We start from the raw sequence: 115897 nt of genomic DNA, 5'->3' as shown, positions 1-115897 counted from the left end.
TTGCAGGAATGCCAAACGATGTGCAGGGCTGTCACCCACCCCTGCTGGCACTGAAGGTGAGAAACTGATTTATTTTCACAACCTGCAAAGCCCTGGGGAGCTGGACATGGCCAGGCTCAGTACCAGGGCTGGCTCTTTTCTGTCCCTGGCACTGTGACTTCAAAGTAAAGCGTTGGGACTCTCCAAAAGTTCACACAGGCCATGACACAGTCCCATCCCACCACCTCCACAAGGAAAAACACCTTTGCTGGTCCCTTTTTTAATGCTGCTTGTGACTGTGGTTAGCTCTTCTTGTGGGGTGCAGGAGAAGCTGTGCTGTCCTTTTGCACCCCAGCACGGCAACCAGGAGGGACAGGGGGGACAAGGAGGGAGCTGCCAGGACCAGTTATCTGATCCCAGCAGCTCCAGTGTAAACTTAGCATGGCCTTTTGGAAAATACTTGCCGTGGCAAAACACGCAGTAAATCACTGCTCTGAGTGCCAACAATATTTTCAGATTAACAAATCTTAAAGCTCACTTTAGGGTCGTGGGTTGGAGCCCTGCCAGTGTAACTGGGGGGAGGTCTTCCTCATCTCACACCCTCCAGCTCCCAGGGATGGCACCAAGCTGCAAATCCTTGCTTTTTGAAGAAGATGGGATAAAGTCCAGGGTCAGCAGTGGATGTGGGGTACTGCAACACACTCCTGTGGATTCTCACCCTTTGCTTCCAAGGAGCAGGACTGACCCTTTGATTTCTTTGCCTTTTCCTTTCCAGACTACCTTGGAAAATCCCCAATTTCCTCCCTTATTTTATCAATCAAACCCAGCTCCCACCAGTTGCCCCGACCCTTTCCAGCACCATCTTGTGTTCCCTGGGGCAAGTCACCATGACCTCCAGCACCATCACCCTCCTCCTTCCTCCCCAGTGTCCCCAGAGCCCCCAGCATCCCAGCGCTGGGCTTTCCACAGTGCTTCAGGGTAAGAATGCCCAGGATTTAAAAGCCACCCAGGAGGTGGGACCCTGGTGCTTCCAGACATGCCACAAATTGTCCAAGCTCAGCTGAGGTCTCATTCAGCCTGTAAGACAAAAAGAAGGGAAAAGCCCTTGGAACTGAGCAGGAAAAGGGGCATCAAGTACCTGGGAGCCCCAACCAGATACATTCCAATGGAAAATCACCACAGACTCTGCATCCTGCAGGAGATTGACCCCTGAAACACCTTCCTAAGGACAAAATATCCTGGAGATGGCATTTTAACCCATGATAAATCACTGGGTCATCACAGGAGATCCTAGGAGAGATCCCAGGTTACACCTGAGGGTTCTATGGCTCGACCCTTTCCAGGCCATTTTGTAGTTTGGATGCAGCTGTCTGTGTTGAGAATGCCACGGAGGAAACCACTTAAGTCCAGGGCAGTATTCCATCAAAGTTCTGGAGGAATGTGGGACTGAAACCTGGATTGCTGCTGTTCTTCCATCCGTGCTGTTTGAGTGAACACCCTGATTTATTTCAGGCTTAGAGCTCCTGTCACTGTCACTTTTTGAGTTCTCAAAAAGATTTGTGTTGACCACAGGTCATTCCTGTTTGTATCAAGAAGAGCAGAAAAAGTTGCTTGTCAGAAGGACATTGTCAGTGTAGCTGAGCTCCCGTTCCTTGTGGAAATATTACAGAATAAAAAGCTGCCAAGGTCAAGTGCAACAGGAGCACAGGCTGATATTAAAAATAACGTTCCTGCTTATTGGCATTGTGGGACAGTTCCCACCTGTGACGCTGTATGGAACTGTCCTCAGAGTGCAGGGAAAATAATTCAGCAAAAGCAGTACACAGTTGTATCAGGGAAGGGTCAGGCTGGAGATCAGGGAAAGGTTCTTCCCCCAGAGGGTGCTGGGCACTGCCCAGGCTCCCCAGGGAATGGGCACGGCCCTGAGACTGTTGGAGCTCCAGGAGTGTTTGGGCAGCGCTGCCAGGGATGCCCAGGGTGGGATTGTTGGGGTGTCTGTGCAGGGACAGGGGTTGGACTGGATGGTCCCTGAGAGTGCCTCCCAGCTCAGGGGTTCCTGTGATTCTGTGATCTGTGGTTGCCCATGTGCCAACAGCAATGCCAGCCCAGCTGGAAGCCTGTAAGCTGAGATGTCCCCTGGCCAGAAAACAGCCTTGGAGCACTTGCCCTGCACTGTATTTGCAGATGGGCTGCAGCCCAGCATGAACCTGCCCTGCCCACCCAGCACTGCGCAAGCCTGTCTGCCCATCACCACGTCCATGAAATCCCAAAGGTGGATTGAAATATTTGGGGTTAAAACCATGAGGTGCAAGGAAAAGTGGCCAGATTGTCTTTGTTTTCCAGTGCCTGAAAGCTTTGGAGCCTCCACTGCAACCACCATGGAAAAATTTGGCCCAAATCTTTTTCCATGCAAAAATGGGCCATTTTTGGGTGTGTGACTTTGACATGGGGGTCTCTGCACTCCAGCAATTGGAGCATGGAGGGCTTTGGGCAGTTAAGGGATGTGCCTTACTAAGAAATTACGATTTTGGTGTACCATGAGGGCTGACATCTCTTTTCCTTGCCCAGTCTGGGTCTGCTTTGCTCCTGGTGGTGGCTCAAGGTGTCCCAGCTGAGCCCCCAGCAGGTCCCTCTGCAGCCACAGAGAAGAGGAGCTGGCAGAGGATGTTCCATGGCTCCCCGTTTTGGGTTGCTGGAAGGGACCATAGAGCATGGAACAGGGCAGAGAGCTAAGCATTAGTGGCAGGAACAGTGCAAACAACAGTGTGCTGAACCCACACATCCTCAACCCGAGCACAAACGTCCCGGGAGCCAGAAAACCAGGGGGGAAGTCTCTCCAGTGAAGGTCCCCTCTCCGGGAGAGATTTCTTTGCTCTAATGCCGCCATCCAGTGGGAGAAACTCCCTAACATGGGAAAGGCTGGAAAAGAGGGCGTTGGGTTGCCCACCATCCTCGGGCTGCCCTCGGTGGCCTCCCTGCCAGGGATGCTGCGGCTGCACTCCACCCTCCGTTTCTAAGCCCCGATCCCAGCCTGGGCGCAAAGTGCAAACAGCTCAGGCGGCACCTGGGCTCCTCCGGCACCCAACGAGGGGATGGGGAAGGAGGAAAGATGCACCGGGGTCAGGCGAGGGCTGCAAGCCCAGAGAAGGAGGAGGAAGCTGAGGTGCAAGCAGGGCCCCAGCGAGGAGGCCACCCCGGTCCCAGGGCGATGCGGGGCACGCTCCCAGCGCTCCCCTCCCTCTCCCGCGGGATGTCTGCAGTCTGAGCGCACCGTGCCCGCAGAAAGCCGAATTCCACCGCGTATTCAGCAGCAGCGAGACTTCAAGGAGGGAAAAGCAGCCAAACACAAAACTCCCTGGAGCTGATCAGGGAAGCGAAATGACTTTGGCAGCGGCCACAGAGCAGCGCGACTGCGAGCGGGGGAAGCGCGGTGGCCAGCGGCCCCCAGGATCCCACAATGCGCCCGTTTGTTGTCCCCATGGGCGGCCGGATTCCCGCAGAAAGGAGCTTTCAGTGGGAATATTCAAAAGTTCAACCTCTCTCAGCAACGCAAGGTTTGCTGGATTGTGCAATGGCACAAAGGGACAGTGTTTCCTCAGGAGCGGGAGGTTCTGCGGCTGGAACACGGCGCTTTTACTCCCGCACAGAAGCCGCCGGAGAGGAATCGCGGCGTTATCGAGGCGGGATCGCAGTCAGAGACTTGCCTTAAAGGGAGAAAGCAGGGGCAAAAAAAAAAAAAATCTGTTTATGGGTATAAAATGACAGCATTTCGGGGGTTTTCCTCTGGCTGAAAGCAGCAGCTGTTTTCCTAAGGTGGCGCCAGTTTCCAGGAAGCAGGCGTATTCCTCCAAAATCGAGGGGAAAACCCCTAACTTTTTCTTTTCCCTTTGTGCCAAGAGGAAATTTGTCCTGGGAACAAGCCCTGTGTACAAACAAACACACTGCCCTCTCCTCCGAGAAGAACAAATGCTTTCCTACCCACTCAAAATTAGACAGAAAAATGACTCCTGGACCAGCAATTCCCTGATAAGCCCAGTGAGGAGGAAGCATCCTGGTTGAATCAGAGGCACGTGTCCCAGTGGGGATGAATTTTGGAAGCATCCACCACCTCTGCAAGCTGGCGAAGGCCATTCCTGGCAGCTGCAAACCCGTCCTCAAGCTCCAGCCCACACTCGGGAAAGGAAGAGGAATGGGAAGTGTTGCAAAATAAAAGAGATGAGGACATTTGGTGTAGGGAATCTGCTCTACAGCTGCAAACGGCCTCATGCTGGCACTGGCTGAGAACTGTGCACAGCTCATCACACCTGGAGTCTGATAACCCATAGCTGTGCCCAAGGTTCCTCCGTATATTTAATTAGGATCATAGAAGGTATTCATTACTTCAATTTTCAGATCAGAGAATTGTTTGGTTTGGAATGAATCTTAGTTACCGCATAAGCACTACCCAAAACCAGCAGAGGAAATACTGGACAGGCTGAGAATGGGAAAGGGGGATTTTTCTTTTAAAGATATCATTTGTTTTTAAGGGACTTTCCCTGTTGGTGTGTGCAGAGCAGTGAAACCACTCGGCAAAGCTGAGCAGCTCCACAGTATCTCGGCATGCCCAAGACAGGGAAACCCTCGGATCGCAGCACTGCTCTTCCTTCCTGCAACGAAGGCAGATGGCAACTGGCCTCCAGCCCCAGACTTGGACGAAGCACCTCTCAGTATCTCTGGGAGGGAGGATAAATCTCTGACCAGTGGAAACGCCAGCCCGAGGTAAAGCACACCCCAGCCGGGGTGCTTGAGTGGTCAGGACGAGCTCGCAGCCCACGGCAGGGGAATAAAGCACAGTGGAGTCACCGGAGCGGGTGATGGGCTTACTCCACACCACACTGCAGAGCGAGAGACACCAAAACATCTGCACCCTGGAGGGGACGGGCCAGTGCCATCTCCGGCCCCACAGAGGCTGCGCTGGGCACCAGTCCTGACACTGATGGGGTCCTGGGGAGAAAAGGGCTTGGAGGAGGCCAGGAGGCTGCAGCAGGGTTTGGGCAATGCTATATCACTAGGCAATGAGTGTTCTGTCCCCTGTGATGCAGGGCAAACCTTGTTCCAAGTGTCCATGCCCCGATTCCCACCCTATGCCTCAGCCTAGGCTGGCTCCCCACTAGGATGCCCAGCCCCGTTTGAGGGGATGCTCAGCTCTCTCTGTGTCCGGTGCTCTGGGTGTCCCCATGCCCGATTCTCCTGAATGTCCCATGTCTGGCTCCTCCTGGCATCCTTATAACTCGGGGTGTTCCCAGCTCCCCCATTCCCGCTGCCTCCACGATCATCGTTCCTGCTCAGACCCAGATCCCAGTGCTCCCTGTACCCCGGCGCCCGGTGCTCCTGCTCTTCTGCAACCAGGTCTTCCCGCCTCCCCCATCCCGAGGCTCCCAGGCCCCTCGAGTCCAGATTCCTCCCAGGACCTCCGTGCCAGGTGCTCCCGACTCCTCCTCCCCAGTGCTCCCAAGGACTCCCATTCCCACTTCTTCCCTTGACCCCATGTCCTGTACTCCCACATCCCCCATCCCCAGTTCTTCCTGGCATCCTCGGCTCTCTGGTCCCCTTACTCCCGATGCTCCCGGGCCCCCCATGCCCGTTTCTCCCGGTTTCCTGCGCTACCCCGTGCCCCAGTGCCCCCTCTCCCAGGACGAGTCCCCCGTGCCCAGCCGGTGCCAGGTGTTGCCCGGTTTCCCGCTCCTCCTCCTCTCCGCCCCGTGCCGTCCCTCCTCCCCCGGGAAAGCGAAAGCGCGGCGGGCGGAAGCCGAGCCCTCCCCGCCGGGCCGGGCCGGGCCGGGGCCGCACCGGGACCTGCGGAATCCATGGCTTCCATCGGCAACTTCTTGCGACGGAGCCTGCGGCGCGCCGGCCGCAGAGGTGAGGGGCGGGAGCGGCTCGGGCGGTGCCGGTGCCGGTGTCAGTTTCGGTGTTAGGACAGGTCCATCCCCGGTGCCGCGGCTGCGGGAGCCGACGGCTGCCGGCGGAGCGGGGACGTTCCCGGGCAGCGCGGCGCGACTGCGCCCGGTGAACCGGCGGTAGCGGCTCGGTCCCTCCAGCCCTGCCCGTTCGCACCCCGCCCCGCGGAGCCCAGCTCGGGCCGGCTGCCCCGGGACTCACCGCATCTCTTGCTCCGTTCTCGGGGGTTCAGCCCATCCCGAGAGCTGCACCCCATCTCCCGGGAACCCACCCCTTCCCAGCTGAGCCCACCCCAGCCGCAGGGGCGGCCCCACAGATCCCCTATCTCCCCACATCCCCGCTGAACAAGGCATCGCAGGGCATGCTGGTGCGTGGCATCTGGAACACCCGTGAAGGTATCCGTGGGGGGACCCACGAGGGAGACGGTGCCCCTCAGGACAGCTGGGTGTTGCAGAGCCTTCAGAAGGCGCTGCAGAAATTGGTCCTTTGGGATTTGTGATCTTTTCCGAGATACCGAAAGGATCATCAGAGTTTTCTGGCTGCTGTTTCTCAAGGCAGAACAAAGCAAGTTGTAGCAGTCTGTGGATTGGGGGGGCTTACTGCGCTCCCGTCCCCGTCTGTTTTGTGCTGGATCTGGCTCCGCATGAGCTCGATGTTGCCGAGGTTTGATGTAGCCAAAGCCATTTCCTCTCCGCTGGGGCAGGTGGGCAGGTGGGCGGCACGGGAAGCTGAGCTCCCCCGCAAACCAGGTCGGGAAACATTGGCACACCAGAGGTCGGGGGTTTTCCGGGAGGAAAGAAACCGGTTGTGCCACAGGCAGAGTGGGGCTGAGCACAGCTCCCGGCGATAAGAAGAGCCCGCGGCAGCCTTTGCCCTCTCCGTGCCCGGTGGATGGAAGGGTGAAGATCCACGTCACCGGTAGCCACTTTCCATCCGGGAGCTGCGAGAGCACCCCTGGCCGCCCGCCTCCTTCCCCTCCTCGCAAGGGATGCTCCCACCCACTGCTGGGGGGCTGGGGGTGCTCCCCGAATCTTCCTGACACGGGCTATGGGAGAGTCATTGACTCTTGTGACCCTGGCTTACGTTCCCGGGAGACGAGGCACTGTGAACCCTGCGGGTTTGGGGCAGCACTGGGATCTCTGACGCCACATTCAGCCTGCCTGACAGTTCACTGCATACCTCCCTGGAGCCCATCTTCCAGCAGAAGGATGGGAGTGGTGGTCGTGGGGGGATTTAGACTCTGCCAGTGAGGGCTTTTCAGCCAGACCTGGCACTGCCAGGGGATACTCACTTCCACATGTGAGAGGCAGAGCTGTAGCCTGGCAAGGCCAGGCTCTCCAGAGCAGCAGGTTTGGCTTGTTTGCTTGTAAACCCCATGGACAAAATGCAAATGCAGTCCTTGCTGAAGAGCACACCTGTTGTTCTCTGAAATACAGAATGGGACTGGATATGCAGGATTTAACTGCACTTTTTTCTTGCCCTGGTGCTGGGAAAACAGCCAATGCCAGTGTCCAGCATGGATGGGGGACACCAGCAGCCCTCCCATGACACAGCCTTCTTCCCTGGGGTTCCCCCTGCAACAACCTGGGTCAGAGGTGGGAGCAGACTAACGCCATTGCTGGAGCATCCCAAGGAAGAGCAGGAGAAGCAATGCACATCTTGTCAACCTTTTTCCTGGCCTGGAGCACCTCATTGGGCAGGTCCAGGATGATCCCCAATGAGGATAAACCAGAGATATCCTCAGCCAGGTCTCATCCTTCACCTGCCACAAAGGGTCCCCTTTGGGATGAATTTCACCTTGCCAAAGAGGAAGGACTTTGTATGTGGAGGTGAGGTAGCCCCAGGGTGCACAAAGGGGTGGCTTTGAGCATCATCCCACTCCAAGCTGGGAAAGGAATTTCTGGTCCCTGGGAAGGAACATGCTGTGATGAGACCATGAGTGTCACCTCCTCCTATGAGCATTCTGTTCCCATCAGCTTCCAGTGACCTGGAACAAAGGCTGCAGAGGTGTTTCCAGACTAAAGGAGGTAGCTCTAGAGCTGGAGGGACATGTGGGCAGGATGTCCACCAGCACTGCTTTTGGAGGAGGATGCCATACATGGAGAAGGAAAATGGGAATAGCTGATCACAGCCATGCCTTACCCTAACCAGCTGTGGCACAACTAGAAGAGCCCAGGGACAAACTCTGGGGTCTGGGGACAAACTGCAAGAGCCAGTAATCTCATCCAGCCACATATTTATTTTTCTTGCTGTTTCTAAAAGAGCAACTCAACTTTTCTGCTCCAGCTCCCCACGATAATCAGAGATGCGGCAGTTTCTGTATCAAGAACAAGGTATAAAGGGAGGCAGAAGTGGCCTCTGGGAGAGGGAAGAGCTGTGGCCTGGCCTGGCTGCAGTCTCTGCCCGGCATTTAACTCCTTTCCAGCCCTCGGGTCTCACTGTCCCACTGGGGTCACCCCAGGGCCCTTGGAGATGCTGGATAAGGCTCTTTTCCCTCCTATTCCTGGTTGTTCAGTGTGTGACTGCTGATGCTTCCCAGCTGCCCTCCCCAACCAGCCCAACAAGAACTGGGGTGTAATCTCCAGGAACTGCTTTGCTTTGATTTAGGGAAAACCCTTGAGTAGCTCATTTGCAATCAGCAGTTCCCAGGACACCTGGCAGGGAGAGGCTGGGATTCATCTGACTGTGGCTTTAGGAGGTGCTCAAACAAGATCCCGGCTGGTTTGTTGCTGTTTGCTTCTCCTAAGAGAATAAAATTAACTGCTATAAGCACATTCCCACACTTCCCTGCAGATGTTTAATGCAGAGCCCATCTGCTCTCCTCATTCCACGTGTCCGCTTTGCTCTGGGCATCCTTCTGCCCTCACTGGGCTGGGGCAGAGGAAGGCTGGGGATGTCAGGATTTTCCCTAAAAGACTCATAAAAGCCATTTCTCTTTCTTTTTTGTGTCCCCAGCTGTTCATTTTTGGGGGCCAAAAGTCCTGGGCACCAGGACCTGGTTCCCTTCAGCCAGTTCACATGTAACTCTGCAACTCCTCCCTTGCTCTCAGACCTTTCATTGCACTCTGATCAGATTTTTTTGGGATCTTTTTGGCTTCAGAAGGAAAAGATGGGGCCTCTGCTGCAGAAAACACCCCACCACAGGTACCACAGGGGGAGCGGAGCTCGGTCATCTACTCTGCTGGACAGTTCTTCTTTGAGTACCTGGTGGTGGTGTCGCTGAAGAAGATGCCAGATGGACGTTATGAACCCAAGATAACCTACCAATTCCCAAAGGTATTTAGTCCTGTGTTTCTGATAAGATTAGTTTTCCAAATTTAGAGGAGAAAGGGAAGTTGTTCCTTCCCCATCATTAAAGCTATGGAAGGAGAAAGGTGCCCCATGTTCTTGAGTCACAGTTCCAGACCCCAGGGCTTTGCCTGCCCTGGGCTGGGGTGGCTGGGACCATCTGTCCCTCCCCATCATCCCAGCCCAGGGCCACAAACCCCAGAAGGAAACTCCAAGGGCTCTCCCTGGCCTCCTCTCCCAAAAAGGGAGACCACAGTGGGGAAATAACATCTCAGGGAGGTGGCACAGGAAGAGATCACAGTTTGCAGAGTGTCCCTCTGCTTTGCCTCACTGTCTATGGGGTGAAAGTCAAAATTTGGATTTTTGGGAGGTGCTTGTCCAGACATGTGCAGGCCCCTTCTGCATCATTCAGAGCCGGGGGGTGCTTTGGGACAGACCTCATTCCACTGAATCCCACCCCATTCCTGGTGATGATGAGGACCCTCCATCCTCCCTGACTCTTGGCATCACTTCCATCCAGCGCGAGAACTTGCTGAGGGGCCAGAAGGAGGAGGAGGAACGTCTCCTTCAAGCCATCCCCCTCTTCTGCTTCCCTGACGGCAACAGCTGGGCACCTATCACTGAGTTCACCAGGTACCTGCCCCACTGCAGCAGCTGGGCTGGGGTCCCCACCCCTGTTGGACTCCTGAGGGCTGGAAGGACCAGCCCAGTCCATCCCAGCTCATCCCAGCCCCATGTATTCTCTCCTTGCAGCGAAACCTTTTCTTTTGTCCTGACAAATGTGGATGGCAGCAGGAAGATTGGCTACTGCAGGCGGCTGCTGGTGAGCCCTCCCCACCCCACACCCACTGGGGGTGTCACCCTCCCCACGGGGGGGACACGTCACCTCCTGCCAGGCCCAGAGTTCAGCTCTTGGGGCCGTGCCTCAGAAAGCCACCAGCCTTGACCACAGTGATGAGGAGCAGCAAGAGGGTACCCAAAGGGCGTTTTTAAAGCTCTCTGCTGAGGCATAACTCAGATGTTGGATGAAGGAAAAAATAAGTGTTCACAAAGCCTGTGGATGTGGCACTTGGGGATATGGTTTAGGGGTGAATATGGTGGTGCTGGGCTACTTTTGCACTTGGAGATCTTGGAGAATTTTCTAAACTTAACGGTTCAGTGATTCCCCACTGACTTCTGCAGCTTCCCTGGCTCCTTTCCTGTGTCTGCAGTGGTCAGGATGGCTGCAAATCCCACTTGGCATCAGGATGGGAATGTCAGTGCAGCCATCCAGGTACCAAGGAGCTAGGAGCCCTCAGCCCCATCCCCAAAAGCTGCACCTGAGCAGTGGCTGTTTCTCAACTCATGGGTTTGACCAGCTCAGGGGCTCTGAGATGCAATGGTCTTCCCTGGCTGCTGCTTTGAACAGGGACATAAATCCAGGAGGACATCCCTGTGCCACAGCCTGGGCAACAGCTGGATCCACCGCCCCTTCATCCTGGTGAACCTTCCCATTTTGGCATCCAGGGATGAGCTCAGGCTGTTGGAACTGGATGTCTGGAGGGTTGAAAAGGGCAAACAGACCCAGGATAGTCCAGTTGAAAAGGGAAAAAAAAAAGCCAAAGAACTCATCCCAATGACACCTGTTGTAGCAGGAGGCAGGATTAACCCCAAGGATGGTGGGGCAAGGTGTCTTGGAGAATGTGTGCCCGGGTGGGAGGAGAGTTTGCAAATATGCCAAAGGGCTTTGCAGCAAAATAATTAACAGCTTAGGCACCCAAATCACCTTCTCTGGGCACCCTTTGCTTTTCCAGCATCAGCTGCATCATTGGCCTTGGCCCTAGCTTTGAAAATCTCCCTGTGAGTGACTGGGAATTTGAGGGGAGCAAGTGAGGATCCCTTTGGAGAGTGTGGAGCTGGTGCAGGGGGCTGGGAGATGCTCAAATCCTTTTCCCACACTCTTCCAGCCATCCGGGCGTGGTGTCCGACTCCCTGAGGTTTTCTGTATCATCAGCTGCCTGGGCTGCTTTGGGCTCTTCTCCAAGGTAGGGACATGGTGGCTCTGGCCCAGTGGTGGCCCTCCAGCTGCTTTATCTGCTGGGGATTCCCAGCTCACATCTTTCTCACCCAGATCCTGGACGAGGTGGAGAAGAGGCGCCAGATCTCCATGGCTGTGATCTACCCCTTCATGCAGGGCCTTCGGGAATCGCCCTTCCCAGCTCCAGGGAAAACTGTCACCATCAAAAGCTTCATCCCTGAGTCGGGCACAGAGGTTTGTGGGGGACCCGGGGACACCTCCTGGTCTACATCTGGGAGCATCCTCCCACCCACCCCTGCAGCACCCAGGGATGCTGACCATAGCAGGGCAGGGTGGGTCAGGCTGCCAGGGGCCTCATCGCTTGGGAATACGGGTGTTATCTCTCTCCTGATCCAGGAGGAGAGCAGTGAGGATGAGGATGGAGCCCATCCCCAGGGGATGCTGCTCCATCTCAGCAACCTCTGCAGCTCCCCCAGCCTGAAGCTGGAACCGCTGCACAAAAACCTCTCCGTACACTGTGTTGGGACTTGCCTTGTCCTGATGCCAGAGCGGGATGTTGTGCCAGGGACTGGGAGCTGCTCCTGAGCCAGCGTCTGCTTCTCCAGCAGGTTGGGGAGCACAGTGGTGCAAGGGCTGTCGTGGGCTGCAAATTTCTTCCCAAAAGAGGTGGTCGGGCACTGGCACCGCCTGTCCAGCACAGTGGTGGAATCACCATCCCTAGAAGTGTTCAAAACACACGTGAATATGGCACTTGGGGATGGGGGTTAGTGGTGAACATGGAGTTCCTGATCTTAGGGGGCTTTTCCAACCCTGATGATTCCATGTTTGCATGATTATACTCTTCTCCATACCACTGTACTCAACTCCCAGTCTTGATTCCCGCCTAGTTTAGCCCCCCCAGGCAGGTGCAGGTGTGTGACAAGCCCAGTCTTTTCATGTAGAGAAAAGATCTGATTCAGGCATGGATGAGATGATCTCATTGCGCCCACACACAGCCCAGACTCGCACGGGCATAGCTTTTTAATTTGCTTTTTCTTTCTCTTGTGGCAAAGCCAAGCTGGAAAAATAGGTAAGATCCACTCTGGCACTGGGCAAAATATCCTCAATGCTGAGCATCCCATGGATGTTCCAGGGAGGGCCTGAAAGCAGGATCCCTGCTCTCTAGAGCAATTTAGCAGCTGGTGATCTAAGTGATTTCTTAATCCAGGGAGCTTGAGCAAGACTTTGCAGGTTGCTCAATGCTCTGTCCCAGGGCCATGGTTGGAAGCACAGCCTGGGCTGCCAGAGGGAGGAGGAATGAGGATGTTCTTCGAAAGAGCTGCACTCTCAGGCTCTGGGCAGGGTCTGGAGCAAGGAGATCACTGAGACCAGGAGGGGAAATAAACCCTTGGTACTGCATGGGCTGAGGTGGAGATGGGGCAGGATTTGTGCTGGAAAGGGGCTATGGAGCCCAGCCAAGCCTGATGCTGCTGTCTGGAAGATGCTGCTTTGGTGGAAAAGCATGTGGAGAAAGGGATTTTCTTCCTGAAGGATGGGGAGAAGGACCAGGACTGTGTCATGAGCTGCACAGTCCTGTTAACCCTTCAGTGCTCACCATGTCTGGCTGCCATGGGGATTGATGGAATTGGGAGACTTGTGGGCAAATGCAGCTTAGTAGCCAGCCCATCTGCAAATATCTATTAGATCCCTCACTTTTGGGGCATCTTAGCCAGGAATTGTCAGGCTGACCCTGCCAGAGAGACTTTCGAGGAAGGTTTTGTGGCATTTGTAGGAGTCATGCCCTCCCCACTCCTCCCTTTCCTGGCGGTTCACAGATGACCCCTCAGACACTGAGATGGGACATGTCCCTGCCACCTCCTGCCAGGGACTTGGGAGCAGTGGAGAAAAGAGGCATTTGGGCTAAAAATCCAGTGCCCAAATAAAGAGCCCCATAGTGCACATCACTGATGGCTTCCCTGTGCTCTCAGCGCTGCACAGGCTGAATCTCCTGGCAGGATGAAATGGAGTTTGTCCCTTGTACCTGGACACGGTGCAGATGCTGCAAACACTGCATCATTAATTGCTTCCAAATCACCTTCTCAGGGAGCCAGGGCAGGATGGGGGGAGTGTTGTCCCTCCTAAGCTGGGGTTCCATGGCTCTTCCTTGGCAGCTCATCGAGCTCACACGGCCTGTGGATGCCCACCTGGAGCACGTGGAGTTCCAGGCTCTGCTCCAGCGACTCAGCCCTCACCTCATCCTGCACATCTTCGCCTCTGCCGTGTTGGAGCGACGGCTCATTTTCCTGGCTGAGGAGCTGAGGTGAGTCCTGATCTCTTTATTATAAAAATGCCCATAAAAAATGCCCTTGAAGTGGCAGAGGACGCAGCAGAGCTCAAGGTGGGATGTTCCCTCCTGCCTGCCATGATATCCCTGCTGGCTGCCTGTCCCACAGTGTCCTGTCTCAGTGTATCCACGCCGTGGCTGCTCTCCTGTACCCCTTCACCTGGGCTCACACCTACATCCCCGTGGTCCCTGAGTGCCTGCTGGACACTGTGTGCTGCCCCACACCCTTCATGGTCGGCATCCAGATGCGGCACCTGGAGCGGGTCCTGGAGCAGCCAATGGAAGAGGTATTTCATCTGGAGGGGAGGGCAGCTGGGGAGAGCCATCAGTTAATCTGTGTCCCCAGGTTTGGCTTGGCCCTGCGGCCAGAGGCTCTGATTGTGCCCTTCTCCCATCCAGGGAGCCTGGAAATTAGGGTGTCCTCCATGTCCCCTCCTATTGGCACCTGGGGTGTTACCTCCGCATTCCCCTGGGAGCTGCCCTGCCTCTGTGCTCCAGAAGCTGCTGTTGGGGTCATCCCAGTCTTGAAGCATAGGAAAGCTGTGTGGGGACAAGCCGCCAAACCTGCAGCAAAAATTGTCCTTGTGGGAAAAGGCCTGGCTCCCCTGCCCAGGTCTCTCCAGCAGAGAGGGGCTGATCCCTCTTCTGCCACCCTCATGGGGTGGTGACACACCAATCCCAACCCAAAATGGGTGGGAGGAAGCCCAGGTGCCTTGGCAGGGCTAAACCTGCTCGCTCCCTTCTCTCTTTCAGGCTCTGATAGTTGATCTCTGTGAAGGGAAGATCATCCGGGCGGTAGGTCCTCCCTGTATGGGTGTGGGGCTGGGGGTGGCCTGGATAACCCCAGGAAGGGCTTTTTCTCCTTTGCTGTCACCTACCTGGCAGCTTCCACATTTTTAAATGGCTTCAAACTGCCAGAGGGCAGGGTCAGATGTGATTTTGGGAAGGAATTCTTACCTGTGAGGGTGGTGAAGCCCTGGCCCAGATTGCCCACAGAAGCTGTGGCTGCCCCTGGATCCCTGAAAGTGTCCAAGGCTAAGCTGAATAGAGCTTAGAGCAATGTAGTCTAGTGGAAAATGTCTCTGCCCATGGCAGAGGGTGGAATGGGATGAGCTTTATGGTTCCTTCTAACCCAAACCCACCAGGGATTTTGTGGTTCTATGATTCTGGGGGCAGAGCCATATTCAGTGGCACCCTCCCAGGGGGAACATCCCATGTGGAGATGTCTACAGCCACTGCTCCTGGCTTTTGAGCCAGAACAGCAGGGTCCATGCACTGGATATCCCACACTCACATTTCTGCAGGACATTGTGATGATGATTAATTAATGAGCTTTGAGAGCCCCACTGACAGGCTGCAGCAACCCATGGCCCCCTGAGCTGGATTCTCTCCAGTGCTTCACGGCCCCATTGCCTTCCAGGTGGGGGATGAGGAGGAGATTCTGCCTGGAAAGCTGCAGAACGAGATGCTGATATCTCTGAACAGGCACAACAACAACAACAACATGCACAGTAAGAATGTCTGTGATGGTAAAAGAGCCCTTATCTGCCCTCTCCATGGCTAGAGACTTCAGCCAAGGGATTTTCCTAAAGTCACCTGGTCTGGGATGTTTCTCCCCCTATTTGCAGGGGTAATCCCTTGGTTTTCCTCTGTCTTTTGAAACACGAGAGCAGGAACAGATATTTCTGCTGGAAAAATGGATTTTTGCTAATATTTAGAACATTAAGATGCTGCCACCCTGAAAAGCCAGGGTTCCCTCAGCAAAATTAGTCTGATCTTTGATTAGTGGCAGAGGAAGGCTCTAAGCAAGTAATTCCTTGGGATGCAAACACAGACCAGGTTAAAATAAGCCCATCCTGTCTGTGTTCAGAGGTCTCATCCCCACCTCTCATGTTCCCTTCTAGCCTCGGAGCAGGTGAACACCCTGGTGTCAGAAGCCTTTGTGCGCTTCTTTGTGCGGCTGGTGGGGCACTACAGCTCCCACATCAAGTGGGGCAGGAGCGGCTGCGGCAGCTTCCAGGAACGAGCCTTCTGCAAGGCCATCGCCTCCAAGAGCTGCCGCAGATTCGTGAAGAAGTTTGTGAAGACAAACATGTTTTCCCTATTTATTGAGGAAGCAGAGAAGAGCAGGATCCCCCAGGAAGGTAATGGTCCCATTTCTCGTCCCCTCCTGTGTCAGGTGGGCTCTGTGGAGCCCTGGGCTAGTTGGTTTAGGGGCAGAGATGCCTCGTGCCTGGTGAGGGATGGGATGCAGCCCGAGCTGAGGGTGCTCAGGGCACTGAGCAGATCCTGTTTGCTCTCAATGGCCTCATTTCTCCATACCTGTCAAGCAAAAAAAAAAAAAAAAAAAAAAAAAAATCCTCATTTGGGACTCCCCATCCCTGGAAGTGTCTAAGCCCACTTTGGATGGGGCTTGGAGCAAACTAGTCTAGTGGAAGGTGTCCCTGCCCAGGGCAGAGTTTGGAACTGGATTAGCTTTAAGGTGCCTTCCAACTCAAACCAGCATGGGATTCTGGACTCTATGATTCATTTTAGATCTTGTCACTCACCTGGAGCTGGGGCCGGCTCACTGGGAGCTCTGTGTTGAGGCAAACAAGCAGCAGCAGCACAAACATTTGGCTTGGGCACAGCAGCAACTGCCAGGAGCCTGACTCAGCTCAGCCCTTAACTCTGTGGCAGCAGGGCTGGTCCTTCCCCCTTCCCAGGGATTTACAGGGCACAGGGCAGAGCTGAGCCTCCTCCCAGCCTGGGACATGGACAAATGGGCAGTGGAGGTGGAGGAAACCACCCCAAAACTCTATTTCTGGATGGAGAGATCTATTTCTGGGCTGGGATCTGCCACCCCACCCGGGGGACTCCTGCTGGCACTGCCTCAGGTGCTGCTTCTCTGCCCTTTTATGTGAGACCTTAAAGGGCAAACCTGGGGAGAAAGAGAGGGATGGCACAATCCCTGTTTCTTATTGTATTCCCAGTCTACATCACCATTCTGGCATTTTGCTGGGTCTGCTGCTTTCTCCCTTCCTTGCTGGTGGGGAACACAAAATTGAGCAGGAGTGAACACATGGGTTAAAACCTCTGACTAACCCAGCACAATAAAGCCTATTTTGGGTGAGAGGCATGGGTGGCATTGCAACTACCCCCATTTCATAGACTTACAGAATCCCAAAATTCCAACAAATTGGGTTGGAGGGACCTTTAAAGGGCATCTCGTTGCACCCCCTGCCATGGGCAGGGACACCTTCCACAATCCTGGGTTGCTCCAAGCCCCATCCAACCTGCCTTGGAGACTTCATTTGCACATTTCCCCCAGCTCCTCTGTGGGTGCAGGTGTCCATAACCCAGGATGGTTTGGGACACAAACACTTCCCAGGATTCAGGCTGGGCAGTCCTGTATCCCCCATTCCAAACACCAGCACCTCACCCATGACCTTTTTTCCTCCACAGCATATTTCCAGCAGAAAATAATGGAGTACCATGAACAGAAGAAGCACAGAAGGGACTCCTGAAGTCCAGCCTGGGAGAAGGGGAGCAGGACTGGGATTGACACATCCCTGCCAGCAGCACCGTACTGGACTCTGTTTCTGCCCACCTGGGACTCCTGAGCTGCCTGGGCAGCACTGAGCACCCTTTCTTTCTCAGGGCATCATTGCACTGGAAAACTCTTTGCACAGAACCAGCGCCAGGCTGGGACTTCTTTCCCGATTGTGGTCGCTCCGAGGACAGACTGTGACTCCCAGTGCTTGCCCTGCGTGGTTCTTGTCCCCCCAACACCTCACACAGAGGGAGGGCAGCCAGGGCTGGCTGCAGGACAGCAGGGGTTTAGAGTAATTATTAGAAGGGAGAAAAAAAGGGATGAGTAGGAAATAGTGTTTTCATTAAAACAAACCAGGGGTTTGCAAATAAGGAACGTCCCATTGCACAGTTCCTGAGGTTTTGTTATTAATCACTGGTTTATATTGTTGTATTAAGCCATTGTTGAACACCAGCAGGAGCAGGTGGCGGGGGGGGGGTGGTGGTGTTAGTGGTTTCCTCTCTCACAGCTGCTGCATCACTGGTGCCACATAGAGCCAAGTTTGGCTTTCCAAGGAAACAAAAATACTCATTTCCAGCAGGTTATTTATTTGTGCTGGAGCAAACTGTGAATGCCACATGGCTGTGGGGTGTCAAGGGGAAACAGCTGATCAACAGCTTCAGGGAGGGAGGAAGGATTTGTTCCATCCCAGAGTAAAACGTGTCACTATCCTCCTTGGGTCTGATTTGGTGCCAACTTCTCTTAAAACCTTGCAATTCCTCTCTGAAATGTGAGGGCAGCAGCAGATTAAAGCTAAATGACAGTTCTCCTTTCTGAATACACTCACCCAGGAAATAAATATTGCAGCAGGGAGGCTGGGCTGGGGCTGCAGATCAGACTGGTCCCACCCACAGAAACTCAGCCTAGATTCTTATCCCAGCAAAGGCTGAGAATGAAGGCAGAGCTTCATTCTTCTACTCCCTGGGATGTTACAGCCAGGCTGTCACATCACTTGGTACCCACCAGACATCAAAATATCAAAAATATCCTGGAATCATGGAATCTTAGACTGTTTTGAGATGGATGTTCATGATCACCCAATTCCACCCCCTGCCATGAGCACACCTTCCACACTTTTCACTAGCCCAGGTTGCTCCAAGCTCCATTCAGCCTTGCCTTGGACACTTCCAAGGATCCAGGGGCAGCCACAGCTTCTCTGTTGTGCCAGGGCCTCCCCACCCTCATCTAATCCCATCCCCCTCCCATCTAATCCTGCCCTCTGCCAATGGGAATCCATTCCCCCTTGTCCTGTCACTCCAGGCCCTTGTCCACAGTCTCTCTCCATCTTTCTTGTGGTTCCTTCAGGTACTGAAAGCACACAATTAGGTCACCTCAAAGGTTCTCTCCATCAGACTGAACAACACCAATTCTCAGCCTCTCCTCACAGCAGAGCTGCTTCATCCCTCTGACCACCTTGATGCTTCCCCCCCTGGCTCCAAATCCAGTTTAACACAGCTTCTGCAGTGCTACTGGAAGCTCCAGCAGGGGATTTAGCACAAGAACTGAAATCCACCAGGCTGCCAGTTGGCTTTTACTCTCAGAGCTGGGCAACATCCACCCAAACAAGAGAGATAAAGGATATTTATTTTTGAACCCTTTGTCCAGTCAGTCACAAATATGACAGAAACATGGCTGGAAATAGGGCACAAATAGTAGTGAAAGTCTCCAGCCCTGCTGAAAGAAAATTTTCAATCTGTTCTCAGCCTTCACGTGTGTTTGGAGGGGGAACAGGAATTATTTGTTAGGAAAAAAGGGGATTTTTGGCACTGGGGGCATCTTCTCTGGCTTCACAAGTTCCCCCTCATGGGTAGAGAGAGTACAGGGTTAACTACAGGAAATTAAAGGTTAATGGTATTTTTCTGGGGGGTTTTTATCATACTTATTTTTCAAAGTTCAACTGACAGCGGAAAATGGTGTGGAAAATCAAGGGCACATATCACAAACAATCCCTTTGGAAATGGCCACTTGCCTCACTCTTCTCCTGCTGGTTCATTATGTTATGAGGAGATGCCAAACCTTTTGGTTGTGAAGTCAAACACTATCTCATTGAGAAATTGGGAAGTGGTCATCGTTTTGGGAGTAGTTCTTTTGGAAACAATTACAAATCACCCAAGGGACTGGACTGTGTGATTGCTTAATTCCTTCTGGAGAAAAAACTGACAAAGTTGTTTATTCCTCAACTGCTGAAAACCGATACACAATAATGCATCCTTAAATAAAATAAAAAAAAATTCAAATGCAGTCAGTGCTCCAGCTGCTAGGCTAGGGTGAACTTCAGCCTCAGAAGGGCAGGAGCTGCCTTAGAATGAAGTTCCAGAATGGTTTGAGTTGGACGGGATGTCAATGATCACCCAGTCCCACCCCTGCCATGGCAGGAACATCTTCTACCATCCCAGGTTGCTCCAAGCCCCATCCAGCCTGGCCTTGGACACTTCCAGGGATCCAGGGGCAGCCACATCTTCTCTGGGCAACCTGTGCTAGGGCCTCACCACCCTCACAGAGAGGAGTTTCTTCCTAACATGCCATCTAAAAATCTCCTATTTTAGTTTACATCTATTCCTCCTTGTTGTATCACTGTTTCCTTGTGTAAAAAGTCACTCTCCTTTTTTTATAGGTATTTGTGGAGTTCTGGCTTTAATATCCTCCCTTTCATGCCCAAAGGGTGGACAGACTGTTTGCTGGGGACACCCTGGGAAGGCTCAGCTAGGGCTGCTGGGAGCAGGGACACTGGGGCTGGGTCACATTGCAGCACATCAGCATAACCCACAGTGTATTTTTAAATCCTTCTTCCTGCTTGAGATTTGCCCAACGCTTGATCCAAGCCTACAACAGTAAATAAAACAGTGCCAAGAAATGTTTCCCTGAATTGGAAAGAGCTCATTTATTCTGCTAAATTGTTAACATAGTTCCCAGCAGAGCACTGGCCAACTCACACCATCCAAACAACTTGGGGCCCAGCCGGCAGGCAGCTCAGCCCCCGCTGCTGATTTGGGACTCAATCCCTGCTATGCAGCTGCTCTGGGGAAGATAATTTCATGCTCTGGCATGTGTCACCCTCTGCCAGTGGCCTCGGTGCCAGCAAACAGTCCTGGGAGGGTTCACCCTGCTGGAGCCAGCACAGGGGTGACAGCCCAATGCCTCCCTCTGCTCCAGGGCAGGAACAGCCCCTGCTCCCACCCTAATCCCAGCCCACCTGGCCATAACCTCTGAACTGCTGTAGTCCTCACCCTCTGGAAATTATTAAACTCCTCTGCAGCTCCATTCCACACTCAGAGCTAGGTCACAGCAGCACTGGAGGTACCTGGGGCAAGCTGGGTAGGATGGGAAGAGGAAAATAGTGCTTTGAAACAAAGCTGACACTTTGATGACACGGAAAGAGGCCCTGAGGTGTCGTGACCTGCCCCTTTCCTGCGTTAAACCCCTTATCAGAGCAAGGGAACTCCTTCAGCAGTTCTTAAAGAGCCAACACAACACCCAGTGGAAATTTCCAGCTTCTCTTTACAAACTGAGAGGAAAACCTGCAGAGCAGAATTGTATTGTTTTAGCAGGGCGTGTTCTCATTCCCAGGTGCTGCTGCTGCAGTTCTCCCTCCTGAGCGTCTTCTCGACACAACAGAAAGGGCCCCATCATGTGATCAGGCTGAGCCCACAAATTCTGTCCCCATTCTCAACCCCACAAGCACATCTGAGGTGACCCATGGCCACAAACAAGGCAGGTGGAAAGGTCATTTATTCCATTATCTGTCACTAAACCCAGAGCCGTAGCAGCACTTTAGAGGGCTTGGATTTGCTTGCAGTGACTGTTCCCTGATAACACTGAAACTACATCAGCAGAGAAATGGAATTGTTTCTTGGCTGGAGGCATCCAAACTTCCAGGGAGCGAAAAGCTGAGAAAAAGGTGTCCTGCTGCATTTCCTGAACAGCAACAGGGTATAGCTTTGCTCATGGAAGTCTGGTCCTGCACAGCCTTTTAAAGGCTTTGGTTCTTCTCCAGTCCCAAGTATTAGTAACAAATTATTTGGAGTGGCCTAATCTTAAACCCCTGAGGACTGAGAGCAGGAATCTCGTTGTTTACATGGGTAAGTGGGCACAGAGGTGTTTGGTCAAGGGTTGGACTTGATGAACCACCAGACTGATTCTGATTTGAGGAAACCACTCACACTTCAGGGAGGGACTTTCCAAGCAACAGTTCTGCAACCACTTTACACTGATGAAAGGAAACACGTGATTTGTAAAGGGCATGTTCAAACCTTTCCACTCTGTTCCCTTGCAGACTTACCTGCTGCTCTCGAAGGACAGTAGCAGAGGCTACATTGTCCAGATCAACCCTTTCCCCAGCTCATTGCTGTTAAAACTCACTGAGTTCCCTGAATTCCACTTACATCTAAAAATGTCATTCTGGAGCTGTCACCTCATGCATGGAGATGCTCCTGCACCAAGGTACTCAGAGCAGAGCTCCAGGACACTTGGGAGCTGCCCCAGGTGTATCAGGATGCAGGAATCAAACTCCCTCTTGGGCTCCAGCCTGGCAGGGACCCTGACAGGACCCCCAACACAGGGCCAGGTCCCCAAAGAACCCTCAGCTGCTCTTGCCATAAAACTGCTGCTCACAAGATTCAAAGTGAGAATGCAAGGGTGGGGAAGACTTACAGGAGTGTCCTCCTCATCCTGAGCATGTTCCTGATTCCCCCAGGGCTCCCAGGCTGACACATGACCTCCACCTCACACGGTGCCACCCCATGGGAAGGAACCAAGACTCTTCCAAGCACAGAAGCCACGAGACTGGGCACTTCCCTGTGCCAAGGCGGAGCCAAAGGACTTGGCACTTCTGCTCCACTTGCTAGCACAGCCCAGCAGGGCCAGCCTGGTCTCTCCCCACAAACACTGCAACCACTAAACCAGAGCCACCCTCCTCCATGCCCCCTCCAGTCCTGTCCCTGCCAGGACACAAGCAAGCTCAATCTCTCAGTCCACGGCAGCCAGACACTGAGCACTGCCCAGGGAGAGGGCACAAGGGTTTCAAACCTCTCCAAGGACTGCAGGAACTGCATTTTCTCTCCACTTCCTGAGCACATTTTCTAATAACTGGGGTATCACACAGGAAATCCACGTCAGCGCTTCCAGGAGCTGAGGAAGGTTTTGATTTATTCTTACTGAGGTGTGAGGTTTTTTGTTTTGTTTTTTTTTCTGACCATGAGCTGTGTTTAATTCCTTCAGAGCCATGTCATTGTCCATTGGCCTGGGCTCCCAGCGCAGAGGATTTCCCTCCCACCTTGACAGAGATGCTCCATAGTTAGAGGGCTGGGCTTTCAGACATGGGATCCCAGCATTCCAGCTGTCCCCAGCAGCTTCCCCACAGCCAAGACAGATCCTGCTCAGAGTCACTCCCTGCTCGGTACTTAAGTCCCTTTGCTCAGGGCTGAAGTTCCCCCAGTGCCAGGGCCTGCGGCACCACGTGAACTCCATTAACATGCAATTAAGCCCTCCATTAATCTTAGTGTCCCTCATGCAGTTCACAACAGTTAAAATTGTACAAAAACAATGAGAGAAAAAAGAAACCCAAACTTACTGCACTATATAGCAAGCAAAGTTGTCAGAGATCCTGGAATGACACGATCCACATAAAAGCACTGGAAAACTACTCTCTAAACCACAGGCAGGTTTGTCATTCACAAGTCTAAGCAAGACAGAGCAACACATACATCTCAAGACAACTGTTGCTCTCAGAATTCTTATTTATTAAGAGCAGAAAGGAAATTTTGCTTAAGTTTTATACATAAAAAAGTAAACAGTAAAATATTTTTTCTTATAGTCTTTTCCACTGAAGAAAATTGAGAAATAAGTTGTCTTTTTAGATAATGTTTATTTAAAAAAATAAAATTAATTGACAAAGATACCACACTATTTTGCATGCCGGGCACCCCTTGGCTCGCAGGACCCTGTTCAGCATGAAACCGCTTTGTCACCAATGCACGAGCAAAAACCACCCCAGCCTGGCTCCCACCTGGCAGCTGCTGCAGCCACACAACTTAGTGAGATATCTCTGGGTTTTTACCAGCTCAGGTCTTTAGTAAATAAATTCCAAGTGGGCACTAAACAAGTATTTCACTAAGAGATGATGAAATATTAAAATTAAAAGCAAGTCAGATTGCAGCTGTAATTATACTACAGTAGAAACTTCAGTTGGTGGGGATCCATTCACCATAGAGAGATTAATTTGTAATCAAGGTAATTACAAAGACAGAGCATTTTCTTCCTGCATGCTTTCCCGGGCTTGGAACCAACAGAGTTGACTACATGGAAAGTTGACTAGGGTGTACTTGGAATTCACTCTCTCAGGCAGGAGACTAGTTAAGGAGTGTTACTGATAACAAAGAAGAAAAGTTATACAACATTGATTATTATAAATTACTTTGTTCTGATCTGCTTTTAGCCTTAGTCTCCTACAAGTCTTCATCCATTCCTGTAGAAACCCAACTCCTTCTCCATTCCTCTGTGGCAGCTCCCCTCCCTAGTGGTGGTTCGAGTGCGTGGGGTAGCCCTTGATGCGGAACACGTGGATGTGCAGGTGGGCAGCGATCTGGTTGCACACACTCACACAGTATCGGAGCAGGTCAAACAGGGACAGGATCTGCACAGGAAAAAATCACCCACAGTTATACCCACATGTTCCTTATGTGCCACACAGGGTGTAACGGCCCACACTCCACAAGCACAGCACTGGGGTCCATTGAGCTGAATCTCCAACTCCAGGAATAACCACAGAATCCCAGACTGGCCTGGGATGGAAGAGACCTTAGAGTCCATCCAGCTCCACTCCTGCCATGGGCAGAGACACCTTCCACTACACCAGGTTGCTCCAAGTTCTGTCCAACCTGGCCTTGGACACTTCCAGGGATGGGGCATCACTACCTAGAGTTTCTTGGAATTGTGGGCTTTCTTACAGCCTAAGACAAGACAGACTCTTAATTCTACAATCAGAAAGTGGAAAAGAGTTACAGCAGCTACAAGAGATAGTGTGAAATGCTCCATTAATGGTGATAATCACACACATCATCTTTTCCCATCACATCAACACAATTTTACCAAAAGGTTAACACTGTTTTTGTACATTAAATTTGTGCATTTGATAAGCACAGATAGGTTGAATTTAGGATGTTTATCCCGATGGTTGCTGGAGTCACAACAGACATTCCAGAGCTTAACCTCACAGCCAGAGCACCCCAGCACTGCCCATCACAGAGACCCTGCTAACAAGGCAGCAACACTTATCTGCAAAATATTCTAATCTAAGCTTTGAATATTTGCTACAGTGCTTTGAAATGTTAAACTATCACAGTCATCAAGGCTGGAAGTGACCTTCAAGGTCATTGAGTCCTACCATCACCCCAGAGCCACTATAATCACCCTTAACCCATGTCACCAGGTGCCACATTCAGACACCTCTTGAACACTTCCAGGTATGGTCTCTCCATCACTGGCCTGGGCAATTTATTCCAATGCCTGATTAATTCTTTCAGCATTTTTTTTTCAAATAACCAACCCGAATTTCCGTGGCCCAGCTTGAAGCCATTCCTCTTGTCCTTGCCCTTGTTGCCTGGCAGTAGAGCCCGACCTCCCCTGGCTGCCCCCTCCTGTCAGGGAGTTGTGCAGAGCCAGAACTTTCCTCCAGGCTGAGCCCCTACAGCTCCCTCAGCTGCTCCTGGTGCTCCAGCCCCGCTCCCTTCCCTGGACACACCCCAGCCCCTCAGTGTCTCTCTTGTCAGGAGGGGCCCAGAGCTGTCCCCAGGACTGGAGCTGCCCCAGCAGTGCCAGCACAGGGAACCACGCTGGGCCTCCTGGACACACCACAGCTGTGACAGCCCAGGTGGTGTTGCCCACCTGGGTTCATGTCCAGCCACTGTCACCAGAAATACCAGATCCCTTCCCAGCTTTCCAGCCACTCTTCTCCCAGCCTGGAGTGTTTCATGGGGCTGTTGTGACCAATGGACAGGACCTGGCACTTGGCCTGGCTGATCCTCCCACCGCTGGCCTCAGCCATGGATCCAGCCTGTCCAGATTCCTCCAGAAGATCTACATCCCACCCAACCTGGTGTCCTCTGCAAACTGACTGGGAGTGCCTCGATCCCCTCACCCAGACCATCCCTAAAGACAGTACCCAGGGACACTGCGACCCCGTTCAGCTCTGCACCAGCTTCAAACCCACTCCCCCTCCAGGGGATTCAGCTGGGCACAGCCAACACAATAAATTAGTGGCAGAGCTAATTAATAAAATGAGCTTGGACTCACCAGGGCAATCCAGAGGACAATATACTCATCAATAAAGCTGTTAAAATACTGGTCAAGGAACAGCAATGCTGGGCCTATGAATGCTGTGTCATACAGATACATCTCACTCTTGGTCATGTGAGCAACCTGCAGTAAAAAAAAAAAGAGAAGTTTAAGAAATAAATATGCCAGCCAAGGCAGAGTAATTTCAGAACACACAAAGCCAAAACCATAGAGTTCAAGCCACATTTCTGCAAAATACCAAATACTCACGTGGCAGCAACAATATTGTTTGAACCATGGTGCTCCACAGCTACAGAGATGCAAGGTTTGCAGAGAGATGTCTTTTATTAGAGCAGACAATGTAGCACAGGAAAAAAAAACTAACAAGTTTTCCAGCTCAGCTCTTCCTCCTCCCAGAAACCCAAGAATGAAATGGAAGTAGACTGGTAACTTTTAAAGTTGAGCCTGGAAACAAAAAACTCACAGCTGCTGGAGCTCAAAAAGTCAAGGACACTTGGTGTTCCTCTCTCTCCATCTCTTTTTCTCCCATTCCATAAGGATCACCACCTCTCTCTGGTTACAATTTGATAAACATTTTTGGTGTTCTCACCTCCCTATGTGCACAGAACCCATCCCACACTCCATCCTCACTGCACAGCACAGCTGGGATGGGACAGAGCACTAAAGCGGGCCTGGTAAAAAAGAAACTCTTCTTCCACTGTGAGCTCAAACTCTTCCTCCACTATGAATTTAAACTCTTTCACTGCAAGTTAAGTCCAGCACTGACCCAGCTCACAACAGCCCAACAGAGGCCTGCAGAACTGGGATGGCCTTTGAGGCAGGAGCTGTTTAACCCTCATTCAATGACACCTCTGCCTTTGTATAAACCTGACAATTATTTTAACCCCTATTTTCTTCCAGTGCTTCAAGTTAAACCCTCAGGAAGTGTTCCAAACCTCAGCAGCTCCATCACCTCTTCTCCTGCCAAACCTTCCTCCCCTTTGCACCTGAAGGGGATTCCAGCCACCTCTGTTCCAGCCCAACTCTTCACACATGCACAAATACATTGCAAATGTGTGAATTAACAGCTGGGGAAGGGGGAGAAACAGCTCTGAGCTGTCTGGTGCTGCCTGTGCAACCACAGCATGAAATCCAGTTTCCACTGCTCTTTCAAACAGAAAAAGACTCTGCTGCACCTCCAGGCTACTTAAAGCAAAGCACAAATATCTCTCCAGAGCACAAACAAGTGCAAGCTACGCAGTGGAATACCCAGAGAGCTCCATAATCTACAAAAAGTTCTTCTGCAACAAGACTCGGGAAGATTCTGGCACACTTACCACCAGTTTATTTGTGATCTTGGCAGACACAAAGCCAAAAGTCAGGATGTAGAGGCAAGGGTGCCTCTCAAAGAGCTGCACAGCAGATTTCTTGTAGATCATTGCAGCCAAGGCGATCACTGAGCCAATATGGAGAAAAGGTGAGAGGACACTTGTTCCCTGTGGTGAGATTAAAGCATGAGGTTAATAAAATGTGCACATCGCAAAGAAACCTCAAAAAGCCCCTCATACGGTGTGCAATGAAGGGTTAAAAATAAAATCACATTAGAAACATCTTTCTGAATGCTGGTGGCAAAAGGAACAAAAAGTAGTGAAACTTGAGCATGCAGCAGCTGAGAATGTGATGGAAACCCTCTGGTTCTGGGGAAAAAAAGTCAGAGTTTAGGCAGCAAGAACACTGCAACAGAAGGTGCTTGTGCAGACACCTCCACTCATTCTTTTACATTGGTACTATAAATAATAGTATCTTTCAAAAGGATCAAACCCAGAATCTTCTTTAAAATTTTCTTTCTGAATGGGTTTTTGCACAGGATTTTTCTATGAACTCTTCAGTGAGGGGTGTGTTTGTATAACTTTGTTTATCTCATTAATTCAAAAACAAATATCAAAGTACAATGAGTACTTTTAATAAAATTTTTAGAACTTTGATTCCTAAATCTACTATTCTTACAGACACAATATTAACTTGTTTTTCCCAAGCCAGCAAGGAGCTGAAGGGTACATATTTTCCATAGAGGAGGGATTATGTTAAATTCAAACTGTGGCTGAAGAGCCTCTGTGCTGAGGAGGAACTGGTGGCCCAAGGTACTCACTGCTATAGTGGATCCATTTTTGCCAACTCCACCTGTGAAGATCACACCAAAGTAGTTTGTACAGGAGAATATGGTTCCTGCCACAGTACAAAGAGCTGGGAATATTTTCACCTGAATATTCAGTATTGGAATCTTAATGGAAGAGAGACAAGAAGTTATAACATGTACAAACTCAAATTTGGGTTAATATTTCAGGTGCACTCAAACACTCCACTTTTCAACACATTTGCTTTTCTCTCTCTGCTATACAGAGATTGACATTTCTACAGAGAAAAATTTATTCTCCAAAAGCTTCCATGAAGCTTCCCAGAAAGCCAGACTTATGTTCAGTTACCAGAAAAGAGACACCAAAACCAGAGAAATGGAGGAAACCAAGAACTTGCTCTAAATCATTCCAGGGGAGAGAATCATCACCTTTCCTGAAGCTGCAGTCAAGATCAGACTAGGGAGAAGAAGAGCCACTTGGGGACGGTCAGGTAAACCCTTTCAAGTACTGGATTTGATCTTTTGTGCAAGGCAAGGCTAGCAAAGAGATCAGACAAGTCAGATCAGAGTCAGTGACCCAGGAGAGGAAGGATGAGGTTGCTAAAGAAGGGGAGAACGAGCACAGGCAGTTTTGAAAGTTTCCTTCGTTTTTTAGCAGTCATGTTTCAAGCAGAACAGGAAAAACTAGAAATGAAGAATAGTCCAAAGTAAACCACAGGAAATACGTCATGGGAGCAAGTGTTTAGAGATAACTACCCAAAACTTCCCAACTGTATCTATTCAACTACTAAAAGCTCTTTATTCAGAAATTGAAGTCATGGCACTCAACTGAATAAATGCTTGGCTCCCCAGTGAGTCTGGCCAGGAACAGAAGACCAAAGGAGATCAAGTTGCTTCTATTTTTCTTTAATTACACTCTCAGAGTAGCCTTCAGCAGGTGAATCATGGAATATTATGAGTTGGAAGGGACCCATCAGGAGCATCCAGTCCAAGCCCTGCTCCTACACAGACAGCCCAACAATCCAGCCCTATTCCTAAGAGCATTGTCCAAACCCTACTAGAGCTTGAAGATCATTCTTGAAGATCCGAAGTTTTCTACTCCATTCAACAACTCAATCTCTACATCTTTCCACGGCATGATTAAGAGGCAGAGGAGCTAAATTTACGCCTGGTTCAGTCCACTCCCCAAACCTCACTCAGTTTCATGACACTCAAATATATCTCTCCCTTGCTAAGGCTACCCTCTTAAGGCAAAAAAAAAGGCATTTCCTACAAGATTGTAGAGAAAGAATAGAGACAAGTAAAGAGAAGGCTTGAATTGCCAGACTGGAGCACTATTTGCAATCATCCTTTAACGTCAGGAGGCTCAGGAGTCCTCAAGCTCTTCTAAAAGTACGTACCTGTGCTGGTCTCTGCCTCAGAACTTTGGTATTTAAAGAACGGGGTGGATTGACTTTTACAAGCAAAAGGAAACAGTAGTAAATGCCATTACAGGAGACAAAAGACATTAAGGTTGACATTTCCCCAAGACAAAGGGAATTGGTTGGGAAAAACACCCCGTGAACTCCCAGCTACCACTAGAACACTGGAGAAGGATGCTCAGGGAAGGAGAATATAAGGCCACACTTATATTTTAGATTCTTGACCAATTTTAGGTTCTTAACACCCTCCTTTTGGCTTCCACTGATGCACTTTTGCATCAGTGCAAAACATGTCTGAGAAAAAAATATTGAGGAACAGCCACATACAGAAATTTGGCAGAGGAAAGCCAGGAGTGGATTAAAAAGTCAGCACTTGCTGAATTTCTCTGTGTACAAAATGGGATTAACAAAGCCAAAAGTGGGAAGCAGCAAAATCATGCAAACATCAGATTACTTTTATTTTTTCTCTCTGACTGGAGGGAGAGAGGGAAATGTTCCTACAAAGTGGCACTGCAGCCCCTGAATTTTAACTCAGAGGACACTGGAAGACAGTTGCAGGGCTTCCCTGTCTGATATTCCATGTATCACTACAGTCCCTGCAATTATTCTGCCCTTCCTGGTGATTCCAGGGGCTTCATCCAAAGCCATATGCAGACAGAACTTCCCAAAACCATGTCAGCAATGCAGGGAAGCATCACCGGTCACATCTTTTACAGGCAAATGATGTTTTCTTTTAAACCCTCCGAGACCGATCACAGATGGAAGGCTGCATTGCCCACAGAGCTGCAGAATCCAGGTAAACCCTGGGAAAGAAGCATTCCAGGTTGGACAGGGCTTGGAGCAACCTGGTCTAGTGGAAGGTGTCTCTGCCCATGGCAGGGGGTGGGACTGAATGAGCTTTAAGGTCCATTCTAAACCACACCATTCCATGATTCCAGATTTCGTTTGAGAAGAGCCCAGGCATGGCAACAACCAAGTGGCAGCAGGCAACGGATGGAGTCGGGAGTGGTTGCCAGAGCCAGCAATAAAGCAAGTCTGGAATATTTTGCCACAAAATTACTCCCAGGATTCCAGAGTACATTTCATCAGTTTTGTGTAGAATGAATTGGGACTTACAAAATAAAATTGTGTGGAAATAGGCCAGAGCAGACCCCAGCTAAGGGCTCACGGAAGCAGCAGGGAGGGAGCATGTAAGAGTCCCGCTTCCTCCAGGAACTCCTCCTGTCACCAATCCCACAAATACCACAGCCAGCTGGGCAACTTGGACCCTGGAGTCCTCCTCACAGGGCTGGATCCCAGCTGGAGTCTGAAGCTGTCCCAATATACTGCAGTCACATCTGCCCAAGGAACAACTTCCAGAGGGCTGAATTCCAGCTTCATATTCCCAAAGTGTTTGTGCTTTTTCATATTCCAGAGACCGGGAGAAAATTCATATTCTCCCTATGGGAGAAAACTCCAGCAATTGCATCACTTTTCTTGCTTCAAGCAGGAAAATCAACCCCAAATATACAATCTATGAAACAAGTTACCTTAAGCTTCCTTGCTTTACTTGTATGTCCCAAATGATCGCAGCTGAGCCATACTGAGCATCCCACAGGAATTACCCAGCTCCAGGAGCATGGGGAGCAGCTTTTAACAGGCTTTTAAGAGAATTTATGCTACCAGAAAGGAAGGAGCCAGGACGGGCACACACAGTTTCATGGAATAAAAGAAAGGAAATGAAAGCAACAATTTCCAAAATTCACAACTCTGCATTTTGCCTGTTCAGTGTGTTTCGCTTTTCCCATGAAAAGTGGAATGTTTGAGTACACAACCAAATCTACTCCACATTTCCCCCAAACAGAAGCAAACAGAAAATACCAAACCACCAACTTTGAAGTCACATCAAGTATTAAAGGATTAGAGAGGGCTGGGACGGAGTTGTGTGATTTATTTTGCTCTGCAAGCAGTAAGTAACATTTATCTCTAAATGAACACAAAATCTCACTCAGTGAATTGAACAGGATTGTCATGGGAGACCTGATTAATGTTGTTCTCTGGAGAAATGCTCCATTAAACTAACCAAAATAGTTTAATATTTTTGGAAGCTGACTTAGGCAAATGCTGCTGCAACCCAGAACTTCTGATAGATTTCAAGATTTTGCTGAAAAGGGTTATTTAAAAGGCCATTTTGGAGTTATTTGAGCTATTTGATAACAAGAGATCTATTTCTAAGCTCACACAAACATTACTGAACTATGCCAGAGGTTGCTGTAGCAGCATCCCCTCCCTACCTTTTTTTTTAAAGGAAACTGAGAACAGGAATTGATAAATTCTCTTGATAACACAGAATATTAAATTATACCTACATGGGGATGTTGGCAACACTAATATTTCTGGAAAACTTGGCACCAATAAGGTGACATGTAGCCTAATTTTTGTTTTGTAATCAGTCCTACCCACCCTCATGCTGCATTGCCCATTCATGCTGTATATATGGTATTTACTTTGCAGTTTGTAGAATTAATTAAGGGCTTTAGGGTTTTAAGCCTGAAAGCATAAGCAGCAAAATCAGGATGGCCACAATTAGCTCATTTGGGATCCTCTGCACATACTGTGGGTTCATTCCATTACACAGAGCACATTAGAAATTCATCCATTTGGGGTGAAGCTGATTTTCAGGGACTTTAGGCCACCTCTTGGTGTTACTGAAATCAAGATTTCTTTCTTGTTAAGAACTGCATTTACCAAATACAGAGAGAAGATCAACAACCAGGAAGGAAAACCTTTCACGAAATCAATGCTTTGGATTTTATTTCCAGTAAACTTACATATTTTTAATTTATGCATGCACAAACATGCTCTTCTGTGGGCAATGCCATTTTGATAGCTCAATGGGGCTTCAGTAATACTTACTATTGTATTACTAGCATTTTAATTATCATTATTATTAAACTGTCAGCTGACATGGCCTGGCGAGCCTATATCAACATATTTATATTACATATAGATATATACATAGACATAAGTAAAAGATCTGCAGCCAGGCTGTGCCAGCAGCTCATTTAATCAGGATCATCTTAGTTTAAAAGGAAAAACCTGACAAGTGGGGGCTGTCCCCTTACACAAATCAAGAATCATCAGCCACATTCAGGCCAAATTATCTACTGATGGCTCCCAACTGCTCTCCAAGAGTTCCCCCAAATCCTCATCCCAGTTCAATATTCCTCCACTTTTGTTGCATGAAGTTCATTCAGGTTTTGTCCAGGATTTCACCAAAGGTTTAAGTTCATGCATTGTTCGATAGCTTTTTACCTACACGCACAGGGTATAAATAACCTTGTTTTAATGACTCTGGTACAGACAGAATCCACAGTTAATTCCATGGGATCTGAATTCAAAAATCTGTTTCCATTTATAAGGAAAAGTGAAACCTTCCTGCAGAAGTGAAACTGTCTCGAGATGTGCAGGAGTCCTTCAGTGATCACTGGATTATTACAAAGGATAAAATAAGAACACAAGCAAAATTACCAGAGATTGCCAAAAAGGTGGTCCTCCAATCACTGCCAGTAAATGCATGATTATTATGAAGATTTGTACTTCAGTCACATCAATTCTGATTAGGTATAAAAAGCCAAAAAAAAAAAGCAAAATTATTCAAAGCAATTTCAAGTCAGTTATTTGCAAGCTCAGTGGCACAGCTCTGTCATGCACAGTATAAAGGCTGAGAAAAAGAGGAAAAACAAATAATTTAGAAGGCAAAAATGTATTTCGTTTTATTGTTCAAATAATGAGCAATGTTGTACTATAATTTTGTTTTACTTCACAGTGCAATAACAGAAATCCATTTTATCAACCAGAAACATTGGAACTCATCACTGCCCAGTGGCAGCTGCAGAAATAAATATTCAGTTTTAACCTTGTCCACCAAAAAAAAAAAGAATTAAGTACAGATGATAAAATTCTAAAAATATATTTTTAACCCCTATTATATTCCCTATCCTATCTTAATATGAATATTCTCTGAACATCATCAAGATTTGAAAAGAAACACAAATCCCTAAAGAGTTGATGGAAATGGTGCAGTGGCAGCAAGAAGAGAAACCACTTCTGGTTCCAGCAGAGCCAGGATGTGCTGCAGGAAGAATGGGAGAAAACAGGGAATTTATGGCTTTGTTTTAGGGAGCATGTAAAAGCCTTGGAGGTAGAAAGAGAGGGAAACGGATGTACAAATGAATGCCAGAAATAGGAGCATATAAAAACAGTGAAATGAAGAGGATGGACTTGCTGGTGTGATATATATATATATATATATATATATATATATATATATATGGGGTGTATATACACTATATATCTTATAAATAGGCATACACATTCTACACATCTATATATATGCATATAGATGTATGTTATATGCAAAAAATATGTTATATATAACATATATATTATAGCCACATAACAGTATCTTGCCCTGAAGTGCTACATCAAAAACAGTCCTTCAGGTCAGTTTGAAACATTTCTGGCTTATCCATATTTCCAATTAGACAGTTCTACCTAAAAGACTCCAAATCCCTTCCTGCACACACAGGCTTTGCTGTGACAAAACCCTGCTGATATCACCTGCACAGGGAAGAAGCATTATGGGGTGGGCTTTCCTCTGTCTGCCTTAAACAAGCTACAAGACCGTGGAATTGATTTTAGTATCAGCTCAGTGGTTCTCCGTAGACTTTGTTTCAGTTTGGGAGTGGATCCTCTCATTTGAGGATTTCCAGTCTGGTCAGCAGCAGAGCCACATGCACAAGGGATCATTCCAAGGCTGCACCTAAATCCCACAGCAGCCATCCCCCACAACAGGGGTTGGAATGAGATGAGTTTTAAGGTCCTTCCCACCCCAACCCATTTCAAGATTGCTTTGCCAATTTGCTTTCTACTACACAAACCTGGAGATGGAACATCCAGGAAATAACCTTCAGAGCCCTCCTATATTCAATTTGCTCAATTACAATCCTGCAAGGCAATCACAAGTGGCTGGGGAAAAAAACTGACTTCCACTGAGGAAAGAATGTTCTAAAATATCTGTTTTCAGTCCTGATATAAACAAATGGAGCCATTGAGGTACCTTGCAAGAAAAAAATAAAAATGCTCAGCAGACATACACAAACCAACTGATTTAATGCAAATTGCTACCTCCCAGCCCTTGGAGTCAGCATGGAAATGTGTTCCCAGTGTGTCCAGCCAAGGCAGGACTGGAGCAGCTCCATTCCAGGAGCACAGGAATGTGTTTTAGCCCATTTCACTACTTCTGTCAATCTCCTAAAGAACAGAAAGAAACGGAGAAAGTTCACAGAAACAGTGACTAATAAGTCATGGAGGTAACTCCAATTTACAGCTTTCGTCCGATAGGAAACCAGGTTTCTTTTGGCAGCAAAAATCTTATGCACAATAAAGCAATGCCATGTATGGAAACTCAAGTTATTCTGCCAGACAAACCTTTGCACAAGACTCAGAGCCCAACAAATACATGGAGAGCAGTACCTGGATTGACGTTAGGGAAACAGTTTTATCTTTACACAGCCATGACACAAGCTTTACTCCCCTGCCCAGCGCTCAGCCCTTCCAACTCAAACAGAAACAGCATCAGGCAGCCAAGGATATTTGTTAAAAACTTGCCCCTGACTTACAATAAGAATCTCCTACAGTAGAACAAATACGAGTCTTATCTTCAGTTCCACCTTAATATTCTGTATTTTTAATACCAAATGGCTCCTTAAAACAGAAGACAAAAGCATTAACACCTACTGAAGAGAAACTAAACACCAAACTACCACCTAAAGAAAGCATAAATGCTTAATCCCAAGGAGGGAAAAGGCCTGGGAACATCCCATGCTCATTAAAACCATTGTCAGATAATTAAAATTATAGGCTTGACATCAGAAAGCACATGCCTGGTGTTGGAATTATTCAGGAATTTTTTTTTTGCAGGATGTCAAGTGGCCTCTGGACAGAAATCTAAGAATCCAGAAATCCACAGGCAGCTCCTCAAGGCTGGACAATGGAAGGGAACAACATCTGGAAGAACAAAGTGTGAAAGGGGCACACTGTTCCTCTCTGGATTTAACCTGAATTCAAAATAACTGCGCAACCACAGCATGAACCAGATACATCTATGATGCTGCTACATGGAGCAGTCATCCCAAGTTCCTTAAAATCTGACCACTTTCTTCCCCCAAAAACACCTGCTCAGCCCCGCTTTCTCTCCTGTGCCAGCACCATCTCCTGCCATCAGTAGGCTCAGGAGATTGGCTTGGCTAAAACAATCCAACCAAAAAAGAAGGAATTCCTGTCCCAATTCCCAGCCCATGAGCTTTCCTGGTGTTTTTTTCATGACCTCGGGAATGCTGGGAGCCCTGAGGAGAGGGCAGGGAAGGTCTGCTTAGCCCTTGGAAGCCACATAACACTGAGCCAGTGGGACTTGGCAGCTCCAGAGAGGGGAGGAATAAATGGGAATGACAGACAAGTGGATTACTATCAGCCTTCATAAAAGTCCTAAAGAGCCCCTAAAATGAAAAAGAAGTGAAAGAATGCTATTATAAACCAAAGCAACAATGGTTTTGTCAAGACAGACGTGAGCAAAGCAATATCCACACTGCCTGGAAAACATTAACACATCAGGTGATCCAGAGGACATTCTTACACCTAAATGATTAACTTCAATTTATGCACTGTATCCAGGTAAAATGAGCTAGCAATCAAAAAAATCCATAAATTGCCTAGGTCAGCACAGCGCTTTTAACTCTGGTAGAGCTGGGAAGTACCAAATAAATGGAAAGGCAAAAGCAGGGCTGCAGGAAAGCACTTGCTCCACTTGGAGGGATGTTGGAACCCAGGGCAGAGGGAATATTTCTCTGGCTGTCCTGAGACAGCCTGATCCTCAGGAGAACACTGCTTTTAACCTTCATCCATGGAGAAAGCTTCCAAGACTTTGGGATGAACTGGAATCTATGAGTGTGTGAAAGAGATATTAGTAGAGTTTATCACAGCGTGAAAAACTTAGAGTTTTAGGGTTTTAGTATGGAGGTAGATAGGAGACAAGATAGAAGATTTTGGGCATTGTCTGATCTCCTTCTTGTTCTTCATCTACTCCATCTTCTACAGGGTTGGGAGCACAGAGTGATTGGTTAAAAAGAACCACAATGCAGATACTGCATAGACAGAAAAATAATTAGTTATTGGTAGAAAGGTAGGAATAAAGTACATTCTAAGAGTTAATTGGACAAAACAGCTTTAAAAGACCTTGAATCTGTGTGTCTTGTGACTTTTGGCGCCTTCTCTTGGTACGCTAAGTCTGAGATGTGGATGGCGTGCAGAACTTCCGATAAGAGAAAAATAAACAACAACCTGAAGACTGAAAAACCAAGAGTCCTGTGCGTCCTTCATTCCTAGCACAGAACTTTTTAGGGGTCTCCCCATCAGGGGGCCCCACGAGGGAGGCTTCTACAGAGGGAGACTGACCAATACCTTTCTTTTTGAGGGAAAATACATCCAACCTGCTTTAGTGGATGGGGAATTCATTTGCAAAGCAGGGTGATAATGTTCCTGCTTAGTTATGACATCATTAGTAGTGTATTTTATTCTACATCAAGTTCCATTGTATATTCAAGTGACTCTCCCATGGTAAAAATTAGAGAAAACACAATTTTGGAGCAAAGGATCATGTATCAAATTATAGTAAAAAAAAAGGGAAAAAAAGCAGAAAATATGGAAAGGCCTTTGTTCCTCCAGACTGCCTCATTTAATAACTATAATCACATTTAATTACATATAAGCAGGTACCACACACAGAGCTGTAAGAAAGCAAAACCATTTCAAAGTAAGAAGGGAATCAGCTAGTTCAAAGATTCTATTTTCAACTTGTGTTTGTATTTATTTACTCATTTAAATACTACAATGGAAATCCTAAGAAAAAACAAATGGGAAGAGCAAGCAGCATGAATTCTGCAAGAAGTTCTAAAAGCCTCTGAACTGGGATATTTTTATTATGTGGGTTATTTTCAGGCATCACTGGAGCCACAACCTGACAGCTTTGCTGCCTGATGTTTCCTGACAACTGAGTCATGTCAGCACTGCCCAGACACTGACACTGTGCACATTGTGTGGAAGATCATTAAGCCCCACGAAATGAAGAAAATGAAACAAACCCTTTTCCCAAGACATTCCCACACTACAACAGATGGACGGAAAGTTATTGTGCCATTTCTGCGGACACAAGAATCAAGTTCTAAAAATCTCTTCTTCAAATAAACCAGGGGCTTTTTCATCTTCTATAAAATAAACAGAAGACCTGCATTGAGGTTTAAGATCAGCAGGAACATCCAGGCGAAGAACAAGAACAAAGAGCTGATGCTGACAACAGAGCAAAGAGCCCAGACTCAATATCTGACAAACTAAAATGCCCAGACAGAACATCCAGTAGCAAGGTTGGGGAGAACACTCACAATAATGCTGAGAAGTGCTGATTCTGCAGCAAAGTGATGTTAGGGAAGAATAATAACCAGCAGCACTGTAGAAGGCAGGGACAGGGTTAGGCAATGTCAGTACTGCATTGGGGTTGACCACAGCCTGAAAACCAGAACACCCAAGGATTTAATTCAAATGAAGTCAGAGAAGCACAAAAGTTGTGAGTTCTTAAATGCACATTTCAACCCCCACTCCCTATCTGCCTAAGCTCACAAGACAGGAGAATTCCTGCAGAGTTTCCAGGGGCAGCTACAATTCCTGTGGTAACACTGCCATCCACGGATACTCCTGCACACACCGCAGTGTTTTCCTCTCTTGATCCTTTCCCTGGTGTGACAAATTGAAATGCGGATTATTTGCCTGTCTTCAGACCTGTATATCTTCCCACATAAGAGAAGATCCAGAGAACCCCAGTATGGTTTGAGTTAGAAGGAACCTCAAAGCTCATCCCATTCTACCCCCTGCCATGGGGAGGGACACCTTCCACCATCCCAGGGTGCTCCAGAGCCCTGTCCAACCTGGCCTCAGACACTTTCAGGGATGGAGCAGCCACAACCTCTCTGGGCAACCTGGGCCAGGGCCTCACCACCCTACTATCCCATCTATCCTTACCCTCTGGCACTGGGAAGCCATTCTGCCTTGTCCTGGCACTCCATCCCTTGTCCAAAGTCCCCTTCCAGCTCTTCAGGCACGAGAAGAGGCTCCAAGGTCTCCCTGGATTCTTCCCTTTTACAGGTTGAACATCCCCAGCTCTCCCATCCTTTCCTCATAGGAGGTTTCCATCCCTCCCTCTAATCACTTCTGTGGCCAAATATTGTCAGGAACATTATCATTTTAACATTTTGTTTTCTATAAACTGCTGAGTGGTCTCCAGCTTGAATCATCCTCAAGACCTTTATTTGCAATTCCTCTGTATCGTTGTGCCTAACTGTATTAAAACAGCCCAATTCTGGTCTTCGAAAAATCACCAAGGCAAAATGTTCCAAACCAAAGTCACATTCCATCAGTACAAGAACTGCTGGGTGACACTGCAGAGCTGCAGGGAGAGGGAGGCAGGGCTGAAACTCTAGCACTTCAAGTGTGAATGTGAGGAATAATGGAGTAAACCTATTTTGATTCCACAAATATTTTTATTTTCCAGCTTTTTAAGCCTTCAGGTTCTTCTAAATAATTTCCCATTGGCTACAGGGATAAGTAAACTTCATTAACAATTTAAAGTATTTTCCCCTCCTTGGTGAACATAAAACTTTCCTGCCCAGCAAAGTACAAGGTTTAGCTGTGCTGCAAGAATTTGAAGCTACTCACTTCATACTGTCCCAGCTCCTATATAATTTTCAAGGCAAGGTTCTATTGTTATATTTTCTCAGTACAAATGTTTGTCACATGAAGAAGCCAGAGTATGAATGCACATTTTTCAGTAGCTTACCCATCTGAGATGTGCAACACTGACCTAAAAATCTGTTCTACCTGACATCTGAGTGTGTAAATAAGTCAGTGATGCTTGGTGTGTCTGAGTAAACCACTTGGAAGCAGCAGCATCTTTAGTTATGAGTTAAGACTAAAACTAAAGATGCCAGAAGGTGTGTGAAATTACTCATGCAAGAATTTAAATAGATTTAAAAGTCTAACCTGTAACTCAGTGCCTAAAACTGGGTTAAAATAAGTGTGTGAGGAGACCTGTCACAGGCAGCACCTGGGGTTCTGTCTCAGGAGCCAGTGACAACAGCCTGAGGGACAGGAAACAGGGGAAGTGCTTTCCCAGTTCCAGAGGGCAGGGACAGATGAGACATTGGGAAGAAGTTCCTCCTTGTGCAGGTGGTGAGGCTCTGGCCCAAGCTGCCCTACGAAGCTGTGGCTGCCCTTGGATCCCTGGCAGTGTCCAAGGCCAGGCTGGACATTGGGGCTGGAGCAGCCTGGGATAGTTGAAGGTGTCCCTGCCATGGCAGGGGGTGGGATGGGATGAGCTTTAAGGTCCCTCTAAACCAAACCATCATGGGATTCTGTGAAAATGCCCTGCCTGGCCCATCTCCTCCAGCCTACTCCGCAGCTGGCTGTAAAACCAGTATCACCAGTATCTCCTGGAATGGCAAAGGCCGCCTTTGCAGGGGGGCTGCAGATGGACCTCTTCAGCAGCCCCAGGTCCTCTGCACCTGCCCTTCCTCTCTCTTCTACCTCATGGTAAATTGTCCTACTCCAGTTCAAACAATTTCCTTTCATCACCCAATCTGAGTTATTTCCACCCCACAACCATCATACCAGGGAATGATTTCAGAACTCTGAGTGTTTCAGAACTATGTGATTTCATATTTTTTTCCGCCCTAAGTGACTCCTTGGTCAGTTGATATCACAGGCTAAAATCTTGATTTAAGCTCTTCCTTCCTTTGCATTACTGCTTGCTAAAATACCATTTCCTGACACTATTTCCAGCTTTTCATAGATTATGAGCAAATTATTTTAAAAATTAAGTCACTGATGTCACCTGACTCCCTTTAGAGCTACCCAGCTCCCAAGGTCAGCTGGAGACACATCAGGATTTACCAGATTGCTGATGGTGCTGCATCTAAAGTAGAGCCAGTAATTCATCTTCCTAAATAACCTCCTGAAACCAGAGATTTTGCTGAGCTACTACATGAAAAAACAAAAGAACTATTAGAAAATAATTAGTATCAACACAGGTTTAACAAAGGCTATGCAAACCAACCATAAAAAAATAACCTCATTTTTGTTTAAGATCTGATACAGTTCTAAGAAAGAGACCATAAAGCTATTCTTACATCCTCAAATATTTCAAGAAAAAGTCCAGGCTAAAAAATCATCAACAACAATCATAATCTATTATATATTTCAATGAATCCAATTCATTCACTTTTAATGATAACATTTTATTGGGAGGGGACCTCACCCACATACACTGTATTAGCAAAAAAAAAAAAAAAGAAAAAGGTGAAATAAGGAAGAGAAAGTCTTTTTTAAGGCTAGCAAACTAGAGGGGAGAAGGACTTATTTAGCACAGACATAAGGAAAAGCATTTTAAAAATAAAGACAAGCTGGAAAGGATGTTACTTTTTCATGAAGCTACAAGCACAGAGATCAAGCTGCACAGCTTAAACCAGACATTTTTAACAATACTTTTAAAGTTATTACACAAGACACAATTCCCTGAAAGAGCCAAGAAATTCTCCTTTTTTTTTTTTTGGTGGAAAGGTATTGAAATGGCAGCAACAAAAGAAGCTTTTTTAAAAAGTAGTTCCAACATTATTCTACACCCACACTTAGAGCTGCTTCCACAGCCCTGCTTGGCTTTTAGGTGAAGCCAAAACTGTGATAAAAAGAAAAGTTTAAATCAAACTTTTGTTGAACAGGCAGGTTTTGCTTTAGTTTCAAATAAAATAAGACGCTTTCAAAAAAATTTGTTTCCAGTTAAATCAAAATTTTCCTACTCATTCAAATATTTTTCCTCCTCGTGTGAAATATGAACACACTGTAGAAGCTGCTTTCCACAGAGCAGTGCATGACAGAGGTGCTGCCCTGCTCCATCCATGGCGCTGCCAAGCAAAGGCTTTACCGTGTAATTCCAGAAGGAGGGCCCCAGCACTCCCGTGAGGAGCTGGATGGCTACTGTGCAGAGCATGGACTCTGTCACATCAAATCTACATGTGAGGGAGAGAAACAGTTCAGACCACTGTCCTAAGCACCCCTCTGAAGGGGAACCATTAAACATCTTCAGTCAGGCTAAAGGACAAAATCCAGCGTCGGGATGATTCAAAGGGCAATTCAGGGTAGGGATTAACAAGCACAAAACCCAGGAGTATTAATGAATTAACAAAACCATTCTAACCCACAGAGTATTTTATACATTTAAATCTCATTCAGAACTTCTGCAATTTATAGTTTTACCGTGTCACTCCAACACATGAGAAAAAACAATTCTGTATGTGCATGAGGGAACAAATGAAATCCCTTGTTCTGAGTCATGGTGAATAAAACCCATAACCAAGCACAATCCAGGACTCTCATCTCCTGACCTCATGCTTGTGTCTGCAAACAACACTGAATATATGAATTCTTTAGCTAAAGATGCTCCTGCATGTTTCAGTGGAGCAGAAATGCAGATTGTGTTTCAGTTTGACACCTCTGGGGGAAAGGAAGAAGTTTCACCTCCCTCCTCATAAAGCTTCTTGGCAAATAAGGCTCCAAAAAGTGATCTCTGGACCTCTGCTCAGGGGTAATCACACTCCATTCTGCATCTATTTATTTCTCACTCCTGACAGAAAGGGATGAAAAAATAAGCTGGAGCCAACAGAGCCAAAGAAAGCACCCTTTCTCCTAATACAATGCCATAAATCTGCATTTTACCATAACAAAAAGATTTTTAAATGGGATCAAATTAAAAAAATCAAACCATCTAGTTTAAAAAGAAAATAACTCCGCAGCAGCAGGGTCAGCCAGAACACAGCTCCTGTTTATGGCTGTGCTTATCAGAGTGTGCTGGAACAGACACCCACCATGCCAAGGGATTTAAAATGGGCAGCACAGAAAGGTCATTGTGGCTCCACTGCAGGGCTCAGGTGCAGTGATGATATGCAGACACCAGGCCTGAGGAGAGGGGCCATTGAAGTTCAGCCTGATAAGCATTTTCAGCTTAATTATCACAGCACATAACATAGTAAATAGCTCGGAGAGGTAATAGTTGGTATTTTAGGGAATACAAGAAGAGAAAGCCCCATGTCCAAACCCCACAGCTACTTTGGTGCTTCACAGTAAACAGCTGCAGTTTCTGTTCCTTTCTTCCTATGTTATTTTAGGTGATATTTGTAATTCAGACATGGATCCGTTTTTTAAACATCATCTGGAAAGTTTAAGAAGGGCATTGACCTTGGCATGTGCTTCACTCTATGGAGATGCTGGCTGGCACTGACAATCCCAGTGCCTGCTCTGCAGGGAACCCTGTCAGGCTCCTGAGTCTGGAGCCAATTAACACACGGGGGATTAGTGCTGCATCCAGAATATTCCCTTGTCAGTGCTAATTTACTGAGTGTATTCCATGAGCAATTCTTAAAAGGCCCTGTTTGACTAAACAAATCATTAGACTATTCAAGAGCCACCACTGGCTCAGGGCTCAGAGACAGCTGCAGTCAGCCCCCTTCCTTGTGCTAACAGGGAACCCAAACTGAATTCAAATGGAGAGATGCCCTGAGAAAATGATCCAAGGACAACAGGAAACAGACACTTACACTGGAGATGGTCCTGAAATCAAGTCAATCACTAGCAACACAGCTGATCTAATACAGCCTCCTAAGGCTGTGTGAAACTACGGTGGAGTTTATGCACCATCCTCCTCTTCCTCTCCCAACACACAAAACTCCATGAAAAAGTCCCAAATCACAGCAGACAAGAAAAACACTCCTGCCTCAACAGAAAACAGAAGTTATGGGGCTGGAAAACTTACAGGGATCCATCTACCAGTTAATACTCTGGTCTGGAAAATGATTCTTCCATCTGTCTTGTCCATGTCTACTGAGCGTGCAAGTGGGATTATTAAGGCTGAGCAATGAACTGGGACTCTGAGCAGGAGACAAAGGACTGTTTTCTTAAGGGAACCACAGCAGCAAGAAAAGAATGTTCAACATCAGAATACAAGAGAAAGAAAGGCTAAGAGTCACATGCCAGAAGTGCAAACACTTCGTTATGTTAGAGTTTTATCCTAACTCATTCCAATCCAGCAGTTTCACTTGGATGCCATGAAATACAATAGTGTGAATAAAGCAAACCATACAGAAAAAATGAGGACATGAATTAGAATTATTTCCAGCACCAGGACATTCATGTTAAGGGAAAAATAATATTAAAACTTAAGGGAAAAATAATTAAAAATAAGCCCCCTTCCTTGTTATTACACACATCCAGTGTGTAAATTTTTCCTTCTGCTGCTCACAGAGGTACACAGAAGTTGCACAGGTCAGGCAATAGCCATGTGCTTGTTATGTTGCAGTTCATTATTTCACAGAGCAGTGAAAACTCCAAGGATTTATCAGAACAATCAGGAGCAGCATGTCCACACATGAACAATGGGATTGTGGCTGAAAATGCTGTTGAAGGACTTGTGGGAGGAAGAGGAGGAGGATGTGGAAATGTGGAAACCACCCCCCACCTTCTCCGTGAGCTCTCATCAGCTGCACAGGTTTCTGTGATGCTGCCAGTGTGACTGAGGGAGCAAGAGGTGCAGGCTACCAGCACCAAACTTCACACCCACCACAAAGACACCTCAACACATTCTGCTTGCAAGTACAGAGAACCCAACCCCTGACATCAACAGAGCCTCACACTCTCCTCTGTAAATAACCTGGGTGTAAAAGTTCTCAAAGAAGTGTTGGAAAGTTTTAAGCTCTACAATCATGGGAATGACTGCCTTATCTCAGAGTGGAAATCTGAGGCTGTTCCCAGGAGCAGAACTCAACGTGCTAAAGTCTGACTTGGAAGATTCCCATCGCTGTATTTCAGTATTTGGTGTGTGCTGTCCATGCAAGATAGAAGATCAACTCCTCCTCTGCTGAGGCTGTAGAGGAAGGTCAGCTTAGCTTTCCAAAATTCCCCATTTCCTCACCTCTGCTTTGGACCTTACTGGCAGCAGTGGTGACAGGGCTCAGGTGACCAACCCATTATCCCACAGGCTCTTGGGCCTGGACGGCTGATCCAGAGTCACTGAACAGGAATGTTTCCCCAAATTCTCCAACTCTCATCAAGAAAGGCTGTTTTGTTCAGCAGCCTGAATTTTGCTTTCTTTGGGAATTATTATTCAAACAGCAGTGTAACCATTTTTTAACTTTTCAGTTACATGAAAGGTGGTAAAAACTGTTTCTTCCTCTCATATTTATGGTATTTCTTTGTGAAGCCTCCTTGGAAACTAATTTCCATCTCACTGTGTCTATATTTACATGCATATATACACAGCTATAATTCCTATCATCACCAACTTACGGTATTTTCATTTAAAAAGGCTGTAATAAACCAGGTAATGCAGTAACTTGTAGGAGAAATGCTGGAGACCATGGTGCAACAGCCCCCTCATGTCTCTGGATGGACCCTTAAGTGTTTAGTGCCCACTGGGTTTTTTCAATGTGATTCAGCACCTCCAGCACTTCCATCATGAACAAATGCACCAGGACTTTACCTGAGCAGTTTGTGTCTCATGTCTCTCAAGAGAACATCCAGGTTGGACAAGGGAGAATGGCTTCCCCCTGCCAAAGAGCAGGGTTAGACGGGATATTGAGAAGAAATTCTCCCCTGTGAGTGTGGTGAGGCCCTGGCCCAGGTTGCCCAGAGAAGCTGTGGCTGCCCCATCTCTGGAAGTGTCCAAAGCCAGGCTGGACAGGGCTTAGGGCAACCTGGGATGGTGGAAGGTGTCTCTGCCATGGTAGGGCGTGGAACTGGATGAGTTTAATGTCCTTTCCCATTCAAACCAATTCCATGGTTCTGTGATTCTGAGCTGTGCTGCAGAATCCAGCTCTGACAGAGATAGATAGCTCCTGCATGTGGGACAGCCCCTGCAGTCAGGCTGTGCTCTGACCTTAAGCAGCTGGAACATCCTGAGCCTGCACACACTTGCTTCTCCTCCTGCACTTCCTGTAGGGACCAGGACCACTACTGAATCCAAATGGGATAACCCTGGATTGGGGAAGAACCAGGTGATCGCACCTGGGCTCCAGATAACATCAGGAAAATCCTTTCAGGATTTGTGCACCGTACTCCCTAATGATCTGTTTTCCACAGCGTATTCCTGAAGCACCTCACATCTCCTTCCACAAGGACACACGGAAGTCCATCGCAGCTTGCCAGTTTAATTTCTGGGATAGGCAGGAAAAAATTCTCTGTTTCCAAAGCAGAGGTGCCCCAGTGATGGCACAGCTGCCCCAATACATGACTCAGCTCATCCTGTGCTGCAGCACAGCAAATCCACAACCCAGACAAACCAGTTTCTGTGCTGGAAACCAGGTCAGGAGAACCAAGTCATTATTTGGGCTGCTTCAATACTAAGTGTCTCTCTGCCATTCAAAATCACCTTTCTCTTTTTCAAATGTGCTGAGTATTTCTGCTCTTCCGTGAGATCATTCCCAGATCAGGTGTTTTAAGTAAAACTTCTGCATTTAACTCTATCCCTGCTGTTCCCTGCTGCACTGATGATATTGTTACAGTGACATTCCTGGAGCCTGCCCCACTTGCCTTGAGACACTTCCTGCTTCCTCCTGGGGAATTTTTAAGCAATACTGACCTCTAGCTATTTGAGCTGTTTAATCAACACAAACTGCTTTTTGAAGAGTGCAGTGGTTGCTAGGATCTAATGGACTTATGTGATCATATGAAGATGGGGACAGATCACAGAACTTTATTGACTCCACTGATTATTCTAAATCCTAGAGTAGCACAGGGACACCCCCACAGCTGTCAGGCAGAAGACAAAGAACCTGCACAGCTAATGGATTCAGTAATTGGGCGCAACAGAACAAAGTTTTCCTCCTCCACCTGCTGAATCTGTAGGAATCTCGCAGAATGGATCCCATTTCCTTCTCCCTCAGGGGAACTGATCCTGCCCTGCAATCTGACATGCTCTGCGCAGCTTCAGGGACTTGCCAAGGTTAGTGCAGTGACACCAGAGAGAATCACAGAATTTTTAAGGTTGGAAAAGCCCTCCAGGATCAACAAGCCCAGCCTGACTGATCCCCACCTTGTCACCAGCCCTGAGCACCACATCCAGTTGTTCCTTGGGCAGGGATGGGGACTCCAGACCTCCCTGGGCAGCCCCTCCCAATGCCTGACCACCCTTTCCTAGGAAGAAATTCCTCCTGATGTCCAACCTGACCTTTCCCTGGTGCAGCTTGAGCTCGTCCTGTCCTTTGTTCCCCGGGAGCAGAGCCTGACTCTGTCCAGGCTGCCCCCTCCTGTCAGGGAGTTGTGCAGAGCCAGAAGGTTCCCCTGAGCCTCCTTTTCTCCAGGCTGAGCCCCTTTCCCAGCTCCCTCCGCTGCTCCTGGAGCTGCAGTCCCTTCCCCATACACAAACCACACACTGTTCCACAAGCACACACTTTGTTTGACACACTAATTTTCCCGTTTTTTTTAAGATGGACTTTTCCAGCAAGACAGGCTGATTCTATAACTCAACATTTTAGGCCTGTGTGGAAGGAGGGAAATACAGTCTCTCCCTTTAGCACCTCTGCTCTTCTTCAAGCCATTTCATTATCAAGTTCTCTCTGCACTGAAAAAATTTCTTGGACATACCACAAATACAGTAAGTGATAACAAGCTGTCTACTCTTTCCTGCTGCTTCAGAATTAAGGCAAGTCAAAAACACTGTCACATGCCCTAAAACATCACTACTACACCCTCTCTCTGAGAGTCAGAACATGGGATACAGACAGGAAAAAGCTCCTGTGCACAAGGATCTTTTTGGCTCCTTTCAACAGCTGTCTCTGATCCCACTTATCCAGGATTAAGGATACCTAAGTGTGTGCACTGCAGTGAATCTGAAAGGGTTGATAAAATACCTTTTTTTCAGTTTCAGATTAGTGAAATGAAAGCTTCATTAAAAAAGTGTCAAACAGTGAGAATCTGTTAACTGGATAAATAGTCTCAAGGTTTATGCATTAAAATGAACATTAGCTTATGACAGTCTATTAACCTTGTGACAGAGGGCAAAAGAAGGAACAAATATGTTTACTACACAGTGCTGCGTCTTCTAAATTAATGATACACACATTTAGGTGCTTATAGCCTTCTCTGAATTAGCTACATATTAATGGTCACCACATTCTTGTATTAGTATAAGGCCAGGCAGAAAAATCAAATTTGCTGAAAAATGCCTCCAAAATACAGACTCCTCACAAAGCAATGTCCCAGTCAACACCAGCACTGACCCAAACACTCCTCTGCAGCACAAGAGCAGTTTGGGGAGGTTGATACTTCCATCTGTAAAGTCAAGCACATGCCAAGGTCAGGCTTTTGTGTTCTTTGATCAATATCCAGAAATCTTTGATTATCAGGGCCCAGTAAAGTTCGAAGGGAGCTACAAGCATTCAGACTTCTAGTACAGCATGAGACTCCTAAAACAGGAAACTATTTGAGCCACATGTCTTATTTTAAAGATTTAAGTACCAGAATGGGATAGTTTCAGTCAATATGCTTTAGGGTAGTCAGAGTTGGAACAGAAGCCTAGATATTCTTTTCTTCCTCTAATAGACATTTAAAGCTGATTCAAATCTTAAAATTTTGAGCAGAAACACAGAAGTTTCTCAAGAGCATCTGCATTACTGAAACAAATAAAAGCTGTCATATACAAGAGACTCATAGTTGTACTGTTTTAGTAGTATCTGGGCACCCATAGACTAGCAATTATACACCATAAATAACATTCTATTAGACATCTGTATGTAGTTGTTCTAGAATTGTTTCAAAACCCCACAAATTGAGGGCAAATTTCAGTTTCCAGATTAAAAAAAAAAATTCTCCAGTGCATTTATTTGAAATGTTTGTTTACTCTGTGTATTTGAACACAGAATAAACTCTCAACATAGAATACATTTATTTCCTCATTAAGGTTAGAGAATCCCACAGCTCACCAAGCCCTTGTGTTGCACCTCCCACCCAGCCTCATCCAGCAGGAAACAGGATTTCTGCTCCTGATCTTCTTGGCATTGCAATTTTGGTTCCATTTATTGACAGAACCATGATCTGCACCAACCAAATTCCGAAATTTAAATTGGAGGCACAATGGTAATTAATTCAGCATATTTTAAGAGTTGTGGTTAATATTAACAAATAACTGCACATCACAATCAAGCAGTATCAAGAGAGAGTTTAATGAATGCTAAAGCCAGACTGCCACCATCTGACCAAAGCATTCCAGTCTTAGGATATAACAGCAGGTACTTTCCATTACTTATTTAGCTTTACATCACAACAAAAGCTCTAAATAACTAACAGGCCCAAATTATATTTTTACCACTCCTAACAGAGGCTAAGGGACATTCACTATTAATTACAGATCCAACACCTGCCAGAAGCTCTAAGTGTGTCACTAAGGCAACTTGCTACTGCTCTGAGGAGCTGCACTATGGCCACACAAGGTGCAATTCAGGAGTACAGGGTGCCTTTCCCTTTCTCTCAGCCAGGTACTTACATGCCAAAGCGCAGCGTCCCCGAGACGTACGTCTGCCAGTGCGCGCAGTAAAACATGAACGTCCCAGCAAAACAACAAAAGAACATCCAGTCAGGGTTGGTGCCCAGCTGCACAGCAATACAAGTTCCCAAAACCACAAAGACTGCAGGAGAAAATCAGTCACAGAGTGAAAAGGGTGGATGTGTGTAAGCATCCTCACCAGAAGCAAAGCTAACAACAGGGCCCAGAGGAGGGACAGTAGGAAGGTTATCCTGGCACGGTTATTTCACAGACATAAGAGATTAATGCTTCCACTTAAAAATATACAGGCTGCACAACACAGATTTCAATTCATATCAGTTATTAGAAGTCATCAATATTAAGGGTTTCTAAGTCTCCTACATTCTTGTTCCCTGTGATGCCTAATGTCATTAGGGGACTTGAGTAATCTCTGCAGCTGCAGCCTGAAGCAAATTTTGGGGTTTTCTCCTGCATTTGCCAGACATTTTTCCCTGTCTTCTGAATTTTTCTGATGGAATTAAGAAAATCAAAGGTCTGGATACATTCAGGATGAGTAACATATCTAAGCTTTCCCCTCCACCCTTTCCATATACAACTCTGATAAATTCATAAAATTTAAAGCCTAAGACCTTTAGAATTTGAGGAACCCAAAACACCTGATCAGGAGTTGGACTCAATCTTGTGGGACCCTTCCAACTCAAAATATTCTATGATTTTACAATTTTTTTGCAATGGGGTTAAACTTCAGGCTGCCTCAATGAACTCCAGGAAACGACCTAGACGATTCAAATCTTAAACTCCGACTTGTAGAGTGCCACTGCTTAGGCTTAGACCTGTCTTGGTATCACTCCATATCAAGTCAATATGAAATAATATAGCAGAGTATTATGACAATTTCTTACAGAAAATATTTTAGAACCAAGACTCTGCTAAAGCATCATATAGAAGTGCTGGCTCAGGTTGAATTAGTCACATGCTTAGTTTTGTTTTCAATGTAATACAAGAGAAGACATTCAGCTGATCCAGAGTACTGTTCTATGGAAAGAAAGGTGACTTTCTTGGTTGAAATTGATACATTCAACACTATCAGTTGTCCTTTCTTCAGTAAAGCAGCTTTTTTTATTGTATTGCAGATTTGATCCCTGAAACAGAGTAATTTAATCCTCCTACTTCAATTAAAAATGACAACAATACCTGTGGACAATGAATCACAGCCATGATCAAAAAGCTCTCCTAACGGAGTGCTGCTATTTGTCCTCCTTGCTTGTTTTCCATCTATAGCATCCAGGGACTGGTAGATGAAAAGGCCACAAGCACAAGCAATGTATGCCCAGGGAGGTGCCTAAGAGAGAAAGGCAATCACAATAAGGTTTAAAATAGATAAAATTCTCTTCAAAAGAGAGAAAGCCTGCAGCTGGTCCCACAGCCTGACAAAACAGTTTTCCCTTTGCACATACATCCTCCTCACCCAGGGACCTTTCAGCAGGTGGTCCTTGCAAGGATGGACAGAATGGGTTGTTACATGTGGAATGTAAATAAACCAGTGACAGATTAATAGCTACAGTCCCTAGTCTAAAGTAGGAAGCTGCTCTGTACAGCTGGAAAAATTGTAATACTACATTTGCAAAGTGGTGCACAACAAAGCCCTCATTAAATATGTGCAAGTTGTCACAGTAATTACAGAAACTTGGGAACTTTTAGCCCCCAACTTTGTCACAAACACTTCACCAGTGTTCATCTTCACCAGCCCTTCACCACTTGAGAGCTGTGTCACTGCCAGTGCCCAGACTTTGAGTCCAAGAACATTTCTGGAGCTCTGCAGCACAGCCCCTCCACCACCAAGTGTCCCCTCCAATACAAGGCACCAGCAGCTTTGCAAATCTACATTAAGAACCCTTAATGGTCACATCCATGAAAACGATTTCTACTCTGACAGAAACACTAACAATGCCAAAGCCCTGCTGGAGCAAAGACTACAATCCAGGCTTTTTTATGCTTTTCGAAGCATAAACCATTAAGAACACCAAAGCCAGGGAGTTGCCATTATTCCATCTCCGTTTACACATTCATAAATCAGACGTTATTGGCTATTTTGCAATCTTTACATTTAACACACTTTACAGAAGTGAGCATTTATGAGCAGCTTTATTTTACAGATGATACCAAGAAAAACCAAATACAGCTTAATCAAGCTGACCTGCCTCTCATAAAGCCCTGAAGTCCAGCTGGTTTTGGCCAACACAACCACGACTAATTTGTAGCACATCAACTTAAATATATTTCCTTCTACACCTGGCATTGCTCCTGCCATTTACCAAAACAGTTCGTTCTGCCCCAAAAGCCGCCGCTGTGATATGCTTTCAGTACTGTCTGTACAAATAGCACAAGGTGAGAAAGGGGAAATGTGTCACCCAAGAGCAGAGCACCACATTAGCCAAGGTTCTCATGCCACACAACTCCCTCTCATTTTTATCCCTCACGTACAGATTTTATCTGCCCCAGTCAAGTTAAATTGCATCACCCTGAAGGTTTCTCTATAAACTTAAAAATCAATCTGCTGGCTCTCCTTTCTTAAAAGCTCCTTTCATGAGCAGTTTAAGTGTTTCCACTTAGACCTATTTATATCCAAGTAAGATTTCACAGCTCTCTCCTTATCCAGGTAAGTTTTCCTATTTTTTTTTTAAACTCAGGTACCATTCCATCAGTCAGCACTTTTCCAGCTGGGTCCTCCCAGCTAAGCAGGAAGTATTTGCATCTCCTTTACTCTCTGGCTGCACGAGGCCCTGAGTGACAGCTCTGCCCTGGCTGCACCTTTCAGCCACAGGAAAGGAGGACTCACTCTTGAAAAAAAGCAGAACTAAGGCTGAGCTACAAGGAGGAGAAAATTTACATCAGAAATCAAAAGTGGTTTGTGGGGAGGAGGAGAAATTCTGCTCCTGGAGTTTCAGAGCCCTATTTTCTTCCCCAGACAGCTCCTTGACACTTAAAAAGAACCTCCCTGGTCATGCTGTGCCATGTGGCAAATCAGATCAGGACGAAAGCTGCCTCAGCACCAAGTTATTTTTCAGTTCAAGTGAGGGGAAAAATCTCATTCACCTCACACAAAGTACTTCTCCAACTGTTAAACACCAAACAGTGCTTTCATAGAGCAGCCTTCATCTAACACTGAATTTCTGATGCTCTGAGTGCAGCTTCCTGGGCACTTGAGAAGTTTAGTTACCAACCAAGACACAACTGTTCTCCAAATTCTAAATTCTGCTTTGGTTTAGTGACCCAAATCAGCTCTGGGTTCCTGAGAGCTGAAGTCTCTCTATCAGACCAGATTTCAGAGTCTGAGCCCCCATGTAACCCTGCTCAAAAGTAAACACAAGTTAAACCAACACACACCACAATGCCACAGCCTGGAAAAGGAAAGAGCTGCTCCAAGTATTCCCTGCTCAAACTGAATAGTCACTGTTTATGTTACACCTGCCAAATTCCACAGATTATTGTGAAACAATCTATTTCAACAGATTTCTAGGAGAGGCAAATAGCCCTTTCCCATGTCATACGTGGAGCAGGGATGCAGTGCTGACTGTGCCAGCCTATGTGAGATTTTGGAGTCTGGTGGGGAACAAACTGTATTCTGCTGGATTCCCAACCTCAGCTGGGAGACTTGGTTAGGAAGGAGTTCAGATGTTTTAAAAGCTGGAACTCTTGAGACGTTCACAGCCATGTGGTGTGTAACACATTTCTATACCAAATAACTCCCTTTCTCAGTGCACAGGCATAAAAGCAGCTTTTAAGAGTCAACATTCTAGTGAAAACTCTTCCAGAGCACAAAAATGAGTCTTCAAGTGCCTTATGAGGTAACTGGTGATAGAGGGAAGTTGAAATGCCTCAAAAAGACTTTTGTAGCCCTGAAATCAGGTTAAAATAGTTCTGCTTAGGGCAGGTGAGGCACTTTTAGAGCATTCAGAACAAAGAATAAAAACCACTAACTTTTATCTGGCCTTCTCACAGCACAGTCACAGCTCAGGCACACAACTCCACCATGCTGTGCCAAAGTCCTGGCTGAGCTGCCAGGACACTGAACCTGTGGGGCCCAGGAAGGTGTCCCAGTGGCTCACTAAGCTGGGCTTGGTCACAGCAGCTTTGATATCTTAAGTGGCACTACCCTAGGGCTGAGTGCCTTGGCTCTGGTGCAGCCCCAGCACGTCCAAGCCACCCAGCTTGTGTGGCAACCTTGATCCCAGAGCCGAGGGGGAGTCACCCTGCTCCGGTCACAGAAAGTAAATAGGTACCAACCCCTCCTGCCACACAGGCCAGGCAGCTGCAGAGCCACTGCTCCAACTCCTGGCATGGCTGAGCTTTGTGCAGCAGGTCCCTCATGGCTGCTTTGGTGTCAGATCCTGCTCCATAATGGGTATGTTTGCCCCAGGAACTGCTGCTCTCTCTGCATGCCAGCATCACAGAGAGGCACAAACATTTACAGAGAACAGGTTACAAGGATGAGGACTGTGGGCTGAACAGCAAGAACCAGCTCCCCCCAAAGCGACAACCCACCCAAAACCAGCGACAGCAACCAAAACAAAGCGTGTCAGGAGTCCGTAACTCACCTGTTCTGTAGCTGTTGGGCAGTAACATACTAATAGCAGAGTTGTAAATATATTTATTAACAGTCCGATGATGGTGATCAGGTTGGGGGCAATCCAAGCTGGCACTCTTCCAACTAACCATTCCCAGTAGCCCTGCATGAGGGGCTCAAGCAGGGAGCGTCCGGCACTCTGGTATTTGTGCTCCTCTAACCGTTTGAGCTGGTGCTTGGACAGGGGCGGTGTGGGCAGCTGCACCAGCTTGCTGAGCACGCAGGCAGCGCTGGGGCCGTGGCCACAGCCCGCGGGGCCCTCCAGGTGCGACTCCCCACATCGCCTCTTGATGCTCCGGTGCCCACTCATGGGTTGGGTGGCCTAGGAATTGTCTTGGGCAGACAGCAGCTGGGCTGGAGAACCATATGATCCTGCAACACAAAGGGGCAAGACACACCTGAGCACACAAATGGATATCAAAAGTTTCCAGTTGCTGCCCTAAAGAGCATTTCATTTGCCATCAGTAAAGCAAGATAATTTCATAGGACTACTCCTTTGAAACAGAAAGCTATTTGGAGAATTGCTGATGGAACGAGAAGAAACAAGTGCTCCAAATGCAGCAGTAAAACCCTGCAGCCACCAGCCAAAATTCCAGCAGCAGCAGAAACTCTCAACCCCAGCAGTGAGCTGTGTTACAGACTGGGGCACAGCCAGACCCCTCAAACCTCTCCCAGGAGAGTAGGTGACACCATTCAGGTTATCAACTGACAGCACCAAAAACTGTACTGAGACCGAAAAGTCTCAAGTTAAATTGGTTTGGAGCAGCCTTGTCTCCGCAGTGCTGCTGGACAACCACTTAAAAACAGTTATGCACTTTTTTTTCAGATTTCTGTTCCTTATTTCAGTTTTGCTGTAGCTTTTTTTCCTCTCTAAATTTAACCCAGCTCATTGTCTGTTCAACTTTCAAGATATACAAGAAAACATGCAGGAGCTGGAGAGCTTGAGCTGGCCAGAGTCAGCATGAAGCAGCTGTGAAAAGAAAACACAAGGTCAGGAACAACTTTTTCAGCACAAACAAAAACCCTCACAATGTTCCATCTCCCTTGAAAGCAGGTGACCAGAGACATGTAACTCTCCACAAGAAGCAGAGAAACTAGTAGAGAAAGGAGACTCAAAATGAGTTTGCTGTTTATCTATAGGAGACAACCATGAAAAAAAAAAAAAAAAAAAAAGAAAACCCGGCTGAAGTCCAGCAAATAAAGCAGAGAAAGGAAGAAGACAGAGTTCTAAAGCCATCGGCACTGCATGGGTAGAGAAAACTGTGCAAATCAAAGGTCATCACTGGCCTAAGAACAAGTGATCTGAGCTCCACTCTCCACACCCTCAGCAAGGCAAATTCCAGCAGTGAAAAGCCACCTCAGGCAGCGCCGTCAGAGGGAGGAGAGGAGAAAGTGGCAGGGCCTTCACTGTGTTCGATAAGCTCGGGAGGAAACAGAGCTGCACCTCTCCAACCGCCAGGAGCCCAGAATTAGTCACCGCGGAGGTCCCTGTGGGCGTTGCCCTGGATGACCAGAAAAATTACTCCCGGTGCATTAAACTGGGTTTTTCCCTTATCCAGAGGGGATGAGCCGGGGGAAAGCAGCCCAGGAGCGCCTCGTCCTCCAAAACAAACGGCCGGCCCGGCTGCCGCGGGACTCCCACCGGGCCTGGCACACACCCGGCCGGGGAGGGGCCCAGGGCACCCCTGGCCCCGCCGGCGCTTCGCCCTCGCCCACGGCGCAGCCCCGGCTCCTCCCGGCCCCCGGCCCAGCCCAGGCACGGACCCGGGCCCAGCCCCGCCGCAGGGCTCGCCCGCGCCCTCAGCCCCCGCCCGGCCGGGGCCCCGCGCCCTCAGCCCCCGCCGGGCCCCCCGCGCTACCTCCGCTCCCGCACCGGGCGGCGCTTCTTTTACGCCCCTTTTGCGACGGCCGGAAAGGAGGCGGTGGCAGCGCGCGCCGGGGGCGGGGCCGGGGCAGCGCGAGGACGGCGCGGGAGCGGCTGAGGTGAAAGGGGGGGGGGCACGGGGGCACCCAAATACCGAACCCCGCGTCGCTGTCACCCCTGCCACCCCCTCAGAGAACCCACAACCTCCCCTTCACCCCCCCCAGCCACCTGTGTTACTCCCCCAGCCACCTTTGTCACCTCCCCAGCCACCACCCCTCGGTCTCCCTGTCACTCCTCTTAGCGACCGCCCGGTGTTTCTGTCTCCGAGATGCTCTGTCACCCCTTCAGGGACCTCCCTTCATCTCTCTCAGCGGCCTTCCGATGTCCCTGTCACCACGTCAGAGACCCCCTTGGAAACCCCTTGTCATCCCCTCAGAGATCCCCCCATCCTCAGTGACGCCATGGCCTCTGTCAGCCCTCATCGCCGCCTCAGTGATCCCCCAGTATCCCCTGACCCCCTCCATGTCACACCCACCCTACTCCGTGCCCCCCACCCCACTGCAGCCCCCACCGGGTGCCCTGCAGTCTCCACTGCCCTTCCAGACCCCCAGAAACCTCAGCTGTCCCCTCTCCCTCTCCTGACAAATCCCCTTCATCCCCTTTGTGCCCCCCTGTCAGCCCCAGTGACCCCCACCACCGTCCCTGCTGCCCAGTGACTCCCCCACCACATCCCCAGTGAACCGCCATCACTTCCAGTAACTCCTCTGCCCCGAGAACCCCACTGAGCCCCTCTGCCCCTTCATCTCTGCCTTCAGCTTCCTGTTTCTCCCCTTCATTCCCTTTTCCTGCTTTCCTAAACCTCCCTCCATCCTAGTTCCTTTTCCCTTTCCTCTCTGATTGCCCCCAGCACCCCCACTCCCAGAGTGACCTTGCAGTGACTCCAGTCCCAGCTGTACCCTGGAAATCTCCCTGTGGCTCTGCCCCGAGGATTCAGGTCAGGCAATTCAGTGGGATTGGCCAGTGCTGTGGCTTCATCCCTGACACAGAGCTCCTGGATCCGTCGGAGCACCCAGCCACTGTCACCCAGCCAGTGTGCTGGGTGTGCCAAGCAGGCTTGGGGACATCTTGTGTCACAGTGTCCTGGCCCTGGCATTGTTTGGGTTGTCTCCAGGCCATGCCAAGGGCCGGGGAACAGGAGCAGGGCCAGAACATGGAGACCCCCTGGAAGCTGCCCTCCAGGACTGAAAGATTTCATGGCAACTTTTTTGGTGTCTGTACTGAGAAAACACTCAAAATGAGTCACCTGTCATTACCCTGCAGCAGGGACGGCAGAGGTGACACATTTCCTACTTCCTGACGTCAGTGCTTTGAGGATCAGTGACCTTTACCCATGGCTTATCAGTAGGACCTAACCTGTGCAGGCTGTTCAGTCACAGCCCCATCCAGACTCTGTTTGCTTAGGAAGGCACAGACAAATTGCTCTGTCCTTCCCTCAGCACTGTCCACTGGACAATTTGCTGGAGACAGAAGGAAGTGTCCCTAGGTAGTGCTTTCTCTGCCTGTCTGGCTGCAGAACAGGGAAGAGGCAAGTTGACAACCCAGGGATCATCAGTAATTCACGAATTTCCCTTTTCCCCTTGTAGTTCAACCATCTTTGCAGCTTTGTCATTCCAGGTAATATGAACTTCCTGCCCTTGATGGTCTTGCCCACCTTTCATTTTCCTCTGGAGATTCTATTCCACATGCTCCGGCCTGGGTAGGGTGTGGCTGCATTCTTGCACTGGGAGAAACACTTTGAGAGGGTTAAAATCTCCTTTGCTTTTGAAACACATTCTTCACTTGCTCTTGATATTGGAAACAGTCTCTGATACTCAAACTGGAGCTTAAAACAAAAACCCTTAGAACTTGAAAGTGCCCGAAGATCAAGATAGATGTTTAAGAAAATCATATTTATATGGAAGATTGAGGCTGGCCATTGCTATTGTTTAATCTGCTTGCGAAGGAGATTATGAAAAAACGAGGAGTTTGAGTGTGTGTTTCCTTCTCCCTGTTGAAAACAATGGGATAGGATGAGGTGTTAATTTATCTCAGGACCTTGTATCTGGCACATGGCAATTCCTTTCTGCCTTCTGGTGTTTGTAGGTGCCTCATTCTGTGCCCAGACAGAGCCTGGGAACTGACAGGGATGCAAGGCAGCTGCACAGCAGGAAGTTGGGGCAGCCTGGAGTACACCCTGCCCTGACTGTGCCCAGGGATTTGCAGAGTGAAGCCTGTGTTGGAGATGTACAGTCTGCCCCCAGAACAGTAGGAAAACTGACTTGATTCCACTGTGAAATATTTAATGAGGAGAGAGATGGAGGGAGAAAAGAACTCAGGGTAGATCTTGACTGACATAAGAGAATTTAAAGGAGGAGAAAATTATAAAACTGTTTTAGTGTAAGGAGAGTTAGTGAGGGGGTTTCTGCTGGGGAAGGCAAGAGGGGCAGAGCCCAACTGGTGCCATCAGGATGATCCTCCTGGGGGGCTGCAGATTCCTCCTGAGGGACAGCTCTGACCTCTGCTCTCTGTGACCAGGGACAGGACCCTGGGGACAGGATGGAGCTTTGTTAGGGGAGGGTCAGGCTGGAGATCAGGGAAAGGTTCTTCCCCAGAGGGTGCTGGCACTGCCCAGGCTCCCCAGGAATGGGCACGGCCCTGAGGCTGCCAGAGCTCCAGGAGTGTTTGGACAGCGCTGCCAGGGATGCCCAGGGTGGGATTGTTGGGGTGTCTGTGCAGGGTGGGGGTTGGTCTGGATAAGAAGCTGTGCCCTCAGCAGTGCTCTGTGGTGTGTCTGAAGGTGCTCTTTGTGCCAGACCACATGAAAATGATGATAAGTCATGTGCAGGGCTCAGCTCTGGGCTCAGTTAACAGCTCAGGGTAGAGAGATTCCCAGTCCTAACAGAGTGAGGGCTTCTCTGCCTCCCAGCTTGCTTTGGAGCAGACAGTGCTGATGAGCTGCCCATGTGGACACATTTATTTTGTAGTAAGGGCAGTATGCAGGGAGAAGTTGGGAATAGCTGTTCTACCTTACTAAGCTTGTCCTAGCCCAGGTAAATTAGTCTGCACAGGCTCGTAAATACCATCAGCAGGTGGAGAATCTGCATTGTCTGTGAGCTTCATCCCCACAGAGCTTCAGCCCCTCTGCACCCTCAAAGCAGTGCCTCAAACCTGTGGGAGAAGTCAGGAGCACAACAATCCCATGGAATGCTCCAAGCTTGGGAAGGAGTGACTGGAAAGCTGGAAAATTATCTGGGAATGCTGGTGACAGTGGCTGGACATGAACCCAGGTGGGCAAGCAGGCCAATGGCATCTGGGCTGTCACAGCTGTGGTGTGTCCAGGAGGCCCAGCGTGGTTCCCTGTGCTGGCACTGCTGGGGCAGCTCCAGTCCTGGGGACAGCTCTGGGCCCCTCCTGACAAGAGAGACACTGAGGGGCTGGGGTGTGTCCAGGGAAGGGAGCAGAGCTGGGGAAGGGGCTGGAGCACCAGGAGCAGTTGGGGTGAGGCTCAGCCTGGAGAAAAGGATGCTCAGGGGAAACCTTCTGGCTCTGCACAACTCCCTGACAGGAGGGGGCAGCCAAGGGAGTTGGGGCTCTGCTGCTGGGGATCAAGGGCCAGGACAAGAGGAACTGGCCTCAAGCTGCACGTGGGGAAGTATAGGTTGGATATTGGGAAATATTTCTTCCTGGAATGTGTTGTCCAGCACTGGCACAGCTGCTCAGGGCAGTGGTGGAGTCACCATCCCTGGAGGGATTTAAAAGCTGTGGATGTGGCACCTGAGGATGTGGTTTAGTGGTGGCCTTGGTAGTGCCAGAGGAGCAGTTAGACTTGATGATCTTAGAGGCCTTTTCCAGCTTAAATGGTCATATGATACTCAGGTTGCTCCAGCCCCTTCCAGACATGTATTTAGCATTGCACCAGCAGGACATTGGGATGTGTGTCCACAATGAAATGGGAAGTCTCCCCTTTCATGTTCTGTTCCCTTTCTTAGGTGAAAGCCGTGGTCTTAGGCACTGGTTTTAGTTGCATTCACTTCAGCTCTTGAAAGCTCTTCAGTTCAAGTTAAAAGGTTGTGTAGACAACTCCTAAAATTAAAGAACCTTAAACACCAGTTTTTCTTCATTTCTACCTCCCCACCACACACCAGCTGCACTCCTTAACCTGCTTGGAATGCAGGAAACACACGGTGGGGCAAGCCAACAGTCTAATCTGTGTCCAGTCAGCAGTAACTAACAGAAGGTGCTAAGAAGAATAAGCATGGCAAGAGGTACAGAAGAACCTCACATCTTGCTTATTTTTCTTTATATCTCAGAGTCAGAAAAATGAAGCGAACGTCGAGCTTCAGCAGAAAAATGACTTTGGATTCCCCTTAAATGACATGTCCTCTGATGCCCTTTTTCTCAGGTATGTGGAATGTGGTTGGTTGGTTCATTGGTTGGTTTGTTTTTATTTGTCAGAAATAAAATCAAGGCACTATGAATATTTAAATATGAAATGAAAAGTATATTCAGACTGACTGGTTGGAGCTGGGAATTACATCCCCAGGAATATAACATTTATAACAGAGAATGTCATGCAAAATCCGCATTTCTCTTTCAAATTCCAAGTTTACTCATTTTGAATCCCATAGAGATGGTTTTGTGAAGTTACAGTCATTACTGCTTGCAGTCTTAAAATCATGATCAGATGGCAAACTTTATACTTAGCTTAAAAATGGGCAAGAGATCAGGCAACTTAAATTCTGTCAGTCTGTTCTTATTCACTACATATCCTGTTAAACACCTTTACCTGTCACCAACCAGCTTTCTCACAAGCAGCTGAATCTTCACTTCTACAAGGCTGTAGTTGTCCATTCTATGCAAGGGTTGTGAAGGTTGACCAGCTCTGATCTCTTGCAAGATTCACCCACTTTTGTTTCAACTTTTTTCTCACCATGACACTTTCTGGTCTCGGTACTTCCTCTTTCTTCCTTTTCTCTTCTTCCTTTCTTTTAGCCTCTCCACCCCAGGCCATGCCCTTCTAAAATCTCTCAATACTTCCTTCTAATTTCTTTCAACATTATTTTGCTTTTCTCTCATACAGATCTTTGCCTGGATGCCCCTGGATGTGCACTCTCCATTATTTGCTCTTCACTTTTGTCCTTTTTCATCTTCCATTTACAGTCTCCAGTTTTAACTATGTTGAAACACTTTTTTCTCCTCTTCTCTCCAGTGACCATCAGGAAACACTTTTTCCCTGTGAGGGTGACTGGCACTGGTCATCCCAGGCTCCCCAGAAAGACTGTGATATCTCCATCCTTGGGATGTCATCCTGCGCTACTCGCTCTGGTGGCCCTGCTACCAGAGCAGGGGAATGGCCCAGGTGACTTCCGGGGCTCCTTCCCTGCCTCAGCCATTCTGGGAGGCTGAAATTGCTCTGGTTGTGTTGGAAGCTAGTAGCAAATTACTTTGCTTTTGCAGCAAGAGTAGGGAGGAGTCACAGTTCTCTCTGTGTGAGCTCGCTAGGGTGGCCCTTTGTCTTGGTTTGAAAAGACAGGTGTCTGCTAAGGAAGGCAGAAGCCTCCCCTGAATGGAAAATGTAAACCCCCTCCCTCCAAATTATTATAATTTTGAAATTAAGGGGGCTCTCAGGCAGATATGGAAGCAGGAATAACAGTTCTTTATTAGGGAAGAAAATAAAAATGAAATTAACAATGCAGTAATACAAAACAACTCTGACAGAATCAGAACATGACCTGACACCCTGTGGGTCAGGGTGGTGGTTGTAGTCCAATTGGAATGGTGGCTGCAGCCCTCCTGCGGTGCCAGGTGTGGTTCTGTTGGAGCAGTGATCCTGCAGAATCAGAATCACTGATTCTGTGTAGTCTTCCTCTGAAGATCCAGTGATGGTGTAGATGGGCCTGGTCTTCCTCTGGGAATCCAGTGGAAAAGACAGCTGCTCCTCTGGGAATCTGGTGGAAAAAGCTGCCTGTAGTCTTCCAGATGTCTGATTATATCCAGGTAGGAATGCTTGCCTCCTCCCTCTGGGCAGAGCATCTCCCCATGGCATGATGGAATTTTGTCAGCCATGCTGTGGCACTCAATGGCCCATTAACAGAAGAGATCTCCTGGAGGGAGGATTGGTTGTGGAAGAGATAAAGAAAAACTGCCCAATTAACAGAAGATAACTGCCCCATCAGATAGGAATAGAATATACCCCCCATTTCCAACCTAAGACACCCTTCTTGCTCTTAGTGAACTGGGCTGAGACACAGATTTGCTGTCAGGCTGGGATTTAGGGAACTGGACAGTCTGAGTACAGACTCATAATTTCACTGCACTGCATGTGGATCTTTTCCTCTCACCTGTAAAACAGCAACTGCTGTGAGCAACGCTTCAGTGTGAGGGCTGTGGTCGGTAGCAGTAAACTCAGATAGCTGAGAGGTCATGAAGCCAGGCTGGATGGAGCTCAGCAACCTGCTCTAGTGAAAGGTGCCCCTGCCCTGTTAATATTGTATTATTATTATTATTGATATTACAATCCATGGGAAAGTTCTTGTGATTTACGCTCCAAAAAGGAATTGGGTTTATGTTCTCAAACCTCCATCAGTTAACTTCACAGCATAGAATAAATAGATCTAAACATTACCTCATTTTTTATTTAATCTAAATTATGAAGGGTTTTTATATTTTCACTGACATTTCATCTTAAACATTGATAAATTTAAAAAAACAAACTAATTTAAAAAATTGTTGCTGAATGGCAAAGTCATTTTCTGTCCCACTCTCTGAGGTACCTCAGTACAGTCTTCTCCTTGGCAATACCCAAATCTAGACAGGATGGGAGGAAGAGATGTGGGGAAATTGAGCTCTTTGCTCAACATTAACACAGTGAGCCCAGGAAACTCCCCAGTGCTTTGAGAGACCCCATCAGCACATTATGGAGAGACAACAAAATGAGACTGTGAAGCAAAGAGGACTCAGTAGAAAATAAAACCAATCTGTGTGCAACTAATGGCAGGGATAGATGGGATATAGGGATTTTTCTCCCTGTGAGGGTGGTCAGGCTCTAGCACAAGTTGCCCAGAGAAGCTGGAGCTGCCCCATCCTTGGAAATGTCCAAGGTCAAGTTGGACAGAGCTTGGAGCAACCTGGGGTAGTGGAAGATGTCTCTGCCCATGGCAGGGGGTGGAACAAGATGGGGTTTAAAAGTCCCTTCCAGCCCTGGGACTCTATAACAGATGTCGAGTCACAGAGTCTGACAGGGAATAATTGAGGGCAGGTATTAAAGTAATTTTGGGTCATTTCCTCCACATCTACCCAGCTAAGTGTTAATAGAAGCTGGAGGCTCCGCCATGGCCACCATCAGTTGCAGTGTCAGTGCAGGGACACATTCTCTGTCAGCTCACTCTACTGACCTGCTGTTGTGACACAAGGCTGAGAAGAAAATGGAGTCACTTACTCACAGTGACCCACTTGACCCTTTTCTGGCAGCAAAAAATCCAAGCCACATAGTAAAATGACAGTACTGGTTTCTAATGATACTCTTAAGAATTTCAGAATTAACATTTCCAGATTTAATTCTGCTTATTTATGATTTCTTCTGTGAAGTCAGTGTTCACTTTGGGTTTGCAGGAGAGGACTGAGAGATATGCTGTATGGAAAGCAGCCTGCCTCAAAGAAAGCAAAACTTCAGAGTCCTCATAGTAAAATCCTAGATAACCTTTGAGAATTTCAGTAAACATTTGAGAACTCCCAGTAAACCCTTGAAAACTCAGTAAATTTGAGAATCTCAGTAAATGTTTGAGAACTCTTAGTAAACCTTTGCATTTGGTTCTTCACAGTGTCTGGAGGCAGAAGTGAGCTCTGAAATGTGGTGGTTCCAGCAAGGCCTCTCGTTCCTGCCCGTGGCGCTGGTTGTGTGGTCAGCAGCATCATTTGTGTTTTCCTACATTACTGCAATTGTCCTGCACCACGTTGACCCTTTGGTGCCCTACATCAGGTGAGTGATGTCCACCCTGTGCCAGAGCACTGAAATGACCCTACTCCTGTGAATTCTTCCCAACTCCAGACTTAAATAGCAGTTCTTACTCAACAACTCTGGTTATAAAATTACTCTTTATAGCCATTATATATATAGTTATAGGTAATATTAAACTGACAGAGGGGAAATTCAGGCTAAATATTAGGAAGAAATTCCTTCCCTGTCCGAGTGGTGAATCCTGGCACAAGTTGCCCAGAGATACTCTTGCTGCCCTACGCCTGGAAGTGTCCAAGGCCAGGTTGGACGGGGCTTGGAGCAACCTGGGATAGTGGAAGGTGTTCCTGCTTGGAATGAGATAGTTGAGATGAGCTTTAAGGTCCTTCCCAACCCAACCCGTTCTGGGATTTGTGATTTACTCTATTTAAAGATGTCTGGTTTTGTGCAAAACTCTAAGCTTTGGCTCTGTGAACATACCCTTAAAATGATGATGAAGTGGGGTGCCTCACCACATCCCTGGTCAGAGTGAAGCCACTTGCTGCCACCAGCAGGTTTGTTGCACCAGAAAATCCATACTAAAATCTACATTGCCAACTTTATTCTATCAAGGCTGATATATATATATATATATATATATATATATAACTCAAGTTTTGCTCTTTCAGTTTTCCATGTTCTTCATTTTTCCAGTTTTAATCCTTTTTATTCACCTTTTATGGCACCAAGATCAATATGAAAGGAACAGTTACTCTGAGCATGATCATTCCCTGCTCCAAGGAGAGCTTGTCTTTACCATGGTGATTTCTACAGCAATAAAACCAACACAGCATAGTTTTGAGTAATGAAAAATTCAGTGAAAATCATCTGGGAGGCACTTTTTTTACATGTCCTTTGTAGACTGAAATAAGTAAAGTTGTGTTGGAAGTATTTTTAATATAAATAATATAGGATATGTATCACTCCATTTATCTTTTCCAGTGATACAGGGACAATACCACCTGAAAGATGCTTATTTGGGATCATGTTAAATGTTTCAACCTTCTTGGGTGAGTACAGAAAACTGTCCTTGGTGAGCTGCAGGCAGTTCTGGAATGCAACAGCTTTAAAAAATTTCACTTCCTTCTCCAGATCATTAAACAGCCCAGAATTCTTACTCAAAAGCTAAATACTGAGCAATAATAATGGCATTTGTGAATTCTGGAAGGACAAAAAATGCGTTCAAAAAACCAGAAAAGTAAAAGCAATAAAAATGCAAATTCAAGGCAGTCGTCTTACCTGTGCTACAGCAATGGAAGGAGGGAAAAAAACTAATATGGCTTTTAAATGAAATAGATAGAAAATCTATTTATTTGACTTCTTTGCCATTATATTGTTTCAATTTTCACTTCCAGCCTTTCAGCTTTCCTATTTCACTGCGCCTTAAAAAAAATTTTTGTATTTTAAAAGTTGCCTCTGGCACTCAGCATCTTCCCAGGTAAACAAGGACACTGCTCCCCAGCAGGAATCTTACTGCCTGTGGCTTTGTCTTTGACAGGGATGGCCACCATGTACGTCCGGTACAAACAAGTATCTGCCCTGAGCCCAGAAAAACCCAAGATCCTCAGGCTGAATAAGCTGGGCCTCACACTGGGATGGATGAGCTGCTTTGGACTCTGCATTATTGCAAATTTCCAGGTTTGTGCTGTGCCTGCACTGCTCTGCCCCTGCCAGAGCTGTGTCTGTTCTGAGATACCTGATGTCATATCTGATAAACTGCAGATTTATGGAAAGCAACTTTCCATGGCAAACTGCTTTTTTGTGAAATTCTCTACAGAGAACAGTTAAAAAATATAAGGTTTGACTTTTAATTTGTTAGTTATTCCTTATTTGCTTTGGGACTTGTGAGCAGCTATTCATGACATTTCAACACATTCATAACCACCAAGCATTGCAGAAGCCACACTTGGATCTCCTTCCTGGCAAGTTGAAAGCCTGAGATCCAGATTGAAAGCCCACAACTGTGGCTCAGGAGAATCAGGTATGAAATAGTATAAAAGATATCAAAAACTAGTTACAACTAGAAGTAAAGCCAACAAAACCACCCAACCCCACAAGCCCAGCTCTGGAAAACCTGCCCTCTTGGGTAGATTTTCCTTCAAACCTTCTCAAATTCTTGAAAATTCTGCAACATTAATTCTTCTGATTTTCTCTATCCCAGGTCTCTTTTTTTTTTTTTTTTCTCCCCAATACTTTCCACTCAAAAAAAACCCAAATCAAATATTCTCACCTGTCACACCATGAGCAGGTCCCCATCGTTGCCTTTATTTGCCAGGTGATTGTATAATTGCCAGCCTTATCGCATTAATTACCTGATGGATTTTGGGGCTCTGTTGTGGTGCCTGTAGCCACCACAGGCTGCAGTGTCACCTTGGGCTCCTGCTGGATTAGGGACAGGGAAAACGAAAGAGGAATAGCTCTTGGGAAGCTCCACCTTTTCCCTAGCACAGCTCCTCAAGTGCTTCAGCAGCCCCTGTCTTAGAAACCTCAGCACTCTCATTCTAGGCATTTTTTCTTTTGGAGGCCTCAATCTATTTACTATTTTCTAGAGCCCTCAGAGGTCCCAGCCTCCCATTCCACACCCACCAAGAAGAATCCTCCAGGCTCTGCTCAACTCCATGATTTCCCTCCACTGCCCTCAAGAAAGGGTTTTTCTACTTTATTTGTATTTCACAACAGTCAAAACTCAGGAAGTGCATGTGAATTTGGTAACAGTTCATGTATTGTTTAATCTTAAGCAAAACAAAAGTTGGAAGTGATGCACTTGCATATTGCCCTGAAATCCACTGGTGATTGAAGACCCCAAAGTGTGAAAATAGAGAATTTCTCTCTGCTGACACCTCCCTGCACAGTACATGATTTTGGAGCACACACATTTGAAACCTGCTTATTTCTTAAATAGAAATTCTCTCTGTAGATGCAGCAGTTAAAATTCATTTGGGCACAGAAAGTGCACAAGGAAAAGCTTGATCTTAAGAGTTACTCAGTAAGATACCCAGAGAACCTCATGTTTTAGGGCAGGAAACATCTGCGTGATTGGAGTGCAGGAGGCTGCCAGGCCTTGCCTTGTGCAACAGGTCAGATGACACTTTTTGTTCCCTGTCTCTGGCTCATGTGCTAAGCTGGGGATGAGAGTAAAGGGGTGAGCACACCTGGGTGTTCACATACATATATTTTAATAATAAATTTTTAGTTGGGTTGGATTTTTTGGAATATCTTATGGTTTTAGTTATTTTTGCTATTTGACACTTGGTTCTCCTGGTGGTGTTTTTAAGTATTGCTACTTGATTGAACCTTGTTCCCTCAGAGTAATTTGACAAACAATCTTTATTCAAACCAGAGTTCATTCAGAGAAATACAAAACCTCATTATTTTTAATTCAAAATTGGGTGCTAGAATCATGTTGTGTCTTTTCTGTATTACATAATCTTTCATAGATGCACAGGTTCCTGGGGTAGAAGTGTTGTCACTCCCACTCCCTGCCCACCTGCAGGGATTCTCTCACCCAATTCCTATGATATTGTCAATATATGAGAAGAGCTCTCACAAATTCCTGTACTGAAGGTACAGCTGTGACCTGTAACTTCACCACAAGAACTTAACAAAAGCAGAAATTCCAGAGGCTGGCAGGTTCTGGCTTCCAGACATCTTCCAATGGTGCTTCCAAAAAAAGTCTCCTGAGGACTTGCACAGTCCAGAACTGCTTAGCTCAGAATGGGAGAAGGTCACTGCAGGGTGAATGCCAGAGGTTTACAGAAGAAAATTAAACCAGGTTTTCACAGGCAGCCCTTTCTTTCCCTAGAAATGCATCCTATACTACATTCACGTGCTGGGAGCCTGCCTCACCTTCGGGGTGGGGTCCATTTACATGCTTGTTCAGACCATCTTGTCCTACCTGATGCAGCCAGAACTTCACAGCAAAGACATCTTCTGGGCCCGCCTGGCCGTGTTCCTGTGGAGCTGTTCCAGCATCTTGAGCAGTATCCTTTGCCTGGGCAGTGGCACCAAAACCCAGCAGTCTCCACAGGATTTACACCTACTTGAACTGAACCACCACCATGTGCCACAAGAGACCTGTCATCCTTGATTGTACACCCTATAGTGTGCCCTGTTCTGTATTCCAGCCTGGGAATTTCAGGGAAAATGGTTAATCCCTTTAATACTTTTAATATTCCCCCCTGGATATTGGAAAAAAAAAAAAAAAAAGGTAAGAGGGACAGTTACTACCCTTTCTCCTCCCCTTTCCCACTGCACACCAGAGACTGAAAATAGGAAAAATAAGAGTTTATCCCCAAGAGGTCTGACTAAATTAAGAAATATGGGGCCAAAGGGAAGTGTGCTTAAGGGATGGGTGGTTTCAATGGGGGGAAAAACCAGGTAAGAAATAAAAGTGTGTTCCAGAGGACAAAAATGGTGCAGAGTGTTAGAGTTGGATAAAACTGAAAAAAACACCCCCAGAATGTAGCACAAGAGGAAAACAGACCATGTGGAGAAGGGCTGGTTGTGCCAGCTGGCTCTGGAACAGGGATGATGTGCTGGCACTTGCCAGGGAGACAAGTGTGGAGCACATTTCAGGGGTGAGTCAGGAGGGGACTTTGACCTCTGATCTCCTCCCAAAAGACAAGATATTTCTGACTGGCATTCCCTACCACCCTCCCTCAGCATCAGAGTCCATCACCCACTTTAGCTCTGAATTCCAAGTGCTAGAAGCAGCTGTGGGGTTTAGAGAAAGAGATAAACACAGAATGGTTTGTGTTGAAGGGACCTTCTAGTGCTGCCCTCTCTCAGTGGGAATCCACTCCCATTTAGCCATATATAACAAATGTGGCAAACTCACTCAGAAATAGAGGCCTTTTCTTCTCCCGAATCATTGAAATAGTCGGGAAACTGCAACAGAACAGTTCTCCTGCTCACCACAATGGACTTGGAAATTGGGTTTAAGAATTAAACTCAGTTTTTGTGCCAAACAGGACAACACCACCAAACTTCCTGAATTCCAGGGACACAAGTTGCAAAACCCATTGCATAGACACTGTCCCATCTGCAGCTGTATCCAGGCCACTGAATTAATCCCCACCAATCCCACGTATTTCCAGCCAATACCAACATTAAACCCTATGTCCCATTTCCCAATGTTGGAGCTTCTTGCTGGGCTCCCATCCCTGCTGCTGCAGGATTATAGAATCTGTAGGAGTCAGAGGAGCAGAGACAGTAGGACACAGGCTTGTTATCCATCATGAAGGACCTTCACCTGCTGAGGGGCCTTGGCAAGGAAATCATCTGAGAAAGTTGGGGAATTGTTGTATTTAACAGAAAGTTTTGGTATTAGCAAACAAGATTTTCAGCTTTGAATAGGGAGGAACCAAATGGGTGAAACTAAAATATGTTCTATGAACAATATGATCTGCTGCATGTTACGTTCCTCTTACAGATGCCAAAAGCCCACAAACCTAAGATTTGTAGAGGTTTTTGTGCCAGTGTAGCCTAGCCAAAATTATAGGGAAGTTGTAGAAGTAATGATGTGTACATGTATAACAATGAAAGAGGAAGAAAAGGGGAATTATCGTTCTAAATTAACAGCTCATAATGCAATAAGGGAAAGATGGGGAAAGGAAGAAGTCTGTAGCCTTGGGTTAAGTGGTTGTAACAGGTACTGGAAGACAGAAGGAAATGTATTTTGTGTCAGCTCTGGGATCACAGCCATGCCCATCCTCTGTGCTGGCACTGCTGGGGCAGCTCCAGTCCTGGGGACAGCTCTGGGCCCCTCCTGACGAGAGACACTGAGGGGCTGGGGTGTGTCCAGGGAAGGGAGCAGAGCTGGGGAAGGGGCTGGAGCACCAGGAGTGGCTGAGGGAACAGCTGGGGGGCTCAGCTCAGAGAAGAGGAGGTGCAGGGGGAACCTTCTGGCTCTGCACAACTCCCTGACAGGAAGGGGCAGCCAGGATGGGGTTGTGCTCTGCTGCTGGGGATCAAGGGCCAGGACAAGAGGAAATGGCCTCAAGCTGTGCCAAGGGAAGTTCAGGCTGAATATTAGGGTAAATTTCTTCCTAGAAAGGGTGGTCAGGCACTGGCACAGCTGCCTCAGGGCAGTGGTGGAGTCTCCAACCCTGGAGAGATTTAAAAGGCATGTGGATGTGGCACTTTGGGACATGGGTTTTTGGTGGCCTTGGCCTTGGGGAGCAATTGGACTCAACCTCAGAGGTCTTTTCCAACCTAAACAATTCTCTGAATCTGTGGAAATACTCGTGGTCCTGTGGTGGAGTGTAACAGCAGAAATGCCAGCCCAGAGCAAGGCAATTGATGTCCCACTATAATGGGGGGGCAGGGGGGTGTATGGGAATCAGTTATTTTTTTATCACAATGATTAAATTCTTCCCACTGCAGCAGGAACTCAGATAACAAACAGCTCCCAGAGCTGCCCAGTTCAATGAAGCAGAAAATTGGGTGTCTGTGGTCCGATGAGTAACCAGGGCTCCTAAACCACTCACATCCATTTTTAAATAAGCTTTGGAAGTCCGGGTTCTTAAGGCAATGTTTGTGCTAGGAAGTCCAGCCTTGTTCACCACCAAAATTAATTTTTCACATCAGGAGGCTCTTCTAGTTTAATCTCATTAACCACTAAAGAATTTAATATCCTAATCCCATGAAAATCAGGTTGTCTATAAATTAATGATCTGAGTTTCATTTGTTGTGTAGCAGGAGCACTTTTTTGGGTACCTTCCCTCTGTAAGATGTTGAAGAAGTGACATCAAACACTCCAGAAAGATCCAGGTCTTGGATTAAATGGGGGATCATTGTCACATGGGATGAAATCCAAAGCACTTCTCAAACCTTAACTAAGAGGGAAACAGAAAAGCCAAAACTCCTCTTTGTTGCAGGTGATACAGAATAAAAATGCAAGGTAGTTGAGACATTGACAAGCCATCACAGGAAGAGATCTAGACTCTTATTAGGGTGGGGAATACCAGTAAAATTAAATTAAAATGCTCAGTAAGTGTGCACACCTGATCATAGCTTAAACACTTCCATGAGAGGGCTGCATTCGATCAGAGGAATAACGAGAGGCAGCACACAGAGAGCAGAAATAACGGGTTTAGGTTCAAATTAACCTTTTCACGTGACAATAACCAGTGAGATGGGACAAGCTATGGGTTGAAGGGCACAGTGTGAATGGTCCATGGCACCATTACTGCTTCTCAGGCTGAGATCCCATAGCCTCAGCTCAACACAGTCTGCAAGTTCCATGTTCCTCATTCTTGGCCTTGAATCTTCCTTAACCTCTTCCCTCAGTGTTTGTGTCCTCTGTTGTGCTGTACAGTGGCTTGTATGGACAGAACCTGGTGCAGAAGCTGCATTGGGACCCCCAGGAAAGAGTAAGTGATTGGGGGGGAAATGAAGACCAAATTCACTTGGATTTGGAGGGACAGGTGGGAACTTCCTGCAGTTCATGACACAGATTGGGGTGGGAGAGGAGAGAGCTGTGCCAGCCGAACCAGCCAGCAGCTCCTTGGAATTGTGGGATCTCAGACTGGGGTGGGTTGGGAGGGACCATCCAGTTCCACCCCCTGCCATGGGCAGGGACACCTCCCACTATCCCAGGTTGCTCCAAGCCCTGTCCACCCTGGCCTTCAACTTCCAGGGACGGAGCAGCTACAGCTGCTCTGGGCAACCTGTGCCAGCACTTGTTGAAGTTCTGATTGCACAAAACTGTTGGATCTTCAAGTGTAACTCTAAATTAAGCCCTCCTGCATCTTGAGGAGGGCCTTGAACCTCCCTGCTCTTTGTTAGTTGAGCTCTGGATTGAGCCCTCAGGTTTTGCAGGTGTGTATTTAATTCCCAATGGGCATCATCCCAGTTGGAGCAGGTGTTTTCCTGGTCATTCTCATTCTTCAGCACTTCATTCTTGGAGATTCCAGATACAGTAAGGGATTTTGGTCTCCAGTGGGAATAGTTCTGGATGCAGGATCTCATGGGATGTCACAAGTCACAAGCCATCCTTGTGCCACTGTAGGTTCCAGAACAGTTTTCACACAGATTTTTTCCCCTCTGTAACATAGGGCTACACCCCCCACATCATCAGCACCGTCTCCGAGTGGTCGCTGGCATTCTCCTTCCTCAGCTTCTTCCTCACCTACATCCGTGACTTCCAGGTAAAATGAAGTTAACATTCTCTGTTTCTGAATAGCCCAGTGTGGTGCTGCAGGGCAGCCTTAGATTTTATGGGATCATGGAATTGTTTTGGTTGGAGAAGACCTTTAAGGTGATGGAGTCCAGTCATTACCCTGGCATGGATCAGTCACCAGGGCTGAGACCCATGAGCAGCTCTAAGTGACCCCCATAGAGTCTGTCCCTGCTATGTTACCACGGCTCCAGCATCAGGCTGGCTTTAGCTAGCCTTGACTGGCCCTGACTGACTTCATTTCCAGACCTGTCACAGCCACAGGGGCCTTTTCCTCCAGGACAAGGCAAATGATGGAGCCAGTCCAGAGCACAGCTAGGAGCCAGGCATATAGTTCTGAGCTGATCTGTTGGTGTTTACAAAAATCTTTGGTGTTTCCTCTGGCCACTGAACTTCCCAGTGCCAAGGCAGTGAGGAAGCCACTCACAGGGACCTCCTTGGCTTTCCCTCCACAGAAAATCTCCCTGCGAGCCGTGGTCAGCCTGCAGGGCCAGACCCTGCACGAGAGCCCAGGAAGCTTCAGGGCAGAAGAGCAGGCACTGCTCATAGCAGGCAGCATCTGATGGATGGAGTGAACTCAGGAATTTAATAGCAATAACAGCTGTTATTTTTAAACATTTATTTTATATAAAAAAGTATGAAGTGATTGTCTTGTACTTGACATCAAGGGCTTTGCACAGCTTTGCAAATGTTACCAGTACTGTGAACGAGTCTGTGACATTTCTACATTTTTCAGTGTCATGAAGGATTAAATGAAGGTTATTAATGAGTTGTGTGTCCTCATCTCTTCCTCCACACCCAGTCTGACCTCCCTCACCCTCCTCTCTCCACTGCTCCTCACGCCAAATCCTTTTGAATGCCTCCAGCCTCACCTCTGCTCCCCTTGGGCCTAGGGGGCAGATCCATGCCTTGTAGTTTGGGCCAGGTGGGATGGACCCCAAAGCCACCCCATCCTTTGAGCAGTCCTTAGGGAAAAACCTCTTCACACCACAGGCTGCTCTGGAGGTCAAGAGGCAGCTGAGCAGCTCCCTCCTGCTGGAAGGGCAGCCCTCTGCTGGCTCTGGAGAGGAGTGACAGGGAGCAGCAGGAACCACACAGACATGGAATCCCATAAGGGTGTGGCTCAGAAGGGACCTTAAAGCCCATCCCATTCCATCCCCTGCCATGCGCAAGGACTCCTTCCACTAGACCAGCTTGTTCCGGGTCCTGTCCAACCTGGCCTTCCTTCCCTCCCTCTCCCTGGCAGTTGTTGGAGCTGACAGGCAGGTTGACCCAGGAATTCTCATGCCAAGCGTCCCTGTTACACAGGTGGGAGAGTTGGCCAAGGCAGCCCATGTCCTGTTCCCTCCCTAGCCAAGAGCTGTCCCTTAAACACCCCAGAGTGCGACCCCTGTCCTCGTGTTCTTAACATCACTGGTGCTCCCTGAGAGCCTCCAACCTAAGTCAGCTGCTCCTTCCTCCAGCTGCTTCCAGCAGCTCCCAGAGTGCTGACAGCCCTTATCCCAACCCTGTGGAGTGTCTGTGTGCTCCAGAGGCTGAGCTCCATAAGCCTCTAAATGCCAGACACACCAGCTGCTTCCAGGGTCAGTCCATAGAAACAACCTCCCACACTCATGCCCAGGGCCAAGTCAGAAGCCTTAAAAGCAAGCATCTCTAATTCTACCAAAGTACAGCAGATTGAGGGGATATTTGATTGCATACAGACCTACCAAGTACCTCCACAGCTGCCTCTGAGCCCTGCTTGGCAGGAATAGCTCAGTTCCCTTCCCAAGTTACTGCTCAAGGCTTGTACATGAGCTCCAGCACATTTCCTCCCACACCAGAATCCCTTACTTTGGCATCTTCCCTTCCTGAATGAGCAGACAAAGCACACAGAGAGAAATTAATCTAAGCTGGAGGCCTCCTGGAAACCCCAACTTTCCCTGAGTAGCTTCTTTCTTCCCAATTTAAATGGGATGTCTCCATCCCTGTTACTGCACCTCCAGCCTGGTTCAGCCAGAGTTCAGACAATCCACAGAGTGGAAACAACATTGGGGGTCAAAAAAAGCCATACTGCTGAGGGCAGTGGGGTGAGAGGACAGGTGTATGCAATTCACATGGAGTCACAGAGAACCCTGGGCTTGATGGCCTGGGAAGGTTTCTCAAGTATTGTATTTTACCTGCTGATGAATCCTTAGGGATCCCGGCCACTCTGGAGAGCTGCACACTTGGCCCCACACTTCCTAAGTAGGGAATAGGTAAAGCCCAGTTCCTGATTAACTGCTCCAATGTAAAAAATGTGATGTTTCAGCTGAGAGAATCCTTTGCCTCTCCCAAGGCTCATTTGACAAATGGTTTAAGCAAGAGATGGTGCCAACAGTGATGGGATCCCTGTGGAGAAGGAGGGAGAGAGCTCTTTGCCTGATATGATGGGAAGAGAAGAAAAAACCCCAATTGATGCATTCATGTAGCTCTCAAGGAGGCTCTAGAAGGCATCTGCCTGCTCACAGGGCTTTCCTCGCCTCCCCTTCTCTGCTTTCTCTATGGATCCCTGTGAAAGACGGAGCGGTTGATCCTGACAACAGACATCCCAGAAGCAATTCCTGCCCCCAGAGAGCAGGAATTTCTCTGTAACTTAATGTCACTGTGATGAGCCAGCCAGGGCAGACTGAGGTTTAGGTTGGACAACAGGAAAAATTTCTTCCCCAAAAGGGTTGTCCAGCCCTGGCACAGCTGCCCATGACAGTGGTGGAGTCACCAGTCCTGGAGGGATTTAAAAAAAACATGTGCATGTGGCACTTGGGGGACCTGATTAATGGTGGCCTTGGCAGTGCTGGGGAAAATTTGACTCCATGATCTCAGAGGTCTTTTTTAGCCTCAAAGATTATGATTTTACTGCCCAAACCAGTACATTCCTGGGTTTACAGTTAAACCGCCCAAACCTCCCTCACTGCTCCCCTAACAGCCCAGCACCACATGCTGAGATTCCTGCTCAGCTGCAGATCTATGGAAATTCAGCCTCAGAGCATCCAACTCTTCTCTGTGTAACAACTTCCTCAATGCCAGGATAACTCTTTTCCTGTTGTCTCACCCTTTGCCAAGAGACAGATGAGCAGTAAGGAGGAGCATTTCCCTGCTCCCAGCTGCTCCAGAGTTACACACCCCCAGTGAATCCCTGCCTTTTTCCCCTTCTCTGCAGTCCCACCAACAGAATCATGATCCAGGGTCTAGGTTGGGTCCCACCTCCCATAGAATCATCATGGTTGAAAAAGACCTTCAAGATCATCCATCCAAGTCCATCCCATACTGCCACTGTAGCCCCATAACACCTAAATCACATCACCCAGTGAGATCCAGACACCCTTTAAACAACTCCAGGGATGGTGCTGCCACCAGTTCCCTGGGCAGCCCCTTCCAATGCCTGACCAGCCAAGCACTGAACAGACTGACAGGGTCAATTAATACACCTGAATTGCCCTGACCAGCCCCCTGGGACTTCCTCACACACTCATGGCCCATGAGCTCCACATGAGCCCAAGCTTGAGCATCCAGCCCTGGCCTGGGCTGTTGTGGGTGGCCCTGGTTCAGCTCTGCCCCAGGATTTATTCTGCAGATTCTCAGATTCTGCAGAGATCTCAGATCTCGATTAATAGAATCCCAAGATGGTTTGGGTGGGAAGGGACATTAAAGATCATCTCATTCCACCACTGTGTCATGGGCAGGGACACCTTCCACTATCCCAGGTTGCTCCAAGCCCCATCCAACCTGGCCTTGGACACTTTCAGGCATGGGGCAGCCACAGCTTCTCTGGGTAACCTGGGCAAGGGCCTCAGCACCCTCACAGCAAACAACTCCTTCCCAATATCTCATCTATCCCTGCCCTCTGGCAGTGGGATACCATTCCCCCTTGTCCTGTCCCTCCATGCTTTGTCCAAAGTCCCTCTCCAGCTGTCCTGGAGCCCCTTTAGGCACTGGAAGGGTCTCTAACGTCTCCCTGGAACCTGCTCTTCCCCTGGAGTGTGTCTCTCCAGGCTAAACATTCCCAGCTCTCCCAGCCTGGCTCCAGAGCAGAGGGACTCCAGCCATCTGAGCATCTGCATGGCCTCCTCTGAACTTTCTCCAGCAGCTCAACATCCTTCTGCTGCTGTTGGGTCCCAGGGCTGGAGGCAGCTCTGCAGGTGGGGTTTCACCTGAGTGGGGTAGAGGGGCAGAACCCCCCTCCCCTGCTGCTCACACTGGGGGATCAGCCGAGGGCTTGGGGGGTTTCTGGGCTGAGGCATATCCAGATCACACCCACGGACACCCTCAAGTCATTTTCCCAGAGCTGCTCCATCTGCTCATCCCCAGCCTGGATCCATCCCAGGATCACCCTGACCCAGCTGCAGCACCTGGAACCTGGCCTTATTAAACCTCTTGAGTTTCCCATGGGCCACTTCTGAGCTTGTCCAGGTCCCTCTCAGTGACTCTCTCCCTCAGGGGTGTCCCTGTCCCCTCAGCTCAGTGTCACCTACAAACCTGCTCAGGGTGCCCTAGATCCCTTCATTTGTCATTAATGAAGATACTACATAACGCTGGTCCCAGCACAGACCCCTGAGGGACACTACTGATCCCAGTACAGATCCATGAGGGACACCACTGTCATTAACGTCCCCTGGGACTCTGAGCCATTGACCACAACCACCTGGATGTGACCATCCAACCAGTTCCTTATCCACCTGACAATCCACCTGTTAAATCCATCTCTCCAATGTAGAGAAGGATGCTGGGGGAGAACCACATCAAATGGTTACAGAAGTCTCGATAAATGACATCGTCAGCTTTCCCTCATCACTGATGGAGTCACTCCCATTGAGCTTTTGATCTACCAACATCCCCAGGCCCTTCTCTTCAGGGCTGCTCCATTCAACCCCCAGCCTGGAGTTGTGCTGGGGGTCACCCCAACCCAGCAGCAGGATCTCGTCCTTGGCTTTGTTGAACTTCATGAGGTTCACACGATCCCACTTCCCCAACCCATCCAGGTCCCTTGGGATGCCCCATCCCATTCCTAGAGCATGTGACCCCACCAAACATCTCACTGTCAGCACTGTGCTGAGGGCCTCAATCCCATTTATCCATGTCACTGACAAAGACAGCACTGGTCCCAACACTGACCCTTGGGGTACCACTTGTCACTGGTCTCCACTCAGTCTGTGGTCTACAGCTGCAGACCACAACCCTTTGAGTGCCACCATCCAGCCAATTCCTTATCCAGCAAGTGTTCCACCCATCAGATCCATGTCTCTCCAGTTTTGAGACAAGGCTGTCCCTGCAGAACAGTGTCAAATGCTTTGCACAGTCCAGGTAATGATGCCAGTTGCTCTGCCCTCACCTATCAGCACTGTCACCTTGTCATACAAGGCCACCAAATTTGTCAGGCACAATTTGTCTTCAGAGAAGCCATGTTGGTTGTCACCAATCACCTTTTATTTTCCAAAGGCATAGTCTCCAGAAGGATCTTCTCCATGATTTTGCAGGACACCAGTGTGATTGATTGGCCTGTGGCATACAGCATCTGCCTTCTCTTTTGAAAAACGGGGTCAAATTTCCAATTTTCCAGTCAGTGGGAACTTCACTGAACTGCCACAACTTCTCAAATGTGATGGAGAGTGGCTTAGGAACTTCCTCTGCCAGTTCCCCCAGGATCCATAGATGCATCTCATCAGGTCCCACAGACCTGTGCATATTCCTGTGCACAGACCTTCATATTCCTTAAATACTTCTTTATTGGAGTATTTAAGATACTCCAGTAGAAGATACTTTATCTTCTCAAGCCCAGATAAAGTTACAGAGCTAGTGAAGAGTATGGAGCATAAGTTCTCTTAGGAATGAATGAGAGAGCTGGGGGACTCAGCCTGGAGAAAAAGAGGCTCAGGGGGGACCTTCTGGTTCTGCACAACTCCCTGACAGGAGGGGGCAGCCAGGGGAGGTCAGGCTTTGGGGAACAGGGACAGGACAAGAGGAAATGGCATCAAGTTGTACCAGGAAAATTTCAGGCTGGACATCAGGAGGAATTTCTTCCCAGAAGGAGTGGTCAGGCATTGAAGGGTCTTCCCAGGGAGATGATGCAGTTGCCATCCCTGGAGGTGTCCAAGGAATGCCTGAACATGGCACTCAGTGCTCTGGGCTGAGTGGCAAGGTAGGTATTGGTCACAGGTTGGACTCGATGACACAGGTTTGACTTGATAACCTTGGAGGGCTTTTCCAAACTTAAAGGTTCTGGAATTCCGTGGTTCTCCTAATGTGGATGGTTCTTCCTTCTCCCAGTCCCTGCCTTTGCCCCTGCAACTCTGGCAGTGTGACTGAGCCACTTCCCAGTGAAGACTGGTGCACAAACACTGAGAACCGCAGACTTCTCCATGTCCTGGGAAAGCAGGTGTCCTGTTTCCTTCTGGAGAGGGTGCACAGTCTTCCTTTCCCCAGTCTTCCTTTTATCACCAATGTACCTATAGAAGCTTTTCTGTTGCCCTTGATGTCCCTGGCCAGACTTAACTCTACCAGGGCTTCAGGTTTCCTAACCCGATCCATGGCTGCTCAGACAATCTCTCTGTATTCCTCCTAGACTGCCTGTTTTTGCTTCCACACTCTTTGAGTTTGTCCAGGAGCTCCGCTCCTTGTTCACCCTCACAGGCCTCTTGGAGTTTTTGTCCAAATTCCTCGTCCTTGGGATGCGTCACTCCTGAGCTTGGAGGTGACCCTTAAAATATGAGCAAGCTCTCCTGGGCCCCTCTTCTGGGCCCCTCTTCCCTCCAGGGCTTTATCCCATGAGACTCAACCAAGGAGATCCCTGCGGAGGCATCCTGAATCCCAGAGCTCACTCTGCCCTCCTTGTTGCCCTGAGAATCCTGAATCCACTATTCCATGTTTGCTCAGCCCAGGCTGCCTTTGAGCTTCTCATTCTGACCAGGTTGTCCTTGTTGGTGAGCACAAGGTCCAGCACAGCTCCTCTCCTTGCTGGCTCCTCTCTCACTTGGAGTTTATCCTCAACATTCCAAACCTCCTGGATCAATTATGCTCTTCTGTGTTGTGAACGTGACACTGCTATTGTCTGTTCAGAGCTTCATCTTATGGGTGTTCCTGGTACAGCCCCCTAAAAGCCGCCCCCAGGTCGCTTCCTGGACTGCACCTGGCAATGCCCAGATCTGGGTCCGCGCTGGGCTTGGCTGCCTCAGGTTTACGGTCAGACTTGATGATCTTGAGGGCCTTTTCCAATCTAAATAATCCAATTATTCCATGTCTAGGATTGACCTCTGTGAAAGTTTGTGCCTCACATAGAAATTCTGGGGCTGTGGTGGGTCTCCAGTACAGGAGACAGGCACAGGGACAGTTCTGGCCAGACACTCCAAGGCACCAGGTTTGACTGGTGTTGGCAGCTTGCCCAGCACCATCTTCAACCTGATCTGTTCTGTCCAGCACTCACTGTTACCTCTGCTCTTTGGACTCTGAAATTCCTAAAAGGTCTTCCACTGATTCTTCCCACGAATTTGCTTGAAGTTGTAATTCATATCCTAAATCCATGGATTTCATATGTACTTAGCACAGCAATCCCAGTGTGTAACTTTCCTGCCAGCCTGGGCTGCATTCAGGGATGGCCACCAGTCACCTTCACTCCTGGGATGACAGCCAGCATTTCCAGAACTTTTGTTCTTGTCACAGACTCTTCCTAAATTGCAGGAGTTCAAGGATGAACAGGGCAGCAAAATCCAATCCATGCTGCAGACGGCGAGTCTGGATGAGAAGCAGCTCCAACAGCCTCAAAGTCCTTGGCTGTCAGAAGCCCCTTTGCTCCTCTTGGCACAACTTTCCCCCATCAGCACATCAAGAGGCTTCTCTTGGCTCTCAGTGATCCCTGCAACCTTGCACTGGTGCTGTTCCAAGGAAGATCTCTCTCTTCCATACTTGGTTTCTGAACTGCACCAGGTATTTTCCATCACTATACTGGGCATAGCCCATGCACCTTCTTCCATCAAATCCTGGTCACATTTCTTCAAAATTTTGCAGTGAGGATTCTTCTCCAAACTTGGAGTACTTTATCATCTCTACAAAAAACTCAGGCAAATGGACTACTCTGTAGCATAAAAGAGGTTCTGGGAGAAAGAAGATGGCACGATGTGGTCTTGCAGGGCAGCCAGGATGAGGGAAGAGACGAGAATCTTGACTCCATATTTCAGAAGGCTGATTTATTATATTATGATATATGTTATATTAAAAATGCTAAACTAAAACTATACTAAAAGAATAGAGAGAAAAGACTCATCAGAAGGCTGGACGAGAATAGAATGGAATGAATAACAAAGTCTTGTAACTGACCAAGACAGTCTAGACAGCTGGACTGTGATTGGCCATTAATTAGAAGCAACCACATGAGACCAATCACAGATCTACCTATTGCATTCCACAACAGCAGATAATCATTGTTTACATTTTATTCCTGAGGCCTCTCAGCTTCTCAGACAAAGCAAATCCTGGCAAAAGGATTTTCATAAAATATGTCAGTGACAGCGCATTGGAGAATGTCAATGCTGGAATCCTCAAGTGAAATGAGAGGATAAGAGAACTCGGTTTCATTAATTTTTTTGAGATCATTGGAAAATAAAGACTATTGTTAGAGAACAGTAAGTGAGCAAAGCCTGTTGGAAGAGTATCTACCAGGTGACTGCAGCACCAAACATGCAACACAAGGCTGCCTCCATCTCCTTCCCAAGTCCCATTTCATCCTTCCAGGTGGGAGGGAGTCAACGTCCTTCACAGTAGCCCCACGTCATGCTGTGTTTGGGATTTTGAGGAGACTGCTGATCACGCACCCATGTTTTGAGGAGAGCTCCCACGACATCCAGAATTTTTCCTTCTCTTGCTGTGCACCTCCTAGCAGGCTTGGGATGGACAGGAATTTGGGGATGGACAAGAAACTGGGAAGAGACACAGCCTGGACAATCTACCCAGACTGATCAAGGGGATATTCCATATCACAGGAGGCCATGCTCAGCAAATAAAAGCTTTATGAAAGCAGGAGGATGGAAGGACATTTCTGGTCACAGTATTTGTCTTCCAAGTGAATACTGTGCACACGGAGACCCCAGAAATGGCTGATCTTCTGCCTGCTGACAGGATGTGGTGACTGAATTCCTTTTTGTGCAAGCGGCTTTTGCTTGACCTGTTAAACTCCTTTATCTCCACCCACAATTCCATTCTTCCATTTTCCCACATCCCCCAGGAAGGGAGCAAGTGGAGGCAGGTGGGTGTCTGGGAGTTGGCCAAAGTCAATTCTGTCCCAAAACACCCATTCCATACACAGTGAGCCCATGGATACCACACTACCATTCTGACTTGCTTGCTCCACCACGCTTCCCTCCTGTCAAGTAATCTCAATCACTGCAGAGTTTATTTCCGTTATTCACCTTCCCTCCTCACCCACCACTGTGCATCTGGTCCATCACCTTGATCTAGTTTAAGCTCTCCCCATTCCTGGAAGTGTCACAGGTCAGGATGGAGAGGGCTTGGAGCAACCTGGGATAGTGGAACGTGTTCCTGCCCATAGGAGGGGGTAGAATGAGATGAGCTTTAAGAACCCTTACACCCCAAACCCTTCTCTGATTCTGTGATTCTTCAGAGCAGGAAATTAATTTTTCTTCCCTTGTAAAAACCTCTCCTGCCTCTCCAATCCATTGGAATGCTTCCCACTGTGAAAACTTAAATAAATAAGGAATATGGGACTAAGCTCTCCAAGAAACATCCATTCTCCACCAAAACCCTATAGATAAACTGACCATCCATGGGATAATAAATGAAAACCCTGCAGATGAGAATTTCATTAAAATTAAACAAAATAAGAATAAAAACAAACGTAAGGACAGTAAAAAAAAAAAAAAAGCCTTCCATTAACACAAATCTGCAGCAGAGTTCTGCCAGGATTAGTGATGTTTAACATAAATATAAACAGACAGGAACAAAGCAATAACTTTGCTGGCAAAAAAAAAAAAAGTTATTATTTGGTGAAAGGGAAACTGAAAAACTGCAGAAGGAACCTGCAATGATCAAAGACATGGACAACAGAGGACAAGGAAAGGTGTCCCTACACATTCAACAGAGCACAGTGGGGAAATACACACAAAGTTCAACAAAAATTAGGATGTAAAGACAGTCTGAGGGCACATCCCCTCCTACAAGGCAAACTAAGGTACCATAACTGAAGGGAGCAAGAGACATGTTCAAACAACAACAAATTAAAAGACACTCATTGAGGATTGTTAAAGATACCATCCAGGGATAAAGAAGTCTTTTCACTTCAAGAAATTATTATTAACAGAATTCTGCTTAAAAAAAATACATCCCACTCTTCCAAAACAGCCCCACAACCAAATTTCCACATTGCACAGCTGGCCATGGCCTTATAAAGGCTCACAATAATGACAGAGAGAGCCATGAATCCAAACAACTGTCACAGGGCTCCTCCTGCCTCTGTCTTCACATCTGCAAAAGGTTTTGTATAAATATCTGCACTGTTACTGTCTAAAGTCTAATTCCCAGATTATTTAAATAGCATTTATTAACCACTGACTGTTGACCTCTTCTGAAAATTAACAGTTCTCAGTAGTTCATCAAAGCTCTCATGCACATGAGAAAAACAAACAAAAAAGTATCTACAACTAGGGTTTGCAATTTGCATTGGGGTTCTAAGAGCCAGGCCATGGAATTCAAAAGGGGAAAGTTTATTTGCTGAGACTAAAACAGAACCCCCTAAATTCAAAATATGGGGAATATGCTGGTAAAAATGCCCTTTGTCTGTGCTCTTGGATCATGTCCTAGAAGTAGAATTTGGTGGTCAAGTCTCTTATTTCTGGCATTTAACAAAAACCCACAGTTCTCTAAATACACACATACTTAAACTTCATATAGTTCTTTCATCTACCAGAAATATTCGTTTAAGTAAGAGATTTCCTCTTGAAGTCACTGAAGAGGTGATGCACGAGGCTGGGATCCGCAGGGCAGGGGTTTCAGCTCTGCTGCATTTCCCGTTGTCGGCGCATTTCCTCCAGCTCCGCGCTCTGCTGCCGCAGGGCCTGCTTCAGTCGCTGGATTCTTTCAGCCCGTATCGTCTCCTCCAGCTCTGGGGGAGCCACAGGGAAAGCATCATCTCGGAAAGAACCTTCCAGAATGGAAGTATCCTCTTCAGAAGTCACCAAAACTGAAATCCCTGGGTGGGTAGTGTCACTGTACCAGGGGAACGTGTCCTGCTCCAAGTCCCTCTCTTGGGACACTCCAACAAAGCCAGTGGGAACACTTGGCTGTGGTGAGGCTGGTGGAGGTGAAACACTCCTGTTATGTGCACTGGAACTTGAGCTGGTGATTTCTAAACTGGGACTTGTGGCTGATTTGATTGAAGTTCTCCTCTTCTTGCCACTGTCCGACAAAGGTGAGGATTTTATTTTCCTTTTCCTAATCAAATCCTCCTCCAGATCCACAATTATCTGCAGTTATAAACAGACAGAATTCACTTCTGTTAAAGTTGGTATTAGTTACATTATAACACCAGGTTCTCTAAGCACAAATTACAAGTTATTTGTTGCAAGCTTTTTAAAATTACTGCCTGGAAGAAGTTTCTTTCAGCAAAGGAACGAACATATTTTTATGTTTGATGGTTTTCTAGCAAAGATTCCCAGTTAACAATTCCAGACACTGAATTCCTTCCTTAGTCAACACTGCATGTCTGCCTTTCCTGGCCACATCCATCATCTCCTGTGGCTGTTTAAGTTAACACTACTGCAAGACAAAAATTTTCTAATTTGATGGGAAAATTCAGTGTAGAAGAATTCTCCATGTCTACATTTCCAAAACCTTAATCTGAGGAGTAATGTTCATTATCAGACTAAATTCCTCATAGATGTTTTATTATTTGAATCATGGAATCACATCCTGGATTGAGTTGGAAGAGACCTTAAATCCCATTCCATCCCATCCCCTGCCATGGGCAAAGACACCTTCCATGAGACCAGGCCGCTCCAAGCTCCATCCAACCTGGTCTTGCACACTTCTAAGGGATGGGTTAATGCTAATGTTAATGTCAAGAGCAGCCATAGATCTGCTCAATTATTAGCACAAAATTAGTAAACCTGAGAAAGTCTTTGATTGAGTTGAGTAGAATCACACAGAAAAAAATGTAGCTGAATGGAAATACTTAGATGGATAAAATCCTTTCCATGCTTTAACATGGAAGTTCTTTCTTCCAGAAGTACCCAACCAATGACAAAGTTTGTAACAACATTTGTAATTCTAAAGATTGGACAGATCCACAAGTAAATTTATTTTAATTACAAGTAAACCCATTCCACTGCACTGCTAGACAAACACAATCATCTGCAGAGGCTTAAATACAAATCAGGATCCCAAGGTCAGGTCCCTGTTCCAACAAGGACCATCACCATAGTAGCAGGGACAGTCTTCTCAAAAGCATTTGTTGTTCAAGTTTCCTCCAGCAAACTCAAAATTGAGAATAAAAATTCCTAGAGGGTGCTTTAGTCATACAGAAATCTCAAACAAGTTCTAGGAACAACTCTCATAAAGACCCCAACAACTCCTGACTCTCCTGGTGAATCCAGAGGTGGGAGGCTCCAAACACCCCCAGCTCTGTACTGACTAAACATACGCTGTTTTCTGAGTGTGTTTAGCACTGAAAAATCCCAGGTACCTTTTCTTTAACACATTCCTGATGATGACTCATTACTTCCATATCCAATGAGGATGAACTGCAAGACTCATTTTTCCTTTCCAAGCTGTCACTGGAACAAACCCTTTCTTCTGGATTCTCACAGAAGGCCCTCAATGGCACTCTCGTAAGGTAAACTCTCTCCTCCTTAAAGAGACCAAATTTTTTCCTTAATTCCAAGTATTGTCTCCAGTGTGGGTGCTCTTGGTGTTTGATTTGAATAACCTTTCCTGGTGAATCCATCTTTACATATTGCATCTGAAATACAGAAACAGTGAGAGAGCCATCAATCACTCTCTCACTATATATATATATATATATCTATAAATAGATAACATGTATTAATATCCAGAAAGCAGGTACTAGAAAGAGAGGTGAACATTTATTTTGTCTGCCATTCTCCAAGAGCTACATTTAACACAGGTAACATTTGACACAGATAAGCTAATTTTGATAAATTATATGCAAATTATCATAGGACTAACACTCATTATTTAACACCCCAAATACATTGTGGAACATCCCAAAAATGTCCAGTCCAACCAGAAACCACAGAAATAAAAGAAGCAACAAGAGAATTACTTGTTCTACCCTTTCAAAGTACCAAAGAAAGAGGAGGGAAGAGCAGATAGTGTCTTTACTCTGCAATCCCTGGATTGCAAATTTAGGGACCAGAACACCAAATTTGCTGAGCTATTTCTCACCAATGTTAAAGCAAATGCTGAGACCCAGCATCACACAGCACTGAAGAAAATAAATGGTATTTCAACCATTTTTCAAGTGACAAACAATCAAAAAACTATATATTACAGTCTGTTGCAACAATTAAATGCCTAAAATTTGCAAAAATACACTCAGCTGACATTTCTGTTCTTCCTGGACAACATAAACGAATTTTGGATTTTTTTTCTTTGGAGACAAATTCATTCTAGCCTCTGGAGCTACTAAAAACATGACCCCAAATTCTGTGTGGGGAGTCTGGGGAATGGAGGCTTACAACTTTTAAATATTTTCAACATTATGACCTTAAAAGAATATGTCAATGCAGCCGTTAAGAATCTCAAGAGTTCCTTCTGCCTGGCGTGGACCCAGGAGCGAAGGAGGTGGACCCTCCCCACCAGGGCAGGGGAGGGAGGAAACACAGCTCCTGCCCATGGCTGTCAGAGCCAGCGGAGCCTGGAGCTGACAGTGCCACACCAGAGCTGTCTCTGGAGGACAAACTCTACTCTTCCAACTTGTTCTCCTCTTGTGAATCCACAAACTTGTCCTTCGATACCCTACATCACCCCTATAGCCCTAAGGTTGTGCTGTAAGCATGTGGTATCAACATCTAAGAGCTCAAATCATGCATGAACAGCCTCCCTGGAGTTCAGTTATTGCTGACCATTTATCTTGGGAGGAAATCAAAAGCCATCTTTCTTCTGCCCCTTTCTTTTTTATGCATTTCTCACTTGCACAATGCAAAATTATTGGGGAAAAGGCCATTTATTGACTAAAACCAACCTTAGAGCAGCATTTCTAGGACACCTGGTTACAAAAATGTGTGAACTCATCAAGAGTCATTTTATCCACCTAAAACCAGGACCACAGAACCACTGATCAGCATGTTTATGATTTATTACCTTTAGCCAGTCTTCACTGGCAGCACATTCCTGCTTAGCCTGAGGTAATACAGCCCCTGCTGCTCTTGGGGAATGACTCATGTCTTTGCCATTTTGCCACACACTTTCCTGCATCCCTACTGCTGGAAGTGGGATCACTTCACTGCAAGAAACACTCTTGGTGAAGGGCAAACTCTGTCTCTGGATTACAGTGGGATCCTCCTGATTAGCACTTGGTGTCACCAGAGCTGCAGGTGTGGATTTTAATTCATTTCTTAAGCTAATTGGTGATGAATTTTTGGAAACTGTACATGGTTTTGAGTCTTTCTGAGACAGCACCACTCCTTCGCTTTTTGACAACACCAGGTTCACCACTTTACTGGTTATTTTATTGACTTCAGCAGAATCAGTTTGCTTGGGTGTCTCCTTTTTAAGTAAAGCATCAGAAGAGGAAGATGTCTGTTTGTCAGCCTGGGATGAGAGAACATCAGAGCCTCTTTTGGTCAATAAATAGACTTTCCCATTGTACATGACCAGAGCATTATCTTTTAAACGTGTGATTTTGGTTTGGCTTCCACCAGGACCATTAGAACAGAGTGGCAAAATATTTGCAGGGTTAACTTCCACATTCTTCGTGTCTGACAAAGTTTTCAGGATCTTGGAAGCCACATTATTCGAAGACTTTACAGGGATAAGACAAGCTGCTGAGAGTGGGGCAGTTTCTTGCACAATCCATTTCATGGGAGTTTGCTGGCACTGCTGCCCCTCGGATGTGACTGGCTCGGGAGAAGAACCAGATCCCTTTTGGGCAGCTGTCACTATCAGTGTCTTTGAAACTTCTGTGGCAGGTTTGGGGCAAAAGCTCTGCAAGCGCTTGGGCAGGACTTGAGTGGTTTTCACTGTGTTTACAGGTGACACGTAAATCACCGTTGGCGTTTTTGTACTGTCGGCACCTCCAGACACATTGGTGGCTGCAGCTGCCAGGATTTTTTGCTGTATTGCAGATGGCAAAAGAGACGCTGGGACAGATTTCACTTCTGCATCAGCTGGAATCTGGAGGTGGTGTCCGGAGGGCAGCACTGGAGACTTGACAGTCACTGGGAGGGGTTTGGTGTTCACCACCATGTAGGTTGTGCTGCTCTGGTGAGAGGAGCTCGTGATAGCCACGTTCTGCAACGACACTCCATCCATGGGCACACAGCTGCTCTGGGCATTGGCAGCTGCACTTGGAATCAAGCTTTCCTTTTCAGAACCTGCCCTAGCACTTTCCTGCTTGTCTAATGTCCTCGTAAGAATAATCTTTCCAGGATTAGGAGGCTGAAAAATCGGTATCTTAACAGATGAAGGTGCAGCAGTATTGCCAATCTGTGTCTTAAAAGTAAGATGGACTGGGCTAGAAACATTTGCGTTAGAATTATTTGGCATGGCTGGAGACTGAACTACTGGCACAAAGCTTCCAGAAGTTTTAGAAATGGGAAGCAATTTCAGAAGGTTTTTTCCATCTGGTCCCGTTGTCTGAATGACTCGGTACATACAGCCTGCAATGCTTAACAAAGAAAAGGGAAAAGAGAGAAAAATGAAAGGCAGTGTAAGTGAATAAGCATAGGTACTTTAATTCACGAGCATCAGTGAACTCTACACCCAGGGCTGAAGCAGATTAACTCCTGGAAAATGACTGAGCTGATCTTCAGGAGCTTCCTACTGACCTACCCAAGTTTCCATTTCAGACCACCTCACACTGTCTGAAAATAGCGTCCAACTTCAACACCCCAGAGTAACAAGGAATGGCATCTTTTTCAGATTAAAAATAAGTTAAAAGACCCCAGGAAACACCTCACATTACCTCTGCCTCCCCTCACAGGATCTTTCATTTTGAAAATGAAACCACTACCTCCCAATTTCCCAGAGAAGCCATATTCTTTCCCTTTCCCACCTCCCTGTTACTATTTATATCCTTCCTGAGTGCTATGAACCATGAAATTCAGGAACAATTCAGGAAAATACAGGCATTGTAGTTGCATGGCAAGATGGAAGCAGAAATTACTTCAGACACAACAAAGGAATTTGGAAGCAGGATGCGTTTATCTTGTGGAACAGGTGGCTCCTGTGCCTCCATCTTGAGGCAGATACAGACCACAGAGGTGATTCGTCCTCAAAGAGAAGGAAAACCCTCAAATACTACTGGGTTATAAACATTTTTGAGAATAGAACTCTAAGGCTTCTGGGAAGGAAAAGGCTTCAAAATCAAGGAGAAACATATGGAAACAGCACTAGGGACATCTCAAAGAGAAAACAGAGATTTCTTGCAGGTGAAGGTAGGAACTCACCAAGAGACCAACAGATCTTGTCAAAACACAAGTTAGTTGTGACTGTTCCAAATGCCAAGATTTTCTGAGTCCATACCAAGATAAAGAACCTTTTCCACTCCAGGGGAATTTGCCCAAAGCAAGCTCTTCTGCAAAGAGCTCCTGGACTCTGAGCAGAACAATCTACTGCCCAAAGCACTGCAGAGACACATGTGGATAACAGAGCTGCCCTCACTGAAATGAACAGACAAAATCACTGGAAGTTGTTTGCTGACAGCAGATCCAGAGCAATTAACAGGCAGAGCTGCCAACTCCACCTGGAGTCACCAAGAGCACCAGCTCCATCCCATCGAGCTCCTACATCAACAAATGCCTTGGGAAGATGAACATGGGAATAGCTCCCAGTCCCATCCCGATGACACCAGTGCTGTGTTCTGCTTTCTGTCAGGTAGTTTTGAAACCAGCATTTTTTCTGTCTTTTTGGGTATCTGACTCAGCTTGAAGCGGTGCTGGGAGAGCTCAGTCCTGCCTCCCATCACTGTGCCTGCTCAGGACTCAAGCAACCTTTGCCTTTTCCCATCAAGTGAGAGGTCACAGGAATGCTCTTCACTCCCAAAGCTGGGCAGTTGCTGCTGGGGCTCCCATTCCCCTGGGGACTGACACAAACACCCCACTACTGTCTGCCTAACACACAAAGGCATCAGGGACACAGAGCTTTCCTTGCCGTGACCTTGGAATTAATTACCACACCTAGTATTTTGGTACAATGCCTCATTTCTAGTCATAATGTGTGAAAATTGAGATCTTTACATGAGGTAACAGTGCAGTGGGCAGGAAATTCTGCAGTACTTTTGGTTTTAAGTTACTGAAAATTAAAATATGGGTAATATATCACACAGTTCCTAATGGAAGCTGTCATTGAAGGGCTTAGGAGCAAAATGGCATTGGATGCTTTGAAATCAGAAATGAGAGTTGAGATGGACTAGCACTGACAGGCAACAATCTGACAGAAAACAGTTTTGCTTAAACGAAGAGAAGTAGAAATACTTTGAACATAATTAAAGCAGACAAAAAAAGACTTTTGGAAAACTTTAAACCTTCTAGCACTACTGACAATGCAAATGAGGAACAGCAGCAGCTCCTGGACAACACTTTGTCTGTTCTGTGCTTTGAATCTCTCAACACTTCTTTCATAACTTCATGATCTACAGCCTCAACTTTGCTTCTACATAAAAGAAGTAAAGGCAAATTCAGAAGGATTTTTTCAGCAAGTCCCACAAACATGGAAGTGCTGAACAGAGAAACGGGCACTTACCTGCGCCCCCAACTAACTAGGGCTGCAAACTGACACCAAGAAGAAACCTCCAAAGAGGCTTGTTCCGCCACCTGTCAAAGCAAGGGGACACTTCTAACTTTTGGGCAAGAGGAGGGGGAGCAGACCAGAGGGAGAGGAAGCAAGAAAAACAGGGAGAGATGAGCTGATGATATATTTGCATCAATATGTTCTTCTGCCAGTTTCCAGCGCTCTTGTCCTCATTCCACCTGGAATCACCATTCACCTCCAGCTCGACGGACTTAAAAACTGGTTTTGACTGAGCTACAAACAGGAACTTTAAAAGTAGACTGGGGGGAAAAAGCATCAGTAAAAAAATTTCATTTGCTTGAATTTCAGACCATCCTGCTTTTAATGATTACAGAAGACAACTGTAGCTTTTTATCTCTGTGAAGAAGAGCAAGACGCCCCAAAATCATAACTGTCTGGGAAATAGCATTCTTTAACTTGAAACAAATATCAAGTATTTACATTTTTGAAGAATGACAAAAACCTAAAGGATAGGCAAGAGAGAAGAAAAGTCCAACAAGACACCGAGAAGTGGAATTCACACATATTTACTCCAACAACAGAGGAAAGAATCATAGCAAATCTTTTTAGCTCTCCAAGTTGGAAAGGCTTCACTGCAAAAATTTCACATCACAAAGCTTTTCCCAGGTGATACAAAGAAACAACCATGAGGAAGTTTCATGTTACCCGAATAAAATAAAGCACTGTCTCCACACATTTTTGAGTGATGAAGAAAAGAGTTAAAAGTTGTTTTGCTTCAGTCTTCAAGGTCACTGCTTCCTTGAATTAATGAATCTTTAAGAAGGTCTTAAGCAGAATGAAAAAAAAAAAGGAAATCTGTATCATGCCAGGTTGTCCCTGGGGACTTCTCTCACAGTTATCAAAGTAGAGTTTTCTTTCTTCTCTTCATCCTCCTTTGCTTCCAACCCCATAAGAATAAACCTCCTCAAGTCTCTTTTATAAGCACTCAGAAATAATTGTGTTGTTATGATACTTTAGAAAGGCCTAAGCAGATCCATGAACAAACCTTGAGAGAAATGAGCTCACGGAAGACCAAAAAAAATGGTGGACTTGAAGAAATCTTACTTAATATCACCAGAGAAATTATCAAGTTCAGTAAAAACAATCAAATAAAATTCTGTGACATTCACAGAGGGATCTATCAACCAGATCACATTTCTCTGACCCAAAAAGGAGATGTCTTTTGGTGAACAGTCTGTGTGTGGCAACACCGACACCTCCCTATGGATGTGACATTAAGGAAGGCAGGAAAGCAGAGAGAACAAAAGGAACCAGGAGATTTATTTCTTTACTTAGTTATTTCAAAACAGAAAAATAAAAAGAATAATCTACATTTCCTTCAGTTCACCAGAATTCCTGTTTTCTTGACCAGACACACCAATTTTACTGTCTAAACTTCTCTGTTCATTACTCTCAGTAAGCAGCACAAACCACAAAATACTGAGTATTCAAACCTTCACCTTCTGTCCTTTATGCTTGCAATAACAAAAACACCCACCAAATATTTTCAGGAAATAGGAATATCTATTTCTGCCAAATAAATTCATTCACCAAATCCAGTGTAAACACCAGCACATGACTCCCACAGAAATCCTGACAGAGCCATTAAAAAATGCATCAGTGGAGACCAGAGACAGACTGGCTCAATTTTCCTGCAACGTTGTCAGAAGGAGCAATGAGCTACTTTTCCATCTGCCTTCACTCCCAACTGTTCCTTTAGGCATAACTTTCATCTACAAATGTGAATAAATAATCAGGGATTATGGGTCACTCCAGAGAACCAAAAGAATTTATTTTAATGGGTTCAGTTGGATCCAGGAAGTGTCAAAGTAACTATTTATTGGAATTATTAGTAATTATTTATTGGAAACCTTCACCCTCTAGTGAAGACCCTTTGTCTTCACTAGAGACAAAGTAAAACTAACTGATTGTACTTGATACATATTCATTTTATACAGTGGCATTCATTCCATGGATTATTTAAAACTTGAAATAAAATAATAATAGTAATGATAATAATAAATATATAATAACATATAATCTAGATAATATACAATAACCATCATTATTATCATTATCATCATCTAAAGGAAATAAAAAAATTGATGTTGAATTTGGAGGAATCCAGACCAGAATTTCAGTTCAAGCCATCTCATGATCTGAAGTTTTATGCTAAACCAGAAGCTTTCCATAATGGCAGAAAACCCTCTTTCTGTTTGACAGTAATTGCTTCTGGGAAATCTTTTCATCCACTGTGTAACAGCCCCTGGAGCAGAGATAACTGTGGATGTGCAAACTGCCAGGAAACACCCCCTGAGCTCTGTATCAACCACAGCTCTCCCGATCCATGACCGAATCCTCCTCTGCCACAAAACCTCTGGCAGAATCTGTGACCATCACAAATACCCAACGTGGATCCCATGGCAGCCTCGGGATTCGGACACCACCCAGAACTCATCCCTGAACACACAAAGCACCCTGAGAACTCCTGGGAGACAAGGGAAGGCCTCAGAGCCAAGGCACGGCTGGAGCCGCTGGCCGGCCGTGCTCCCCAGCAGGAAGGGCGGCACAGAGAGACGGGCAGCCCGGAGAATCCCCTGGGCACAGCTCCAGCCAGGACAGCCCAGCACAGCCACCTCTTCGTGGCTTGAACATAATGAGGGACCTGACCAGTGAAACTGACCCAGAGAGTCCAGGGAAGAGAACAGGGCTGGGGAAGGGTCTGGAGCACCAGGAAGGGCTGAGGGGGCTGGAAAGGCGCTCAGCCTGGAGAGAAGGAGGCTCGGGGGGGCCTTGGGGCTCTGCACAGCTCCTGACAGAAGGGAGCAGCCTGGAGGAGTCGGGCTCTGCTCCCTGGGAGCAGGGACAGGAGCAGAGGGAACGGCCTCAGGCTGTGCCAGAGGAGGTTCAGGTTGGACACTGGGGAAAATTTCTTCAAGGAAAGGGTGGCCAAGCATCAGAAAAGGCTTCGCAAGGCAGAGATGGAGTCACCAGCCGTGGAAGTGTTTGAAAAAAATGAGTGGATGAGGCACTTGGGGACATGGGTTTGTGGTGAATGCGGCAGTGCTGGGGGAATGGTTGGACCCATTGATCTTTAAGAGCTTTTCCAGCGGAAATAATTCAGCGACTGGGAAAGATTCAATTCCTCTCACATCCCCACTGCCCCTTTCCCGGGTACCTCCAGCACACACCACCCTCACCGCGATGTGGCAGCAGTGACAACAAATACAAAGAGCCCCCGAGACCAAAACACAACCAAAACACAACCAAAACACAACCAAAACACAACCAAAACACAACTGGCGTCAAGCCGGAGACGGCGCCGCACGCGGGAGGAGCTGGAACTGCCCCCGGGCCGCTCCGCTCCGCCTGGAACGGGAAAAGAGAAGGGAGGGGAAGAGGAAAAAGGACAAGGAAAAGGCAGGATAGAACGGGATACGAAAGAGACAGGAAAAGAAGAGATAATAAAGGAATGGAGGAGAAAAGAACGAACAGGATGACGCCCTCCCCGCCGCCCCAAGCCAGTACCACCGGGGCCGCGGCCGCCCCCGCCCTCCCGTTTCCGCCCACGGGTCCGGCAGGGCGGGGAGCGGCGGGACCGTACCTGGCGGGGCGTCCCTGCGAGGCGGAGCCCCGGGCCCGCCCGTACTCACACCGGCGGCCGCCGCTCAGGGCTCCGCGACACGGCGGGGCGGCCCCGCCGCGGCTCCGCATGCGCGTCACTTCCGCCCGCCCCGCCCCTGCAGCCGCCGCTTCCGGGACGCCGCTTCCGGGAAGTAACGCCGCCCGGCGGCCGCGAGCGGCACCGCAGGGGTGGTGCTTCCGGTGCGGGCGGAAACGAGAGAGGCGGGGCCGGGGCAGCCTGGCACCGCCCCCAGCACCGCCCCCGGCACCGCCCCCAGCACCGCCCCAGACACCGCCCCCAGCACCGCCCCGACACCGCCCCAGACACCGCCCCCGGCACCGCCCGGGTACCGCCCCGGTACCGCCCCGGTACCGCCCCCGGCACCGCCCCAGACACCGCCCCCGGCACCGCCCCGGCACCGCCCCGGCACCGCCCCCGGCACCGCCCCGGCACCGCCCCGGTACCGCCCCGGCACCGCCCCGGCACCGCCCCCGGCTCGGGCGGGCGGGAGTCACGGGCCGGCCACTGGACGGCGCCACTGAGCGCGGGCGGGCGTTTACATGGGCAATTTGCATATGCAAATATGTTATAATATATGCAAGGACAGGTGTCTGTCACACAGAGCGGGGTGAATACTTGCACACGTGAGAAGCATTGCATGCTGTCAGGAGCTTTATATGTAATATATGTCATGTAACATATAACATGAATAACAACATATAATAGATCACCTATTATTATCATTATATAATTGTATAATTATAATTAATCGTGGTAAAACAATAAATTTAAATGAAAGTCAAATAATGTATAAATAATGACATTTATAATCAAATAGAATGAAAATTTATCATTATTATGCTCTTACATTTTATATAATCTGTACTATATATATTACATGAAGTAAATATATTATATTAATATATTACATTACATTACATTATACTTATTACATTTGTTATATTATTATATTGGTGAAACTTATCAGGTTGACAAGGTGGGGATTGCTCACAGGTTGGACCCGATGATCCTGGAGGGCTTTTCCAGCCTCGGAGATTCCATGACTTGCAGTGTCAGACTCTCTGTTCCATGAAAGGGAAGAGTTTCAAAATCACCTGGCAAAATTTTCTTTAACCAACCATAAATTGCCCAAGTGACATGGAATGCTGGGGATATGTTTGGCTGCTCTCCACGTGTGGAGGAACAGCTTTGGCAGCTGTGTCCCTCCATCTATGTCACCAGGCTCATTCTCCTTCCTTGGCAGGGACGAGCCCGAGTGGCTCGGATGGTAAACCAGGACCACGTCAGCCCACGCCCCAACTTCCCAGAGCTTCACCTGCTTCCCCAGCCCTGAGCCAACACACTGACAGTCACCAGTGGGGCCAGACATGGTGCTGCATGTCACATTATCCATGAAGATAGGCCAGGATGGAGGGGCTTGGAGCACCCTGGTGTCGTGTTGCACTAAATAGCTATATCGTTGTTATTTTGCACTGGGTAATTTGGCATTTGCACTGAGTGGTCCTTGTATTACATGACTGGGACACTGGAAAGTGTCCCAGCCCATGGCAGGGGGTGGGACAGGATGAGCTTTAAAGCCGTCCCAAGCCAAGCCAGTCTGGGGTTCTGGGATTCTGAGATGTTACAAAACTGATTGAGGGATTCTTGTCACTGATTTTCATGTTGCTCCTTGGAAACATACTGAAAGACCCTTTCATAATCTGTCCTCTCTCTTGCCCCATGATCAGGATCACAGAATCCCAGAATCAGTTTGAAAAAGACTTCCAAGACCATCATGTCCAACCTGTGACCAGTCAGGTGCTGGACAAGACCACTGAGTGCCACAAGCAGTCACTCCTTGAAAATGTCCAAGGACAATGACTCTACCACCAATGGAGCCCCCATTTCCCCCCTTCACCCCAAGCAAGAGAATGAGTCAAAACTCTCTGGATTTGTGAATGTCCAGATTGTGGTAACACGGGGTGTTGGGGTAATACAGGAGAAGGTGGGTGTGTCCTGAAGAAACCAAATCCATGCCATGAAGTACACACTCTGGAGAAGGAGAAAGGCAAGGAACAATGAGCAGCAGGGGGGAGTTTTTATACACTGACCACATTGCCGATTCCCCATCCCCACTGCACTGCCCAGGCTAGAGGGAAAGGGAGGAGTTGGGGATGTGAAGCTGAGCCTGGGAAAAAAAGTGATTTAAGTCTTGTCTTGGTTTCTCAACAACCAAACATATTTTAATTTGCAATATACTAAATTATTTTTTCCAACATCAAGTGTTTGCCCATGACAATTATTGGTGTCATGTGGAGATATAGGAATTTGGGAGAAAATAATCCCACTGTGTCCCAGCTGGTCCTCAGAGGGGCTGGGAACAGCTGGGTTAAATTTCTGATCATGACCAATTGGGCACCACAAGTCTGTTCAATAAGGACTTTCATAATCACAGATTCACAAACAGTAGAAATTATTGAAACAGCAGAAATACAGGTTTGGAATTGCCATTGATAAATGCACCAGCACCAACAGAATGGTGATGATGATGATGATGAACAACAACCACACTAATAATGATGTGCTAACATGGGTAATAATAATTGTACGCAAAATGTTACCAAGAAGGCATTCCCAGCTGGGAGGGGTGAGAGCAGAGTCACCCACTGATTCTCTCTAAGGTCTTCCTCCTCACTAGGGTAATTTATACCCAACCGCATCATCCTCCTCCTATTTTATGTACAGTATGATCCAGAGCTGAGTTATAAAGTCATCCACAGAATCCTGGAATCGTTCAGGTTGGAAAAGACCCCCAAGATCATTGACTCCAAACTGTGAATGGTCTCCACCTTATCAGCCAGATCAGAGCACTGAGTGCCACGTTCAGGTATTCCTCAGACACCTCCAGGGATGGAGACTCCAAACCTCCCTGGGCAGCCCCTTCTAATGCCTGACCACCCTTTCCATGAAGAAATTCCTCCTCATGTCCAACTTGAACCTCTACTGGCACATCTTGAGGATCAAGACACAGAGGTTTAGACCATCTTCTGATCTTTGTGGTTCCTGATACACCTAAAAAATTATAATCTTTAGAATTACTATTCCTTTATCAACTAAGACTGAGTTTGAACCTGCCATGAAACCAGCGGTGGGCTTACACAGAGAGAGGTGTCATGGTGACACTTGAGAACAGTGTCTGGCATGTGACACCAGGCAAAGGCATCATGACCAGTCACAGTCTGTCCATGTCACCACTCTGAGATGATCCTGCATTGATCCAACCCTTGGGCTGCATCAAGAGGTTACCTGGAGAAACACCCCACCATATCAGCACAGGAGGGAGCCTTTACAAGACCTTGTGGGTACTTTCTTGGCCAGCAGCTTGTCAATGGGATTTGATTATGCCCAAACTCATGTTTGCATACCTCTTTCCATTTTTCTACAACATTTGTAGTCCTGGTCACAACCCAGAATCACTGAATCATGGAATCATTTTGGTTGGACAAGCCCTCTAAGATCTTTAAGACCAATTATTAACCAGCACTGCCAAAGCCACCACTAAACTATATCCCCTGAACACCTCCAGGGATGGTGATTCTACCTGTGCCCTGGGCAGCCTCAGACAGAGCCTGACCACCCTTTCCATAAAGAAATTTTTCACAATATCCAAACTAAACCTGTCCGGCACAGCTGGAGGCTGCTTCCTTTTGTCCTGTCCCTGTTCCCTGGAAGCAGAACCTGACCCCACCTGGCTGCGCCCTCCTGTCAGAGAATTGTTGCAGAGCCAGAAGGTCCCCTCTGAGCCTCCTTTTTCATCAGGTCCCCTGAGAAGATCAGGCACAGGCATGATTTGTCTAAGACATTGTGACTGTCAAAATAGGAAACCTGTGATCAGAGCAGGTCCCATGGAGCTGAGCTAACTCCCAGAGACTCTTGCTCAGTTGCCCCTCTAAAGGAGGACTCAAAGGGTTGGCTATGCATTTGTTAATAAAACAGAACAAAAGAATCTAATTTACATAAGAGGCTGCACTGGGTTAACTATGAAGGGAAGTGTATTGGGGCCCCTGGTTCTCTTTTTCCTCTCTTTCACTTTCACTTTGTCTCTCAAGCCCAGCTCCAGGAACACCAAGGTGGGATCTATCTAAGGACAAGTGAGACTCTGCTCTTATTCTCTTCCTCCCCCTTTTCTGTCTTTATTTCACAGAGCCACAGAATGTCCTGCATTGGAAAGGACCCACAAGAAGAGTCCAACTCCCGGCCCTGCAGACACCCCAACAATCCCACCCTGTGCATCCCTGGCAGCGCTGTCCAAGCTCTCCTGGAGCTCTGGCAGCCTCGGGGCCGTGCCCATTCCCTGGGGAGCCTGGGCAGTGCCCAGCACCCTCTGAGGGAAGAACCTTTCCCTAATATGCAATCTAAACCTTCGCTGACACTCCAGGATCCAGCTATTCCCTCTGGTCCTGTCCCTGGCCACCACAGAGCAGAGATCAGTGTTTGGCTGTTTGCCTCTTCCCTTCACATGGAAATTGTAACTGTGATAGTCTCCTGCCAGTCTCCTCCAGCTGAACAGAGCAGGTGCCCTCAGCTGCTCCTCATATGTCTTCCCCTCAAGACTCTTTACCATCTTTGTTTCCCTCCTTTGGATGCTCTCCAACAGCGTAATGTCTTTTTTGTCTTGTGGTGGCCAAAACTGCCCCCAGCACTCAAGGTGAGGACACCTCAGCCCACAGCAGTGCGGGAGAATCCCCTCTGTGCCCAGCCATCAATGCTGGGCCTGATGCCCCCCAGGACAGGCATGTCCCTCTGGGCTGCCAGGGCATTGCTGGCTCAGATCTAACTGGCCATTGACCAGGACCCCTGGGTCCCTTTCCAGGCACTGCTTTCCAGCCTCTCATTCCCCATTATGGCCGTACATCCAGGTTTGCCTCATCCCAGGTGCAGAATCCAGCACTTTCCCTTGTTTAACTTTCATACGTTTGGTGATTGCCCACCTCTAATTTGTTGAGGTCTCTCTGCAGGGCCTCCCTGCCTTCAAGGGAGTCAACAGCTCCTTCCCAGATTTGTATCATCTGTGAACTTGCTCAGTATCCCTTCCAGTCCAGCATCCATGTCATTTATGAGGGTGTTGAAAAGCACAGAGCAGAGGGTGGAGACCTGTAGAACCCCAAAAGTAACAGGTCCCCAGTCTGATGTCACCTCAGTTATTGTTACCCCTTTTGTCTGACCTGTGAGCCAGCTGCTCACCCATTCCATGATATTTTTACCCAGCTGTGGGCCAGACATTTTGTTCAGAATGATCATGGGAGAGACAGTGTTGAAAGCTTTATTGAAATCCAAAAATATTCCATCAACTGGCTTTCCTGGGTCAACCAGGTAGGTCACCTTGACATGAAAGGAAATCACGTTTGATAAGCAGGACCTTCCTTTCATGAAGCCATTCTGGCTTTGACCAATGACTGCATTGTCCTTCAGGTGTATTTTCCATACACAGTAACCTTCTTCATAACTTTACCAGGCACTGAAGTGACACTGGCAGGTCTGTAGTTTTCAGGGTGCTCTGGAGTTGCTCCCTTGCTTTGCCTGGGCAAAGCATGCTTTTCACATTCCATCCTGTGTTCTGTATGGAAGTTTGGGTAGTGGTACCGTGGCTTGTGAGCCAGCTCCTCTGAGGAGTTTGTTGCGGGAGTTGACATCTCATTGAAGAGAACGGCACAAAATTAAGGGCTTGTAGCCACCACTCCCGTGAAAGTGCATTGTAAATATTCAAGATCTTGTTGGTCAAGACCTTTGGAGTTTAGACTCAGCTGGCTAGTTCCTGGAGCTGAGGCAGCAGTACAATAAAAGCACAAGTGCTCTCTGATCTTTGTTCAGCCTGATGAGGATTTACAATGAACCAGCCAATGGGGAATGACATCCTGCAGTTCCCTCAGCTGCTCCTGGTGCTCCAGACTCTTCCCCAGCTCCATTCCCTCCCCTGGACATGCTCCAGCCCCTCGGTGTTTCTCTTTCCAGGAGGGGCCCAGAACTGGACACAGCTTTACAGCTGCCTCACCAGAGCACCTCGTTCTACTCAGTCAAAAGTTTTCTCTCCTATTTCCTTATTTTCCCACCTGGATCCTAATCCTAAAAAATGAATGATGTTAGGTTTCTGACTGAACTGGAAATACAGCATCCGGCATGTTCTGGACGTCACCTGTCCAGCACAGACAGGTAAAGGCTTTGAGAATAAGTGTTTGCTATTTCCCAGGATCACTGTCTGCCAGCAGTATTTACTGCCGGTCCTTTTAGCTAGAGGATGCCAGCTGGTCTCTTGGAAAATTCAAATTCATTCAGATTTGGGTAATTTTTGCTAAGTCTTTCAATTGCCTTTGATTTGGCGAAGTCCTCCAGCCTCTGGAGGTCGATCTTTGCCTTCCTCATTTATGAGAGGCCAGGCTAACAACTCCTCTCAGGTTTTTTTCATGGTCAGAAATTTTCCTCCATGTTGAATCCAAACATGTTGAGCGATGTCTAACTCAGCTTTCTCTAAACTGCCAACCACGGAGCCACAGGCTTCAAACAAACATTTTAGGAAAAAAATATTTCAGCTGACTGTCTCCTCTCCTGCCTGTTTATTTGGCATCATTTGGGTTTGACTTTGACGTCTGGTGTCAGCAGAGACTTGTGTGCAGAGCTGATTAGCTATTTATTTGTCAGATGTTGGTCCAGTCTGCTCTCAAGAGGGTTGTTTGGCTCCTTGGTCTGCAATTTCAGCTAGAAAAGCAGCCAGACAGATGCATCCATGCCTGTCAATAGGGATGCTGTGAATACTTTCTCTTGTCAAACTTGGTGCCACTGAGATATCACAAGATGGAAAATTGAGCTGTAACAGAACTAGTGCCAAAATTCATCTGGAGCCTTGAAAGCACCAAATGATGCTGAGTTAGGTATTACCATGTGGTCCCTATTCAGTATGTGCTATGTCAATTATAATATGGTTTACAGTGCAATATTCAGGACTGAGTCAATGAAGCCATACCTGTCCTACAAGAGCAGGGCTCCACCTCTTTGAGGACATATCTGAATTCATATTTTCCACCATGCAAAGAGAATTTGCATATATAAAGTTGTAAGACTGGCTAAATTCACTGCCAGTTTTGCAGCTTGGAAAGGTAGAGTTGGCATTAGACACACAAAAACCTCATTTAGGGTTTTTAAATCATAAAAACTGGCAGAGGGCAGGGTTACATGGGATATTGAGAAGACATTCTTCCCTGTGAGGGTGGAGAGGCTCTGGCACAGGTTGCCCAGAGAAGCTGTGGCTGTCCCTGGATCCCTGGAAGTGTCCATGGCCAAGTAGGATGGGGCTTGGAGCAACCCAGGATAGTGGAAGGTGTCTCTGCCATGGCAGGAGGTGGAAACTGGATGGGCTTTAATGTCCCTTCCCATCCTAACCAGGCTGAGATTAGTTGATCCCATTATTTTAATTAAAATCGGACTTTATGAGGGTTCACAATAATTTTACCTTCCACTTTTGATTTCTACACATAAGGCAAATGAATGCTTGAAATTCTATTCAAGGCCCACCAAATCCTGGGTCCTAGTGCTTATTTTGTTCAAGGTGTTTCTTTGTCCAATTCCACTCAACCACAAAGAATTGAAATTCAAAACTCATCCCAAGTCTGAAATGCCAGTGGCTGTTTGAGGATCCATCACCATCATGCTTGAAGTTTCAGGATTAAAGAAAACCAGTTGAGTAAAAAAGGAAAGTTGCAATTTTGACAGGACAATTTGGACCATGAAAAAAATTAATTGTGGGCAAAAGTCCCCAATTGTGAGCAAATGCCTTGGCTCTACTGCCTCCCACCAGTGTTTACTGCACAGAGGAAGGTAATTTTTGTTCCTGTTAATGAACCGAATAAAATAAGGAGTAAATTACTTGGAATTCAAAATCTCATTTTTAAAGTGATATCTCACCTAACCATGTAATGTAATGAAAAACATTAGGATACAGATTTCTGTGGTCTTGGAGTTTAGATATGGGAAAGGATGTGCTCAGACAGCACTTTTTTTAGACACAAAAACTCAGAAGATTTATTAAAAAAAACTATAATAAACTTATATGAAGGATTAATACCCAGAATTTCTCCCATCAGCAGAAACCCAAGAAAACATAGTTTAGTTATCCAGAACATCCCAATCACTCTAAAACTCAGCTATTTCTCCCATAAACACCCATCCTAAACAAGACAGTGCTGACTGGAGGACAGGCAGGTTGTCCTTCCCTCTCTCCAGCTGGTGAAGGTTCAAGGGCAGCACCAGAGGCACCAGCCCTGCTCAGCTGGAGCTGTGGCTCAGTGTGTTGGGTTCGCAGTGGACAGGTTTATTCTGAAAAGGATCATGCATCGCAGGCCTGGTTCTGGTTTTGGGGTCAGCTATGGCCTAGTGTCAAACATCTCCCTGGTGGCTCTTTGCTGCCTCACTCCCAGCCAGAGAGGGCTGTTTGAGGCCCTGCTCTGCAGAACGGAACGTGTTGGGACACAAATGCTCCAGCACGGGAAGCACAGCACCACCAGGGTTGGTCAGAGCACAGCAGACCCTGTGATCTGGGGGGACCATATCAAGGTGAGGGGTGGGATTTCCCTCTGCTGTCACTCCTGGCAAAGTTCCAGCTGTCACCATCCAGGAGCAAGCCCTCAGGGATAAGGTTACATAATTGTACCTATTTTCAGATTGTGATTTCAGTCCTTCAACATAGCCAGCAAAATTGGTTGAACTGGTGAATGTTTTTCATCATAGAATCAAAATATTTTGACTTGGAAGGAAGCTGTCAAGTCCAATTCCTACTTCTGCACAAGACAACCCTAAGAATCCCACCACCTTTCTGAGAGCAAAGGGACTTCCAGCAAGGGAAGAACCAGTCAGGTGGAGATGCAGCTGGGGCAGAGGGAGCTGGGCCATCATGGCATATCCCATCCTCAGGAACACCAAGGTGGGATACAGAGGTGCTGTGGAGCCTGTCACCATCATGTGTGACACGGCAGGATGTAGAGAGAGTCCGGCTGCAGCTGTCCAGGGAGTGTAGCAGGCCCAGGGCCTGCAAGGCCTCCCTGGCGGTCAGCAGCCTAAGATAGGAAATGCCAAGTCATGATGACTGGACCTTAGAAGCCCCTCTCTTCTGCCTTCGGACCCTTGCTTATCTCTCTGTAAGACTATAGGTCACTTTCCTTTAACCCTTACGATTGGACAATTTGCAATCCCCCCATACCCTATATGAACCCCTACTTCTGCCCAGTTCGGCAGAAGAGCTGTCCCTGAGACCTTCGCAGAAGAGCAGTAAAGACTTCCCTGTGGAACCTCACATGGCTTTTCTCCTCTCTCGCCCTGTGTCTGCCTGCGGCACCTAGCAAACTGAGCTGAAATCACAAATGAGCTGATCATCACTAAAGAGCTGGTATCACTGAAGCTTGCTAAGGTTGCCTGCGGCCAGGAGCTGCTTGAGAACTCGGACAGGCCGTGCTGAAGCAAGGCTGAGCTATCCGGTCTCTATGCAGCCCGGCTGGGGACACCCCATAACCCAGCGACTGGCATTAAGGGAACAGCTGCTTTGGTCACCTTCCTGTGCCAAAGGAATTGGAGGAATAGAATCATAGAATATCTTGAGCAGGAAAGGACCCACAGGGACCATCCAGTCCAACCCCTGTCCCTGCACAGACACCCCAACAATCCCACCCTGTGCATCCCTGGCAGCGCTGTCCAAACACCCCTGGAGCTCCGGCAGCCTTGGGGCCGTGCCCATTCCCTGGGGAGCCTGGGCAGTGCCCAGGACCCTCTGGGGGAAGAACCTTTCCCTGGTATGCAGCCTGACCCTCCCCTAACAAAGCTCCATCCTGTCCCCAGGGTCCTGTCCCTGGTCACAGAGAGCAGAGATAAGAGCTGCCCTTCAGGAGGAGCTGCAGCCCCCCAGGAGCTCTGCTCTGTTATGGGAAGTGAAAGTTTCTTCAACAGCCAGGAAGGCAGATAGCTCATCAACTCCACTGTTGGCAAAACAGTAAATCAGCTCTGACAATGGACAGGGCTTGGAGCAACCTGTCTAGTGGGAGGTGTCCTTGACTATGGCAAGGGGTGGAACAGGGTGAGCTTTAAAGTTCCTTCCAAGCCAAACCAGTCTGGGATTCCATTAAAGGCTCTCTGGAGCACAAGTGACCCAAAAAAGGTGACTTAATTAATGTCTCGCTCTCATTTCTGCCAACGGCGACTTAAACCAAAGGAAATGAGACCAGAAAAGACACTTAAAGCCCTAATTCACAACCCCCAAATGAAAACTTTACAAGTCTCTTAAGGAAGCAAAAATGAGAAAGGATATCACCCAGGCACAGAGAGAAGCTTTGGGCATGTAGCCAAAGGCGGGGGGGGGGGGGCAGGAGTGTTCAAAACAAAAAGAAAAATCAAACAAATCAACCCCCTCAGACACATTTCCCTCCTATAATAAAAGAACCTAAGGTGACCCAAATCCAGCTGGAGTGGCTTTAAATCATGCCAGGAATGCCCAGCAAAGATGCCATTACTTGTCTCCACACCCCAGAATTCAGAGAGCTACATCAAGTGCATTTTAGTGGGTCAATATCTGAACAATTCCACATCAAATCCTGCTACCCCAAAGTCAGATGGCCTCAGCAGAGAAAAATGTGCAGAGACAGATAAACTCTGCTGTTGCAGTTGTGATAAATAGGTGTGATTCGTGCTGACAAAATTGAAACAGTGATCAATATTGATACAGTAATTAATATTTGGAGATAATAAAATGGTTAAAAAGTGAAATGCCAGGGGAGGGATCCGTCCCCCCTCTTTCTCTTGCAGATGTTCAAGACAGGAAGGAGTAAGAGATAAGTATTACTAAATTTATCTGGAAAAAAGGGAAATCTTGGATGGGAATCAGGAACATGTTAATTTTATGAGATTTATTGCTTTAATGTTAGAACATGACATTGGCTTATATAATGTTAGTTTTGGCTCATATTATACCAGCTTGGTGCGCATGTGTAATCCAAAGGTGAAATAAAGGACACCTGAGGAAGACAAGAAGCCTTCCTCAGACGACCCCCAAAGAGTGGTGAGACCACCTAAAAGAGATGGTGGCGTACACGTGATGAAGATGGTGATGAGGGTGGAGATTGGATTGTGACAAATCGAAAATGGGAGGAGATGGTGATAGCACACAGCATAAAAAGGGGAATTGTAATTTAACAACCTTGTATGTGAGGTGGCAGGGTCCCAAAGCCCTCGCACCCCGTGCCCCGCGGTAATTTCTGCTTATGCGCTATTATAAGAACCAGATTATACCTCCTTTTAACCAAATTGTACTGCCAACATTTTGAGTGTATTCAATTTTATCTATTCTAAACTACTTCATTAAAATTGCTGCTACATTTAATTCTGTTTGGGTTTTTTTTTTTTGTGATTGGATAACTAGGCAAACATAACACAGTCAAGTAGAAAAATTATAAAAGAAAGGCCTCATAAAATCAGACCTGCTCAGTTGTCTCGATTGCTGGCCTGTCATTTCTTCTAAGTGCAGCTAGCACTTTGCAAGTTCCCATGTGAAAGCAATCCTGGTGTGAACAGTTCATTAGCATAACAATCTGTTCCTGGGTGAAAAACAACTAGCACCTCCATAAACATTAAATCTATCCCATGAGAACCAGTGAAGAATATGTATAAACAATTTAAGAATAGAGAGATTTGATGGACAAGTAATAACCAATAGAGTAATTAGCAAGAAAGCTATTAACCAGTTAAAGTTGCACATGAGGTTGATAAAAACTGTATAAAAATGAGTTGTGTGAATAAAGAATTGGCTTTTTCCTGCATGAAGAAATGGATTCTCGCCTGATTCATTCTGATGCTCTGCCAGTAATTCATTTTTACATAGCAAGTCTCTTGGCCGTGAGGTCACAAACCAGCTCAGTTCTTCCAAATGGCTGCTGGGGAAAAGGACATGGGGGTGTTTGTCTGGCCATGGTGTGTCCAACAGAGCCATCCAGTGACTGTCCCCCTGCATTGGTGAGGCCCTACCTCGAATCCTGGGGTCAGTTCCTGGGGTCAGTTTTAAGCCCCTCACTCCAAGAAAGACCTTGAGGGACTGGAGCATGTCCCAGAAGGGAAATGGAGCTGTGAAAGGGTCTGGAGCATCAGGAGCAGCTGAGGGACCTTGGGGGGGGGGGAGGGGGGGGGGGGCTGGAGAAAAGGAGGCTCGGGGGGACCCTCTCTGTCTCTGCACAACTCCCTGACAGGAGGGAGCAGCCAGCGGGGGTCAGGCTGTGCTCACAGGGACAAGACAAGAAGGTTCAGCACTGAAAGTACAAGACTTTACAAGTCGCCCCAGGGGAGATTTAGGTTGGATATGATGAAAAATTTCTTTTTGGAAGGAGTGGTCAGGGCATGCAAGGGGTCCCCTTGCCTGGGGCAGTGGTGGCACCACTCATTAAAGTGTTCCAAAAGTGTGTGGATGTGGCAGATGGCAGTGCTGGGGGAACATTTGGACTTGGTGATCCTAGAGGCCTTTTCCAACCTCAAGGATTCTGTGATTCCATGATTTTGCTTCTTTCAGAAACTTCTCCGATGCTACTTTGTCAGCCAGAAGCAGAGGTCAGACTCCAACTGCACTTGCCATTTCTTGCTCAAACACAGCTCCTTCTCTCATAGCAATTCCTTTGCAGGCCAAGTCCTGCTCCTTCCAACCATAGACCAGACCATGAAACTGCTTTACAACAACAGAAGTCCCAAAGAGGCCTTGAAAGGTTGGTGAGGCCCTGGCACAGGTTTCCCAGAGCAGCTGTGGCTGCCTCATCCCTGGAAGTGTCCAAGGCCAGGTTGGACAGGGCTTGGAGCAACCTGGTCTAATGGAAGGTGTCCCTGCCCATGACAGGGGATGGGGCAGGACCAAACCAGTCTGTGATTTCACAATTCTGCTGTACTACACAGCCCCAGTGAGGGAACCCGTGGGTCTCGGGCTGTAAATCCCCCCGGCTAGCTTGGGATTTAAGCCAGCACGGATCCTACACGGACGAAGTAAAGGACGAGAAGCGCTCTTTCTCCACGTGGTTCTGATGTCCTGTTTATTAGCTGGAAGGGGACATCTGCATCGTAGGGCTTCCAGGTGAAGAAGAGAGAGAGAACGCCAAACTCAAGGGACATTTATACCCGCGGAATGGGAGGCGGGGATGGAAGGCCCCAGCCAAGGGGATACCAGTGGGGAGGGGAGAAGGGAGGGGCTGCAAGGGACAAGACCACCTTATCCGAGGGATACACCATCTGAGGAAAGGGGGGAAACATTTGTATAACACAACACCCAGTGCAGTATCCAAATAACAATCTAGTGCATCACAACACCCCAGAACTCATTGAAGCTCGGGTAGAGACTGCTACTTGAAGGTAGGAACATTTCAGAAAAAAGATCAGCCCCTTTAGGGCTTGAAGGCAAAGATTGTGCCTTGAAAAATGAGGCAGGAGCCAGATCTGCATTCCTGGAGCCCCTGCACTGGGGCCAGGCTTCAGACACAGAATCACAGAATAAACCAGGATGGAAAAGACCTTTGAGATCATTGAGTCTAACCTGTGACCTAATGTCGGAGTCTCCCCCAGGTCAGGGTGACCCCAAAAGGTGGAAAAGTCTCTGCTCCAACCCGTGCCTTCAAAGAAAGACTCAGTAGTCTTCAGTCGTCCGGTCTCAAGGTAGTTTATTATAAGTCATCTTTTAGATTTTCTTCCTGAGCTGCTGTGGTCTGCTCAGCAGGTCAGCCTGAGGCAGACTCTGCACACTCTCGGCACACCCCTGAGGCTGGTGCTATCTTTTATACTAAAAACTATATCTACTGTATTTACAATTCCATTCCAATAGCTATCACCAATGTTAGACAGTCAGCTTCTATTCTAAACCAATCTAAAAGTGCCAACATCACCCAAATCATGGAGGCTAGGAAGGAAGAAGGACAAGGCATGCCCTGATTCCTCCATCTTGGAGCCTCAGACCCCCATGTACAAAATCCAAACCCCACTGTACAGTCTAAAAACCCACCTTGTACAGCACTCAGAAATTTTTCCCTTCACTTTGTGATTATCTCTATTATACAATACTTTGTGACTTGTAATTCTTCATACAGAGTTGGTAATTTGCTCCACGGGCTAAGATCAAAAGTCTTTGGCTGCATGCCAGGGTCTCAGAGCCCCCTGCCAGCGGCTCTGGCCATCCAGGGCACCCAGACGGGTGTCCTGGGTTCCAACAACCTAACATTACCTTACCAACTAAGCCATGGCACTGAGTGCCTCATCAAGTCTTTTTTTAAACACCTCCAGGGACAGTGAATCCACCACTTGCCTGGGCAGCCTATTCCAATGCTGAACCACTCTTTCTGTGAATAATTTTTTTTCTAATACCTAGCCTAAACTTCCCCCAGTGCAGCTTCAGGCTGTGACCTCTCATCCTGTTACTGGTGACCTGGGAGAAGAGACCAACCCCCATCTGGCTACAGCCACCTTTCAGGGTGGTCACTAGAGAGTGGTAAGGTCACCCCTAAGTCTCCTTTTCTCCAGGCTAAACACCCCCAGCTCCGTCAGTTGTTCCTCACAGGGTTTGTGTTCCAAGCCCCTCACCAGCCTTGTTGCCTTAGACGTGCTCAAGCATCTCAACGTCCTTCCCAAACTGAGGGGCCAGAACTGGACACAGCACTCGAAGTGTGGCCTCACCAGTGCCCAGGGCAGGGGCAGAATGACCTCCCTGCTCTGCTGGCCACACCATTCCTGATCCAGGCCAGGAGCCATCGGCCTTCTTGGCCACCAGGGCACACTGCTGGCTCATGTTCAGCCGGCTGTCGACCAGAACCCCCATGTCCCTGTCTGTCTGGCACCGTCCAGCCACACCATCCCCAGCCTGTAGCGTTACAGGGGTTATTGTGGCCAAAATGCAGGACTTAGCCCTTGGACTTATTAAACTTCATCCTGTTAGACTCAGCCCATCCATTCAACCATTCCAAGTCTCTCTGCAGAGCCCTCCTACCCTCAAGCTGGGACATGCTCCCAGCTTGGTGTCATCTGCAAATTTACTGATGGTGGACTCATTCCCCTCATTCAGATCGTCGATGAAGAGATTAAATAGGACTGGCCCCAGCACAGAGCCCTGGGGGACAGCACTGGTGACTGGCTGCCAGCTGGATGCAGCACCGTTCAGCACCGCTCTCTGGGCCAGCCATCCAGCCAGTTCCTAACCCGGCACAGAGTGCTCCTGTCCCAGCTGTGGGCTGCCAGCTTTTCCAGGAGTGTGCTGTGGGAGACAGTGTCAAAGCCTTTGCCAAAGTCCAGGTAGACACATCCACAGCCCTCCTCTGCATCCACCAGGCGGTTCACTTGGTCACAGAAGGAGATCAGGTTGGTCAAACACGACCTACCCCTCCTAAACCCCTGCTGGCTGGGTCTGATCCCCCAGCCATCCTGTAGATGCCAGGTGATAGCACCCCAGATGATCTGTTCCATAATCCTGCTGGGCACTGATGTCAGGCTGACAGGCCTGGAGTCTCCCAGATGCTCCTTCCAGCGCTTCTGGGATGCCGTAAATCCCTTCAGGCACAGGAAGGAGCCCTGAAGGGACAGAGGGGAGGAATGCCAGGAGGCTTTGGAGCAGCAGATCTCCCCAAAGAAACATGCACCACCTTGGAATTCTATCTTCCATAAAGGGGGAGGTCTGTCCTGACAGGTCCTGCAGGTCTCCAGCAGCATTGAAACATCCCAGTTTATGGCCTCCTCCTGGTGCTCGTGGCTCCTGTGCTGCTCCTGTACTAGATCCTGGGATGCTCCAAGGATTTTGGACTGCTGCTGGAACTGCTGAGCTACCAGGTTTCCCAAGAGGACCAATGGATATCAATTGTGATAACAGATTGCTCCAGAGCCCTTGAATTGTTCACATCAGAAATAAGTTTAATTTCTCTCCAAACACAGAAAACTACCTGCAGCCATGAAAACCCCACTGCACTTCCCCACCCCCAAACCCCCAATCATAATTGACTAATCCAGCCTTGTCAAACTTCACAACAATACATTTCAGTGGAAGGAGAAATCTTATCATGTGGTACATGATAGAATTAATCTCTGCCCTGCAGTTCTAGTTAGCCAAGGAAGAGAATTATGGTGACAAAGTTATATATTAGCCCTAAATTAGTAAAATATTTTCAACCTTGTCCTTAAAATGCATAATAACTCCTACTTATGACTTAAAAAACTACACACAAGGTACAAGGGGCTGCACTCTGCTCTCTCTCCCCAAACTGGGGACTACAATCATAAACTGGGAATTTAGAATAAATAATCAGAACATCCCTAAGTCTGTCTCTACAAGGAAAGCAATTCAAGGTCCTAATACTAATGTGCAACCACATAATGTGCACATGGTCTTCTGACATTAAGATATTTTTCACAAAATCTATTTATATATGTGCATGAAAAACATGGATTTGAAGGATGCTGCAGCAGCAGGACCTGCTACAACCACAGACCTCTTGCATTCACCCAACAGCTTCAACAAATGGTCCAGAAGCCACTCAAAGATAAATAATTCCATCCAAAATAACTGTGCTAAAATTACTCCAGATCCAACACATCTCCTGAGGTCAGGTCACAAGCAAGAGGCACCATTAGCAGGGCAAAGTATGGAGGACAGTGTTTGGCCAGCTCAGCTGGCCCCTGGCTCTCCTCTCTTGCCTCTTTTGATACCCAGCAGGTGATCCCTGAGAGAATTTTGGTTTATTCTGTCATTCGGGCCACTTTTCCTTTTGAAATGTTTTCTTCTGAATGGTCACATTTTACCTTTATTTCCATGGGGTCATCTGCATCATCTACAGCAAGAAATAAAGAAGGATTAAAGTTTGCAAAGTCTGCTCTGACTTCAGTCAGGTGAAGATACAAAGTATCAGAAAATGCTTCTCATCATAGGCAACAAGAATCATGAAATCCCAGGATGATTTGGGTTGGAAGGGGCCTTAAAACTCATTTCATTCCACCCCATGCCATGGGCAGGGACACCTTCCAGACTGTTCCAAGTCCCATCCCTTACTCCATTCCAATATCTGCTCCCCTGTATGAGCTGGTTTTCATATTAAGATGGGTATTGGGATAAGGCTTGGAGTCAGGGACTCTCAAAATTTTGGCTTTCCCAACATTCAGTCCCTACCACAGGGCTGCTGGAAGAACTGCCAGCATACAGTGGTTATATCTGTACTATTCCAGTGTGCGACCTCATGGACACATTAATAGGTATCCATTCCAGGGTTTGGAACAATTAATTCCCTCAGATCAAAGGGGTGAATGAAGGAACAGTTAAGATTCCCCTCAGCTGCTGCATGTTGGGTTTCTATAATATAGAGAGGCTGCTGTGGGCCACTGTTAAATAGAAAGGTATTTTGTCACTTAAATTCCATTATGGAGCCAGGCTGGGAGAGCTAGGAATGTTCAGCCTGGAGAAGGCTTCCAGGGAGACCTGACAGACCCTTCCTAAAGGGGCTCCAAGAGAGCTGGAGAGGGATGTGGGACAAGTGCCTGGAGTCACAGGACAAGGGAGAATGGCTTCCCATTGCTAGAGGACAGAGTTAGATGGGACACTGGGATGAAATTCTTCTCTGTGAGGTTGTTGAGGCCCTGGCACAGGGTGCCCAGAGAAGCTGTGGCTGCTCCTGGATCCCTGGAAGTGTCCAAGGCCAGGCTGGACAGGGTTTGGAAAAACCTGGGATAGTGCAAGGTGTTCCTGTCCATGGCAGGGCATGGAAACTGGATGAGCTTTAAAGTCCTTTTGAGACATGAACTTTAAGGAATTCAGAGATTTTAGAGGAGCTAAGATTTTAGTTAGAGATAAACTTTATTGGAGTTAATTAAAATAAATAGGTAGGCCCTGATGAAGTTAAGATTTAGTAGTTAACTAATAAATGATTGATTGTCAACATAATGTTTGGTCAGCTGGGTTTATAATGAAGAATATAGAAACTGACAAATAGCTTTTAGGAACATAAGATAATTGTGGGCCTCCTCTGTTCTGAAACCAACTGAACACAGGGAATGGGAGTTCTACTGAGGGCTCATTTGTCATATTTGCATTGAAAAGGTGGAAAGGTCAGAATGAGGAAGACTTCATTTACTTCCTCATTTTGGGACCCCTCCCCATGAAAGGAACCACTGACCATTTCAAGGAACACACTATGCATGCTTAATAGCTTTTGAACTAACTACCATACGAAGCAGGGAATGGGATGTACCAAAGTTATGAACATGTATTTGTATTTTGGGTATTCAATACTTGTATGGCTAAAAGGACTCTGTAATCACCTGTAAATTGTGGTGTGTATTTGGGAGCTATCCCGCACGCTGCCCGGCGTTGTAATCAACATACACTTTCTAACTTTAAACTGTTAGAGAGTTTTTGTCCATCACAGTTGGATATCGGTAATAGATCAATATCCACATTTTTTTAATAAATCAATTTCCCACTCAAACCAGGCTGAGATTCCATGTTTTACTGTGAAGGATTCCTCTGAGCTCAGCACAGGTCCTGGGATTTCAATTTTAAGAGCACAGGTGCCATAAGTGACACATCTGTGTGACTGGAAATACCTAATTAATTAAGTACTTCAGGCTCAGCACAGTTTGAATGTTCTAGCCTTACCTGATAACTACCTGTTTGTTATCCATAGGGTTAAGCAATGCAGAAAACCATGCCAAAAGGTAAATTTCTTGGAACAACTCACCTCTCCAGAGGTTTGTGCTCAGTGGGAATCTCAATTTCTGCTATGGCATAGGGCAGATCATGGTACCAAGGACAAATAAGAATGCTCTGGTTTACAAGAGGAATGGGCAGAGCTGCAGAGATTTCTGCACCTTGTAGACACACATAGCCAACCTGAGGCTGGGGAGTCAGGGCAGGTGGAGGAGATCTGGTTTCGGGAAGGCATTTCTGCAGCAGGCAGGAGGATGCTCCAAGGGGAGAGGGAAGGAAGAAAAGGCTCACACTCTTGTTCTTGCACTTGGGACAACATTTTAACAGTATTTTAACAGTAACCAGAAGAGTTGCTCATGATGTTGGTATCCAACATGGAAAAGCATCCTGGAAAAGCACCCAAAGCCCTATGTTTCTGAAGACAGCCTGTGTGTCACAGCACAGGGAATGTGGGTGCTGCACCATCTCTCACCTCTTGTAAGCTGGACTGTTCTGTGCTGCTCCTCTCTGACCTGTTTCATCAACTGCAGATTGTGGTCGCTGGCTTCCTTGTGGTTCACCATGGGGAAGGGGTAATCCTGACCTGGGTAATGTGGAGACAGAGCCTTTACCACATCCAGCAAGGACATTTTCCCTGGATTTGGAATAGTTCCAGCTTTTCTTAAATGGAAGTACCTAATCCTTTCCATCAAAGAGAAGAGCTCCCACTTTGACCTAAGAGCCTTCAAAGGTGTGTTAGAGCAGGAGTAAAAGCACAAGATGTTCTGATACTATTTAAAGCAGCCAAGCATCCAAGATGGATAAATTCAAAGGCAAAAGTGTGGAGTGATCCAAGAGTTTTAGGATAAAGTTGAAGCAAAAGTACGTACTGTGAAATAAGACTCCTATAAAAAAATGTTAATGGAGAATGAACAGAAGAAAGGCTGTTGGATTCATCCATTTTCAGAAGATAAATGGCTTATGTTGGAAGTGTGATGCTTCCATCCCATACACATTTATTTTCGATAATTAGCAGAAGAAAAATCCTTAGCAAGGAATGTAAATGAATTACCTATGATACATCCTGCTTGCTTCTGCTCCTCTTCAGATGCTGTCCAGGGCTCATAGATGTACTTGGAGGGAAAGTTCTTTAGTATGGGCAAATATTTCCTACAAAACAGGGATAAAAGGGGGGTTTATAATCCTGCAGGCAAATATTCATACATTCAGAGAAGTGCAAACCAACCTGTGCCATGTTAATATTGATATTACAATCTGTGGGAAAGTTCTGATTCACTCTCCACAACAAAATCGGGTTTATGTTCTCAAACCTCCATAGGTGATAACTTCCAAAAGTTAACTTCACAGCATAGAATAAATTCAGTGATTTAAACAGTACTTCAGTTTTGATTTCCTCCAAAATATGTTTTTAACATTTTCACTGACATTTCATCCTAAACACTAATAAATTTAAAAAACAAACTAATTTTAAAAAATTGTTGCAGAATGGCAAAGTCATTTTCTGTCCCACTCTGTGAGGTACCTCAGTACAGTCTTCTCCTTGGCAATATCCAAATCTGGACAGGATGGGAGGAAGAGATGTGGGGAAATGGAACTGTGCTGGGGGTTGGGTTTTCTTTCCTTTTCCTTCCTCTACTTGTGGAAATTTTTCCTATTGAGTTGCTAAGAAGCACTGATGGTTGTGTGCTTGAGACTTCGGGGAGGGGAAATTCCTCTGGTTTTTGGGAGCTTCTCTGGGAGAGACAGAGACACCTCAAGATTAGAAGCAGGTAAAGGATGGGGGCTGGGGCAGTTGCAGATCTCTCGCTCAATCTGGGCTTCGGAGGACGGTCGGACGCGCAGCCTGGGAAAAGGAATTTGCTGCCATGGCCACAACCTAGCTGGCAGCTGCTTTTCTTCTGCTGCTGGTCCCCACACTCCCATGCCCTACCGGGACATCTCACAGTTCCAGCTACTGCCACAGATCTTCTGATACATCTTGCCCACCACGCGGGGATTTTTTGCTTATTCCTGCTGTTCCAGCTTAGTGCTTCTCAGAGTCCTGCTGGGGCACGGGGCTCGGCTGCCCCAGGGTTTGTGAAGCAAAGCGTCTCCTCCCTCCCTGCCCGTCTGGGCCCAGCCGCCATTGCCGCCGCTCCCCGAGCCCGCGCCGCAGCGCCCCCTGCAGCCCGTGGGGATCGCTGCACCGGCCCTGCGCGCCGGGAGCCAGCGGCGCCCCTGCTGGCTGTGCCCGGAACTGCGCCCGAGGGAAAGCACCGGCGCCCAAAGGCTGGGAATGGGCTCGGGTTCTGTTAGCTGTTAATGCTGTAGTCGTTGTTGTTTGTTTGCCTTGTTACACATCCTAGTAAAGAACTGTTATTCCTATTCTCATATATTTTTGCCTGAGAGCCCATTAATTTCAAAATTATTATAATTTGGAGGGAGGGAGTTCACATTCTCCATTCCAAGGGAGGCTCCCACCTTCCTTAGCAGACACCTGTCTTTCAAACCAAGACAAGCTGTTTGCTCAACATTAACACAGTGAGCCCAGTGCTTTGAGAAAGCCCATCAGCACATTATGGAGAGACAACAAAATGAGACTGTGAAGCAAAGAGGACTCAGAGTGGAAAATAAAACCGTTGCGTGTGCAACTAAAGAATGGCAGGGTTAGATGGGATATTGAGATATTCCTCCCTGTGAGGGTGGTAAGGCCCTGGCACAGGTTGCTTAGAGAATCTATGGCTGTCTCCTCCTTGCAATTAGTCCAAGGCCAGGCTTGGAGAAACCTTAGGAGAGTGGAAAGTGTCCCTGCCCATGGCAGGGAGTGGAACTGGAGGAGGTTTAAGCTCCCTTCCAAGCACATCTCAGAATTCTATGAAAAGCAAGAAACAAAGTGCAGACTGGAGCAGGGAAGCTGTGGGAAGTTCTACTCAAATCCTTTAGAAAGAGGAGCCAGCCTAGTGATCAAACATGGTGCTGGACACAACAAGTGCTCACAAATGAACACAAGCCCTGCTGAGCCATTGCTTGGAATGGCAGATACCTGCTTCTCCATGCCTCAGTTTCCCCAAGTGTTCAATAAAACCATTGCTATGAGCCCTGTTTAACAGGTGTGTGTGTTTGAAACTGATCTAGTTCACCAGTTCCTGCTGTCAGAGGAGCTTGAGAAGCTCCAGGGACATGGTGGGGTGGATGTCCCCTGACCTGATGTAGTCGCCCTGGGGGTCCGTGCGCTTCCCGAAGCGGACGGGGCAGAAGATCCGTTTGTACTGATGGAAGAAGGCGCTGGCTGACAGCCACATCCAGTTCCCAGCGTTGATGCTGTAGTCAGCATCTAAAAGCAGCTCTTCAAACACCTGCACATCAGGGATAGGAAGAGAGAGAGAAACACCCCTGAAATGGCTATATTGCAAAAACTAGACAAAATCAGGCTGGGAGGTTGCTGCTGGAAGCACAGCACTGTGGGGCCAGGGCTGCCTCCTCACAGGCACACCAGGAATGCTTTCCACAGACAGAAGGAAGACAGAGCAACCCAAAAACTCTGGGTTTGGAACCTGCTAGAGACTGAGCATGTCTCCACCAGTATCCTCAATATCCAAAAGTCATGAGGATTTGGGGAAGAGAATGAACTCTCACCACAGCACTGAGTGACAAACAAAGAGATTCTATAAACCCTGAGATCTCCAGGAAGGGGCAGAACTAAACCCTGCTCTGTAGAACTATCCACTGCTAGACTCAGGGTGTGCAGGGTTTCTCAGGGCCAGGCAGAACAGAGGAAAATAAAAGCCAGCAGTGAACCTTCATTCCCTCTTCCCAGCTGATCCAAAGGTCCCCTCGTGTCAGGAAGCAGGCGACAGCATGCCGAGCCAGGTGATGGATCCAGCCTTCCTGGCGCAGCTGGGTCATAATGGCATCGATCCATGGGAACCCCGTCTGTGCCTGCAGCAGAACAGGAACATCAGCTCTCTCCCCTCACACACTGCTTTCACAGAATTACAGGATGGTTTGGGTGGGAAGGGATATTAAAGCCCATTCCACTCCCTTCCATAGGCAGGGACACCTTCCACCAGCCCAGGTTGCTATAAGCCCCATCCAACCTGGCCTTGGACAATTCCAGGGATCCAGAGGCAGCCACAGCTTCTCTGGGCAACCTAGGCCAGGGCCTCACCACCCTCACAGGGAAGAACTTTGTCCCAATATCCCACCTAACCCTCCCCCTCTGGCAGTGGGAAGCCATTCCCCTTGTCCTGTGACTCCATC

General features: G+C 47.4%; 5 protein-coding genes across 19 annotated transcripts in view; 2 read left to right on the top strand and 3 right to left on the bottom strand.

The window, feature by feature from the left end:
- The first annotated feature begins 5680 nt into the window (after positions 1–5680).
- DENND2D (DENN domain containing 2D) lies at positions 5681–18108 on the top strand. Its single transcript, XM_038162346.1, has 12 exons — positions 5681–5880; positions 9020–9195; positions 9728–9840; positions 9961–10030; positions 11154–11231; positions 11318–11458; positions 13375–13523; positions 13657–13834; positions 14301–14342; positions 14968–15058; positions 15452–15691; positions 16992–18108. The coding sequence occupies exons 1-12, from the start codon at positions 5826–5828 to the stop codon at positions 17051–17053; spliced, it is 1395 nt and encodes a 464-aa protein (XP_038018274.1). The 5' UTR covers positions 5681–5825; the 3' UTR covers positions 17054–18108.
- A 4831-nt stretch (positions 18109–22939) lies between these two features.
- CEPT1 (choline/ethanolamine phosphotransferase 1) lies at positions 22940–56176 on the bottom strand. Of its 6 annotated transcripts, none has more exons than XM_038162344.1 (9): positions 56033–56176; positions 53212–53612; positions 49808–49955; positions 48614–48755; positions 32455–32539; positions 27539–27670; positions 26727–26885; positions 25408–25533; positions 22940–23749 (listed from the first exon to the last, which is right to left on the bottom strand). In XM_038162344.1, exons 2-9 carry the CDS (start codon positions 53548–53550, stop codon positions 23630–23632), a joined length of 1251 nt encoding a protein of 416 aa, XP_038018272.1. In that variant the 5' UTR covers positions 53551–53612; positions 56033–56176; the 3' UTR covers positions 22940–23629. The 6 variants fall into 6 exon arrangements, with proteins under 6 accessions (XP_038018272.1, XP_038018267.1, XP_038018269.1 ...); XM_038162339.1 differs by lacking the exon at positions 56033–56176 and adding an exon at positions 55100–55230; XM_038162341.1 differs by lacking the exon at positions 56033–56176 and adding an exon at positions 54598–55028.
- Positions 55156–72084, top strand: DRAM2 (DNA damage regulated autophagy modulator 2). 3 transcript variants are annotated; one of them, XM_038162349.1, is made up of 9 exons: positions 55156–55223; positions 59454–59545; positions 62964–63121; positions 64079–64146; positions 64635–64774; positions 67041–67116; positions 70427–70509; positions 71194–71286; positions 71771–72084. In XM_038162349.1, the coding sequence occupies exons 3-9, from the start codon at positions 62991–62993 to the stop codon at positions 71876–71878; spliced, it is 699 nt and encodes a 232-aa protein (XP_038018277.1). In that variant the 5' UTR covers positions 55156–55223; positions 59454–59545; positions 62964–62990; the 3' UTR covers positions 71879–72084. The 3 variants fall into 3 exon arrangements, with proteins under 3 accessions (XP_038018277.1, XP_038018275.1, XP_038018276.1); XM_038162347.1 differs by having other exon boundaries at positions 66939–67116; XM_038162348.1 differs by lacking the exon at positions 55156–55223 and adding an exon at positions 58241–58430 and having other exon boundaries at positions 66939–67116.
- A 9766-nt stretch (positions 72085–81850) lies between these two features.
- On the bottom strand, positions 81851–93039 carry LRIF1 (ligand dependent nuclear receptor interacting factor 1). 5 transcript variants are annotated; one of them, XM_038162503.1, is made up of 5 exons: positions 92908–93039; positions 89256–89326; positions 85656–87180; positions 84016–84291; positions 81851–82798 (listed from the first exon to the last, which is right to left on the bottom strand). In XM_038162503.1, the coding sequence occupies exons 3-5, from the start codon at positions 87165–87167 to the stop codon at positions 82325–82327; spliced, it is 2262 nt and encodes a 753-aa protein (XP_038018431.1). In that variant the 5' UTR covers positions 87168–87180; positions 89256–89326; positions 92908–93039; the 3' UTR covers positions 81851–82324. The 5 variants fall into 5 exon arrangements, with proteins under 5 accessions (XP_038018431.1, XP_038018432.1, XP_038018430.1 ...); XM_038162504.1 differs by lacking the exon at positions 92908–93039 and adding an exon at positions 89970–91164; XM_038162502.1 differs by lacking the exon at positions 89256–89326 and having other exon boundaries at positions 92908–93038.
- Positions 93040–108858: 15819 nt separating this feature from the next.
- LOC119711897 (cryptochrome-1-like) overlaps positions 108859–115897 on the bottom strand; it is a 17343-nt gene continuing 10304 nt past the window's right edge. For 3 of the 4 annotated variants that reach the window (XM_038162566.1, XM_038162565.1, XM_038162563.1), the window contains 5 exons: positions 115436–115576; positions 114842–114993; positions 112710–112807; positions 112131–112241; positions 109798–111915 (listed from right to left, as the gene is read on the bottom strand). In XM_038162566.1, coding sequence (XP_038018494.1) covers positions 111686–111915; positions 112131–112241; positions 112710–112807; positions 114842–114993; positions 115436–115576 — 732 coding nt within the window. In that variant the 3' untranslated portion in view covers positions 109798–111685. The other variant, XM_038162564.1, reaches the window with a different exon arrangement.

This window comes from Motacilla alba, chromosome 26, assembly GCF_015832195.1.
Source record: "Motacilla alba alba isolate MOTALB_02 chromosome 26, Motacilla_alba_V1.0_pri, whole genome shotgun sequence".
In the NCBI taxonomy this organism is placed as follows: Eukaryota; Metazoa; Chordata; class Aves; order Passeriformes; family Motacillidae; genus Motacilla; species Motacilla alba.
The sequence above is the reverse complement of the archived record's forward strand: the minus strand, read 5'-3'. Positions and strand labels throughout refer to the sequence as shown.

What these genes read in the sequence shown, in the direction of transcription:
- DENND2D (XM_038162346.1), top strand. Translation starts at nt 5,826, where the DNA reads ATGGCTTCCATCGGCAACTTCTTGCGACGGAGCCTGCGGCGCGCCGGC. An exon ending in CAACAACAACAACATGCACA is followed by an intron (nt 15,059 to 15,451) that starts GTAAGAATGTCT and finishes GTTCCCTTCTAG; the next exon opens with CCTCGGAGCAGGTGAACACC. An exon ending in GAGCAGGATCCCCCAGGAAG is followed by an intron (nt 15,692 to 16,991) that starts GTAATGGTCCCA and finishes TTTCCTCCACAG; the next exon opens with CATATTTCCAGCAGAAAATA.
- CEPT1 (XM_038162344.1), bottom strand. Translation starts at nt 53,550, where the DNA reads ATGAGTGGGCACCGGAGCATCAAGAGGCGATGTGGGGAGTCGCACCTG. An exon ending in CTGTGATTCATTGTCCACAG is followed by an intron (nt 48,756 to 49,807) that starts GTATTGTTGTCA and finishes TTTCTCCTGCAG; the next exon opens with TCTTTGTGGTTTTGGGAACT. An exon ending in GGGACGCTGCGCTTTGGCAT is followed by an intron (nt 32,540 to 48,613) that starts GTAAGTACCTGG and finishes ATACCTAATCAG; the next exon opens with AATTGATGTGACTGAAGTAC.
- DRAM2 (XM_038162347.1), top strand. Translation starts at nt 62,991, where the DNA reads ATGTGGTGGTTCCAGCAAGGCCTCTCGTTCCTGCCCGTGGCGCTGGTT. An exon ending in CTGTTCCAGCATCTTGAGCA is followed by an intron (nt 67,117 to 70,426) that starts GTATCCTTTGCC and finishes CTCTTCCCTCAG; the next exon opens with TGTTTGTGTCCTCTGTTGTG. An exon ending in CCTACATCCGTGACTTCCAG is followed by an intron (nt 71,287 to 71,770) that starts GTAAAATGAAGT and finishes TTCCCTCCACAG; the next exon opens with AAAATCTCCCTGCGAGCCGT.
- LRIF1 (XM_038162502.1), bottom strand. Translation starts at nt 93,017, where the DNA reads ATGCGGAGCCGCGGCGGGGCCGCCCCGCCGTGTCGCGGAGCCCTGAGC. An exon ending in CCAGTGAAGACTGGCTAAAG is followed by an intron (nt 84,292 to 85,655) that starts GTAATAAATCAT and finishes TCTGTATTTCAG; the next exon opens with ATGCAATATGTAAAGATGGA. An exon ending in AGGAATGTGTTAAAGAAAAG is followed by an intron (nt 82,799 to 84,015) that starts GTACCTGGGATT and finishes TTATAACTGCAG; the next exon opens with ATAATTGTGGATCTGGAGGA.